This window comes from Vidua chalybeata, chromosome Z (assembly GCF_026979565.1).
Source record: "Vidua chalybeata isolate OUT-0048 chromosome Z, bVidCha1 merged haplotype, whole genome shotgun sequence".
Classification (NCBI taxonomy): domain Eukaryota; kingdom Metazoa; phylum Chordata; class Aves; order Passeriformes; family Viduidae; genus Vidua; species Vidua chalybeata.
The window spans coordinates 46,904,810-47,027,112 of NC_071570.1; the positions used below are offsets into that span (position 1 = coordinate 46,904,810).

General features: G+C 40.1%; 2 protein-coding genes and 1 long non-coding RNA gene across 5 annotated transcripts; 2 read left to right on the forward strand and 1 right to left on the reverse strand.

Moving 5' to 3' along the window:
- Positions 1 to 45,540: 45,540 nt before the first annotated feature.
- LNPEP (leucyl and cystinyl aminopeptidase) lies at positions 45,541 to 101,414 on the forward strand. Of its 3 annotated transcripts, XM_053931966.1 has the most exons (19): positions 46,033 to 46,113; positions 65,309 to 65,415; positions 67,502 to 68,342; positions 70,731 to 70,869; positions 73,535 to 73,666; positions 75,943 to 76,063; positions 76,718 to 76,872; positions 77,200 to 77,313; positions 86,397 to 86,528; positions 89,247 to 89,378; positions 90,500 to 90,660; positions 93,183 to 93,271; positions 93,980 to 94,160; positions 95,201 to 95,357; positions 96,718 to 96,902; positions 97,573 to 97,734; positions 98,559 to 98,699; positions 99,677 to 99,758; positions 100,758 to 101,414. In XM_053931966.1, the coding sequence occupies exons 3-19, from the start codon at positions 67,525 to 67,527 to the stop codon at positions 100,887 to 100,889; spliced, it is 3,033 nt and encodes a 1,010-aa protein (XP_053787941.1). In that variant the 5' UTR covers positions 46,033 to 46,113; positions 65,309 to 65,415; positions 67,502 to 67,524; the 3' UTR covers positions 100,890 to 101,414. The 3 variants fall into 3 exon arrangements, with proteins under 3 accessions (XP_053787939.1, XP_053787941.1, XP_053787940.1); XM_053931964.1 differs by lacking the exon at positions 65,309 to 65,415 and having other exon boundaries at positions 45,541 to 46,113; XM_053931965.1 differs by lacking the exons at positions 46,033 to 46,113; positions 65,309 to 65,415 and adding an exon at positions 58,725 to 58,738.
- Positions 101,415 to 108,053: 6,639 nt separating this feature from the next.
- On the forward strand, positions 108,054 to 110,531 carry LOC128781771 (acrosin-like). Its single transcript, XM_053931675.1, has 5 exons — positions 108,054 to 108,206; positions 108,488 to 108,700; positions 109,005 to 109,270; positions 109,551 to 109,687; positions 110,091 to 110,531. Exons 1-5 carry the CDS (start codon positions 108,145 to 108,147, stop codon positions 110,427 to 110,429), a joined length of 1,017 nt encoding a protein of 338 aa, XP_053787650.1. The 5' UTR covers positions 108,054 to 108,144; the 3' UTR covers positions 110,430 to 110,531.
- A 7,992-nt stretch (positions 110,532 to 118,523) lies between these two features.
- On the reverse strand, positions 118,524 to 120,488 carry LOC128782299 (uncharacterized). Its single transcript, XR_008428713.1, has 3 exons — positions 120,237 to 120,488; positions 119,288 to 119,410; positions 118,524 to 118,751 (listed from the first exon to the last, which is right to left on the reverse strand). It is a non-coding gene; the product is annotated as an uncharacterized LOC128782299 (long non-coding RNA).
- Between the last annotated feature and the right edge of the window lie 1,815 nt (positions 120,489 to 122,303).

The window sequence follows — 122,303 nt, forward strand, 5'->3', positions numbered from 1 at the left end:
AAGTTGAGCACTGGTAGAGAGTGGTAATGACATTTCCATTGCTGGAAACTGAGACGTCAAATAGAGAGGGCCCTGAATACCCAGATTTAGACTGGCCCAGCTTTCAGCAAGACAGTAGTCCAGAAATATCTGGAGGTTCTGTTCAACCTAAAACGAAGCTGCTCTCCTATCCATATTCTTTCCAGTCCTTGTGTTCCTGTGCTGTATAAGGCAGGACACAGACCAAAAGCCCTCACTGGCACAACAGGACAATTTTCCATATGAATATGCCTGATTGCAACCCCACTGAGATGACACTATTCAATCTTAAATTGAAAATGGTTGTCCTATAATTCTACTTACCAACTGCAACTGTAAGGACAAACTGATTCCTTTGGAGAACCTCAATAGAATGATGGCACTAGATTGTAATTACAATTAAATATCTATTTTTTAAAAACATCATTTTATGATCAGCATAGTATAGAATATTATGATCACAGCAGCACAGGATGTTTTTGTAACTGGTATCAGTGTAGCATGATTTTATAAGTATCATAGCACCAAATTTAAAATCACATCTTAATTGATGTTTCTTAATCACCTGGACTCTGCAGATTGGGTGGTTGGCTTGCAGTGTAAATAAAACAATCATAATCTATAGTCAATCTTCAGAGGAAGCAGACAACAGTGGAGGAGTCCCTGGTCCCTGGGGGATCATGGATTTTGCTGTCTAGAAGCAGCTGTGGGCCAAGTCCCACTTAGGACTTGTAACTTCTCCATTCTGCAGAGTGCTCTCTCTCTGTGTGATGTTATGTTTCATTTTTCTGTGACTGAAAAATCACAACTTTTTTGTCCTGAGACCTTCAAGGCTGTAAGGAGGTGAGAAGGTGGGCTGATGGCCAGGAACATTGTGGATGATATAGAGGTGGATGTCTGCCTGGTGGGCGGTATCTTCAAGAGCTGATAAAGGGAAGGAAGGGAGCTGACACGTGACCACTCAGTCACAGGAGCAGCTCTTTGCCATATTAAATGGCATTAGTCATGCTAACCATATTGCCATGTGTCAGGAGCACAGGAGTGGGGCACCAGAAACTGCAGGAAAAGAACAGGTCCCTAGATTCAATAATGAGGGAAATTTTTGATACAGCACAGGAAGAGATGCAAGATCCTGCTGGCAGTGGTACTGTTGCATTGCTTTAGGTACATTGTTCAGGAGCCATATTTTTAAAATCATTTCAGTTAAATTCCAGAGCCTTCTGGTAACAAAAAATGTAATGAATTTATAAAAAATTTCCCCTGTGTTCTGAACTTATTTCTAGTTTCTGTTCTAAATAGGTTCCTGTTTCTAAATAGGTTTTCTAATTAGGAGACACATCTGGTTCAAAGGGTTTCACATCATATTGTTGGAATGTGTGGAAGCAGCAATCTGGAGACTCACAAAGAGCTACTAGATTTGGTACAAAATTCGAAAAAAAATCTCCATTCCTTTTAACTCTTGTTCACATCAGGCTTGGAAAACCTAATTGCTTTTTCAATATGATAATGAAGAAGAAATTGTACTTTACAGGCATCAACCTGTGTAGTTCTCAAGAAAATTATCAGACTAATATCAAAACATCAGGATAATTCCTCATCAGGATAATCCTCATCATTTATTAATGACCAACTTTCACTGGTCAAAGATAGGAAAGATTTCTTCATAATAAGCTTCTCAGCAGAGAATTAGAACTGAAGCCAAGACAGTTCTGCATGCTAAAAAATATTTAACTGCCTTGATCAGTTGCAGGGAATTGAGGTATAGCTCAAGTACAAAGACTCCAGGAAATTAACACTACAGTCTCAGCAACTGGGCAAGTAATCATACCTCTGAAATACATTAGTGGCAACTACTGGGACCAGAGATGTGAGAAATTTCATTATCTTCTTTTCAAATTGGTCTGTATGAAGCAGGAAAGTAATATTGAACACAGGCTTCCAACAAGCAATCCATACAGTAACGGTGCAGTAATTTAGTCTGGATTCTATGAAAACACAAAGCATGACTCTGTAATTAAAGGCTAAATCATAGCAACTGCAAGTAAGATACTGAATTAAGTTTCTAACATTTCCAAATCTACAGTGCAGAGTATTTATTATGTTATTGGTTATGTTTTAACATTTCCCTAGTTCAAGCAGAACAATGAAATAATGACTCTCAGAAGTCTTGTCCTACCTCATTTTCATGAGGTTTTAGTTATCACAGAAAGAGGAACAGTTCTGCAGTTCAGTTTTTCAGATTGGCCATATTGTACCCTCATACTACTATTGGAACATGGACCTGCAGATTTTGCTGTTGATTTCTTGCTCTTTGTGGATCTAATGAAGAAGAATTCTATTCCAGATAATCTGTGTCAAGTGTTGCTTCAACCTCTGACAACCAGCAACAGTCTTTTAGAACGTGTTTGTCTGTCTTGGTGCTCTTCTGTGCAGTAAACAGCTCCTATGGTCCTTCTCTGGTCACAAGTTCCCTGATTCACAGTTTTCCTGTCAGGCTCTGGATATCCATCAGGAACACAAACCGTGTTTGTAGCTTCTGATTGCACTGTGTTGACAAAAAGGACTTCTTGGACTTTGGACTCCCAACACCTGCACTTCCCTACAAGTACATTTTGTAGGTCATTTTTCTTCTGTAGCTTGTACAAAGAGAAAAATAATCTGTAACCAAATCAAATACTGAGGAGTTTCATAATAATCAATCTCCTACTGTGGAAGCATACACACAGTAGTTGCTGAAGCCTGAAATTCTGATTCTATAGAGGGAGATCGTTTGGTGACTTGGATACTGGCATATGCTGCAAGGCAACCAAGACATCTCTGTTCTTTGATAAATTACTCCTATGCCTTGAGTCACTGTCCTCCTCTCTCAACATTTCATTCCATTGGACTCAATATAAGGTTAATTACTCCCATTTAGTGTCTGCTGGCTTATGGATGTCCAAATGTGGCCATTTTACATAATGAGAGATTTTGCAATTGCCTTGCGAGTAATCCAGATGCAGATTTGCATTTTAGCATGCTTGGAAACAATAAAAGGAGTTTTAAACATAATCAGATTGTTCAAATGCAGTTAAATGGCTGACTTCTCAGCTAGGATAATGTAACTCACACAAATAATATAACTCACCCAAATGCCAGGGATTTTTCTGCACATACCTATTACAGCCTTTACACTTGTGTTTAGTCTGTCTGAGGTGGAGTTCATTTTTCCCACAGCAGTCCTCCCAGTGCTGTGCTTTGCATTAGTAGCTGGAAAGGTGTTGACAGCACAGTGCCTTGGCTGCTGCTGAACAGTGCTAGCACAGCACCAGCCTCTCTCTCCAACATTCCACCCCACACAGGCTAGCAGTCTGGGGGTGGGCAGGATCCTGGGAGGGCACGTAGCTGGGACAGCCAGTCCAAACAGACCAAAGGAGTATACCATATCATAGGATGTCTGAGCAGGCACAAAACTTAAGGAAAAGGAGGAGGAAGGTGTGGCCTTCATTGCCTATGGTGTTTGCCTTTTGGACCATCTGCTGCGTGCGCTGAAGCCTTGCTTCCTAGGAAGTGGCTGGATATCATTCACTGGTGGGAAGTAAAGAATAAAGTATTTCAAGGTTTTTTTCCCCCTTTTCTTGCACACAGGCAAGATTCTCTTTTGTTTTATTAAACTGACTTTATCTCAACCCATGCAAGTTTGTTTCCCATCTTATTTTCCTTCTGCTCCCACTGGCTGAGGAGAATCATAAAGAAGCTTGGTGGGCTCCTGGGTCCCAGACAAGGTCAATCTCCCATATCACTGTCACCTTGAAGCTCCCAGAGTTCACCAAGTTTTAAAAAATATTCATAGTTTGAACCACAAAGAGACAAGAGGCTGCTGATTATCCACAGAGGACTTCTTAACAGTCCATGATTGGCAAAGAAACTTTTCTTTTTGAGAAAAAGTGTTGGTGACCCTTGCTATCTCCCTTTAAAACATTAATTGCAAATGCAAGTGGAGGATGTCTGTCAGCTGGTGTCTGTGATCACTTTTAATAAAGAATGGTGAAATGCAATGGCCTTTTAAATACAAAAAATTGTTTTAGGGTGTTGTATACTTTCACCTTGAAACATAAATGATACTTTGAAGGAATTCAGATTAGATATTCTTCAACAACACAACATGAGGTATTTAATCATTTTAATAGTTAAGGTTTGAAGGAACATTTAAAGGTTATCTAGTACAACTCAGCCCTGCAACACAGGGGAGCTCTTTAATAATAATAATGTCCCTGAGCAGGGACATCCTTCAACTAGATCAAGCTGCTCAGAGCTCTGTCCAAACTGATCACTTCTGGAATGGACCAAAGCAAAAAAAAAAAACAATATTTGCAAAAATTTTCCTGAGGACTGCATCTCTTTAACTATCTCAATTCCTTATAAAATATTATGTGTGGAACAGTAAGCAAGAAGTATTACATCAGCTATTATAACTTGGCAAAATTCCATCTTGCCAGTGCCAACAGTCACCCACTTTGCAGGAACAGACCTACCAAAACTTGGAGTTATATCTACCTGTTGCTAGCCATGAGACATAATGCTCTGTGGAGAGAAACAATGAGATAAGACTATACATGCACTCTGCATTTCTCAAAAGCAGCAAAAATTTGCTTATTCTTAGTTTCTCCATCAATCATTCATCTTCTTGAAGTGGAAAGTAGGTGCAAGAGAAGCTTTTGAAGTGAACTAACAGAGAAACTTTCTCTGCAGGCTGTGAATCTCATGGAGCCTTATCTGTACCACTGGTTCTGACATGATGTCAGAATGTCAGATGTCTGCTGGTAAAAAGAAATAAAGAAGAATAGTCTTTGCTACTATTCCCACGTGAACAGACATAAGAAATGTGCCACTTGTTGCCCAGAGGAGACAATGTCACAACTGTGGTCATAATGCAGCTGCCCGGAAGAGGGGATCTCGACTGTATGCAGATGCTTCCTCACTTTTCAGTACCCAGTACGGTGGATTGACCCTGGCTGGATGCAGGGTGCCCATCAAAGCCACTCTATCACATCCCAACTTCTCAGCTGAAAAGAGGAGAGAAAAATGAACCAAAGGCTCATGCGTCAAGATAAGGACAGGGAGAGATCACTCACTAATTACCATTAGAAACAGAATTGAATTGGGGAAATTTGTTTAATTGATTTCCAATCAGAGTAAGATAAATACAAATAAATTCAAATTTTAAAACACCTTCCCCCATCCCTCCTTACTTCCTGAGTTTAATTTCACTCTCTATTTTCTCCACCTGCTCCATTTCCTAGAAGCACAAAAGGATGAGGAATGTGGGCTGAGGTGAGTTCTTAACACATCTCTTACGCTTCTTCCTCCTCACAGGAAGGACTCCTCACAGTCCTTCATTGCTTTAGTGTAGGGTCCCTTGCAGAAGAGACAGTTCTTAATGAATGTCTCACATGTTCATCATGAGTTGTTCCAGCATGGGTCCTTTTCATGGGATGCAGTCCTTAAGGAACAGACTGTCCCAGCATGGTTCCATCACAGGGTCACAAGTTCTGCCAGCAAACCTGCTCCAGCATGGGCTCCTCTCTCCACAGGGCCGCAGGCTCCACCTGCTTCACTGCACATTTTCTGTAGTCACAGCCTCCTTCAGACATATCCACCAGCTCCAGTATGGATCTGTTGTACTCTAACACCAGAGTGAACCAGCACTGCTAAAGGAAAGGCATGCTCCGCATCCACACTGCACTTTTCTTCTCCTCAACAACATTTCTACCCAGAGGCCACTGGAAAGCTGGCTGACCACATGCCCAGCAGCACAAAAGTAGTGGCTGGGATTATGAATCTTCTTTCTTTCACAAAGACAGTTTTGGTAGGATTTTAGAGTATGTCTGGATTGTGGACTACTACAGAGGTTCCTGGCACAGACTTTCCTACTGCTGAATAAAGCATCATATGTGCAAGTCTCCAATGACTGAATCCAGCTTTGAGGAATAACCCCATCATAAAAATTAACTAGAAAGTATAGATATATTTATTTTTCAAGACTGCAACTTGTAAACTTGTTTAACACATTAACCAATTTGTTTATCACTCTTTCATTCATTAAATTACCTCATGAACTTTGCCTTTTACACTAACTCAGTAAAACATTATTATTTTAGGTACCAGAGCTTAATATCCTTTTAATTCCTGGCCCTGAGTCCAGATAGTTGTTTTCCAGGAGTTACTCATTTATGACCATAAACTTACTTAAGGCATGTAATAGCCATTATGTCTTTAATTGACATTATTTTCCAGTCATTCTAATGGAGTCTGAATATTTGTTTTAATTTAATAAAAAACAAAGAAAACCCTGTCTCATTGAAATCTCATATGGTCATCTGCTGCTTTCCCAAATTGGCATGTGGTATTATGAGGGGAGGAAGTATTCTTATATAATTACAAAGGTGCAACAGTATATGTGCTGTTGCAGTCAAAATAATTACTGCCTTTCTAGTAATAGAAGAACAGTGGAAAAAAAGAGAAGATTTTTTTCATAAGAAACACTGACATTTCCTAATTATATTATTGGTGAATCACCATTAAAAGCCAAAGCATTCCTGAAATGTGAAAGGTAGGTTATTTACTTTCCAGTACAAGGTCCTACACCTGGGTCATGGCAATGCCAGCCACAGCTACAGGCTGGATGGAAAAGTGATTGAGAGCAGCTCCGAGGAAAAGGACTTGGGGGTTGATGGTTGATGAAAAACACAACACGACCCAGCCATGATCACTCCCAGCCCAGAAAGGCAATGGGATCCTGGGCTGAATCCAGAGCAGCGTGGGCAGCAGGGAAGGGAGGGGATTTTGCCACTCTGCTCTGCTCTGCTCTGTTCAGCTGGTGAGACCCCAGCTGGAACACTGCATCCAGCTCTGGAGTCTTCAGCACAAGTCCAGAGGAGGGCCATGAAGTAGGTAAGAGGACTGGAGCACCTCCCTCAGAAAGATAGACTGAGAAATATGCATTCATTCATCCTGGAGAAGGCTGTGTAGACACCTCATAGCAACCTTCCATTATCTCAAGGGTCCTACACAGAAGCTGGAGAGGGATTCTTCATAAGGTAGTATAGTGATAAAAGAAGAAGTAATGGGTACAAAGTAAAAGAGGGGAAATTTAAGTTAGATATTAGAAAGAAATTCTTTACTGTGAGGAGGTGAAACACTAGAACAAGTTGCTCAGGCAGGTTGTGGGTGTCCCAAACTTGGCACTGTTCAAGGTGAGGTGGGATAAAGCCTGGAGCAAACCGGGAAATATCCCTCCCCATGGCAGCAGGAATTGGGACTGAATGATCTTTAAGGTTGTTTTCAACCTTAACATAACTAGCAAATTAAGTAAGTAAATATATTTCATACGGCATAGTTGACATAAAATTATTTTCAAAGAGTAATAATATTAATTTAAATAAAATTACAGAGAAAAGAAACAGACGTAATCCATATTTACCTGCAGAAATTTTTTCTTCATAGAAATTGAAGTAATTATGTAACATTATGTAACCTGATTATCTTTTTAGCTAAGAACTGGACTTTGGTGACTTCAGGAAGTTGCCACAGTTCACATTTTTATATATATCTGTCTGAATACCACACCTGGCTGGACAGTTTTGCCTGGGAAACTGGTAAGAATGAGAAGGTCTAAATGTTAGTAGTATTCATTTGAAATTTTTTTGTAATGGGTTGACCCTAGCTGGATGCCAGCCACCCACCAATGCTGCTCACTCACTCCCCTCTGCAGCTGGACAGGGGAGAGAAACTATAACAAAAAGTTTATGAGTTGAGATAAGGACTGGGAGAAATCATTCATCAAACACTGTCACGAGCAAAATAGAATTGAATTACAGATATTAATTGAATTTATTACTAACAAAATCAGAGCACAATAATGAGAAATAAAAAAAGACCTTAGAAACACCTTCCCTCACTCCCCTTCTTCCCAACCCTACCTCCTCCCACTCACCAGCACAAGGAGACAGGGAATGGGTGCTATGGTCAGCTCATCACATGTTTCTTCTGCTGCTCAGGGACAGGCATCCTTTCCCTGCTCCACTCTGGTGTCCTTCCCACAGAAGACAGCTCTGCATGAGCTTCTCCATTGTGAGTCCATCCCACAGGCAACAGTTCTCCACAAACCACTGCAGTGTGGGTCACTCTTCCACAGGATACAGTACTCCAGGCACATGTCGGTCCCCCATGGGATCACAAGTATTGCCAGGAAACCAGCTCCAGCATGGATCTTCTCTCCACAGGTCTGCAGGTCCTTGCCAGTACCCTGCTCCAGCATGGGCATCCCACAGAGTCATCCCACAGAGTCACAGCCTCCTCTCAGGCATCCACTTACTCCAGCATGGGGCTTCTCCATGCCATGCAGATGGATCTCTACATCCCATGGATCTCCATTGGCTGCATGGGAACAGCTCCTTCACCATGATCTGCACCATGGGTTGCAGGAGAATGTCAGAATGTCAGAAGGTATCTGAAGCACCTTCTACCTTTCCATCTCAACTGACTTTGGTGACTTCAGAATGGTTCCTCTCACATATTCTCATTCCTGTCATATATTCTCACCCCTCTCTTCTCTGTCCACAATTAAATCTGCAGAATAACTTTTTTTTTCTTTCTTATAAATGTTATCACAGAGTCATTACTACCATTTCTTACTGGCACAGCCTTGGCCAGCAGTCGGTCTGTCTTGGAGACTTACGGATTTGGACCTGCCAGACACAGGGGAAACTTCCAGCATCTTCTCACAGAAGTGACTGCATCTGCCCCACTACCAAAGCTTGGCCACACAAACTCAGCACATGAGCACTAACTGAATCAAAACCAATGCAAGGCTTCTCACATCTCCTGCCTTAGACGTTCAGTGACACACAGTCTCGTGAAGGTTTGCTTGGACCATTCTCAAGCTACTCAGCTCTGCCAAACTGATTATGAGCTCTTGTCTTTCTTAATGACAGGTTTTCTGGGCTACAATATCTTCTAGCATATGATAAATTTCTGGGTGTGCTGCACCTCCACCCTTTCCCTCACTCTCCCCCTGCCTCCCATTCTTCCCATCCCCTCACTCCCCTCTCCTCCTCTTCCTCATTTTCCGTTTAATTAAGAAGTTATTTTGACAGTAAGTGGATTGGAAAATGTGGGAAATAAGGCCTTCTACTAGGTGGTTTACTTTTCAAGCAGTCTAAAAGATGTGTTAGTAGGAAACAAATGAGAAATACCTTTGTGTATGTGCCTTAATTACAATTAGATCAAAACTTCATATATTATTATCGAATACTTTTTAGCAATTTCCCTCTTACCATTCATAATGTTTTTCTTTCCTGTTTTCCAGTTCTGGAAAACTTTTCCAGATTATTTGGAGTACTTAACTGGAAAGACACAGACATCACATATGACTCCTTAGGGTTGAACCAAGATCTCTACCTCAGCCCTGTATCTGTAAACTGCAGCTGCATCTTAGAAGTCATGCATTCTTGTATTCCTCTTCTTAAGTATTTTCCCTATGGTTTGTGGATTTTTCCATTAAGGTAAAGTACATGGGCTTTAACCATATTATTACTCTTCTCATAAGTACATCATGAATTATGTAACAGATGCCAGGCAAAATGATCACAAAAGGCAAAGCAAGTAGAAAATTACTTGTTAGTAAGAAATTTAAAAGAGAAAATAGAAAAATTAACACCTGGTCAGCTAGGCAAGGAAATAACTGGCCTACCTTAGAAGATAAACCAAACTTTCCCAGAGTGGTTGCAGTACAAAGAACTGACATTTTGTTTAATACTTAATAACAGCTTGTCCTGAGGTATAGTCTTATTTTGTCCCATCTGCTGCTTGTCAGCTGTAATAATGTCAAACAAGGAATGTAACTCATCTCTCTGATTTGCAGTTCTTATGCTTTCCATGTAGTATAAGAATACAAATGCCTTCACTGAACTTCCTTATTCCTTGATTCTGCCAGCTGGTGTAATTATATAGTACAGTGTGCCAGTTCTGCTCCTTCATGAGTGATGAAAACTCCTCAGGTATTTTCTTCTGTCCACCACTCTGTTTATGGACCAGAACACTGTTTCTTGCTCCTGTGATCTCATGTACTGAGAGGCTTTAGCTCATGTGTTAATATGAGCTACCCCAGCTCAGCAGTGTGCCATAGCTGGCTAACCATTAGCTTGCTCAGGAAGGACAGACTGTCAGAAAGGCAGAGCAATAAATGTCCAGTAAAATCATCTCTGTCTTGTATATTGGGCAGATTTCCAGCTGCTTGAAAAAATGCAGTATGTGTGTTCATTCAGCTATTAACTTGAACTGGAATCATTAGCTTCTAACGTGAAAACTTGGCTGCCTTTTGTATTAGTCAAATATAATTCAATGGAGAATTAATAATGTCTGAGAATATGACCTCATTATATGCATGTGAAATATTTTCTTTGCAGATTTAAAATTCTGATTATTTTCTTTAGTTTTTATAAAACCCATATTATTTTCATGAAAAAATTCCACAAAATCATAGACAGTTATCTCACTGCAAGCTATTTTCTGAATGCAAATACGAACTTTTATAATGCTTCACTACTAAGTCAATATGAGAGAAAAATATCAAGTGCATTAAACAAAATCACAGCAAATATAATGTAAGATGGTTGTCATGGACACACTTGACCCTCACCCATGCCTTTGTTCAGATTGACTAAGGAGCAACAGACCTCATGCCTGTGGTGAACTGTAGCTGCGTGCTGTGGTCACAGGGAAGATGTGCCCCAGCCAGCTCACTCCCCTAGACCGGTGTACAGTCATGAGAGCGGCCGCCCCCAGATCTTCACTGAGTTCCCCCAGGTGTGGTGCTTACAGGGGCTCGCAGCTCCCTGCAGCAGACGGCTGTGGCTGGGGAAGCAGCAGAACAGTATGAGAAACCAGGCAAAGGAATAGAGAGGGGTCACTTCTTGAGTTCCAGGAAAGTTTTATTCCCCAGAAGATTCAAGCGATAACTGAGGGCAAAAAGCCGCTTTTAAGGAGAGGCGGGAATAAGGGGAGGACACAACCTTTTACCAATAGGAAGGCAATAGGGGAGGAGTGCAGGGTAAGGGCTATCCAATAGAAGCCACCAAGGGGATGGAGCAAGCCCTGCACCCCAGTCTTGCTTCGAGGAGGGGATGAAGGACAGGGAACATTCCAGAAGGGAACAAAGGAGATACAAGGAGACTGGCAGGTGTAGGGTGGGAGAATCTTGGGGTAAACATCTCAGGACTGAACCATCAGGGAAGCCAAATGGGGTACATGGAATGAACCATTACAAACTTATAACAAGGAATATTTAAAACCTCCTACAGAGGAACAAACTGCAAAACAACAGACTACCACAGTGAACTTGAATAGTGTTAAGCTCCTGGCTAATGTATAAAGGAGTGAAAATGCCTCATAAAAATATTTCCAGAGATGGTTTAAAACCCCAAAATTACAAGATAACTAAAGCACAGAACAAGATGGTACGGCCAAAATGAAGACATCTGTCTTGTCTTTATTACTGACTAGCAGCCAACTACTTCACTCTGCAAATATCACTGTCAGGAAGGGCCCAATTTGAGCTCTCCCTAGCTACAGCTGAACTGAATGCCAGGTGACTCCCCTTTTCAGCACAGCTGCCTCATGAGGTTTGAAATTCTGTACCTTGGACTAGGATAGCCTTTCTTACCCAAGGTAGAGAGATCCCTTAAATTTGACAGATCCTTGGTAAGTGATTGAAATAATGCTGATTTAATAGTAAAGAAATGTTACTAATCGATGTAGCTACTTCTTCTTCTAATAATAATAATAATAATAATAATAACAATAATAATAATGATAATAATAATAATAATGAGAAGAAGAAGAAGAATCTTGCATAGGTTAATTTCCTTGCACATAAACCCAACACTAAGACTGGATTTAGCTCTCCCTAGGATTCATAAGGAGTTTAGAAAAGAAGGTGGCCTGTTCTGAACCTTGTGACTTAACAAGGGGATCTTCTTTTTTCTTTGTGTTTCTGATCTCTGTGTGACTTGTTCTAACTCAATTCACTTATATTTTAATAAAAATACTTTTAAAAATTCCTGACAGATGTTCTACTGTAATTCTGTATGCTTCTTGTTCCTTCAGCTCAACAGAGTTAAAAATGCTGGAGATGACTAGTACCAACAAGCAGCTTGTACTTTGAACTGCTCAATAAGTAGTCCTCAATGGCATGTGTTCTCACCTGATTTAAGTGATTTGCAGCTCTTTGAACCTTCAAAGGAAAAATACACTTGCAAATACAGGTTTCTAAAATGATGTCAAATCTCTAAAATCCTGTCAATGTGCTAATGCTCTGATTATCACAGATGGTGTTCATCTCTCCAACGGAAACTCTGAGGAAGCTGTAGGTGCTTCTCTTCTCCTTAGATTACCTCTGATAAGCAATGTAGTGTTATCCAAGTTGCATCAGCCTTCTGGGACAGCCAAATAGCTACTGAGCTAGCTACTAGCCAGATTTACTACTGAGAAGTGCTGCTCAATGCGATTCTAATTTTTTTTTTGAGGTAAGTCAGTTTAATAAACTGTATTTTCTTTTTTCTTTTGCACTTTTAAAAGTATCATTTCATAATGTAAATAGCTGTCAGGACCAAGGATCTGTCTCTAATACAGAGGCAGAGAGAAATAAATTAGAAAGTACAGGTGATTATCTATTGCAACTGCAGAAGAAACGAAGCATTCAGTCCATACATTCTTCTGGGAAATGAACAAAGAACTAGATAAAGGCAACAGTTTTAACTTAATCTACAGGGAGATTAAACTAATATAGAGTCATTCTTATAATAGTAACAAACAAATTAATTTTACAAAAATTTTGTCTAACAAGTCACTCTTACTGGCTGTCGTAGTAAAGAAGTGCTTTTAATTGGAATTGTGTTTCTGTACATAAAAGGAAATTAAAAAGAAACTCAATTATGAGAAACACTGTGAGGATACAATTCCAGTATTATAATTATTGCTGGAAAATATTTATATTCATCTTCACACATTTAAATCAGCTTTTTTCTCTGTTAGAACTAGTTATTCTGGGAGTGCATTTTACTTTTTCCAGGGGCGAGTTCAAAGACATTAGACCTACCAACAAAAGCATAGAATACCACAATTAATCCCAATAAACTTGTGTCTTAGAGTATTGGAGCATGACTGGATGATTAGAGGAAAGAAGATAAGGTAAAGTTTGGATATTTAGCTAATCAAGGATAAGTTTAGCCCAAAGTCTGTGTTAGTTCAGACTTCATTTCTACAGTATGCTATGAGCTAGTGTCCTCCTAATGTATTGCCATAGTCAGTATTTCCTACTGCCATAGTATGTGTAGCCCTTCTTAAATGATACAGAAATAGATTTAATCTTCTGGTAACTGTGTTTGTATTCAGGCTTTACTTTGGAAAACATACATAGCTCAGAAAACAGACATGCATTTGATCAACAATCACTGTCTCACTCAAGTTTTCTGGAAGCTGAAAAATTTTGTTTGTATTTATTCCTTTGTTTCCTATACTTATTTATTAAGCACTGGCAATGGGCTACCTTTAGGGACCACATATTGTGCCAAAGAATTTAAAACCAAATGCAATTTTTACACTAGTAAGCTCTTATTAAAATAAAAGTGAATTTCTTATTAAGAAAACTGTCCTATAAGGAGTTATTTTAATCACTATTTGTAGGAGGAGGGGTTGGGGAAGGCAGTCTAGGGTTGCCATGGGAAACAGCAGTTGTATGAGCTCCCCACCCGCTTTGTAAGAGAATTGTATCCTCCCCCTGTCCTGTCAGTTATTGTTCAAGTCTGCCCCTTAGCCTAGAATCTTCTCTGTTCCATGTTTCCCCTTTGGTTCCTCCACCAAGAACACTCCTTTCCCTTTTCCCCACTGGTTAATGTTATATCTCCCCTCCCTTTAGCCCTTTCCCGATTGTCCCCTCATACGCTGGGCCCTCCTGCCCTTACACAGTTAAAAGATCCCTCACCCTGCCCCTTGGGGCTCCCAGAACTTGCCTCCCTTCTGCTTCGTGGTCTCCCTGTCTGCCCCTTCTGTGATCCTTCAATAAACGAGCAGGATTTCAGCAGCCCAAGTGTCCCTCCCGTTCTTCTGGTGGACCCTCAGATGTACCAGCTATCCGAGCTTCATGCCGAGAGGCTACAAGCCCCCGCGGCTCGGCAACTAGTAAGAGTTCTACAAAACTAAGTAGATGCTCTATTGCATGACATGATAACTTCCTCTGTTCCTTGATATAAAACCTATCTCAAGAAAGATGTAGCCAAAAGACCCGAGCAGAACTTATTATAAATTAGAGCCATAATGGGCTGGAGCATTGCTTTGCAGAAAAACAAGCTCAGCTTACTCCTGTTGTTATGGACAAATTCAATTGGGGAGGCTAATTATAGATAAATCAATTAACAAGAATTTATTAAGCAAGCGGTATTAAGCAAAAAAACAGCGCTGGGCGGCCGGGGAGTCTCCACTCTGCCACGGCGCGCCTTCCCCCTTTGACCTTTTTGTTTTTATAGTCCCCCCTTTTTTTCAGTTGACGTATTTTCTCTCGATGTACTCTGCGCCGGTGCAATTGGTTGCTAGGGGGTCCTTTTTCTCTCTGCCCTTGGTGGTCATAGGGATGAAGGCTCCTTATCTTCTTTGCCGGTTGTCCTTGGCCTAAAAGTTAGCTTGTATATAGTTAGTTACACAGTCTTCTGTGCTAGCTGCATTTGCACAATTCTTAAGCAGAATACTTGTTGTTTATCAAACCACCCCCCCTTTTTTTTTTTTTCCTCTTTCTCTTCTCACAGTCTGAAATTCTCTATTCAGTTTAAATTCTTATTTTCTTTCAATGTTCGTTTTAATGAACAAAGACCTTTTTATTACAATCCCTCCTCTTTCTCTTTACCAATTTGTTCATTAAAACGCTTTAACTCTTGGTGGCTTAAGACCAGGGTTTCATCTACTTCTGAGTCCCTGGGCAGTGCTTCGTACCTCTCCCTAATAAGCATTAGATGAGCTGCTTCTAGTCTTCCTTTTACAATGTCTATAATTTTATTAAAAATGCAAGGTCCGAAAGTTAAACCTAGTAACAACAATATCACAGGACCTGCAAGGGTTGATAGTAGCATGGTAAGCCAAGGGGAGCTGTTGAACCAAGTCTCATACCAGCTTTGCTGTGACTCTCTCTCCCTCTTTCTCCGTTCGAGGCCTTCCCTTAGTTTAGTCATTGTATCTCTCACAATTCCCGTGTGGTCTGCATACACACAGCATTCCTCCCTAAGGGCAGCACATAATCCTCCCTGTTGCAAGAATATTAAGTCCAATCCTCTACGATTTTGTAATACTACCTCTGACAGGGATCTTACAGACTTTTCAAGGGCTGAGATCGACTGTTCAATGCGGGCTAAGTCTTCATCTACAGCAATCCTCAAGGAATTAAATTCTTGATTCTGTTTTACTAATGATGCCACCCCGGTGCCAACACCTGTTCCACCTACAATCATTAGGGTAGCCACTGTCAAGGCGGTGAAGGGTTCCCTTTTTGATAAGTGATGTTCAGAAGTGACTTGAGCATTAAACACATATTCCTCAGGATGATAAATGATTTTAGGGACTATTACCACTTGTATGCAAAACTCAGAGACTTCGTTGAATAGGTCAAGAGCAATACAGGGTGTAAGCCCCCCTCTGGAGCATATCCATTTAGTATTTTTGGCTGGAATCAACCATTTTGCCGGGTTACCCTTATGCTGTGCTTTACTGACTGTTTTACACAAATGTTTCTTTTGCCACGGGACTCTCCCTATGCATCGTCCCTTTCCAGTTACTGCTGCTAACGTTATCCCTTGGGTTTGGGGGTCTTTCCAGTTACATTGTGGCGGATTGCTCCCATTAACTCGCTTGGGTTTCTCATTGAGCCCTACTGCCTCATAGAAAGGAGGTTTAATATCAAAGCACAGCCAGCATTGTTCAGTAATGTTAGGTCGTGTTACATTGAGGACTTGGTACGCTGCCTGCATAAGTTTCCAAAGGGTACTTTGCTGGGGATCCGGGGTTGGGAGTATGAGGGTCTTGTTTCCGGGCATTGTGGTGTCACTGGTCCCTATAGCTGTCTCGGTTAACTTCTCCTCAGCAATTACAGAGTTAGGGCCTATGGGTAGAGGATCATGTGGTAGGATTTCCTTTTTTATTTGAATGTACCCTCCACGATCCTTACCCGGTTCCCAACACTTTACTCCCCAAGTTTTTCCTACCAGCCATCCTGGGTCCAGGGGGTTGAGCACCTGTATTTTCAAGGACCTACAATTCCCCATATACAGAATTTCTCCTTGAGTGCCATACCATGGAACTTTGCATCCTTTAGGATACCATGAGACCTGTAAAAATTTATCTGGATGGGTGACAGCCCAGGCAGTTGCTATGGTTTCACAGCCCCAATATCCACACAGATATTCACCAGGGTAATTACAATATCCCCTCCCAGGATTGGAGCTAGGACACCAATAGATAGCATGGAAGTCAGGTTTACTCCATCCCCACACAGAGTTCACCAAGTCCTCATTAGTAACTAAAAAAGTAGGAGCTACAGTGGTGGCATTTTGCTTAACAACTTTCCCTTGGTCTATTTTGGTCAGAGTCCAATTAAATGGCTGGTGTGCATAGTCCCCTTGTACAGGCCAGGTACAACATATAACTAATATGTACAGAATTTGCCAGCAAGGGTGGAGTCCAAACCGCCCCAGAACTTGATTATCATTATTTCCCCCTTCCCACTGTTTGGTTTGACATGTTATTGCCGGGCTCACCTTTACCCTTGGGAGATCAGTACCCTTGAGGCAGTTCTTGAAATACCTTTGAATTGTCCCAGTTTGAGGGCTTTTTCCTCCACTGCTTCTTATCCCTCTGCCTCGCTCGCTGACCCGGTTGCTTCGAGCCGCGAGGTGTACCATCTTCTCGGCAGCAAGGATATTCTTCAGGAGGACCCTTACTCTGTTTTTGCTGCCTCTTTTTGAATGATTCCCAATTCTTATCCTTCACTTGTGGTGAATTACACTGAATTCCAGGTAAAGTCTTCCGGCAACTCCCTTTTATAATTTGAACAATTAGAGGAATTGGTTCATTAGAGTGGTAACAACAATTTTCAGGCCTAGCCCCCTTAGTAAACACCTCCCACCACTCTTGGGATTCCCTTGGTAGGGTCCCGTTCTCTTCTCCAATCTTTAGGACTGACTTTGTCAGTTCTCTTTCTAATTGATAACACCCTTTACAAATACCCCTAGGAGGGGTACCTCTATAACTATGGACCCACCACCGTTCCTGGCAGATTTTACAAATATAGCATACAAAAGGGTAACAATCACAATCCTTATTTGTACAATAGACTCTAAAATCATCAGTTATAGGATATCCATAATCCAATATCTCACTATACCAGCTGGTTTGTACAATTTTTACTGAGTCCATTAAGTCCGTTTAAATGTGACCTTAAGATCTCCGGGTTGGCTGGTTATTCTCCAGGGGTCTTCGGCAGCAGCAGCAGTAATCGGTCCCTTTATTCGGCTTGCATGTGTCCATCCCTTCTCGGCGGTTCTGACTGCAGTTTCTGTAGTAAGTAAAACAACATAGGGGCCTTCCCAGTTTGGGATTAGTGAGGTTTCTTTCCAGGTTTTTATTAACACCTTATCACCTGGTTTTATATTATAAAAGGGCCTTTTTAAATCAGGAAGACTGAGAACCGGTGCATTTACTAATTCTGCCTTGAGGTCCTGTAGTTTTTCCTCACCTTCCTGAGTCCACTTAAGCAAGCCTTCTTTTGTTAGTTTCTCATATAGGAATTTTACTTTCCCGCTAAATCCCTCTATCCATTGTCTACAGTACCCAAACAATCCTAACAGCTGTCTAACCTCCCGCTTTGTCCTTGGCCCTGGCATAGCTAAGATTCCCTTAACCCTTTCTGGGTCTAGTTTCTTCGTTCCTTGACTCAGTCTATGTCCGAGATATTTCACCTCTTTTTCCACAAATTGTAATTTGGATTTTGACACTTTGAGTCCTTTCAAGCTTAGAAAATTGAGTAATCTTATACTCTCTTCCCTGACAATTTCCTCTTCTTTCCCAGCTACTAACAAGTCATCTACATACTGAATCAGGACAGTCCCTTCTCTCAACTGAAAATCTGTAAGCAGCTGCTCCAGTGCCTGGCCAAATAAATTAGGGGACTCTGTAAACCCTTGTGGGAGTACCGTCCAACGGAGTTGTTTCCTGTGGGTGTCTGGGTCTTCCCATTCAAAGGCAAAATAGTCCCTACAACTTTCTTTAAGGGGACATGCCCAAAATGCATCCTTTAAATCTATAACACTATACCACTGATTTTCGGGGCCTAATTGACTTAATAAAGTATGAGGGTTAGTTACTACAGGGAATCTTTCTACAGTCCTTTTGTTAATTTCTCGTAAGTCATGTACCAAACGGTATTTCCCATCGGGTTTTTTAACAGGAAGGATAGGAGTATTAAAAGGAGACATGCAGGGTTCTAATAACCCTTGTGCTTTTAATCTTTCAATTTCAGGTTTGACCCCTTTCCTTCCTTCATTTGGAATTGGGTACTGCTTAACTCTAACTGGGACTTCAGGATTTCTTAATATTATCTCAAAAGGTTTTATGTCCAATCGGCCTGCTTTTTCTGGGGTATACCACACTTCAGGGTTAATTTTCTGTTCGTCCTCTACCCGAAGAGGACATAATTTAATATTTAGCTTCTTGTCATTTATGTCGAGTCTAATTCCTAATTCAATCATCAAATCTCGTCCCAGTAAGTTATAGTCAGCCTCTGGAACTAACAACAGTGATCCTATACCTATTTTGGAGCTGGTTTCAAAAATCACGTCTTTGATTACAGGCACTTTAAAGGCTTCCCCTTTTGCCCCAACTACCTGTATTGTTTCTCTTGATAATTTACACCCTGAGGGAAGGGTTTGAACCGTTGATCTCTCAGCTCCTGAGTCCACAAGAAACTCATATTCTTGCTGCTGGGGACCAATTTTTAGTTTTACCAGGGGCTCTGTTTTTTTCCTGGGTCCCCAGCAAATAGAGCCCCTGACCCCCTCAATCTTCCTTGAATTGCTTTTCATCTGCCAACCTTTCTCTGCATTCCCGCCGAAAATGCCCTCTCTTACCACAATAAAAGCAGCTTCCTTGTCCACTCTCCTTTTCTCTTCTCCCTTCTTCTACCTTCTGACCCTTCAGCTTACTTCCCTGGAACTGACTAAGCGTGCCCCTCTGCCCTTCACGTACCACAGCCATCATCACTCTTGCTTGTTTCCTATGTCCTTCCTCCTCTTTCCGTACATACACTTTCTGAGCTTCCTGCAACAATTCATCCAGGCCTCTACCATGCCAATCCTCAATATTTTCCAATTTTCTCCTAATATCAGGCCAGGCTCTGGCCACGAACTGGGTCTTTAACAACATCTGTCCTTCCGGAGTGTCAGGACTTACTCCGGAGTACAGCTGAAAAGATCTCCGGAGCCGTCCTAACCATTCCGTGGGGTCCTCATCTTTCTTTTGACTCTCACAAAAAGCTTTATTCACATTCTGCCCCTTAGGGACTGATTCTCTGATCCCCTGGATAAGAATTGTTCTTAAGTCTGCCATATGTGTCCTATGCAGGGGATCTTGCTTATCCCAATTAGGATGCTGTAAAGGCCATTTAGTATCTGCTTGGGGTCCTGCCTGATGGTCTCTATCCCAAATTCTCATACCAGCTGTCCTGATCATCCCTCGCTCCTCAGATGTGAATAAAATCCCCAGTATTGACTGCATTTCGTCCCACGTATACACGTTGGGCCCCAGAAACTGATCCACCCGCTCTGCAACTCCAAGGGGGTCTTCCAATAGATGTCCCATTTCTTTCTTGAACTCCCTCACATCTCCTGAATTAAGAGGTACCTCCACATAACCTATTCCCGGAATTTGGGCTGGTTGTCCCTGCTGACCAGCATTAGGATTAGGGATCATTCCCAAAGCTACTTCCCTTAATGGATATAGAGCTTGCCTTTCCCTCTCACTTTTCCCCCTTGTTAGGCTACGAGTAACACGACGATTTTCCTCAGGGACCGGTTCCAGGATTTCTACTTCCTGGTTTTCAAAATCCCCCCCTTGATCTAAATTGGGGCAGACTACTGGTGGTGCTGGTGGAGGTGGAGGAGGGGGAGGTATGTATGGTAGAGGGGGTGCAGTTGGAACCTCCTCAGGCTTTTTATTTTTCTTTTTTTTTCTTTTTCTCCCTGGGTGCTTAAGGCAAAAAGTTTTGCTCTTGTTTCCCCCACTATCCAGAGAGCAGCGTACTTGCTCTCTTCCATATCAAAAGGTTCTTTAGAATTTACATAAATGTTTAATGCCTGGCAAATCCAGTCCTCGAAGCTTCCAAACACTGGCCAAAATAAATTATCACCACGGATTTGTTTCCCTCCCCATACTTCCATACAATAATGTATCATTTTTGCCCTATCCTTTCCTTTTCTTGAAGGGTATTCATCCCAAGATTTTATTATTAAACCTAACAGACTGTCAGGTGGTATCTGGGGAAACTTTACCGGGGTCCCCGTCCCCATGGAATCAGAGGGCTTGCTTTTCCTCTGTCCCATCTTCCAGGACACCTTCACACACACACACACTCGCGGCGCCCTGTTCGTGGCCCAGCCCCTCTCGGGGTCTGGAAACCGCACTACTTAGAGGTCCACACTTGCCTCGTCCTAAAAGGACGTCTCGTACGTTATGTCCTGGGATCCCAACCCCAACCGAGCGGATCCCACTTTTATACTCACGCTGTCCTGCGTCTTCGCCCGGGCTTCGTGCACAAAGATTACGGGGTTACCGGTATCCCTTTTGCTTAATACCGAATTTAGGTTCGTCGGTAAGGGCCCGAGAAGGAAAAGCCTGCACCAGGGCCGCTGAAAAAGCAGCGGGGCGTCTCCCTGATTACGAATTCCTGCCCGTTTGCCCTTATCCGAGTCACAGCACCAAATTTGTTATGGACAAATTCAATTGGGGAGGCTAATTATAGATAAATCAATTAACAAGAATTTATTAAGCAAGCGGTATTAAGCAAAAAAACAGCGCTGGGCGGCCAGGGAGTCTCCACTCTGCCATGGCGCGCCTTCCCCCTTTGACCTTTTTGTTTTTATAGTCCCCCCTTTTTTTCAGTTGACGTATTTTCTCTCGATGTACTCTGCGCCGGTGCAATTGGTTGCTAGGGGGTCCTTTTTCTCTCTGCCCTTGGTGGTCATAGGGATGAAGGCTCCTTATCTTCTTTGCCGGTTGTCCTTGGCCTAAAAGTTAGCTTGTATATAGTTAGTTACACAGTCTTCTGTGCTAGCTGCATTTGCACAATTCTTAAGCAGAATACTTGTTGTTTATCAAACCACCCCCCCTTTTTTTTTTTTTCCTCTTTCTCTTCTCACAGTCTGAAATTCTCTATTCAGTTTAAATTCTTATTTTCTTTCAATGTTCGTTTTAATGAACAAAGACCTTTTTATTACAATCCCTCCTCTTTCTCTTTACCAATTTGTTCATTAAAACGCTTTAACTCTTGGTGGCTTAAGACCAGGGTTTCATCTACTTCTGAGTCCCTGGGCAGTGCTTCGTACCTCTCCCTAATAAGCATTAGATGAGCTGCTTCTAGTCTTCCTTTTACAATGTCTATAATTTTATTAAAAATGCAAGGTCCGAAAGTTAAACCTAGTAACAACAATATCACAGGACCTGCAAGGGTTGATAGTAGCGTGGTAAGCCAAGGGGAGCTGTTGAACCAAGTCTCATACCAGCTTTGCTGTGACTCTCTCTCCCTCTTTCTCCGTTCGAGGCCTTCCCTTAGTTTAGTCATTGTATCTCTCACAATTCCCGTGTGGTCTGCATACACACAGCATTCCTCCCTAAGGGCAGCACATAATCCTCCCTGTTGCAAGAATATTAAGTCCAATCCTCTACGATTTTGTAATACTACCTCTGACAGGGATCTTACAGACTTTTCAAGGGCTGAGATCGACTGTTCAATGCGGGCTAAGTCTTCATCTACAGCAATCCTCAAGGAATTAAATTCTTGATTCTGTTTTACTAATGATGCCACCCCGGTGCCAACACCTGTTCCACCTACAATCATTAGGGTAGCCACTGTCAAGGCGGTGAAGGGTTCCCTTTTTGATAAGTGATGTTCAGAAGTGACTTGAGCATTAAACACATATTCCTCAGGATGATAAATGATTTTAGGGACTATTACCACTTGTATGCAAAACTCAGAGACTTCGTTGAATAGGTCAAGAGCAATACAGGGTGTAAGCCCCCCTCTGGAGCATATCCATTTAGTATTTTTGGCTGGAATCAACCATTTTGCCGGGTTACCCTTATGCTGTGCTTTACTGACTGTTTTACACAAATGTTTCTTTTGCCACGGGACTCTCCCTATGCATCGTCCCTTTCCAGTTACTGCTGCTAACGTTATCCCTTGGGTTTGGGGGTCTTTCCAGTTACATTGTGGCGGATTGCTCCCATTAACTCGCTTGGGTTTCTCATTGAGCCCTACTGCCTCATAGAAAGGAGGTTTAATATCAAAGCACAGCCAGCATTGTTCAGTAATGTTAGGTCGTGTTACATTGAGGACTTGGTACGCTGCCTGCATAAGTTTCCAAAGGGTACTTTGCTGGGGATCCGGGGTTGGGAGTATGAGGGTCTTGTTTCCGGGCATTGTGGTGTCACTGGTCCCTATAGCTGTCTCGGTTAACTTCTCCTCAGCAATTACAGAGTTAGGGCCTATGGGTAGAGGATCATGTGGTAGGATTTCCTTTTTTATTTGAATGTACCCTCCACGATCCTTACCCGGTTCCCAACACTTTACTCCCCAAGTTTTTCCTACCAGCCATCCTGGGTCCAGGGGGTTGAGCACCTGTATTTTCAAGGACCTACAATTCCCCATATACAGAATTTCTCCTTGAGTGCCATACCATGGAACTTTGCATCCTTTAGGATACCATGAGACCTGTAAAAATTTATCTGGATGGGTGACAGCCCAGGCAGTTGCTATGGTTTCACAGCCCCAATATCCACACAGATATTCACCAGGGTAATTACAATATCCCCTCCCAGGATTGGAGCTAGGACACCAATAGATAGCATGGAAGTCAGGTTTACTCCATCCCCACACAGAGTTCACCAAGTCCTCATTAGTAACTAAAAAAGTAGGAGCTACAGTGGTGGCATTTTGCTTAACAACTTTCCCTTGGTCTATTTTGGTCAGAGTCCAATTAAATGGCTGGTGTGCATAGTCCCCTTGTACAGGCCAGGTACAACATATAACTAATATGTACAGAATTTGCCAGCAAGGGTGGAGTCCAAACCGCCCCAGAACTTGATTATCATTATTTCCCCCTTCCCACTGTTTGGTTTGACATGTTATTGCCGGGCTCACCTTTACCCTTGGGAGATCAGTACCCTTGAGGCAGTTCTTGAAATACCTTTGAATTGTCCCAGTTTGAGGGCTTTTTCCTCCACTGCTTCTTATCCCTCTGCCTCGCTCGCTGACCCGGTTGCTTCGAGCCGCGAGGTGTACCATCTTCTCGGCAGCAAGGATATTCTTCAGGAGGACCCTTACTCTGTTTTTGCTGCCTCTTTTTGAATGATTCCCAATTCTTATCCTTCACTTGTGGTGAATTACACTGAATTCCAGGTAAAGTCTTCCGGCAACTCCCTTTTATAATTTGAACAATTAGAGGAATTGGTTCATTAGAGTGGTAACAACAATTTTCAGGCCTAGCCCCCTTAGTAAACACCTCCCACCACTCTTGGGATTCCCTTGGTAGGGTCCCGTTCTCTTCTCCAATCTTTAGGACTGACTTTGTCAGTTCTCTTTCTAATTGATAACACCCTTTACAAATACCCCTAGGAGGGGTACCTCTATAACTATGGACCCACCACCGTTCCTGGCAGATTTTACAAATATAGCATACAAAAGGGTAACAATCACAATCCTTATTTGTACAATAGACTCTAAAATCATCAGTTATAGGATATCCATAATCCAATATCTCACTATACCAGCTGGTTTGTACAATTTTTACTGAGTCCATTAAGTCCGTTTAAATGTGACCTTAAGATCTCCGGGTTGGCTGGTTATTCTCCAGGGGTCTTCGGCAGCAGCAGCAGTAATCGGTCCCTTTATTCGGCTTGCATGTGTCCATCCCTTCTCGGCGGTTCTGACTGCAGTTTCTGTAGTAAGTAAAACAACATAGGGGCCTTCCCAGTTTGGGATTAGTGAGGTTTCTTTCCAGGTTTTTATTAACACCTTATCACCTGGTTTTATATTATAAAAGGGCCTTTTTAAATCAGGAAGACTGAGAACCGGTGCATTTACTAATTCTGCCTTGAGGTCCTGTAGTTTTTCCTCACCTTCCTGAGTCCACTTAAGCAAGCCTTCTTTTGTTAGTTTCTCATATAGGAATTTTACTTTCCCGCTAAATCCCTCTATCCATTGTCTACAGTACCCAAACAATCCTAACAGCTGTCTAACCTCCCGCTTTGTCCTTGGCCCTGGCATAGCTAAGATTCCCTTAACCCTTTCTGGGTCTAGTTTCTTCGTTCCTTGACTCAGTCTATGTCCGAGATATTTCACCTCTTTTTCCACAAATTGTAATTTGGATTTTGACACTTTGAGTCCTTTCAAGCTTAGAAAATTGAGTAATCTTATACTCTCTTCCCTGACAATTTCCTCTTCTTTCCCAGCTACTAACAAGTCATCTACATACTGAATCAGGACAGTCCCTTCTCTCAACTGAAAATCTGTAAGCAGCTGCTCCAGTGCCTGGCCAAATAAATTAGGGGACTCTGTAAACCCTTGTGGGAGTACCGTCCAACGGAGTTGTTTCCTGTGGGTGTCTGGGTCTTCCCATTCAAAGGCAAAATAGTCCCTACAACTTTCTTTAAGGGGACATGCCCAAAATGCATCCTTTAAATCTATAACACTATACCACTGATTTTCGGGGCCTAATTGACTTAATAAAGTATGAGGGTTAGTTACTACAGGGAATCTTTCTACAGTCCTTTTGTTAATTTCTCGTAAGTCATGTACCAAACGGTATTTCCCATCGGGTTTTTTAACAGGAAGGATAGGAGTATTAAAAGGAGACATGCAGGGTTCTAATAACCCTTGTGCTTTTAATCTTTCAATTTCAGGTTTGACCCCTTTCCTTCCTTCATTTGGAATTGGGTACTGCTTAACTCTAACTGGGACTTCAGGATTTCTTAATATTATCTCAAAAGGTTTTATGTCCAATCGGCCTGCTTTTTCTGGGGTATACCACACTTCAGGGTTAATTTTCTGTTCGTCCTCTACCCGAAGAGGACATAATTTAATATTTAGCTTCTTGTCATTTATGTCGAGTCTAATTCCTAATTCAATCATCAAATCTCGTCCCAGTAAGTTATAGTCAGCCTCTGGAACTAACAACAGTGATCCTATACCTATTTTGGAGCTGGTTTCAAAAATCACGTCTTTGATTACAGGCACTTTAAAGGCTTCCCCTTTTGCCCCAACTACCTGTATTGTTTCTCTTGATAATTTACACCCTGAGGGAAGGGTTTGAACCGTTGATCTCTCAGCTCCTGAGTCCACAAGAAACTCATATTCTTGCTGCTGGGGACCAATTTTTAGTTTTACCAGGGGCTCTGTTTTTTTCCTGGGTCCCCAGCAAATAGAGCCCCTGACCCCCTCAATCTTCCTTGAATTGCTTTTCATCTGCCAACCTTTCTCTGCATTCCCGCCGAAAATGCCCTCTCTTACCACAATAAAAGCAGCTTCCTTGTCCACTCTCCTTTTCTCTTCTCCCTTCTTCTACCTTCTGACCCTTCAGCTTACTTCCCTGGAACTGACTAAGCGTGCCCCTCTGCCCTTCACGTACCACAGCCATCATCACTCTTGCTTGTTTCCTATGTCCTTCCTCCTCTTTCCGTACATACACTTTCTGAGCTTCCTGCAACAATTCATCCAGGCCTCTACCATGCCAATCCTCAATATTTTCCAATTTTCTCCTAATATCAGGCCAGGCTCTGGCCACGAACTGGGTCTTTAACAACATCTGTCCTTCCGGAGTGTCAGGACTTACTCCGGAGTACAGCTGAAAAGATCTCCGGAGCCGTCCTAACCATTCCGTGGGGTCCTCATCTTTCTTTTGACTCTCACAAAAAGCTTTATTCACATTCTGCCCCTTAGGGACTGATTCTCTGATCCCCTGGATAAGAATTGTTCTTAAGTCTGCCATATGTGTCCTATGCAGGGGATCTTGCTTATCCCAATTAGGATGCTGTAAAGGCCATTTAGTATCTGCTTGGGGTCCTGCCTGATGGTCTCTATCCCAAATTCTCATACCAGCTGTCCTGATCATCCCTCGCTCCTCAGATGTGAATAAAATCCCCAGTATTGACTGCATTTCGTCCCACGTATACACGTTGGGCCCCAGAAACTGATCCACCCGCTCTGCAACTCCAAGGGGGTCTTCCAATAGATGTCCCATTTCTTTCTTGAACTCCCTCACATCTCCTGAATTAAGAGGTACCTCCACATAACCTATTCCCGGAATTTGGGCTGGTTGTCCCTGCTGACCAGCATTAGGATTAGGGATCATTCCCAAAGCTACTTCCCTTAATGGATATAGAGCTTGCCTTTCCCTCTCACTTTTCCCCCTTGTTAGGCTACGAGTAACACGACGATTTTCCTCAGGGACCGGTTCCAGGATTTCTACTTCCTGGTTTTCAAAATCCCCCCCTTGATCTAAATTGGGGCAGACTACTGGTGGTGCTGGTGGAGGTGGAGGAGGGGGAGGTATGTATGGTAGAGGGGGTGCAGTTGGAACCTCCTCAGGCTTTTTATTTTTCTTTTTTTTTCTTTTTCTCCCTGGGTGCTTAAGGCAAAAAGTTTTGCTCTTGTTTCCCCCACTATCCAGAGAGCAGCGTACTTGCTCTCTTCCATATCAAAAGGTTCTTTAGAATTTACATAAATGTTTAATGCCTGGCAAATCCAGTCCTCGAAGCTTCCAAACACTGGCCAAAATAAATTATCACCACGGATTTGTTTCCCTCCCCATACTTCCATACAATAATGTATCATTTTTGCCCTATCCTTTCCTTTTCTTGAAGGGTATTCATCCCAAGATTTTATTATTAAACCTAACAGACTGTCAGGTGGTATCTGGGGAAACTTTACCGGGGTCCCCGTCCCCATGGAATCAGAGGGCTTGCTTTTCCTCTGTCCCATCTTCCAGGACACCTTCACACACACACACACTCGCGGCGCCCTGTTCGTGGCCCAGCCCCTCTCGGGGTCTGGAAACCGCACTACTTAGAGGTCCACACTTGCCTCGTCCTAAAAGGACGTCTCGTACGTTATGTCCTGGGATCCCAACCCCAACCGAGCGGATCCCACTTTTATACTCACGCTGTCCTGCGTCTTCGCCCGGGCTTCGTGCACAAAGATTACGGGGTTACCGGTATCCCTTTTGCTTAATACCGAATTTAGGTTCGTCGGTAAGGGCCCGAGAAGGAAAAGCCTGCACCAGGGCCGCTGAAAAAGCAGCGGGGCGTCTCCCTGATTACGAATTCCTGCCCGTTTGCCCTTATCCGAGTCACAGCACCAAATTTGTTATGGACAAATTCAATTGGGGAGGCTAATTATAGATAAATCAATTAACAAGAATTTATTAAGCAAGCGGTATTAAGCAAAAAAACAGCGCTGGGCGGCCAGGGAGTCTCCACTCTGCCATGGCGCGCCTTCCCCCTTTGACCTTTTTGTTTTTATAGTCCCCCCTTTTTTTCAGTTGACGTATTTTCTCTCGATGTACTCTGCGCCGGTGCAATTGGTTGCTAGGGGGTCCTTTTTCTCTCTGCCCTTGGTGGTCATAGGGATGAAGGCTCCTTATCTTCTTTGCCGGTTGTCCTTGGCCTAAAAGTTAGCTTGTATATAGTTAGTTACACAGTCTTCTGTGCTAGCTGCATTTGCACAATTCTTAAGCAGAATACTTGTTGTTTATCAAACCACCCCCCCTTTTTTTTTTTTTCCTCTTTCTCTTCTCACAGTCTGAAATTCTCTATTCAGTTTAAATTCTTATTTTCTTTCAATGTTCGTTTTAATGAACAAAGACCTTTTTATTACAATCCCTCCTCTTTCTCTTTACCAATTTGTTCATTAAAACGCTTTAACTCTTGGTGGCTTAAGACCAGGGTTTCATCTACTTCTGAGTCCCTGGGCAGTGCTTCGTACCTCTCCCTAATAAGCATTAGATGAGCTGCTTCTAGTCTTCCTTTTACAATGTCTATAATTTTATTAAAAATGCAAGGTCCGAAAGTTAAACCTAGTAACAACAATATCACAGGACCTGCAAGGGTTGATAGTAGCGTGGTAAGCCAAGGGGAGCTGTTGAACCAAGTCTCATACCAGCTTTGCTGTGACTCTCTCTCCCTCTTTCTCCGTTCGAGGCCTTCCCTTAGTTTAGTCATTGTATCTCTCACAATTCCCGTGTGGTCTGCATACACACAGCATTCCTCCCTAAGGGCAGCACATAATCCTCCCTGTTGCAAGAATATTAAGTCCAATCCTCTACGATTTTGTAATACTACCTCTGACAGGGATCTTACAGACTTTTCAAGGGCTGAGATCGACTGTTCAATGCGGGCTAAGTCTTCATCTACAGCAATCCTCAAGGAATTAAATTCTTGATTCTGTTTTACTAATGATGCCACCCCGGTGCCAACACCTGTTCCACCTACAATCATTAGGGTAGCCACTGTCAAGGCGGTGAAGGGTTCCCTTTTTGATAAGTGATGTTCAGAAGTGACTTGAGCATTAAACACATATTCCTCAGGATGATAAATGATTTTAGGGACTATTACCACTTGTATGCAAAACTCAGAGACTTCGTTGAATAGGTCAAGAGCAATACAGGGTGTAAGCCCCCCTCTGGAGCATATCCATTTAGTATTTTTGGCTGGAATCAACCATTTTGCCGGGTTACCCTTATGCTGTGCTTTACTGACTGTTTTACACAAATGTTTCTTTTGCCACGGGACTCTCCCTATGCATCGTCCCTTTCCAGTTACTGCTGCTAACGTTATCCCTTGGGTTTGGGGGTCTTTCCAGTTACATTGTGGCGGATTGCTCCCATTAACTCGCTTGGGTTTCTCATTGAGCCCTACTGCCTCATAGAAAGGAGGTTTAATATCAAAGCACAGCCAGCATTGTTCAGTAATGTTAGGTCGTGTTACATTGAGGACTTGGTACGCTGCCTGCATAAGTTTCCAAAGGGTACTTTGCTGGGGATCCGGGGTTGGGAGTATGAGGGTCTTGTTTCCGGGCATTGTGGTGTCACTGGTCCCTATAGCTGTCTCGGTTAACTTCTCCTCAGCAATTACAGAGTTAGGGCCTATGGGTAGAGGATCATGTGGTAGGATTTCCTTTTTTATTTGAATGTACCCTCCACGATCCTTACCCGGTTCCCAACACTTTACTCCCCAAGTTTTTCCTACCAGCCATCCTGGGTCCAGGGGGTTGAGCACCTGTATTTTCAAGGACCTACAATTCCCCATATACAGAATTTCTCCTTGAGTGCCATACCATGGAACTTTGCATCCTTTAGGATACCATGAGACCTGTAAAAATTTATCTGGATGGGTGACAGCCCAGGCAGTTGCTATGGTTTCACAGCCCCAATATCCACACAGATATTCACCAGGGTAATTACAATATCCCCTCCCAGGATTGGAGCTAGGACACCAATAGATAGCATGGAAGTCAGGTTTACTCCATCCCCACACAGAGTTCACCAAGTCCTCATTAGTAACTAAAAAAGTAGGAGCTACAGTGGTGGCATTTTGCTTAACAACTTTCCCTTGGTCTATTTTGGTCAGAGTCCAATTAAATGGCTGGTGTGCATAGTCCCCTTGTACAGGCCAGGTACAACATATAACTAATATGTACAGAATTTGCCAGCAAGGGTGGAGTCCAAACCGCCCCAGAACTTGATTATCATTATTTCCCCCTTCCCACTGTTTGGTTTGACATGTTATTGCCGGGCTCACCTTTACCCTTGGGAGATCAGTACCCTTGAGGCAGTTCTTGAAATACCTTTGAATTGTCCCAGTTTGAGGGCTTTTTCCTCCACTGCTTCTTATCCCTCTGCCTCGCTCGCTGACCCGGTTGCTTCGAGCCGCGAGGTGTACCATCTTCTCGGCAGCAAGGATATTCTTCAGGAGGACCCTTACTCTGTTTTTGCTGCCTCTTTTTGAATGATTCCCAATTCTTATCCTTCACTTGTGGTGAATTACACTGAATTCCAGGTAAAGTCTTCCGGCAACTCCCTTTTATAATTTGAACAATTAGAGGAATTGGTTCATTAGAGTGGTAACAACAATTTTCAGGCCTAGCCCCCTTAGTAAACACCTCCCACCACTCTTGGGATTCCCTTGGTAGGGTCCCGTTCTCTTCTCCAATCTTTAGGACTGACTTTGTCAGTTCTCTTTCTAATTGATAACACCCTTTACAAATACCCCTAGGAGGGGTACCTCTATAACTATGGACCCACCACCGTTCCTGGCAGATTTTACAAATATAGCATACAAAAGGGTAACAATCACAATCCTTATTTGTACAATAGACTCTAAAATCATCAGTTATAGGATATCCATAATCCAATATCTCACTATACCAGCTGGTTTGTACAATTTTTACTGAGTCCATTAAGTCCGTTTAAATGTGACCTTAAGATCTCCGGGTTGGCTGGTTATTCTCCAGGGGTCTTCGGCAGCAGCAGCAGTAATCGGTCCCTTTATTCGGCTTGCATGTGTCCATCCCTTCTCGGCGGTTCTGACTGCAGTTTCTGTAGTAAGTAAAACAACATAGGGGCCTTCCCAGTTTGGGATTAGTGAGGTTTCTTTCCAGGTTTTTATTAACACCTTATCACCTGGTTTTATATTATAAAAGGGCCTTTTTAAATCAGGAAGACTGAGAACCGGTGCATTTACTAATTCTGCCTTGAGGTCCTGTAGTTTTTCCTCACCTTCCTGAGTCCACTTAAGCAAGCCTTCTTTTGTTAGTTTCTCATATAGGAATTTTACTTTCCCGCTAAATCCCTCTATCCATTGTCTACAGTACCCAAACAATCCTAACAGCTGTCTAACCTCCCGCTTTGTCCTTGGCCCTGGCATAGCTAAGATTCCCTTAACCCTTTCTGGGTCTAGTTTCTTCGTTCCTTGACTCAGTCTATGTCCGAGATATTTCACCTCTTTTTCCACAAATTGTAATTTGGATTTTGACACTTTGAGTCCTTTCAAGCTTAGAAAATTGAGTAATCTTATACTCTCTTCCCTGACAATTTCCTCTTCTTTCCCAGCTACTAACAAGTCATCTACATACTGAATCAGGACAGTCCCTTCTCTCAACTGAAAATCTGTAAGCAGCTGCTCCAGTGCCTGGCCAAATAAATTAGGGGACTCTGTAAACCCTTGTGGGAGTACCGTCCAACGGAGTTGTTTCCTGTGGGTGTCTGGGTCTTCCCATTCAAAGGCAAAATAGTCCCTACAACTTTCTTTAAGGGGACATGCCCAAAATGCATCCTTTAAATCTATAACACTATACCACTGATTTTCGGGGCCTAATTGACTTAATAAAGTATGAGGGTTAGTTACTACAGGGAATCTTTCTACAGTCCTTTTGTTAATTTCTCGTAAGTCATGTACCAAACGGTATTTCCCATCGGGTTTTTTAACAGGAAGGATAGGAGTATTAAAAGGAGACATGCAGGGTTCTAATAACCCTTGTGCTTTTAATCTTTCAATTTCAGGTTTGACCCCTTTCCTTCCTTCATTTGGAATTGGGTACTGCTTAACTCTAACTGGGACTTCAGGATTTCTTAATATTATCTCAAAAGGTTTTATGTCCAATCGGCCTGCTTTTTCTGGGGTATACCACACTTCAGGGTTAATTTTCTGTTCGTCCTCTACCCGAAGAGGACATAATTTAATATTTAGCTTCTTGTCATTTATGTCGAGTCTAATTCCTAATTCAATCATCAAATCTCGTCCCAGTAAGTTATAGTCAGCCTCTGGAACTAACAACAGTGATCCTATACCTATTTTGGAGCTGGTTTCAAAAATCACGTCTTTGATTACAGGCACTTTAAAGGCTTCCCCTTTTGCCCCAACTACCTGTATTGTTTCTCTTGATAATTTACACCCTGAGGGAAGGGTTTGAACCGTTGATCTCTCAGCTCCTGAGTCCACAAGAAACTCATATTCTTGCTGCTGGGGACCAATTTTTAGTTTTACCAGGGGCTCTGTTTTTTTCCTGGGTCCCCAGCAAATAGAGCCCCTGACCCCCTCAATCTTCCTTGAATTGCTTTTCATCTGCCAACCTTTCTCTGCATTCCCGCCGAAAATGCCCTCTCTTACCACAATAAAAGCAGCTTCCTTGTCCACTCTCCTTTTCTCTTCTCCCTTCTTCTACCTTCTGACCCTTCAGCTTACTTCCCTGGAACTGACTAAGCGTGCCCCTCTGCCCTTCACGTACCACAGCCATCATCACTCTTGCTTGTTTCCTATGTCCTTCCTCCTCTTTCCGTACATACACTTTCTGAGCTTCCTGCAACAATTCATCCAGGCCTCTACCATGCCAATCCTCAATATTTTCCAATTTTCTCCTAATATCAGGCCAGGCTCTGGCCACGAACTGGGTCTTTAACAACATCTGTCCTTCCGGAGTGTCAGGACTTACTCCGGAGTACAGCTGAAAAGATCTCCGGAGCCGTCCTAACCATTCCGTGGGGTCCTCATCTTTCTTTTGACTCTCACAAAAAGCTTTATTCACATTCTGCCCCTTAGGGACTGATTCTCTGATCCCCTGGATAAGAATTGTTCTTAAGTCTGCCATATGTGTCCTATGCAGGGGATCTTGCTTATCCCAATTAGGATGCTGTAAAGGCCATTTAGTATCTGCTTGGGGTCCTGCCTGATGGTCTCTATCCCAAATTCTCATACCAGCTGTCCTGATCATCCCTCGCTCCTCAGATGTGAATAAAATCCCCAGTATTGACTGCATTTCGTCCCACGTATACACGTTGGGCCCCAGAAACTGATCCACCCGCTCTGCAACTCCAAGGGGGTCTTCCAATAGATGTCCCATTTCTTTCTTGAACTCCCTCACATCTCCTGAATTAAGAGGTACCTCCACATAACCTATTCCCGGAATTTGGGCTGGTTGTCCCTGCTGACCAGCATTAGGATTAGGGATCATTCCCAAAGCTACTTCCCTTAATGGATATAGAGCTTGCCTTTCCCTCTCACTTTTCCCCCTTGTTAGGCTACGAGTAACACGACGATTTTCCTCAGGGACCGGTTCCAGGATTTCTACTTCCTGGTTTTCAAAATCCCCCCCTTGATCTAAATTGGGGCAGACTACTGGTGGTGCTGGTGGAGGTGGAGGAGGGGGAGGTATGTATGGTAGAGGGGGTGCAGTTGGAACCTCCTCAGGCTTTTTATTTTTCTTTTTTTTTCTTTTTCTCCCTGGGTGCTTAAGGCAAAAAGTTTTGCTCTTGTTTCCCCCACTATCCAGAGAGCAGCGTACTTGCTCTCTTCCATATCAAAAGGTTCTTTAGAATTTACATAAATGTTTAATGCCTGGCAAATCCAGTCCTCGAAGCTTCCAAACACTGGCCAAAATAAATTATCACCACGGATTTGTTTCCCTCCCCATACTTCCATACAATAATGTATCATTTTTGCCCTATCCTTTCCTTTTCTTGAAGGGTATTCATCCCAAGATTTTATTATTAAACCTAACAGACTGTCAGGTGGTATCTGGGGAAACTTTACCGGGGTCCCCGTCCCCATGGAATCAGAGGGCTTGCTTTTCCTCTGTCCCATCTTCCAGGACACCTTCACACACACACACACTCGCGGCGCCCTGTTCGTGGCCCAGCCCCTCTCGGGGTCTGGAAACCGCACTACTTAGAGGTCCACACTTGCCTCGTCCTAAAAGGACGTCTCGTACGTTATGTCCTGGGATCCCAACCCCAACCGAGCGGATCCCACTTTTATACTCACGCTGTCCTGCGTCTTCGCCCGGGCTTCGTGCACAAAGATTACGGGGTTACCGGTATCCCTTTTGCTTAATACCGAATTTAGGTTCGTCGGTAAGGGCCCGAGAAGGAAAAGCCTGCACCAGGGCCGCTGAAAAAGCAGCGGGGCGTCTCCCTGATTACGAATTCCTGCCCGTTTGCCCTTATCCGAGTCACAGCACCAAATTTGTTATGGACAAATTCAATTGGGGAGGCTAATTATAGATAAATCAATTAACAAGAATTTATTAAGCAAGCGGTATTAAGCAAAAAAACAGCGCTGGGCGGCCAGGGAGTCTCCACTCTGCCATGGCGCGCCTTCCCCCTTTGACCTTTTTGTTTTTATAGTCCCCCCTTTTTTTCAGTTGACGTATTTTCTCTCGATGTACTCTGCGCCGGTGCAATTGGTTGCTAGGGGGTCCTTTTTCTCTCTGCCCTTGGTGGTCATAGGGATGAAGGCTCCTTATCTTCTTTGCCGGTTGTCCTTGGCCTAAAAGTTAGCTTGTATCTAGTTAGTTACACAGTCTTCTGTGCTAGCTGCATTTGCACAATTCTTAAGCAGAATACTTGTTGTTTATCAAACCACCCCCCCTTTTTTTTTTTTCCTCTTTCTCTTCTCACAGTCTGAAATTCTCTATTCAGTTTAAATTCTTATTTTCTTTCAATGTTCGTTTTAATGAACAAAGACCTTTTTATTACACTGTGATCTTACGAATTTTCACAAGTCACTGGTTAGGAAGATGCAGCCTCTCCTCATGCACAGCCTTAGAAGTCAGGATAAGGAAAATTCACAAGTGTGGTTATATATTTTAAAGTCATGGTTTACCTTGTGTACTGTATTTGATAGAAAATATTCTTCTGGTAGAGAAGATTTGCTTGACTAAAGCTGACCCAGATCAGGGACTGATTGACATGTCTTTATTTATTTGTGTATAAACCTCTGGAGAACCGTGGATTGTGGCTGTAAATCAATGGGATTATCATTAGATATCATCATTAGGATCATCAGACAGCTGGGCAAAAATCTCAACAGCCTCAGACCAGCTGCTGAATCAAGGTTAAAAATCAAGGTTAAAAATATGACGTCTGATATATATGATCTAAGCACCATATCTCAGTAATATCTTGACCAGATGTTACTGAGAATTACTGTCTAAAGAGTCATCGGATCAGATGACTCTTTAGATTTATGATGAGCAACTTTCTTGTGAGTATTTTACAGGCACATCCTAAACCAGAGAATACGGCTGATCCAAGTTCTACAACTCTCTGTCTCCAGTCATTCTGCTCCCCAGTTTCTGCCCCTAGTGATATGACAGAAAGAAAAACAGAGTAGACAACCTAACACCAACAGAGCAAATCATTGGTACCTCATATTCAGCACGGACAAGGATTGGCTTATTCAGGCTGAGTTAAATATCCAATGCAGACATATCCTAAGACACCTGCATTTTAGAATACTACTGTTGCTGCCAAGTAATTAATTAGATTAATTTATCTTTAAATCCATCTAGGAATTCCACATCTGATGTCAAAATACTTTGCCAACTAACATTTTATTGCTAATAGCACATTTCTGGGGGAAAATTGCAGTTTGGCAAGCAATATTTTTCCAAAGTGTACATTGTATTCTAAAAGCTCTCAACTGGTTCTAGGAAGTGCCTGGGTTTTCCTCTAATATTTTGCTATTTATCACACTCAGTATTTCCAAGCATAAATGTACAAGACATATGTCAATGTACCTCCAATTTTTAACAGCTGAAGCCTACATTTTTCCTTTAGCTTAAATACATTGTCCATAAGATAAAATATACCAAATAACTGGATCTCAAAAGTAGTTAGGCAAGTAGGAATATTTCAATATTATCAGGCACATGACACCTTAAATTTGTTTTAAGAATATTGTATTTCTGGCCTCTTATACATCAGTCAACATTTGAAAGGGGGATATAAAAAAACCCTGACGTGACATCACCTCATCTTGCTGGCATAACCTCAGGGTTTGTTTGGGGTTTTTTTCAGTTTTTTAAATCTAACTTCTTTCTAGTATCTTATCACAACTGAATGAAGAAAAAGTTCTGTTCCTTATCTTGGCACCTCTTTTTTGTGAGATGGTTGAAGCAAAATTAAATAAAACTAAGTATATTCAAATCTCAAACAAATACACACTGTAAAATCAACTAACATCACACATATAAAGTATATGTGTAAAACCATCTCATCATACATAGAGAATTTAGACCTTTTACATGCCTAAGAACTTTTTGTCTTTCTACTTGATTTCTTTTTCACTTGGATTTGTAAGAAGCTAAACACCTGTGTTTGCAAGACTCTTTAGAAGGGGAATCTGGATGCAAGAAAATTCCTTGCAGAAGACTCCAGTGTCTTCTGAGGAATTTAGTCCAAATGTTTAATGCAGCTCAGGTCCAACATTAGTGCCATAAAGCTGACTGTCTTGGGGAGGCAGTATACTCCCGCTGCTTTCCAGCCCCAGCCTCGCTTGTTTATGATCAGCTCAGATTTCTCCCCGTGTGGGTGTGCCCAGAAACCTTTGCCATAGAAAGAGATCGTGTGAGGCAATGCTATTATTAGATACAAGCATCCTTCAGGCACACACTCGTCTCACAGAATTTTTTGTTAAATATGGAAGTGACATCTTGTCTGCTGCCTATGGAGGTTTTTTCTCCTTAGTAGCCTTCTCATATTAATGTGACTGGTTTTGTTTGCAGTTTGTCTTCACATTTGGCAGTTGTAAAGCATTATCTATGCTTGAAACATACTGCTGTGAATCAGAAATTCGAGGAAGTTGTTGGATGTTCAGTTCACTGCCCTTGACATTGTTATGTGCTGATTCTATTGCCTATTCCTAGTATCTCTTCTCAGAACACTGATGTTTCAAAATGCATGCTCTGCATTCCAGACACACATTCTATCAAGCATCATTCTGTTCTGAGTGCATCTCCCGGTGTTCATGAGGGTTTTGTAAGATTCTCTCCAGGCATGAAAAGTACTTTGAAAGTTTCACCTACAGCATAGTCTTACAAGCCTTCTTATAGCCTTTATACAGCTCTCTTCCTTCAAGACACTGGTATTTTTCCAAGGTAGCACTGGTGAGTGCTAAACTTCTCAGAACACTGAGCACAAGTAGGCTGCTGCACATACAATCCAAGACATGTGAATTCCTCAGAAACAAGACTGCAAGACTCTTGGATGCTATTCACAATCATCTATTTTATTTTCAATAGATATGCCCTTCCTAAGACTGTTGAAGTGACTCTAACCACTATTTGGTCACTATTGTTGCTGTGTCACTGTGGATGACTCCAGGTTTATGTAAAAAGTTCAAAGATGTACACTTCAAGTGAGCTGTTCTCCATACACTATTCTTATGAGCTTGGTCCAAGGTTTCTGAACCGTAGTTTAGGCTTTCGGCTTAGTTTTCCTATACTGTTGAGCTTAATGAAGTGGGTGAAGAGAGTAGAAAAGAAAGAATGGCATTTTAATTATGATAGGGACTGATAAGTGCAGACATGCTGTGGGTATTTTGGAAAACAATCTAGGATGTTGCAACATCAGGTTAGTAATTGCATAAGCATACTCATAGTTAGTTGTTCTAGAGAATGATTGCCTTGCCCTGCCTTGCCCTGCCTTGCCCTGCCTTGCCCTGCCCTGCCCTGCCCTGCCCTTCTCCTGAGTTGGAAATGTACTGGTGTAATGGACTATCCTAATTCACCAAATCATGACAAAACTACTGTGAAACACAGAGCTCTGTTTCTCCTCTCCCTGGCTCGCAGCTATGCTGGAGACATGTTATTGCATCATAGTGGTGATGATTCTATACTTGCATAGAAAAAAATATGTGTGAGAACTAAGCATATTCTTTCAACAAGTGTGCAGGTATTATGCTTTATTCCCATGGTTTCATTTTCAGGAAAGACAGCCATTTTTTCACTCTCTCATACCAGTCAATGGGAAAGCTAGTCATCAGTCTGGAAATTATGGAGTTAAATCATTAGCTTTCACAATTAATTATAAAACTACTGAGGGCAAATAGAGCTACGTCAGTCTACCCATTCATATCAGCAGTGTGGCCTGTTAACATTATAGTATACACACAGTCTTGAGAACTGGGGTCTATCTAATAAATTTTTAAAAATTGATGTATTTAAAGTATTGCATACAGGAATAAAAGTAGACAGGACTAGTTATCTCCGAGTCCTTAGGTGGGCATTTAATATTATTTGATTCTTAAATAAGTTATGCTCTATTTCATTCTTGTGGGGTTTTTTTCTTCTCTGCGACACTATCTTGTTTTACTGTATGACTCAGTCTTAAAGGAACTACCACAGTGAAAGGTGTCAAGAAAACAAAGGGACCACCAGCCACTTTATAGGAGCATGAGAACTTCAGATAAATCCCCTCAGGAAAGCTGAACTACAAAATTACTTGTTTTTTTAGTTCAAGGGCTTTTCAATATTTGAAAAGTATTCCAGAAAAAATGTCATTATTCAGTACTATGCCCAGAAACAGTTTTGTACATTAATGGTGCTTTCATTACTGGTAATTATTTCCTGCATTTGGAGCCAGAAATGGGAGAATTACGAATTTCTAATCCATATCAAGTTTTGCTAACTGATAGTGGTACCTGTCCTGTAAATTATGTTGCTTTTCAGCTATTTGGATTGTCTGTCAGGGCACATCTATATCATCTACTGGGTCAAAGTTAGCCTGACCAAATGGCCAAAGTTAGCCTGACCAAAAGTTGATTTTAAATTGATGTTTTTGTATACCACCTAGAACTATCTTTTCCATCTGCCATCAGCTGCAAATTTCACATACCTGTGTGTGTGAGATCATATTTCTTACCCATGAGGATTCACGCCATTATTTTGTGACTCAGACTGCATTTACTTTCTCTGTAGAAATCTTGTAAACATACTGCTATTCTAATAAGAAGAATCACACAAAATCAGTATTTCTTAATGTGGTTGTGGATAAAATGTATGAACAGAGACTTCTCGAAGGACAGGCGTAGACTATAATTTTAATATTAGCAACAATTCTATAACTAGTTTCTCACAATAGCACAAACTACCATCAAGCAGCAGTACAAATGCCTCATTAAGTTCAATCTACTGCTTAGAACGGATAACAGGAATAAAAAAGGGCTAAAAGCATTAAGATTTAAGCATTAGCATTAGCATTCAGCATTAAAGTATTACCATTTAAGCATTATTCCTTATAAAAAAAAAAGATTTTATTAACACCTGAAATTGTTTTCAATTTTTATTTAAAAACTTAGTAATTACAATGTTTGATCAGAAGCAAGGATATATCTCTTCAACACAGCGTCATCAAGTCATTTGCTACCTGCCTTTCTCAAAGATTTGTTCTTAAAGAAACACTGCCAACATGGGGATAGACTTTCAGTGAAATAAATACACCACTGAAAAATTACCATGGGTAAATGGAAAGAACTCTAGTTTCTGAATATATACTTGAATTAGAGCTCAAACACATTGGCCAGACTTTATGCTTTCTTGTTGTCCTGAGATGCTGTAAGTTAGAATACCATGGTTTAATAGATGCCACTGGCATGTGCACCTTGTTTAGTGTATATATGTTCTCTATCCTTCAACATATGCTATCTGACTGAAGGCTACATTTTTGTTGCAAGTAAAAGCTCTACAGTTTACTAAATAATTTAAGACTATGAGAGAGCATAACTAAAGTATACTATTTTGCTACAGAAGTATTTGTCATGCTGTTTTCGCACAATTTCCTTTTGTAATTTTTAATGGGTGCAAGGGGTTTTGCCCTCATTGCCCTGTGCAAACAGAATCAAACTAGACGTGTCAACACTGAACACTTCAGAGAGGTATATATTTATGGATGTTTTACATTGACTATTCCACTACACCTTGTGCTTACTTCTGCTTTATGGAAGATTGAGAATGCATCAACGAGGTTAGTACCTTACGGTAGGCATGTTCACCAAACTCAGTGTATCAGGAGCAGTTACTTTGGACGGTTCATCAGTCTCGTATTTCTCATATTCAATACTTGCCTGATTCACATCACTTAACTTTGTAGTATTAGACAAGGATTAAGAAATACATTAATAAAAATACATGAAATAAATAGTGTTTTTCTTTGCATGTGATAAGTGGCTGACAATTTCAGGTCATAGCTCTTCAGCAGCTCTCCACTTTGAAAAGGAGAAAGTAATCCTATTCAGCTGCTTAATGGAGTACTTCAGAGATGAGCCGTGAGCATGGATGACTTCTTAAATTCCAGTGTTATTCTGGCTATAAAAAATTAGATACTTATGCTTGTATCTTATTTATTAATAATCCTGTCTATATCTTATTCATTAAGCACAGTAATTGAAGCTCTCAAAATCCATAACCATTGTTGCTTTGCTACTGTTGCATTACTATTCATTTAGTGTTGATTTCAAGAAGAAGTAAGTCTTGTCAATCCTAAGTGTTTTTAAAATGCTCAGTGTACATTTATTCTGGGCAGACTTCCTACTTTATAAAACTTCCATCTTAGTGAATCAATTTACTACCATTTTTTCTCAGTACTTAAGAATGGTTATTTTCAATGCTATATAGCTTCAATTTATGGTGGATAAGAGAAAGTGACTGCTTCCTGAGCTGAGCTGAGAATGCAATCACTGAAAAGAGAGACAAACCTAGGGATGATCTACAGATCAGCTGAAGAACAGAACCCTAAGGGGCAGACTGGCACAGACAGTTTATTACTGGAAGCAGAGGAGAATTCTGAGCTGAGGTTGCTTAGCTGCATGTTTATGAGCCCTCCTGTTGCTATTGTTATTCACATACTTTGTAGATACCAATAAAACTCTGTAATGTAGCAGTCAGAGGCCCTGCAGAGCCTCCATGGCGGTCACTAGCCTAAGATAAGAAATGCAGAGTCATGATGAGTGGACCAGAGCTGTCCCTCTTCCACACTCAGACCCCTTTTATCTCCCTGTAAGGTTATAAGTTGCATTCTCCTTGACCCCAGCTATTGGAGGATTTCCAATTCCCTAGTACCCTACTTAAACCCTCACCTCTGCCCAGTTCAGCGGAAGAGCTGTCACTGGAACCCTTTGCAGAAGCTGCCAATAAAGACATCTCCGCAGAACTCCACACAGCCTTCACCTCTCTCCATCCCTGCATCTGCCGAGGCACTTTGAGAGCACAGAGCTGAAATCACTAAGAGCTGAAATCACTCTACAGCTGTGGAGTGCCTGCGGCTCAGAGCTAGCCAGAGGGCTCAGACAGGCTGCACCTCATCAGCACAGTGCTATCCGGGACACCTACGGCAGCTGCTACCCAGGGGTCAGACAGACCCCCGGGATTTCAGGCCGTGATACTGTAACCCAAAATTAAATTTTTTGGTTATTTATCCACTATTTTGGTGAACTAGTTTTCTGCCGGATTAGGCAGCTGAAAAGTTGAAATCAGCCTGTAGAGGAATATAACAAGCATTAGAGTTGGTGTAAGGTAAGCAGTGAAACATGAGGCAAGAACTGAGCAGGGAAAAGCAGCAATTTTGCAAAGCCATTAGATCTGCCTAAATCATCACACTTGACTCTATCCTAATTTCTCCTGTGGAAAAAGCAACTTTTGAATCATGCCCCATAGCATTCTAGCCACAAAAACTGGCAAATTACTTCTGTGCTACCTGGTGGATATATTTATAGTACATGATAGTTTCTAGCTAGTACATATTTTTTTAAAGAAATGAAACAATAGATGTAGGTCTTTAGAACTGAGATATAAACATGCTAACAATATTCCAAGACAAAGAGAAAAATGGTTTAATTTTAGGACCTGAAAGTTCTTACAGTAGCTTACTTATTTTTATGATTTAAACAAAATCAGCAAAGCAAGAAAAGCGCTTATGGTGGAGTGACTAGGACTCTTCCTTACAATAGCTTGGGGCTTTTTATCTGTAATGTAGCATTGTAATCTTCCCAACAGCTCATGTGCCACAGGTGTTTATTTCTACATGAAAATGGGACTGCAACTTGGGCTAGGCACTATGTCAAAGCTTTGTTCTAGGTCACAAAGAATAAAAAGCTTTCTGGATTCTAAGAAAATACACAGTGGCCTTAATGTTTCTGAAAGAGACATGGCAAGAGGCAAGGTAACTCTGTGAACTTAACCACACTCTATTAAAAAGAGGAATGCATATCTAGGAAGTATTGCTGAAAGGTAAGTTGTAAGACAACACAAAGCAGATAGCAATGACACTTCCGAGGAAGCAGCTGCTTCTCCTAGCAAGAATCTGCAATGAGTTAAGATATGCGAAAACAACCATGCCTCATTTAGCTCCACTATTCACAAAATTATTTACTTTAATTATTTAACTGGTTACACATGTAGAAATAGATAGATAGATAGATAGATAGATAGATAGATAGATAGATAGATAGATAAGGATATTTACTTTGCAAACATGGTGCTATGGATTGCTTGGGACAGTACTCTGTGCAAAAAGTGGTTACAAGTGGCTGTAATTCATGCTGACAGGGGATGAGGGTGTCAGATTTGTTCAGAGTGGTGTGCACACCAAAGAAACAATATTGGCTTTAAATAGAAAAACTCATATTGAGGAAGAAGTTAACAACATTAATTAGTAGTATTAACCATTTAGTCAACGAATAAAAAGAACTTCCCTATTCCTTATATCTCAGCTCAAGCTTTAAGCACAAGTATTTGTTGGGACAATTTTTTCATCTTATTTTAAGGTTGTCAGACAAATGATTCATCAGTTCCACACCTGAGTCTGGGCAACTTCTGACATGTTTTAGCAAGACTGATGAACCCTTGCCTTCCAGCCCCTGGAGGCCTGGCAATTTCTCAGCTACAAGTTGCTTCTTATGTGCAGATCCGGTTGAAAACAATTGAAGACTTTCCACTGGGTCAAAAGCACCCAAGTGTCTACTGACACTTGTACTGTTCATGAAATCTCTGTGCCTTTCACAAGAAAAATAAACCAGAAAAAGACAGCCTGAGTCATGTTTCCAGGTGTCTAAAAGCTGGAAGATCTAAAGCATTCTTTAGAGATGGCTTGTCTTCAAAGTTAAAAAAGGTGCAGGGTTGCTGGCAAACATATTTTAACCCATGGAAAGGTCTCAATTAAGACCTTGCTGAATGGAAGCTACCAAATTATGGCACAATATAGGTTATTGCAGATGCTCTAAGGATATATTTACGGCTTTGAGCAATCACAGAATTGATTTATTTATTCTGCATCTTAAAAAAAGAGAGAGAAATTGTGGTAATAGTTGACTCAGAATCTGAAAAAAAGAAACAATTTAAAATCCTTCACTTCTACAAATCACTCACAAGCTATAACTAAAAACTGTATATATTTTATAGTGGAAAGGACCTGTAACTTTTAGGCACTTTTTAAAAAATCATGTAGTAGAAACTCTAGCTTTTTACCAACACAAGCAAAGATGGACCTTCAAATCCATTAATTTTTTTTCTAAATGATGTTATTCAAAGTACAGCGAAACCCTTATTCTTCTACTATGGTACAAACAGTGCTACTGTGAAATGAGCTCTATACCTGACTTATTCTGTATGACTAATTCCCACTGTATTATCTTAAAACTCAACATTAATAGAAAAATCTGGATATGAGTATCTCTGTACATGTAATGGAGCAAGATTTTATTTTAGCTTTTTAGCTTCTCAAAGATGTATTATACTAATTAAGGATTTTTGATTAGCAGAAATGAAGAATGGTGAAAGCATGTGATGAGGTGCTCAAAAAACACTATTCAGGCCTCTCTGCAGCCTCTGCATGACACTGTGTAGAATCCCAGGAAAGTTAGCTACATAGATATTGTTTCTCCAATATATTTAAATATAGGCCAGACAGGGTTAGTGCTTTGAAAAGAAAGCTCTAGAGACCTGTCATCCTATTAAAAGAAATTTTTTGGTGATTTAATAATTTAAAGAAGTTTTTCTTTTGACGATGGGCTGTTGTGATATGTTAAGGGATGTCTGAGAATATGTAAATGGTTATTAAAACTCACTTAGCCAACATTAAGGCCAGTGTTAAATTCCAAGGATTTAGTAAGAAACATGACTTTGACCTAGATTGTGCTACAAGGTTGTCACCATAACTAAGTCTGTGAAACATGATCATGTGTGAAAAAGTGCACTTCTAGGTTTATGAAACACAGAGAAGAGGTATAGGGCTGCACTAGCACCTGGGCTCTTGTGGACCCCTGGCCCTAGTCCCTTTCTTTACCCAAAAAAACAACTAACCTCTTTATAAATTATTTTTTAAATAAATATGGGACATTAAATTTGTGTTCTTTTGGAGTAATCCATTTCCATTTTCTCCTTTCCCAAAAAATCAGTGTTTAAAAATCTCCTCTGTTAAGAAAAAAACTTAACCAGTCAGATAATAGCAGGAGCGTAGCTGTAAGGGAGCAGGGGGCAGGCAAGTTAATAAGGAGGCACACATATATTGAATACATATAATTTATGTATTTTCCTTTTCCAGGTTAAGTATAGATGGCCTGGCCACTTTGATCTACATCAGGAAAATTTTATCCCAAATTGATGGTATGTGACATATCACACCATGATTCCTTTGTTATCTCTACATACAATCCCTCTCTAATGCCAAGAGGATTGCAGTGGCTTTAGGTTCATGGTGTTTGCCTTCAATCTCATGGCTCTTTGTTGATGTTCAGTCATAATCACAAGCTTTTGTCTCTCGTGTCCCAACTCCTCTGGGAGTACGGGGGTTGGCAGCAGGTGTTACTGTCACCTATCAATACCTCATTATAGGTATTAATACACATTACAATAAACACAGTTGTACAAGATGTTATGTAGTTATTAAATATTACATTAAGATGATACAATGCTATGTGCTTTACCAGGAAACATGTACACAATGCCCACAAAAGTAAAAAGTGCTCTGAAAACCAAAGCATGGGCAGTCCTCTCTTCTCAAGCTGGAGAGACCCCGGGCCTTTGAAAGTTCACAGTTGCTACGATGCCACTTCCCATGTGTGTCAAGCAGAAAACCCATAAATACAGTATTTGTAGCATTTTTTAGTTCTTGAAGATGTTTTTGAAGATGTTCATCTTCTCTACTTTTCCCACAGCAGCCACTTCTAATGATGTTTCAACACTTCCATTTTTCATGGTGACATTCACCGTGGATGCCTGGTTCTCTTTCACAAATACCAGATCCAGTTTTTATAACTCACTGTTTTGATCTTCTGTGTTTGGTTCCTGGAACACTATCCAATCTTTCTTTGTGGCATGAATTGATCACATTTCACACAATCGGTTGTGCCTTTTGATTCTTGCGCCTTGCACAGCAGAACGCTACCGCGTGATAAGGGAATTACTTATTTAAATAAAAAGTAAGGTTAAGTTGCGACGGAAGGCACACGGCGGGGAGATGCAGGCAAAGCCGGCCCGGCAGCACCACCACGGCCCTGCGCGGCCGTTGCGCGGCGGGCCCGGTATGACCGCGACTGTGTCACCCGATCTGCGGAGCTGCCCACGGGACGCCGCGATCCGACACTCGTTCTCTCGGCGTCCGGAGCCCGCCCCGGCCTCCCCGGCGTGAGACAGGCCCAGGCGGGGAGGAGGCGGTGCCGCGAGGCCCAGCCAGGGACGAGGAGGAAGCGAGCACTGAGGCAGCGGCGGTGGTGGTTAGCCGGAGCTGCCTCGCCTGAAAAAGCTGAGCGGGGAGGGAGCCGCGGGCTGATACCGCTGCGGCCCCAGCGGAGCGGTGCTGGCAGGGGGCACGGACTGAGCCCGTCCTAGGAGCATGCGGCGGCAGGAGGAGGAACAGTGAAGAGCCGTGGCAGCGCCTCCGCTGAGAGCGGTCTCCGGGAGGAAGATGGAGCCTTTCCCCAGCGGTGAGTACCCAGGCGGCCGTCGGTGCTCGGGACGGGGCCGTGGGGCCTCCCGGCGGAGCCGCGTTCAGCGGGAGCTCTTTGCCCAGAGGAAAACGAGAATCTTCGCGGTCTTGCTGTCCCCGTAGTCCGCGGCTTGAAAACTGTCTCAGGTTAATTAGGAGTAGGTGGCTGGAACGACAGAGGTAAGAGGAGCTCCCTCGCTTTTTCGGCGCTGTTGAGCTTCTCACTGCCCGGCCGGGGTCTCACTGACACTGGATAGCCGGGGCCCCTTGTACACCAGGTGTACACTCGCCGTGTGTGGGTGGCACCATTGAAGGAGCCTTATAGGTGTCTGGAGTTCCAAAGCCGACATAATTCTGATGGGAGGTAGGAGCCAGACCCGCTGTTCATGGCGTTTTCCTGATCGGGGCATTCTCACCAGGACGTGCCCCCCGCCCTCCCCCCGCACCCCGAGCAAAAGGAGAAATAAAATACAGCAGTATCAGCGGTGTACGAAATAGTGTTTCAGGGTGTTCATGAAAGCCAGAAAGCTTTCAGAGCTGCCCGTACATTGACAGAAGTGCTTGAAATACCGACGTGGTTGCATATGCTTCGAGGTAAGCATACGGAGGCGTTTGCTGGCAACGTGCTACAGCAGTGTGTGTGCATCCTATGCTTGTGCCTGAAATGAAGCTGTGAAAAGTCCGTCTTGCATCTGCCTCTCCTAATAGAATTCTGCCCGTCCAGGACAGAGAAGGAAATTAAGTTCTCAGATCAAACTGAAACTGAAGCATACTTGGTTAGATTCACGACCATGGCCAAATATGGAAATAGACAGTGGGTAAAACAACAGCCTTCCTGCTGAAAACGCAGCACTTTTGTTACAGGTGGGATTTGGTCTGTTAAATGACAAGCATGTTGGATAGCCATTGCTAAAGTACCAGGTAGAGTTTGCTGCATCATATTTTAACTACACAGTGACCTGCCAAGTCAGAGGCAAAGTTAGGTTTTTTTCTGAATTTATGTCAGTTTTTTACAGTGTCAAATTTTAAAAAATTTTAAAAAACCCATGCACTAAAAATAAATTTTCTGTCTCGTGGCAAGGGGGTTGGCACTGGATGATCTTTAAGGTTCCCTCTAATCCATTCTATAGTTCTGTGAACCATGTTGTGAATCTATAAATATATCTTCATTGCCCTGCATTTCCCTGTTTTCAAGCACATGAAATATCTCCTATAATTTGCTGCTGCTGTTTAGAATCTGAAAGAAACTGAAGGTCATGAGATCTGGATGTATTTTGGTGGCATAACTAGCAGGAGAGACCTTTTCCCTCCATTTTTTTTCCCTCTTTTGTATTGTCATGCTAAAATTACAGTTTATACAAGCAGTTGATGTTTTGGTTCTCTAGTTAATCCTGGCCTTAGTACAAGGGCTTTCAACTACGGCCTATTTCCGTCACAGAGTTGTAATCTGCATTCTTGTATGCATCGTAAAAAGAGCTTGTCTTTTAAGAGTAATGCAGCTTGGGGGAGAATTTTATTTTGAAGTCATCTGGCTAAGGCCATTCCTTTTGAAAGAGATGAAATGTTGTTTTACAGGTCTGTTTGACATAATGCTATTGCTGCACTGTGTGACAAAACATCTTAAAAATTCTGCTCCATGCAACTGGAAGAAATGGGCTTTAGCATGTAGATTAAGGTACTGACAAGCAGTATTCATGCACTGAACTTTCTGATTTTGTTCCCTGAAATGAAAACCCTGCAGATGGTGGTAAGACTGGAAGAAAATTTGGAGCTGAAGTTGGTCAATAAGTTTCTTCCTGAAAGCTGGCTCTGCTGGAATGGACACCACAGAGAATATGCAAATATTAGAGCAAAAGTGTTGCTCCTTATTTCTGATGATCTTGAGGCATGTTTGGTGCTCAATGGCAGCTGCAAAAATCTGAAGTGAAGAGGGTGCTTACATTATTGGCTTTTTGAATAGAATTTTCATGCGTGGTGGTCTGGAACCTTTTGTGGGCATCATATTTTTCAAATAAACTGGGTTTTTGTTTTGTCTTATACAATACTTATGAGTTCTGTCTGTGAGTTTGTGTTGACTTCCTGTGCAAAGTGCTGTTTAAATTCAGAAGAAAGCATGCCTATCGCAGGAAGCTACAATATTATACTTGTAGATCTCAGTTCTTTGGGGCTTTTACCCTTGTAAAACATAGGGAAGAGGGAACAGACTGAATTTTAAGATTTTGCAAAAGCATTTTAGTTGGATTCAATACTCTGATGCCCATTTGGCAAACTAGCAATGAGACAATTTCTTGTTTTTCTTTATGGAAGTAGAGCTGTGTCAGAATGGGTATGTATCTTAAAATAGACTTAAGGCAGCAAATGCTCTAAAGTGGATATAAATTCCAGCTTTTCTATTCAGTATTTGGTTTGATTTTTTTTCTTAAATAAAAGAAAAAACACAGCCATAATGCATTTCAAAAGTCAAAAAAACCCTTATTATCCTTTCCTTGAAATCCTAGTGGGTGTGCTGAACTCTTTACTGTTTGAAGAGCTTCTCCAGTGGAAATGATCAGATAAACTAAATATACTTAAGGGTTATTTTTTATTTCTTCCCTCATCCCTGTACTGTAAACTTAGTTTTGAACCTCTTTGAAGAGATCTAGGCTGTGTCTTCCTCCTTGCCTAGGAATTTAGGTGGAGATGATGCATGAGGTCTGTAGCTCTGGAAGAACAGTTAATTGCATATTTATTTTTAGTGCCTGGAATAGTTGAGTTAATCACAGAGTATCTCAAGTTGGAAGGGAACTATAAGGATCATTAAGTCCAACTCCCTGATCCTCAGGACTACCTAAAACTAAACCATATAACTAAGAGTGGTATCTAGACATTCTGTGATCTCTGGCAGGCTTGATGCCATAACCATATCCCTATTCCAGTGACCAACCACCCTCTCAGTGCAGAATATTTTCCTGATGTCCCATCTGCAGTTCTCCTTGAAAGTTATGAATACTACAAAGTAGTAAATGTTCTAGAAATGGTTACTGGTAGGATTTTTTTTGAGATGGATTCCTCTATTTTGCATGACTGTTCCTAATTTGAGATTTTTCCCTGAGAATGAATAATCAAAGTTTGATTAAAAGTTAATGGAAGTCTTCCTTATTTGTTGCACATAATTTTTTCCCCCTAAATTGTATGGTCTCCCATTCCTTTGAATTCTGCACTGAATCAATGAGCAGAATTTATTTATTTTGACTAGTCATTTCTTACCTAGACAGTTTCACTAAAATTTAAAGAAACAAAGCAACTGAAAGAAGTGAAATTCAGATTAAAGAGAATATGTAATGTAATTTTGGACATCACTATCTTGGACATCAGTAAAAATTATTTTGCAAATTTTTTGCTTATTTTTTAGATTGTATGTGTTTCTGAAAGGTCATTTCATCATTTCCTGTTTAATGCATGAAATATGTCACTTCTCTACTTGACACAGAAAAAAGAGGTAGAAGTGAGCTATTACAGAGTTTCTCATTTAAGACAGGTGGCATGCATGAACTTGCAACTGTAGATGGGATAACTTGTGAGGATCTGAAGTGCAAATAACACTCAGTTTCACTGACATTCCCGAATTATTTTTATCCTTTTAATACACAACAGATGCAATCTTTGATATTAATTGCATGACTAAATTGATGAACAAAATAAAAAGACTCTCATGGGTAGAAGTGAGGGGTTTTTGGAAAGTACAAATAAATCAAGTTAGGTAATGTTCTTTACAAAATTAAAGTGTCATTTGCAAAGTCTAGTTATGTCAGGTATACAGTCAGGTAGTTCTTGTCAATTCTAAAATGTTTTTGTTTTTCGTGTTAATTTTGTTCAGTACAGAAGTGTATTGAAGGTTGCAGAAGCATGTTCTTGTGTGCATAGCTTTAATTCTATTTGGGACAGCAGGCAAAGCCTTGACTGCCAATGTTTTACAATGTTGTGTCATGGAGAAGAAGGGTTCCTTAAACTGTTAGTCAGTCCTAAATAACAGACTGAGTAATTTTTTTTTGTACAGTGGTAGATAGAAAACATCAAAGAGGTCTGGTTTTAATGTCTTTTTTCTTCCCTGTGTTTTACCTATCCCATCAATTATTACTGGAAAAAAAATACTTATTTCATCTGTTCCTGAGTGTGAGTTTTATGTTGGCCAAGTGTATTTTGCTGGGTCATAGTTTTCTACAAGGCCATATTGTAGTATCTGTGCTTGTGTTCCTGTGTCAGCTCAGCTGAACAGGAACCTTTTTTTTCAATATATTGGGTATGTGTTTGCTTTTACTGCTTTACTGTGAACTTCCTGCCAAGCAATGGATGTTTAGAAGGGGAATTCAGTAACTGAAAGAATGTCTGAAGATGAGAGTATAGGTGCTCACTATTACTCATTTGTTAGTGTTTTTCCACTAAGCAGTTGGTCTTCCCACTTGCAGAATGAAGCTGTGGACTATCTGTGTGTTTACTTCATAAGTAAAAAATGATGATATCTTATGCTAACCTCAGTATCTACCTGTAAAAGTGTTCCATGATTGTCTTGTCATTTTTTTGGGAAGACGATGTAAAGTTGAGCAACCATGTTTCACATTGTTAGGGCTATGTGAATGTGTGCTACATAAAGCCCTGGAATGACTGCCATAGAAGAATAGTAGAAACAAGTAAAAGCGAGGATAAAACCACCTTTGTTTGTTTCACTATTCAGAATACTTTTTTCATATTAGATGGGCATTGGTGTAACAATTACATATAAAGAAGCTGAATTTATCTGTATTTAATGCATCCTCTGATTAAAGTAGTGATAAATTCAGAGAATTCAGGTTTTTCATCCTTTAGTCAATGATGTAAGAAAGTTCAATGAATTTCCAGTTCTCCTGCACAATATTTTTTAAGTACAAAAGCAAGGATTGTGTAGAAGAGCAAAAACATTAAGATTTCTTTATGATTGGGAGCAGTATTATTCCTTTGTCTGTCAGAAATATATGCATGGCAGCTGCTGCTTAGACTTCTGTCTAACAGTACCTTAAAATAAGATCATATTAACTTCTAAAATAAACCAGAATCTTGTGTGATCTGGGTTTTAATGGCCTCAAAGTATTTTAAAGAGTACATATAATACCTTTTGAAGTTGTGTTTTGATTACTTATGATAGTACTTTAAATAGTGGACGTATATTAACCTTAAATGATAATAATCACAAAAAGATTGTGTGCCTTCTTGCACACAGAAAGGTGGATAATCCTGAAGGATATTTGGACTAAAGAGGGGAGGGAAGATGCCTGGAAAACTCATCTGGTTGATCATAGAGACAGGAATTTCAGGGTAATACAGTGTGTTGGGTTCTGCGCAGTTCATGTCCCTAGGGCACAGCTGATACTTTATTGCTTCATGAGTGTTGTCTTAAAATAGATGTTCAAGGAAGACCTCAGAGCCCAGCTCTTCTCCTGGATTATTCAGGGTATGCTGTCTATTGAAGCAGAGGTCTTCTTTACTACATCAGGTGGAGAGTGAAGAAATGGAATCCTGATTCCACTGAAACACGAGATGCTTTCAGTCAGCTGTTTGTTCGTGTGGAAATAAGGTCAGTTTTGATTTTGGGATTTGTTTTTTATTCCAATCAAAACTCCTTCCACGATGTTTGGAGGAGTGTTTCAGTGTGCTTTACTAAGCATAACTGTGTGCAGAGAGCATTCCTTGGTTGTAATTTCTCTGACATTGAAGGAATATATTCTGTTAACTGGAGTTGTTGTGTAACAATACTTCTACCACAGTGCCATTGATTGTTATGGAGAATTGATTGTGTTCAAAACTAAAAATGTGCCGAATTCACCTACTGTTCTAGGGCCTAATAGTGATTTTTATTTAAGCCTTTCTTTTGTATAGAAACTGACAGTTTCTTCAGTAGTAATGAGCTGGTAGCACATTAGTAGAACCACTTTTACTATTTTTCATGCATGAAAAACAAAAGTTCTGGACTTCAGCAAGACTTGTGTTAGTGGGAGATCAAAATGCTTTAGAGGCCTCATACTTCTGACCTGTAAACCATTATAAGAGAGCAACAAAGAGTAGGTTTTTGGAAAATGGGGCTGTGAATACAATATGTATAAACTGTCAGTTGCTGTCAAAACCTGCACTTTTTATCATTGATGGAGATATTAATGAGGCTTTAGTGTCTCTTTTGGCACAGATGAATTATCAAAAGTGTAAATAATTGAATGATTTAGTTTTCAAGGGACCTTCTGAAAAGTGACTGGTATCTAAGCTGTCCGCACCCCCATGGTGATGGTTGTTACAAAGATAATTTCAAAGCTTATATACCTGGATAGAATTTTGGAGTAATCTAGATTTCAGTATGTCTTAAGCTACCAGGCAGACACATTGCCACTTCTTTCTTTATCAATACCCTTTGTCTTGTTATATTATGAGACTGAGAAAAATGTAGATAGATGTAGTTTTGCTCTGTTAAGATGATACAAAACTTACTGTGTCGGGAGTCATAGCCAATAACCTCTAGACATTGTTGCGTCTTGCTTTCTGTGAACTGGACTACCAGTTATGGAGCAGTGAACACGTAATGTGTGCTTGTGACCTGCAGATGGTTTGGTATGGTTCAAGTTGTCACTTGGGTATTAAGTAGCAGTAGTAATCCAGAAGGCATATTGGATTGCCTCTGTAGAGAGTGAGTGTTCAAGACAAGACAATATGATTCCATTAATTTATTGCTAAAAGTAAGCAAGAGAATTAAAAGATTCGGCAAGCATCAGTTTGAATATAGTACGTCAGGTTCTATACCTAACTGTTAGATGTTTCAGAAAACTCTCAATTTTTTTTTTCAGAACAACTGGTACCAGCAGAGAGATGTTTTATATGCTCAGCTATGATGAATCTAGTATTTGTCAGATATGAAGTTAATGGACAGGTGTTGCGAAGAGGATAGTCAGCAGTTCTGAATCTGGGAGTTGAGTAGCTCAAGAAATCTGAGACACAACTTCCTGTGTGTCTCTTAAGATTCAGAACCTTTTCATTAGACCCCTGTGGTTAAACGTTTTATGTGATTTTAATTGCAAAACATGCCTTTGGTAAGACTGGTAGCAGGAAATTAAAACAACCATATTCTATAATCAAAGCCAGAAGCTTCTTTCCTGTCCCGTTTTTTGTTCAACCAGTGGCTGAGGATTGAACACTGCCTCAGCCTTGTGGAAGGTTTTCCTTCTCAGTGGTATCCAAAGAGGAAAGTGTCATTTAAAACTATTTCCTCTTTCCTTCCCTCCACTTCCCCTGCATTTTCTCATAGGAAACCTAACTGGTATTTAAATTTGAAAATATATGGTTAAATGTGAACAGACGTGATATATATCTGTTGGATGTCAAAATCCAGACTAACCTTGGTTTGGTTAGCTTTAAGTTCTCCTCTTACTTCCTCTTAGCTCTGATAAAAAATTATGACAAAAATAAGTTACGATTTTTTGCCAGCTGTATAGGTGGAGTATTCAGTAAATGATATATTCACTTTTTCTCCTTCTATGATACTTTCTTTTTGTTGATAACATAGATGTGAAGATTTGAAAAGAAGTCTCCATAGTAGCCTGGCTATTTATATTTAAATCTAACTGATAAATGATGAAATGTAATTGATCCATGTAGTTATTCAACCTGAGGTCCTGACAAAGAAAATGCAATAGCACTTCGCTTAAAAATCAGGAAGAGACTTTCAGAGAACCTTTTAGAAGCACCCAAGACTAATAAACACTGACTTCCTTGAAATTACACTCCACGCTCATGTTTCTTATGGCAACTTCAGATAAGAGAAGGTCTTAAAATACATAAGCACACATTCTTTTAATTTCCGTTATACAGTGAATTGGCAGGGTTTTATTCCAGTCTATGTGCAGAAGCTTGTCATTACAATATTTATCTCACATATTCATTCCAGTGGTTTGCTTTGTTTTTGCTAGCTGAGTAAAGGTTAAAACTGTTTTCTTATTGCAGATAGATGCAGGTTTGAAATTACATGATGACATTGTGTACTGTCCTGCTTTAGTAAGAGCAAATAATTTTTCTGTGTAGAATTGAATTATTTTCTTGCTCAGAAGGAACTTATAATGTATGGAATGATTAGGGAGACATGGTAGAGAAGAGGAATGATTAGGGAGACATGGCAGAGAAGAAGGAAATCTTTAGTAAGATTCTTAGCGTAACTAATGTGTTTGTGGACATGGGCTTTGTTTGCTGAGCAAGCTTGTTGGAAAAGATAAGATAAGCTTTTCTTCATTCCCTCCAAACACAGAATTTTTAATGGATGAGTTGGAGACAGCCCAGGAAGTAGTGCAGGAAGTAATTCACATTATAGAAGGAAGAGCTAAATTGATACGACAAGGAATAATAATCATAAACAAACAAGTTCTTGAAGCATGCTGAAAAGATTATAAAATTAAAAGGCAGCCTTGTAAAAATAACTGCTTTCTTCAGTTCAGTAATTTTTAATGTCTGATGTGATGTATCTGTTGATACATACCCACAAGAAGAAACAGTGTAATTCAATATATAAGTGTTAATACAGGGATGTTAATCACTGCTTCTACTAGACACAATTTTGCAGAAAGTTTTGAAAATATGAAGATTTTTACTTGTTTTACTCTTTACTTATGTTTTACTTACACGTTGTTCCAATAACAAAGTACAGTATCTTTCAAAAATTCGATTTCGTAACTAAATCTTCAGGGTGTTGTTTTTTTTTTGCCTGTAAATTTGTGAGCATGTCTTGAGCATGTCTTGCATTTAAGGAGTTGTGCTTGTCTCCTATAAGATCCATGCAGCCAATCTTCAGAGTTTTTTTTGTTGACTTCTGGGTCCAGAAATGCCATGAGTAATTTGCTTTCATGAAGACTTTGAGTAAATAAAACTTTCTGCTTGATGATCCTCCTCATACTTCCTTTCCTCTGTAGGAGGGAGGATAGAAGTAGAAACATCACTGCTTGCCTGACCCATGAAAGCTTGAGGTTTTAGTTAGGATTTTGGATGGGTTTCCTGATGCACTTAGACATTTGGCATGTGATCATCAATGGCCTGTGCAAGTACCCTTATATGCTTTCTGCAAGTGAATTTCTTTGTCCCAAAGAGCAAGCAGGTGGCAACAGGGGTTATTTACTGATTATACTGTAAGTAAATTGTCTGTGAGAAAAATTCAACAAAACTGATATTCAACAAAACTTCTGTGGGGTGATATTTTAGAAGAACAGAAAAGCAATTTTAAAAATTAATATTTGTTAGTTAAGTATTTTTTCTGCTTCAAAGGTTTTTTTTTAATTGCTTCCTCCAAAATTTTGAGGTATTTCTTTTCAAGCTGTGACCAGACAAGGCATATACAGTGACAGAGCAGGGAGAGCTGGCAATTAGAAAAGCTAAGTGAGTCTTCTATCTGTGCATGGAAACTAAGGTAGACTAGGAGGTAGTTAAGAGTTTGTGACTGTCGCAGGCTTTCAGAATAAGGAACTACACTAATTCCTGTGTTTATTGCTCCTGGAAATAGGTGAACAGTCCTACAGTGAATCAGTGAATGTAGTGCTCAGAGGAGAAGTGGGAAGAGCTTGCTCACATTTAAATTATTTAATCTTCTGCTGGGTAGCAGCAGCTGGATGTCCAAAACTGTTATTATGAAAGAAGTAAAAGAACAAAGAGGAAGATGGAAAATAAAATGGTGTCTGTATTATCCTGAACACCGATGTCTGGGAAAGGATGGTGGGATATGCTGAGGGAGTGATGTACCTTCTGTTAGAGGAAGTGGTGAGTTGGGTGGGGGCATAGGCCCAATAATGTTTAGAGGGATGTTCTGTGAGTTTTAACAGGTAGGAATACAGTATGGCATCAGCAAATAATTGCACAGATTGTGCAATTTACTTAATTAGATCAGATTTATAGAATTTATACCTAATACTAGAAGTCCCCATGCTAAGCAATTATTTATCGAATCATAATTTGGAAAAGACCTTTAGGATCATGGATTACAACCGTTAATCTAACACTGGCAAGTCCACCACTAAACCATGTTCCTTAGTGCCACATCCATGTGTCCTTACGTACCTCCAAGGATGATGACTCCGTCACTTCCCATGCCAGGCTGTTCCAAAGTTTGATAACCCTTTCAGTGAAGAAATTTTTTCTAATACCTAATCTAAACCATACTTGGTGAACTTGAGGCCATTTCCTCTTGTCCTGTTATTTACTACCTGAGAGGAGACCAACACCCACCTCACTAACCACTTTTCAGGTAGTTGGAGAGAAACTAAGTAACTTGGAAAAGTCCTGTCCTGCTTAACTGTAGTGTGTGTTTTGATGTGTTTTTTGCTTTTTTCCAGAATGTGTAACTGAAATCTAGTGTAAAAATGGGAATTCTCTATATTGTATGGGAACTGGTGTAAAGTTCAGTAACTTAATTCAGCATTTTGGCTCTAAATTTTTCCTTGTTATTTCAAGTCACTTAGATTTAAATTAATTTACCCATTGATAAAGTAAACAAAAAAGAAATATCCCAAACCATATTTAACCAAATAAGAATTAAATTTCTGGATAGAAGACATTAAATCTGTATATTGTCCTCAGTTCCTTCATCATGAACATTCAGCAGTGGCTCTGTGAGTTGATGAGGTAATAACTTTAACCAAAGTTCTGTTTTGTTTTTGTCCCTATGAAGAGAAGCTGCTTACTGATCATCATTTTTTTCCAGAAGTAACAGCAACTGAATGTTTAAATTACACTTCTTTAGATGTTTTGACCGTAAGCCCATACAGTAATTCAGACTCTCTGAGAACTGGGTATAGAAATGCAAATGGGGAAGTTGTATCTGAATTGTGGCTTTTGCTTTTCAACAAGAAATTAATTTTAGACTTCTGTTTGCTTGTTTCTTATTTCTTTTAAATAACCTACTCTTCAGCCATATTTGATGTATTTGAACTGCAGAAATCTTTATGAACACAGCCTGGGTATTTTCACGCAACTTTTAAATTGAACAGCTACAAAAGCAGAACAGTTGAAAAGTGGAAATGTCAGTAACAAATAATTTTCTGAGTGTTTTTGTTGGTCTTCGCTGGAGTTTACATATAATGAAATTGGAAAAATGGCTCTGTGGGCCAGGAAAAAAGGATCCAGGAACACAATACACTGCATGACTGTTTTGGGAGAAATTTGAGGGCATCAAAACATCTGCTGCATAGAGGAGAGCACAGATGAGATGCAGTTTTCACTTGGACTGCTGAGATTCAAAGTAATTAATCCCAGAAAAGATCATTGCTGAGCTATCAAGTAACACCTTTATCTCTTTTTTAAACCTCTTTTATAAAAAAGGAGAGAGGCCTATGTCTTTAAGAGCTGGTATCATTAGACAGCTATAGTTAAGCATAACCTTTGATTTTATTTTTCTATTTTCTGCATCAGTGATTTCAGAAATCAGACTGTCGATGTGAAAATAAGTTTATGGTACTTATTCTACAACTTCAAGACCTGTTGAGCCACTAGAAGCCTTTTGTGTTCAGTTAACTTTTGCTCAAACCTCTAAGACTTAACAGCTACCACTGAACATACCTACTCTCACTGCAGCCTAACCTACTGGCCATACTAAACCTTTAGGCCAAGGGTTGCCTTGGAGCAACTTACTCTAAATGCAGCTAAAATAAGAGCAAATATCTTTAGAGGAATTACCTCAATCCTAAAATAGATTAGAGGGTTTCTAAACTAGGGAAAGCAATTTAGATACTCTTTTTTTTATAGAATGCTGCTTGTTCAGACTGTCCAGAAGAGCTTATCAGCAAGCAATGAATGAAAAATTCAAAACGAAGTTCTTTCAAAAGCAAATACCTCTCAGACAAAATCATATAGCAATTCTCCTAAGTGTTTATAAGCACAGGTCTGATCAACTGTTACTACCATTTTCTGCTATATGTATAAAATGTCTGCTTTTTTTTTTTTTCTCGATTTCAGCAATTTTGTTCCTTTTTTTTTTTTTTATCAATCCATAGCAACCACTGTGTGCTGATTTTGACTATCCTAATGCACATAATTCATCAAGGAAAAATAAGACACTAGACCACAGCAATTAACAGTTGATACAAAAGGCAAATTTAATCCTTAAAGAATGGTTGCTAGGTAGTAGCAGGGAACCTACAGTATTGGGAATAATTGCATGGTGAGCATCGAATATTGCTAGCAGATAAACTACAGAAACTTTCCAATACTGTCTGTAGCATTACCGATACTACTGAGTGTTTATTTTTCAGGGCACCTTTTTTTTTTTGTACGTTGAAGACTTTTTCTTTGAGGTAGTTGAATGATCAGTGAAATAGACAGATGGTAGCGCTAAGGCAATGTAAAGGGATGTGAGATGTGGCTTCAGATTCATGTTTTTTTTCTTTTTTGGGGGTGGGGGGGATGGAATTGCATGTAAAGTCTGTCTGATTGATTATCAGTTGTTTTGCATGTTTGTGACAACAACTGTATTGCACAGCTCCAGTCTGGGTCCAGTCAGTACTTTATTCGTCCTGTTAAATTCTCTGATTGAGCCGAGATGGGAGGCAGTTCTGCTTCAGAAATAACTCTGGAGGTGGTCTCCTTTCAGATGTCAAAAGGTAATGCAGCTTCTATGTACTCATACTAAGTGTTCAGGTGGATTGAGAGGCTTCAGCCCATAGCTCTGGACTGGCCATGAACATTAAGATGACAATCACTTCTGCATATGAGTGCGTCTGTTTATCTGTTTGCTTAATTGTCTTTAAAAACTTAGACTTCATATTTGTACTCAATGGTGAGAAAGCCTGGCTTTCCTTTCCTAGCTGCTGCTGCTTCATCAACAGTGAATTACAGTTTAAAGGTTAAATACCAGTATGGTTGCTTTTAGCCAGTTGATTTAAGTGTCTTTTGTATAATTGTTCAGATTTCGAAATGCTTGCCTGAGCAAGCAACCTGTCATAAGCCTATTGCAGAGCTGAGGTTATTTCTGATTTGACAAGTAGGTTTTGAAATTGCAGTAACACAAAAAGCAGCTCTGAATCTGCATCCAAACATAATAGAAGGCTTTTGATAGCAGGAGGTTTTTTTTTTTTTTGTCTAAAGCACTTAGTAGACTGAGCATTTACTGGCATATATTGCCAGAGATCAGTCAATGCCAATTATTTGTGTTCTTTGAGAATTTTGTGATAGAAAATTAGATGCCACCTAGTGATAATGTCATCTATGAGTTAAAATACTGTGCCAAATATCTTATAATACAGCATATAGATAAGACATATTAGATATATATGAATCTGAATGATGCCTAAATAAATAGGGAAGTGGGACTGAGATAAACCAAGAACCATATTCTTTCAGTAATCTGTTGAGGGTTTTATTCTTAAAATATTTCTCTTCCACAAAACTTTTCCTATAAAATACTGTCAGTTTTCTAAGTTGTCACTTCTGTTTCTTGATCTTTGTTTTTTTTCTCATTTCATTTGCTGAAGTAGTTGAGTAGAATGTTGCTTCCTTCTCTGCTGGATTTTTGAAATTAATTTCTGTCTTATTAGGTTATGCAAGTCATAAACTGCATTAGCTAAAGTTTCCAGCCTAATTTATTCTTTAGGTTTAGAAATGTGAAGTTTATATCTAAGAAAATGTTAACAATTTATGTCTTGAATATGCATTTTCAAAGTCTACCAATTCAGATTGGTTTTACTGTCAATTAAACCTCTTCTTTGCCAGCCATTTTATTCCTCATCTGTTGAAAAAAAATATCATAGACAACCATATTTTATCTATACTCCTGGCTGTTCTTATTTCTGTTTACTTAAACTCTAATGCTGATGTGCAATAATAAAAGCCCTTAACTAGTGATGTTTGGAACTAGTGATTTTTGATCTCCATTGAGGAAGTGATTTCACTTTCTGGAATATTTCTCACCTTTTGGATTTCCAGTAGTAGGAATCAAAATTTTCTTAAAAATGCCTCTGTATGCCAGTTTGAGTATCTGTGACAACTAATCTGTTTTAGCACTCCCCTTTGGGCTGCCCATCTCTCTTCTCTCCTCTCAGACAACGTAGACACAATCTACGTAGTGGACAACCGGGACCACAGTTTTGGGTGAGAATAGGATGTAAAATTTGGAGCAAGTCTCAAGCAATGAGTCCAGCATGAGGTGCACAAATAAGAGTGAATGTTCCCTTCTGTCTTCTATAAAAACATTAATATTTGGCAGTTCAGAACTGGGGGGATTGATCTGCTGCTTCCTGTAAAGTAGAATTGGTGAACTGCCTTAAGAGCGAGCAGAGCCCAGGTATATAATTTTAATTTTTACAATTCTGTTAAAATTATATTTTTACTAAGTAATTCAGCTTAAATAAATAGATTTATGGCTTTTATTATTTATATGTAAAATTTGGGCCTATGCTGAATTGAATTTAAAAATTCCCCAAACTTAAAAAAGGTGAATGAATACTATTTGCTATGTTGCTTTTTCATATTGGAGACATTTGGTGTATTAAACATTTCTCTGTCTCTATCTGCCTCCTGTTTGAGGTTGAAGATGTAGATTTGCATCTTCAGATCAGACAGTTCAGGAAGAAAAGTATAAACCTTTAATAGTGTTTCCAAATCTTTAGTGCCTCAGATGTCCTTAAACACATTTTAGATGACTCTTTAATGTGAAAAATCACATTTTTCTTTCTACAGTCAAGTCAAATCTTTCTAGGAGAGAAAGGAGCATTAAGATTTTTTTTTTATAGTGACAGCCTTAGTAGTTTGTGCATTTAAAATGTTGAGTTATTTTAAATTTAAGTAGAAACTAATAATAGAAACACGTAACACTTCTGAAAGCTTGTTGAATATTCGTTATACTGTTCTCCTATAGCTTGTTTTGTTCCTTCTTGCATGCAGACTGTACAATGCAAATACGTCTGGTTTTAATTGAGTCTCATATTTAATCTTGTTCTGGTCACTAGCTTGACATGACGGCAGACATGTGTAAGAAATTTCACTAAGTAGGTATATTTTTGTTTCCTCTCTCATAAATATAGATGTGTACTCTATTGTGTGTAATGTCTTCATCTTTTCCCTAAAAAACAGATTCTGTAGCAGGTACCTGTTATTTCCAAACTTTATAGAGCCATGCCTGTACAAATCATATTACCTCTTAAAGGCAAAATATAGCAGAAAACTTATATAGCAGAAAACTTAAATATGTTTGTCATGGCTAATAGGTTCTTTTTAATTTGTGATGTTTCTATTTTTTTTCAGATACAATGAGAAATTACTATTTCACTAAGCAAAATGTAAATTTTAAGTTACAGTGAAAACATTTTTTTGCTATCTAAATTTCAACCTTTGTTTTTTCTTCTTTTTCTGGGAAATAGTTATACTAAATTTACTGCTTTTGATATGAGAGAGGGCAGTTACTCTGTGTCATTATTTCTGCAGAATTCCTCCATTGGCTTTTCCATGTGACATGATGTTAGTTACTGACAAAGACTAAACAACTTAAAGAGCAGTAGCATTTCTACAGTTTTGTATCCATGACTATGTATGACTGACCTGCTTCAGTCATAACTACATTCCTTTCTGCTTGTCCCAAAGACTAAGTGAAGGAGAGAAGGTCAGGTTCCATGTACTCTAACCAGTCTTACTATTTTTACTGATGAGTTAAATATACATACAAGCATGCGTTTCTCTGCTTGGAGCATGCTTACATGCCATACACAAAGTATTTGCAAGTGCTCATAAGTGCTTCAAATAGTTCCTCAGAGTCCTGGAAACAAGGAATTTTATGCTGTTTGCTAAACCTTAACAGTGTAGAACTAATTTCTCCAATTCTTAAGTATTAGTGGAGCCTTTGTTCTTTTAGTTTTAGAATGTGTGACACAGTATTTGTGCCCAATAGCATCTTCTCCTCCAACTCACTTTACCATCCTGGTGGCAAGCACATTCAGGTATTAGGAATAACATACTCTGATCTTAGTACCTGTGCTGAAATCTTGCAAAGTGTTTCACTGCTGCTTATAGCTGAAGTGGCATTTAGACATGTACATGAAGATAAAAAATATCTTTAAATGGAAAATACTCATCTCAGAGTTGCTTTTTGCCCTGCTGGATAGCCTTAGCCAAAGCAACCAGGCTTTTGATAGGGGCAAATTTATGCGGTTTTTCTATGGAATTTGCTTATTTGTCAGCAGCTGCTTCTGCAAAAAAAAAAGTCAATGCTTTTAAATTTGGACATAAAAGTTCTGTATGTGAAACAGTATTATAGCTCTTAATAGCTAATAGCATTGTTAAACATCTGTTCCTGAATTCATTGGGCAAAATTATTCTTTGACATAATATCAGTGAGTTGCTTGATAGCAAAACAAGTACTTGGCTCACAGTTTTTCTGTGTTCTTTCCTCACCCACAAGGCATGAATATCTTGTTTTGGGGAGGCTTAACTCTGCATCTTCTCTCCTATTATTTATATGAAGCTGAAGTAGTTTACATTCGGTGGGAATCAATTTTTATTCCAGTTGGTTGCCACACTTTATACCCCTTTACGAGTTTGGTCTGGCCTTGGGTTTTGCTGCTTCTGCTGGTACATGCTACCTGAAAGTTATTTTGCTCCTAGGTTATTCCAGAATTACAGAAAGGTTCTCACTTATTTTCAGTGGGAGTTTGATTGCTACAATGTGTCAGGTGTTACTCTAATTTCTCTAACATTTTTTTTCAGTTAAAATATTGTATCTGCTCACTATTTAACGATCATATTGTGTTGAATTTCAGTCTCAGAAAGCAATAACAGTCTGTCTAAATTGAATAGAATTGAACAGGATTTTTAGGTGGTTTTTATTAGTTTTACCCTCTTAATCAGAATTGAGAAATTGAAAAATAAAATGCATTTGAGCATTTTCTGCATATCTCTTAAAAAGGAATGAACTCAATGAATAGGTCACTTAGATCCATATAAGACTTTTCAGTATTAAGATTTCTGCTCTGAGGTAGAATACCCAGATATGATAGACATAGGCAAGAGACTACTGATTTTCTTTTGCAAGGGAGAAGTACATACTTCTAGAACTAAAAAGAGGTATCAATAACATTGCAGGAAGATACTGTCTCTGAAATATAAAGGAATAATTTCTTTCTGTATTCTACAGAATATTTATAATGGATTCCAAAAACCAAACATCATGAGATACTTTGTTGTTGCACACACAAAAATTCAAAACAATGTGTTCCCTATTAAACTTCAGGAAAAAGCTTACATTCTCCTTCTTAATGAGATGGGACCTCTTTAGACAAAATAAATACTGGGAGCAAATGCTGGACTACTGTTTTACTTCAAAACCTGATTCTTCCTGTAGGATCATGTTACATACTGAACATGAGTATTGTGGTGAAGTTTCTTCATAAGTTTAAAGACTAATTTGTGAAAGGTATAGAAGTGAAGAGTGTCTGTCTTACAGGAGCAAGCAGTGTGGCTTGCCTTTATGTCCTTAAGTCACGCCACTCTATACCACCTAGGTCACATTATCAAAGCCTATGGGGATTACATTGTCAAAGCCTGCAGAACATCGATCAAGCTCATTGTACTGTTATCTTGGCACAAATTACATTTGAAGTTCACATATAAGCATTCTGTCCTCTTCACAGAAAATAATAGACCCAGCTGGTTACCATACCTGAATATTGTAATGAGGAGATACCTTGCAATAGATTTTTGGGAATCTGTGCTGCAGGAGGCAGCTCTAAGGAAACTTTCAGAACCATCAGTTTTGAGAAAATGTCTGCTTTCCTTAATTTTTTCAGTATAAGGAAGGTTAGCTTTCTGGATTTGTCAATCTTATAGTAGTTAACCTCACATCTATTCTCAGGATTGTTTCTAACTGTGAGTATTCATATTATTCACCATTAAATGTGATAATAGATCATGTATTGGGGAATATGTTTAAAATCCCATGTTTTCAGAATAAAAATTTGTAGAAGAATTGTGTAAAATCGTTTTTGGGTATGTTTAAGCTTTTAGCTGGTGTAGCTAAAAGCTTACACTTTCACCTTTAGGCTCTCAGTATTTCATTAGGACTATTTAGAGAGCAGCAAGACTCACTTCCAAGACTTTTTTTTTCACCTCCTTGTTTACTCTCACACTAGACTTGTGTTTAGCAAAGATTTAGATTCAAGCTGCCATGCTTGATGGGAGATGGCTTTTGTAACACATTTTAGCAGCTCAGATCAGTACTTCCATTATTGTGGACTGGTGTGACCACAAATGTCTCTAGCGCACCTGCAACCTCTGGCATGACAATGGTAGTTCACTGGAACCATGCAAGTTCTTTCCAGGCTAATTTTCCTACTCCTGAATTTATAGTCATTTGTCCTGTGTTGTATTTGGAATATGAATTAATCTGTTTTGTATGTATCTTAAAATGGGAATGTTTGCTGCTTGGCCATACGTGGTATAAGAGATGACAGTGAAATGTGATACTTGCAATCATGCTCCTCAAGCTGCTCCTTATTCCTTGTGGCATGTTTCAGTTTAAGAATACTGGGGTATTCCCCTTCATGTGGCTGTTTAGCTCATATTGTTAAAATTGAAATTTCATCAAAGTTCAATTCACTCACATTATCATGTAATGCCAGTGAACCAGCAGGAAGGAAAGAGTTCAGAGTTTATCTGAGTGTTAAAGTTTTAAACAAATTTTCTATGGTTCATCTCCTAAAAATGTGTTCTGTGAATAAAGAAAATGATAAAGACTTTTATGTCAGCATAAATAGCTCTAGTAATCTTTTGATACTTGGTCTATGTTCTTTCCAGTGGAGAGTAGTAGTCTTGTGATGCTTTTGATAGGCAGTAAAGTTTTGATCTTACAGATTTTGATTACTTCCAATTTGTGCAAATATTTCTGTAGAAATTGCCTATAACTGTTTTTTCCTAGAAATTAATGTCTCTAGGTATTAAAACTGTGAATTGTCTTGAAGCTAACTTCTAGTTTAACTTTTCTATCTTAGTTCCAGTTTGAGATTTTTTAGTATAATTATTTTTTACTGAAAATGTTGTTAGTACCTGCATGCGACTTTGAAAATGCTGCCTTTAGAAGCAGCTTAATAGAGAATAAGCTCCTCAAAAAGCAGACTGTGCTCAGACCTGATGAAACCTGATTTCTGCTAGATTTATGCACTTTATCTTTCTCCTCCTTCCCTCTGCAGTGCCTCCCCTGTCTTCTACCTCTTTTGCTGGCCGTGCAGCTGCACATGCCATGGCTGGGGTTGGAGCTCTGTACTGATTGACTGCTACCTTTTGGAGTGGTTAAGATGTGAGTCTTAATACCTGCCTTTTCTACATAGCAGATATGGATTTGGATGTCTTCTACCAGCAGCTGGTTGTTTTGGGATGGGATTATATTGGGACTTGAAGAAATTTGGTCTTCAGTCTGTTTTCAAATTTGATTGAAGCTAGTCAGCAAATTTCAAAAGCAACCAGCTGAAGGGGGTAATAAAGAAATTCTGTTAAAAGTTGTAGTGAATTTTTGATAAACTGTTCTTGGGGAGAGGAATTGTAAAAGAGTTTCTGCCGCACAATACTTTTCCTTCCGCATTTTTTTGCTCCACTAGTTTGCCTATGTGTTTTCACTTCTAATTTAACTTAGCTTTCTGTCCTCTCAATTCTGTGTGGCCCCCAATCTGACATGCAAGTGCACGTGCTCTGGTGTAGCGATCATGGTGCTAGATCACTGAATGCAACTGCAGCGTGAAGGCTGGCATGTGAGCGCTGTACTGGGAAATGCCATAAGAATAGAAAATTCTGGAAGCTTTTGCCTAGAGGTTGAAGCAGATGACTTCCCGAAGTTCCTGCCAGCCCTCAGATATCTTGTGACACTCTGATCCTATTATTTCTTAGAGCACGTAGATCCAAGTTTCACCAAACTCCCTGCTTTCATACATCACTGTATCTCCTGTTCAGGTTGACTAGTGCACCTTTCTCTTACTGGATTTTCTGGGGAAGGATTTTTTTATTTTCCGTTTACCTTATTTTAAGGCCCTTTTAATTGCTACAGTTACTGACACTCCAGTTTTTCTGAGTTTGTGGCCTTGAAGCAAGAAGTCTTGATACATTTAGAGTGAATGTTGAGGAACTTAGTATATCTAGTTTGAAAATATTCTTGCCATCTTTTCTTTAAAATGTTTTATATTCAATTTTGAGATTTTCAGCCATATAGAAACTTGATTTTAATAAAATGAAAAATAAAAGAAATAATGCATTGGAGGAACAGTTATATTCTAGGTTGTTTATAGATTGGCAAAATGTACATTCTTGCCAGAAATTAATAAAAGCCTACTTTATAGTAAGTTTACATCCAGAGCAAAAATCACCTTTCTTCTTCTGGAAACAAATAATGTGAAAGATAGAGGTGTGATGTGAATATTGTTCAGTTGACAGTAGACAGGCATATCTTAAAGAGATTAGGTTCATTTCTGAACCCTTCTAGTTGGGCAAAAGTATTGTCTAGTCCCTTGCATAGAACCTGTGACTGGAGACTAAAGAGCTAAAAGATAACCTTTTACATAAACAGTGGAAGATAAGATCAGAAGTTGGATAAAAATGTAACTGCATGCTATAAAAATGTTATTTTAAAATTTGGTATGAATCTCAATTCCTCCTTTATATTCACTGGTCCATTATCAATTAAGGACAAATTGTATGGAGGCAAACAGTCTGATTGGCACTGATTTGACTTCTTAGATGTGTGGATTCTTTCAAGGATTGTAGCTAGATCTTAAATGAAGATGTCGATTGGAACGATGATTTTTATACTGCTATTTCTTTGTGAGAAATATTTTTATCTTTTTTGCAATGTTTGTGAAAAATTAAGTTTAAAAATGTCTAATAGATGTTTTATTTGTATGGCTGCCATCACATTGGCAGATTTTCTCCTTTGCTAAAGAATTCAAAAAGCAGCATATTTGAAACACTTCTAGAACTGTATTGGCTGCTGTACTTTACTGTGCAACATAAAAATAATCCAACTTAAAGAACTTAGTTATTTTACTCAAAGTTGAGTACAAATATAGTTTACTGGAGTAGAGGAAATGCAGCCAGGCCAATGACATCAGTGGAGTGGGAGAGCAGTGCAGTGGTCTAGCTGACCTCCAGTTATGGTGTAAGATGCTTTTGATTATGTCCAAGGAAAGCATCCTTTTGAAGACACTGAAAACAAAATTAGGATAGGCAGAAAAGCATAGAAATGTTTCCAGGAAACAAACTTAGGAGGGAAAATGGAAGAGATCTTGATGGTATATATTGTAAAGATGTTTCCTATTCTGTAATTCAGTGAAATATCTTTGAGGTGTTACACTCAAGCCTGTTGTTTATGGTGTAATATATGGTCATTTCTTTTTCAGATCGAATCCAGTTACCCAGGAATATGATTGAAAACAGTATGTTTGAAGAGGAGCCTGATGTGGTTGACCTGGCAAAAGAGCCTTGTTTACATCCACTGGAGCCTGATGAAGTGGAATATGAGCCAAGAAGCTCCCGTCTCTTGGTGCGTGGCCTTGGAGAGCATGAAATAGATGATGATGAAGAGGATTATGAGTCATCAGCAAAATTGTTGGGGATGTCCTTCATGAACAGAAGCTCAAGTCTGCAGAATAACATGTCTGCATATAGACAAAATCCAAATGGATCATTCTCAGTGCCCTCTACAAGGACCATGGTGGTTTGCACAGTTGTTTTTGTGATTGCATTTTCATTAATTATAGTGATTTATCTTCTTCCCAAGTGTACTTTTACCAAAGAAGGCTGCCATAAAAGAAATCATACAATGGAACTAATATATCCTTTGGCAACAAATGGAAAACTATTTCCATGGGCAAAACTTAGACTTCCTCCTGATGTTGTACCACTGCACTATGATCTTGTCTTGCAGCCAAATTTGACTACTCTGAAATTTGCAGGCTCTGTAAAAATAGTGGTCAACATCCTCCATGTAACTCGGAAGATTGTACTTCACAGCTCAGGACTTAATATCATCAAGGCAACAATTACTTCAGCACAAGGACAGCAAGCAAAGGCTGTTGAATTCTTGGAATATCCATTGCATGACCAGATTGCACTCATGGCTCCGGAGGCTCTCCTTGCAGGACAGAATTATACTGTCAACATGGAATATTCATCTAATTTATCAGACACCTACTATGGCTTCTACAAAATTTCTTACAAGGATGAGAACTCTAAGCAAAGGTATGCCCACTAATACAGCTTCTCTGTTCTGTCACTTCTAGATTGTGCTTTGATAACAGAAGTAGAAAGGTTGCTTTTTTAATTGGATATTTTATGCTACTTACTCCTGTTGAGAAAAATCAGTGCTTTATCTCCTGATTAATCTACTTGAAAAATGTCTTTCATGGATGAGTTCCTTAAGTCAGGGCAGCCTCTCCTACAGTGAAATGTACTTCAGTGTGGAGGTTTTAGGCAGTTGTAGTGTGGCTTTTTTGGTTTGTTAAATTTTTTGTTTCTGTCTTTGGAAATTCTTACCACATTTCTTGAGCCCTTGAGTCTCAAGGCAGGGACTGAGGAAACAAATTCCTGTCCTCATAGAAAGAGGCCCAGATTCAAGACCAACAGAGGAACCCAACGGGGCCCAAAGAGATGCATCACACAGTCCTAAGGGAACTGAGAGATGTCATTGCCAAGATGTTCTCAATCGTATATGAAAAAGTCATGGCAATCAGGCAAATTCCCACATGACTGGAGAAAAGGGAAACGTCACACTTATTTTTGCATAGAGTAAATAAGTGCTTTTTATCAAGAAGATTATTAAAAATTGACCCTCCTTCCCCACTTCAAATGGACCTTAGGTTGGTCACATACTTAAGAGTGTTCATGCCTTTGTGGGCAAATAACTATCCATGCAGGTCTTCTAGAAACAGTGTGGTGCAATAAAAAAGAGACAGGAAAAGCAGTGTGAGTCAACTAAGCAACTTATTGCAAGCATTAAAAACATGCATTCCCATGAAGTAAGGAGATATAAGAGTGCAGTGGTAAGTGTAGAAGGCAAAAATTACCTGAATGATTGAAATTCAGTGGATTTTTTTTCCTATTCTGATGTAGCTGCAGCTTTCTTTTCTGTTTGTATTTACCATAGTAGAAAGAGAATGCTTAATTGTTCACAGAGGAAGAATATGATCTGTCAGTATTTTTTTGAGATTTTGTCCCCCTTCAGTCCAGTGCTACCTGCTTTTGTTCAGGAGCAGGATGTTTTGACCTGTATGTTAAACATGTTTTAGCCTGTATGTTTTTCAGTAAATCCTTTTCAGATAACTCTTTAGTGATTTCATAATTTCCATTGCCTTGCCTGCCTCATCTTTTTGCAGGGGCATTGTCTCTGTTCATCTGTTGTCTGTAGTTTTACAAATGCAGACTACCCTGATAACTTTTGTGGTTACTGTACTTTCTATATAAAACTCAAACAATGAATTGATTTTGGAAGAAAATAAGTTTAGTTTTGCTTTCTTTTGAATATTTTTATACCATCACAGAAATATAAAATGGCAAAATAACTCACTTAACTTGTTGCCAAAAGCAAAATTTAAAAAATAAACTGGATCTTATTTATATTTTTATGCAGAATGGTTCTTTATTCTTTGCTTTTCTTCTGCGCAGTCTTGCAGCGAAACTGCACCGATTTGTCAGAGGAAAAAAAAAGAGTAAGAAGTTGAAAGCAGGCATACAGTTTAATCTTGTGAGTTGTCAGCACTGTGCCGTCTCAGAAAAGCTGTATATCCAAAAATGTTCGAATCATGGTACAGAACAAATAAACCGCCCAAACACTTGTGGGTAGCTTAGCAGTAGGTAAAAAAAAAAAAAGCAAAGGGAGAAAAAACTCCACAATGTGTACCATCTTCTCCGTGTAGCCCCAGTAAATACTTCAATTAGTAGACTTGTTGAACTCTGTGTTGTCTTGCAGGTGCAGAAGTCAAAGATGCTCTCCATCAAAAGCCATAATTTCTGTGGCTAGTTAGTATGAAAATAGTGGAGAAGGAAGTAGACTCCTGAGAAATCTTCTTGTGATATTAATAGCTATTGGATTAGAGACAAGACAACTTGGACTTGGACAGAATCCATCCACTAGCCAGCACAGGGAACAGGCATACAGTTAGATGAACTGTGGGAACATCTGCAGGAAATGTCCAGGCAATTAGATGAAAAAGCTTCCTTGCAGTCCTTCTGCAGTCTACTGCAGAGGTTTCCAAACTCTTATTTAGTAGACATGCTTGCTAATTTAATTTTTCAATATTCTTTTTGTTCCCTCTCTTTGGAAACTGGCTGGCTTATATTTTGTCAGTTGTTTTGTAAATGAGTTATTCCAGGTGCATTCTTTTTTGTTCAGAAAGCAAAAAAAGCCAAGAAGATTACTCCTCAAATAAGTATGTTATTGGGTTTTAAATAAGAAATCGTGAATTAAACATTTACTCTGACTGGCCCAGCCTTATCATCTGTTGTTCAAAAATCTATTCCTATAACAAGCTCTTAGAATGTTTGGGAGGGAAATGACTGTTCTATCCTAACTAAACTGACATTTATATCTTTAATAATTTTTATTTTGCTGTTCTCCACTCTTCCCATTAGGTGGTTTGCAGCAACTCAGTTTGAACCCCTGGCAGCAAGGTCTGCTTTTCCATGCTTTGATGAACCAGCCCTTAAAGCTACTTTTTTAATCAAGATCAAAAGGGATGAGAAACTTTCCACTCTGTCAAATATGCCAAAGGTACCTGTTTTTGTAGGGGAATTTTAGTAGAGCTGCTGCCTAGGTAATCCGTTTCAGTATTTGTGATTGGTTTTATTGCATTAATGTCCAGGGGATTGACCTGAGTGGCTAAGCTATAAACTATACGACTTTATCAACTGTTTTGTTCTCAAAGACTTGAACTTCATAGAGAAAACAACTGTTCAATGCATTGCATGGTGTATGATGTTACTGAAAGACAGTTGAATGACTGAAGGATTCCTGTTGAAATTAAATGAACTATTATTTTGCAAAGGTTATGTTGTTGGTGACATTGGTCTCAGCAGCCCTTAAGGTTTGCTTTCCAGTTCTCTGTGTTTGCTGCTGCTGCACGCGTGCAGAGTACTGAAGTACCTTCAGCAGTAGTTTGTGTAATTAGCACCAGTCTATGTGAAATATATGCCTGATCTTGAAGGATGTGCTTCTGTGGCTACATGAGGGGAGATGTGGTATGAATACAGACAGAGTCAGCTCTAGAATGTGAATGAGGAATCTGACATTCCTTCACCTAGAATTTTTCAGACAAAATCTTGTAAGAGCTTATCTGAATTTTATGGTGATGTTTTATGCCCTTATGCCTTTGACAAACCTTTATGGAAGCCTAATTAATTTAGATAGACAAGAAAGACTAACATTACCTAGTCTGTGTCTGAACTAGGTATTCTCTCATCAAAACACCACCATTTATCACCCAGCAGAAACTCAATACTGACATTGATCTAATCAGTAATGAGAAAATTACACCTTTGGTGTTTCTGGTATATTTATGTACACTGTGCAGCTTGGGTTCCAGGAAGCTGTCTAAAGCTCAGGTGCTCATGCAGATGCCTTGTTTTTGAAAACGAAGCTAATAACTTATGAAACAGTATCTTTTCACAGTGTATGAACATTTATTTGGATTTGTACTGATTCTTAGCAATACAAGAAGAAATGAACTCTGGTGGCTCACTCTTCTGTTTTATGTAAACAAGAAAGGGTGCTCACTCACTCTTCTCTGCTAGGAACTGGGCAAGTGGCTAAGGCATCTTTCAACAGCCTCACAAGTTCCTCATGTACAGAAATTAAATGATGGTTTAGCCCTGCTGCTTACACCCACAATTAGTTCCATTGGTCAGAGCAGGGTGCTAATAATGCCAAGGTTGTGGGTTAGAGCCCCATATGGCCATTCACTTGGACTGGGATTCCATGGTCCTTGTAGGTTCCTTCCAACTCAGAATATTTTGTAATGTGTGCAGCAGACGTTGCTGAAATAATCATCTATACCTGCATGACCAAGAGATTTCAGAAGTAGGCCTTGTCACCTAGTGTATACATCACTAACTTGGCAACATACAGTGGATTAAGGCTAAAAATAAACAGCATATTTTGGGCCTGTAGAGCTACTTTTTGTGGTTTTGTTTGTCCTCTTTTTGGTTTGAGTGTGGTTTTTTTTTTCTAATGAGGATAACTAATTTTTAAACCAGTTTAAAAATTAAACTGTAGCAGATTTTCTTAAATAAACTGTCACCTCCTTATAAAACAAAAGCAGAAATTTATGAATTCACTAGAGAAATAAAAGATGGCGTTCTGCTCATACATAAGGGTCAGATTAAACTATTATAGTGACTATATCTTCGGGCTTGAAAATACATTTCTCTTTAAGGCTGACAGTTAAATTTGCAGTGACAGTTAAATGTCAAAACGTTTGGTTTCAAATGGTTTTGTATAAAACTAAGGTTATTGTTGTTGTTTTTTTAAATGTTTGTGGGTTCTGAAAACAAAATCGTATATGAAGTTTCATAATTTATAAACTGCCATTTCTCTTTCCAGACCTTTAGTATTCTCCACTACAGTGGTTTTAAAAATTTTGCTTTGTTCTTTTTGTATTTCATGTTTGTGAAGGAATACATAGAAAAGTACTTAAAGGCATATAGCATGCTTTTATAGGACTAGTCTAAAAAAAAAAAACTGCAAAACTGCACAAAAAGTAAGTTGGGGTACAGTGCAGTATATTACTTCTGTATGGTATCTTACTGTGTGCTCAGACAACTGGGCAGACAGTCACTTTTGCCAGTGTATGTTTGAGCTGGACATCTTTTTTCTTTGAAGTAACTAAAGTCTTAGGTTTTCCTCAGTTTTTAAAACACGTTCTCTTTTGATTTGTAAAAGTGTGTCGGAGGAATATTTTGTTCGATTTTAAAATAGTAAGTATGTCTGGTTACCTAGTTTTGCTGAGACTTAAGGAAAGAGACAAATACTTATTTCATGTAACACCAGTATTTTTAGTTGGCTATGCTGAACTGTGTCTCTGGCCTAGCCTAACACTCCCTTGAATTAATGCTGATTTATATGTTGACTTTGGATTATACTGGGACTTCAAATGCAATCTAAAGATTAGTTTCTCCAACAGAGTAGTTGTTTGGTAATACTATGTAATAAAACTTGACAAATAATTTTTGTATTTATAAGCATAAATGTTTAATGTCTTCTTAAGCTTGTTACATTGTTGTAAGTATTATCAATCCTTCTGAAATATAACAAAAATATAAAGATATTATGTAAGCATGTCTATTAACTGTTTGTAGCATTATATAATTATTTAACATTGATTTATTTTATGTTTTAATGTTCTTTTGTCAGCATTAATAATACTGCATTTCCCCTGCAGAAAGCTACTACACCTGTGACAGATGGAATTGTTCAGGATGAGTTTTTTGTGAGTTTGAAGATGAGCACCTACCTAGTCGCTTTTGTTGTTGCAGACTTGAAAAACATCAGCAGGGAAACTAATGGGACTGTGGTATGTGTTTGTTTCACTTTAAGTTCTGCTTCACTCTTCTCAAGCTGACCAGGCTACTAAACAAAACAAAAAGATCCCCAAACCAACAAGCAAACTGTCTCTTTTAAATTTATCTTCTTGGTTTCATATACTCATCCTAGGTAGGGGACAAAAGCCATATGCTATAAAGTGGACTGAGGTGATGCCAGACTGAATACACTTTTACAGCAAGGGACTCTGCATCAGGTCTTGTTAAAAGTGGTAAATTTCCTAAGAGCTTTAAGAGCTGGCAGCTTTAAACTCTTCTTTTCAATGCTTCGTCTGTGAGCAGTAATGTCACACAAACTAGGAGTTGTTCTGAGGATGTAAAGAAATGCGACAAGTTTCTAGGAACACCTACACATGGTTTCAAGCAGTGCCACAAAAACTTTCTGTACCTGCCAAGATAACATATGTGAAAAACTTGTGCCCTACAGTAAAGCAAATTTAGGCTGACTTTATATCTGCATTTAGTCACTTAAATACAATTATTTAATTTCGTTTTTCCAAAGGTTGTAAATATAAAAGAGTGAGTCCTGCTTGAGCTTTGTCCTTTGCAAGGGTATGACCTATTTCTGTAATGTGTGCAGTTAGAGAAACTAAAGAATAAACGTGGTAATATTAATAGATGCTCCTTAATCTTATTTTAGAAAGTGCAGAAGTTTCATGTAAGCAATGACTTTCATGACTCTTTAGCAGAAAGTGCCCCTTGGTGGTGAAATGTCAGAAGTGCCTATATACCTAGAAAAAGCCAGAGAGAATAGTGCTAGTAGCATTGTAGAAGGAGAAGCTCTCTAATCCAATAAACAAACAAAAGTAAAGATGCAAGACAGGCTTTGATTCTAATCTAGGAAAGTATTTCTAATGAAAGATGAATAGAACAGATTTATACACTTTTTTTCTTTTTTTCTTTTTTTTTTTTTTTTCTTTTTTTTTTTTTTTTTTTTTTTTTTTTTTGCCTTGTGGCTTTTATTCAGGTCTGTCTTTGAGCTGTACACTGGTAAAATCGTACAGTCAGTTCTTTGAGGCAGATAACTTTTTTACTCTAAAAAGAATAGTTCTTACTTATCTTTAATTTATTATTTTTAATTTCTTCTTTAAAAAAAAGTTATTAGTATTTTAATCTTACTAAGAGTACTTACTACCTTGAAGGGAGAAAGCATAAGAATACCAAGTAAGGCCAGAGTTTTAGTAGGCCTAAAGTAGTCTCATCAGTGTCCAGCAGGCCAAGGAAGTCAGTAAAAAGGAAGCATATATTGGCATTTCCCAGGAAACACAGACTCAGAATGCTCCCAGCAGTTCGTGGTTGGGAGATCCAAAGAATTTGAGCTTCACACAGAAGAAGTTTATTGTCATGAAAGCTTTAAGATAGTGCAGAGTTCAAGTAAAATTGCTTCGTGCTTATAATGCAATAAGATTTTTCTCAACTCCAAAAGATTCTAGGAGGATCTTATATTTCGGTTTTGAGCTTAAAATTTGTAGCAAATAATACTTTTGTACTCCAGGAACACTAGACTGGATTCTTATTTATACGTGCTTCATTCAAACTCAAAAATTAAAAGGTAACCTTTTCCATCTGTTTTAGATGTCGTTTGTTGAATTGATTTATAGCACAGGAAAAGCAACTCCTTTTTTATAGAACTGGAATATGGTTGTCCACGTATTTCTTAGTTTGTGTAGTAAAGGGTGTCCTAAATGTGAACCTACCTGTAACCTAATCAAAGACGTTTTCTGGATACAGTAATTCAACATAAATAGGGGGAGATTGTAACCTTTCAATTTTTATACAAATGCTTCTTACATCATGTCTTATGTGGCCATACCTTAGATAGGGATGAGCTTTATGCCAATTTTTTTTTAATAATTTCTTGCAGATTATACTACTGCTATCATATTATAAATTCTATCATAGACTAAAGATTGGTTGAGGTATACAGGGAGGGTCACTTAACTCATGAGGGATTTTAAAATCTGTGTCCTGTAGACCCTTCTTGGACACATTCCTTAAAGTTATCATCCTTTAATTGTTCTTGCATACACACAGGATAGTGTCCCTGTATTTTGACCTGTTAATAAGCTCTATTAAGAAAAATCAGCTTTTTCTGAGCAGCTTCATAACTAATCTATGCAATAATTTGTGTACATACTTGCAAAAATGTGTCTTACCTCTTTCAGGAGCTCCTGCCAGCTCCTCCTTCAATTCTAAATCTTTTGTAGCTATAAGTTTCAAAATATTTTCTCTTCTCTGTTTGGACTAGGTATCTGTCTATGCCATACCGCAGCATCTAAGCCAAGTTGGGTATGCCCTAGACACAGCAGTGAAGCTTCTGGAATTTTACCAAAAATACTTTTTTATGAAATACCCTCTTGAAAAATTAGGTAAGTTCTTTAGGACTTTTTTTTAATTAAAAAAAACCAGAAGTAGCTCTGATCTGAAAAATGCATGGGAATTTTCATTTTTTAAAAAGTATTACAATTATTAAATTATTAAATAAATTTAAAAACTAATTACATGTTTGTCTGACAGCAAGTATTAAGTGAGTCCCAAGTTGTAAAGCTTTTGTGAGAGTTTGGAGACAGATTGCTTATATTTTTACATAAATTTACACAGAAGAATTTCTTTGGTGTTATTCAACTTAGTAGTGAGGAAATTCTCAGTCTGTGAACAATGTTCACAACTGCAAGATCTGCAGCATGTCTCCTCTACATGAATTGGTTTGACTGGAAAGATAGTGAAATGCAGTCTTCTAAGACATTACTTTTCAATAGTGTACTTTTCAGGCCATTTCATTTCCATACTACTTTTGCTCATGCAGGATCCATAGGCAGGTTCTTGTTGTTTGTGTCAGAGTACTGCTAGAGAAACATCATTATAAATCTGTGGGGCTTCTGTACTTGAGATTTGAGTGTATGTCCGCACAGCAGGGTTTAAATAATTATTTTTTTAATGATTATATCATATAATAGGTAGGCTTGAAAGATAGGATTGGTTTAACTAGTAGTTTTCAAAATCTTCTTTCAAATCTTTTCCAGATCTGGTAGCAATTCCTGATTTTCAGTCTGGTGCAATGGAAAACTGGGGCTTGATTACCTTCCGAGAAACAACACTCTTATTTGACAACAATACTTCTTCAGTGAGGGATAAAAAGCTAATAACTGCAGTGATAGCACATGAGCTTGCCCATCAGGTATTAGTCTGGGAAGATTATTTTTTTCTTTTTTAATTTCTTTTTTTTTAAGTGCAGTTCTGTCCTTAAATTCACCCCTCCCCTCACTGTGACTGGGTAGTGCATTGTATCTGTTTAGATAGCCTGCAGGTATATTTTCTACAGCACAACAGACAGAGTGCAACTCTCATGCCATGCTTAAGGAGTTGTTGCTGTGAAGACTTTTCTGTGGTTTTGACTGACCTTCATTTTACCTTACCTTTATTTTAAATAAAGCAGAGGATGGATGGAGTACTTCTCATTTGATTTTAATTCTAAGATAATAATGATGTTTTTGGTCTTTCTTAGTGGTTTGGCAATCTAGTAACTATGGAATGGTGGAATGATCTCTGGCTGAATGAGGGATTTGCCACGTTCATGGAATACTTTGCCATGGAAGAGGTTTTTCCAGAATTACATTCAGTAAGTAATTTCTGAAGTTACATTTACTTTACCTTCCCTGTTATCTGTTTTTTGTGCTGCCTATAAATGATTGATACTTATAAACTGATACTAAAATTAATTTTGGGCACCACTGAGATCATGCTACATTTCTGCTATTATACTGGAAGTGGCTTTGAAAAGGGTACATTGTTCTGTGGGTTTTAATTTTTTTTTTCTTTTTTTTTTGGTAATAATCTACAGGCAGTCTACTGTGTTTTCTGAAGGTTAAGGTATGCTGTGCAAAATAGCAGGTGTTAAAACTTGTAGGTGTCTATAAATCAAACTGCTTAAAATCTTTCTAGAAAAAGTCCAGACATGATGTTGAACATGTTTGTCTACTTCTGCTTTTCCTAATAGACTTAGGAAGCTTTAGGTTATTAAATATGCCTGAGGTTGCAAGCGCATGGAAAAAACACAGTCCCCAATTGTGGTATAACCACAGATGTCTATTAAAAGTGTACATAGCTTTTATAATATTTTCACCATTGGGTGTGAGCCTGGAAAGCCAATAGTATAATTGTTAATAAAATTGCTAACCAATAATATTTGTGATCAATTCCCTAATAGCAACGTCAGACTTTTCTCCTAAAGAAAAAATGCTTATTTAATAGTTCTTTCTGCAAACTACTGTGTACCTGTTACTTGTTACTTTATTTAAAACTTTGTTACATCTCTGGTGACTGAATAGTCTTTCTAACAAAATGCTCTTTGTTCTCACAATTACAAACTCTCTTTGTTTTCTTTCCCTATATCGCCCCCTTTCTTTTTTACTAAGTATTGCAAAGTACAGTAGGTGTCTGCATAAGCATTCCATGCTTCATTTTCTGATGGATAAGCCGTTGAACACAAGAAAATATGCATGGGAAACATAACATAATCATCAAAAGCGCCATGACTCCTACTACAGTGAAACCAACTATATGTTTGACCCAAGGTCCAAAATTAAATCTTCCCAACCAGGAGAAGAGGCAAAAGGATCCCAATCCTGATTTTGCTGCAGCTCTCCAGATAGCTCCTTCAGTTCCTGGATGTTTTTCTGAATGGATTTGGAGTGGTCGTATAGCAGCACATTCTCTTGAAGTCTTCATATCTGTGTCCTTGGGCTAACATTAAAAAGTCTTTTGCTGCTCTATTTTGCAGTGTTGCATGACGTTCTCAGTTGACATCTGTTAACAATCCTGTTGAAGCATTACTAGTAGCCTTGGTTTCTTTTGCAAGCCAACAACCTTGTTTGTTAATTGTGTTGATGGCATGTGCAGTATCAATACAGGCAACTAAGGAACTAAAAAATCTCATTGCACTATTCCAGAATTCAACCTCAGAGTTACAGTCAGGGTCGAATGACTGAGCACCATGTTTATTTCACCTGTGTTGTAGTGTCCAATTAGTTAAGAGTTTCAAGACTGGGATGAAACAGTCAAACGACCAAAAGTACATGGACCTCCCACTGCATTACTTGGAATGCCTTTCCATGCTCTGTTGCCACAAATTGAAAATACATTATGAGGCAGGCTTACTGCTCAGATCTCTGTTGTGATTTATGAGAAAGTAGTAAAATTACACCAGGCAGAAGCATTAGAGTAATTGCCAGTGCCACTTACATCAACCCCTGTGTTGTCTGCTTTTGAATCATTAGCATAATTAAGGTAAAAACACACAGGAGCTTTTATAGAGCCTAGTACATCTAGCACTTGAGGAGGCTGCAGTGAGAGAGTAGGGAAGTTACTTACTTTTCTCATGCCTCTATCAGTATTGCCCATATACCATTCCACAGACTGGCCAGCATTAGACTGCCGTGATCCCAAACACCACGATGATCTACGCTTACCTGGAGCTGTACAATCACATGGAACTGTTTGATTGTATAATTTGTTCTGTTTGTCCTCCAACAAAGGAATGCCAACCAGGCATGATTGAAATGGATCACTAGGACTGGTCATGAATATACGAAGGGTAGATTGGTTAATTGCTTTGGCTAATGTGAACCTAACATTGATGTGTGGTTGCGAGATCCATGCTTGATTCACATTCATTGAGAATACACTGAGGATGATAAAAAGGGTTACATATGTTGTGCCCAAACCCATTGCAACTGATTACCAAACCAAAATTGTGATGCCTTCAAGTCTTCATCCCTTCTGCGGTGGGTTTGATGTTCTTTGCAGGTAGCCAATGAGCTCCTGTGGATAGAGAAACACAACCATAACCACACCCCCCTGTTAGCAAAAGCAAGGGCCTAGCCATTGTCCACTCTGCAAGTCTTTATAATAAAGAAGTCATTGAGAATCTGCTAAAGCATCATGGGAAAATACTTTTTCACTTGCTGTTTTCTTATCAAATCTGGAAATATTTAAGAAATTTAAAACAAATGTTGCTTTGTTAATTGTTCCTGAGATGTTATACCAAGGGGATTCCCTCTTTTGTCTTTAAGAAGCATGTTCTTTAAAAAGGCATGTACTCATTCCACAACAGCTTGACCTGTTGAAAAAAATGTTTTCATTGATTGTGAAGCATATACTGCACCATTATCAGTTTTCACTACTTTGGGGACTTCTAAAGTAGCAATAGCTCGCAACCTGTACTAATGGCATCTCTTGCCTTTTTCTCTTTATGAGTGGAGGCAATGAAAATTTGGAATATATGTCAACTGATAAATGCACATATTTTAGGGTGCCAAAAGAGGAAACGTGTGTAACATCCATTGACATCCAAATCTCTTGGATTTGTACCTACTGTGGTAGGTAAAGGTATTAAAAAAGCACAATCAGGGCAAGAATTAAGAATTTGTCTGGCTTGAGAAAGGATAAGGTCAAATTATTTACTCAAATATTTTGCATTCTGGTGATAAAAGTCATGTGACAGCTTTGCTTCTGTAATTTGATTCGGAACTGTTGCCGTCATCGTCAGAGTGTCAGCAGCTGCATGGCCCTTCCACCAGAGGTCCAGACAATGAGTGAGACCTGAGATGCATAACATAAAAACAGTGAAATGGTACTGGACATAATCATGCACAGTAGATAACAGCATAAAAATCCTTATTGAGTACTTGCTTTAAAAATTAATGTTCAGTACAGTTTAAATACCTACTACATAAAAGGAATCTGATACTAAGTTGAAAGGTTCATTTTGAAGCCATCAGAGCTTCTGCAGTGGCTGCTAACCTACTAGCTGTGTTGACCTTGGCTGAAAAATCAGTTTTCCCAATCCCCTGTGGAGTTTTTCCAAACAACAGCTGTTTTCTGATTTTTCCCAGAACCATCGATGAAAACTGTCTTTGCTCCAGACAGGGGCTGTGATGATGTTAAAAAACGTGGCTGTAAAGAAAGGTCTTTCAAAGATTGCAAAAGTTTCTTTTTCAGCAAAGAATTAACAATGTTTCTCAAAAAGTCTGTCAGGGCAGCCTGTAAAGGTGAGGATTCTTGGAATATATCCTGAAAGGCATTTGCAGGTAAAGGAACGTGGATGTGAGAAGGATCATCCCCACTTAGGGTCTGGCATAATTTTCGTCCTGTGGAAACAAGCCTAACAATATGTCAAGCAATGTAGTTTACTGTTTTTGAAAATGTGTGAGGTAAAAATACCCACTCTATCATCCACAATTGTTGTGTGTACACCACTGTGCTATTAGTGCCTATGGTTGGCATTCAGCCAGGATAAGAAAAAGCCTGAGTGGTAACTCTGCTTGTTGTCTGGGTACAAGAGTGGTCTGAATTTCATTCGGAGTTGCAATGCTTCACTGGCTTCTGATTCTGGATTGCACGGAGAGGAGATATTAAATCTGTGCCTCCCTTAAGTAAATTAAACAAGGGTGACAGTTCCTCAGTGTCACCAGATACCAAGGGTAGGTCTGAACCAATTAATAGTTCCTAATAATTTTTGCAAATCATTGTCTTTTAATAGAGGTCCAAAGGACAATGGGCTGAGGAACAATTTTCTGTTCAAATAATAGAAACCCTAGGTATTTCCATGGTGGGACAGTTTGAACCTTGCCTGCTGTAATACAAAGACCAAATTTATCAAGAGAAAAACACAAAAGGGAAAAACAATTCTGCAGTACTACAGGGTCATCTGCTGCTAGCAGTATATCATCCATACCATGATACAGCAAAACCTTTGAAAATTGCTGTCGCACCAGTTGTAAAGCACTTGCTACCACAAACTGACGCATTGTAGGACTGTTTTTCATTCCTTGGGGTAACACAACCCAGTGATACCTTTGCATAGGTTCAGTGTTGTTCAAGGATAGTAATGAAAAAGTAAAACAAGGTTCAGCATCAGGATATAATGCAATTGTGAAAAAATAATATTTTAAGACAATTATTAGTAATTCCCAATTTTCAGGGATCATTGCTAGATTAGGAATTCCAGGTTGCTGAGCGCCGATCAGGGCTATTAGTGCACCGATAGCCATATCTTGTAAGTCTCCATTTGCCAGTCTTTTCTGGAATCACAAATATTGTGGTGTTCCAGAAGCTTGTAGAAGGAACTATATTTGCCAGATCCAATTGTTTTGACCAGCTTTTGTGCTTGTTGCAGTCGTTCCTTTTGAGTGGCCACTGATCCACCCACAGAGGGGTGTTAATGTTCCACGTGAGTTTAAGTCTCGGCTGCACATCAGAGGCTCCTTTTAAAAATTTTGTTTTCAGTGTCAGTCCCCACTGTCATAACAAATCTCTTCCCCACAGTGTGCAGTAGTAGAAAGTACATGTGGTTTGAGCTGTGCTTGTTTCCCTTCTGGCCCATATACCATGAGTTCCTTAGCTGACTGCTGACCTCCTGTGACATCTGTTGACCTCCAGTGCCTGTGACCATCGCTGATGGCGTTGACAAGGGCTAGGTCGGTGGCCAATCACATTCACTGATGATGGTTGTCGGCTCTGGTATCTTAACCCTGTAGAAGACTTGCCATCTGCAACACAGGCTAGAAAAGGTTGCTGCACTGAAGTAAATTTAGACCAGTAAATGGGAGGAGTGCCTGTGCTCCCAAAACCTCCAGTGCCTCTTTCAGCACTGACAGATGGTATCCATCTGGCAATGTAGGAAGTGGGATGAATTGAGCAATGCATGATCTTGCTGGAACAGTACAAGGTGGGTTAGGAGTCCAAGCCATGATTTTTATTTCACCCCTAGATTCAGAGTTGATGATTCCTGGTAAAATAGAGAGTCTACTTTTAGATGATGATGATCTCCTGAGTAACAATGCATGACATTTAAAAGGAAGGGGTCAATTTAAACCTGTAGGTATAAGGTGAAACAATGTGTCATTTATTGTGATTTTTGGACTGCCAAGTCCAAACCAGCAATTGCCTGGGGTTCCCCTGATGTTCCTTGAGCTTGAGCTGCAGCTGGATCCTGTTCTGTTGGGAGGCAAAGGATTCTGAACCCGTCTTTGAGTTTCCCTGCTGTGGCAGAGGTTTGCCATTTTGTCATACTTGGAATGGCATTAATTGCTCTAATGGTAACCTTTCTTGCATCTAGGGCACAGTTTATTAGGTTTTTGTTCCCTTTGTTGTTTATTCTTTGAGCACTGCTTTTTCACATGACCTTCTTCTCCACAGTCAAAACATTTGAGTGTTGCCCTAGCAACCTGTAGCTGTTGAGCTGAGGCTGTTGCTGGTAAACCTGCTTTGTATTGTTCTGTACCAACATGTGCACAAGTTACGATAAAGTCATGTAAGGAAACATCTGGTTTGTGTTTAACTAGGTCAAGTGCCTTGCAACAGTCAGGATTAGTATTTTCATCAGCTAAGGATTTGAGTAAAACTTCAGCTGCATCTGGTAAATCAATTTGCCTTGTCACAGCTGTTTGCAAACGATCAATAAAAGTAATGTAGGCCTCTTGATGTCCCTGCCTTATAGTAGAGAAGCCATGTTCAGTCTTATTAATGTCCATCACTCTTTTTGAAGCTCTTTTAACCAGTTCCTTTGCTTGGTTATATGTTTCTGGGGGCATCCATAACTGTTCTTTTATCATGGTCTGATGTCCAGTCCCTGTCAAATGATCCCTTGTTACTGCAGCATTAGCAGTGTCTGTGTCAGCCCGCACTTGATCTTCACAAAGCCTGTTGTAATCTGTCCACCATATAGAATATTGTGCTGCTGTCCTAATTGATTTAAATAAAGCTTTCCAGTCAGCAGGTAACATAACACAGCTCTCTGCAATAGCTTCTATAAGTCTCAAGGTATAGAAAGATTGCAATCCATTCTCTTTCATAGATTTTCTTAATTCTTTAACCATTTCATAGGAAAGTTCCTCATGTTGAGGCTGATTGCCTTGATAAACTACAGTCAAAGGATGAAGCAATTCAACATCCCCTTGAAGCAAAGCTGGTTTTCTACAGATACCTAAAAAGTCTTTTGGCTCAGGGAGCAGAGAAAATTCACTGTCACGAAGGGCTGTTTTGGCACTTCTGTGTCAGTAGATGGTGCTGCAGCCATATTTTTCAGCTGTTGCAATGGTATTTTAGAATACGAGTTGCAGCTTTTTTCTACAAGTTCGCTTTCTTTTTCCTCCCTAGTGGTCCTGTCCACATGCAAAACAAGTGAATTAGAACATGAAAGCATTGCTGTGGGTGCGGGGGAAGCGTCAGCAGGAAAATTTACAGCTGGGAGTACTATGTCTTCGGAATTATGAAAAGCTTGCAATGCAGAATATATAATTTTCCATGTTATAAATTCATCTGAGTTAATCTCGGGCATATGCGTTTGATGTGCTTTTAAAGCATCTTCCACTCACGTCTAGTGATTGAGGTCATAGGAGCCTTTACGGGGGTACCAGCGACAGTTAGTTTTCTCCCATATAAGGAGTTGTATTCATTTCTTTTCCTGAATTTTAAGATTTTGCTCCTTTGCTATACATAGTAAGCAGCCTTTATGGAAGGCTTCTAGTTTAGAGATATTGTTGCCCATTTTATGAGGGAATTACCTGACTCTGCTGCTAACCTTTTTTTTAGCCAGCAATGAAGGGATGTCCTCAGTGATCCTTGAAGCTCACTGTTGGTGCAGTGGGGATGCACTGCACAGTCCAGGATTGCCTTAGGAGATTATATGTAGGTTCAAGGAGCCATTTGCAAGCATATGAAAGAAACACAGTCCTCAGTTGTGGTATAACCACAGGTGTCTATTAAAAGTGTATATAGCTTTTATAATATTTTCACCATTGGGTTAGAATAATGTGAGTCTGGAAAGCCAATAGTATAATTGTTAATAGGCTTGCTAACCAATAATATTTGTGATCAATTCGCTAATAGCAATATCAGACTTCTCTCTCAAAGATAAATGCTTATATAATAGTTCTTTCTGCAAACTGCTGTGCACCCGCTACTTGTTACACCTGCTACATTTTTTAAAACTTTCATATATTTCTTCTGCCTTGAGTGAATAGTCTTTTCTTTCTAACTAAATGCTTTTTGTTATAAGTTCCCTTTGTTTTATTTCCCTACATGAAGTAACTCCTGTCTTCCCATCATTGTGGTACTTGCTTGTGTCTGAATCAGTTTGAACTTCACAAATGAGCAGACCTGGCATAAAAATATCAAATGGTCCACCACAAAGGATTCTGATAGCATTGAGTTACGCTTAATGCAAAGCACTGCTCCCACAGGCACATCTGTTTACATACATGGCTGAAGGATAAAATCTTTCTGATATAATAATGCAGTGATTATTTATTAACTCACTCAGGTACTAAGTGACCTAGCTTTTCAGACACTGGAAAACATGATGGATTCAAATTTGGTCTGTCTTTTCCAATGAAAGGATATCACCTACTTCTATAAAACTTTCTTGTCACTGAGAATGACAGGCAGATAAACAAAGGTTAGTGGAATTAAATGTAGACGGTAGTGGAGAGAGTAATTTTGCATTCTGAATAGAGATATCTCCAAGGAGAGGACATACCTGAAGCCTGAAATCAACTTCTAGGAGTGTTTATGTGATTTGCCTTAGTCATGGGATTAAGCACCTGATTTGTACTGTCTTTCCTGCCTGATAGATAGCGTTCTTCTCAGCATTCTGGAGAACTGTGACTACTTAAATCACTCTTATTAGTATTAAGAAACTTGAGTTAGTAACCTGGTCCAGTAGAATTCTTTTACAGCACTGGATGTTTCAAAACTTCTTCATTTGGCCTAGTTTGGTTGTTCAGCTGGATTGTCACCAAAAGTATTCTGCTTGTTGGGTGCATATGTGCTGAGGGTGGGACACAAATAGTGTCCTTATTTAACAAGGACACATCTAACATCTGTGTACTTCATTCTAAAAGTTGTCTGACAAACTGCCTTGACAAATACTTCATTTCATTGTTTGATAGTCCCAGAATGTGTTTTGATGAAAATAAAAGACATCACCCAGAACTTCTCCATTCAAGAAGAATAGCCTTAACATTTTAAACTTTAACAGTTATTTGCATTGTATTTCACAGAGGAGTTTTGTGGGTTTGTTTTGTTGTTATTGTTGGGGGTTTTGGGTTTTTTTTTTAACTCTCTACTGTATAGAGAATTGTTTGCTTGCCTTGATGAAGTGAAATGAACAAATACAGATATGATCAGCTTCTTTTCAGTGTTTGGCGTTGTTTGTTCTGTTACCAATGTAATAAATTCAAATATCCTCATTCTAGAAGAAAAGAAGTAAGAGATTTTGGTAATCACTAGATAAGGTGCTGTTTACATTCTCCCAAACATTTCTGTAATGAATAATTTCTCTAGACTTCATGCTTAAAGCACATGAAAGTCATATTTTTGTATTCCCTGCCTCCTGTAAATGAAAACAGCAGTGAAATTTAATAGGAAATTTGACACACACTTATTTAGAAGGTGCATTTTTGTCGAGTGCCATTGACACATGCCTAAGACAGGCGCTTAAGGGTCTGTATAATGATGCAAACTCAAAAGTGAGATTCCACTGCTAAAATATGGCAGGGAAATAGCAGCTTTTATAAATAATATCCTGACAATTCTTTTGCTGCATAGAGCAATGGAGGAGCAAAGGAGAGACCACTTTTATTTTTCTGCTTAACATGTACATTTCAGCTTCCTAAATAGTTAAAAATGTTTCTCTTCTAGGATGAAGATTTCCTTACTTCAATTTTCAAGGCTATGATGAAAGATGCCTTGAATTCTTCACATCCAGTCTCTTCTGCTGTTCAGTCTTCAGAGCAAATTGAAGAAATGTTTGATGCTCTTTCTTACATCAAGGTAACTGTAAAAATACTCCAAAATATTTAGAAAGTGATACATTAGCTATTGAAACTATGAATGTGGAATCACAAGTGAATAGGCATGTATTGACAAACCTTTGGAGGTTATTTACACCCAACTCAAACAATGCAGGATTTCTCAATAATGTTTTTGAGCATATATGTAGCATTTAATTAGGAAAATATTATGTATTTGTATTTGTTGCTTTACTTACCATCTTATTGAATGCTTGAGCACAAAATGTAATTGTAGGAGGGGAACCAATAGATGAAGCAACGTAACCAGTTAGATTCTTCTGGTAGCAGACTGTAACAAGTGATTAAAAAAAGAGTAAAAACAAAACACCAAAGTAATAGCTCCATGTTATACTCTCCCTGGTTTAAAAAAATCCCAGTATTTTAGAGATATCCTGAACTGGAAGCTTGCTTCTGAATGCAAATTATTTTACTGCTGGTCCTGGTTGTCTGAAACATGATTATTTCTAATGTCTAGTGAGACATGTGTGTGAGGCTTATGTTATTGAAGCATCTCAGTGCCTTATTTAAAAATGCATGAGAGAAGAAATACCTGTATTTGCAAAATTTTTATTCACATTGTCTCAGATTTTAGATACCAGATTTTGGTAGTGTTGGAGGAAAGCCTTTTGTTTGTTTATTTTGGAGTAGCTGGCATTTTTTTTCCATCACTGTCTTGTACTTTCATCTAATTAGAAATCATGGGGATAGCTATTTTCTGCTAGAAAATAGTCAGATACTACATCTTCCTCTGCTCCGTGGAATGCAGATCCCATGACAGTCTTGGTTTGTTTTCTCTGACTTATTTTTGCAACTATTCAACACATCTTGTCTGGCATCCTTGAATAGTCTGGGATGCCATATAGACTTACGGTAGTGATGTGCTTCCATTTATTTTGGACTTTGCTTTCTCAACTGCAAGAATGGATATATGTGATTTTCAGGTTACCTTGGTTGCCAAATGAATTTGGATTTTTTCCTTTTATCAAAAGGCATGGCTGTTGTTTATTGCTTCAGAGGTACTGCCTCAAGTATTTCTCTTTTTGATGAGCTTCTGGAAGCTATGCATTTGGCACAATCATGTCTGTAGCCAACTAACTTTAGAGCCAATTAACTATATAGAGAAGTTTCAGTCAAAGACTGTCAACAGTCTTTGACTGATTGAAACTTCTCTATATAATTTTAATGGAAAAGTTTCCTAAATTATTGGATTGGCATTTCAGTCAATTAGTATCACATTATATTTGGAGAATTATTTTATTACTTCATTGCTACTAATAAGTATGTGCAAAGTTTGAATAGAATTGTACTAACCTACACCTTTAAGAGCTGACCAAAAGAGGTTTTTTGTATGTTGTCAGAAATAGTGTTTTCACAGCTGCTTTCTGTGTTTCAGAGGATTTCATTACATAGCTTTTAATTTCTGCATGAAGTTCTTGTATTCCACTACTCTGTAGCTTAGGTAGAATTCTTGGCAATTCACATGAGAAGACACTGCAGTGTAGTCCCAGATAAGCAAAGGATTGTTTGTTACTGAATTGTACAATATAATTTGTTTTATTGGACTACCAACTGACACAGATTAGTAGGTGACCTCTGCATTGTACTGTCTTGAATAGAAATAATTGTACAATATTATTTTTAGTCTGACTGTTTTGCAGACTGTCAGTAAGCCTAACACCCATACATGGGACAAAATCCACCTGGAAGGATATGAAAGTAGGAAAAACAAAGGAGCAGAGCTGTAGGTCAAGTATGGGTGCATACAGAAGAGGAGATTGTGGCTATATTATTAAAAACTGTAGTAAGGGCTATTCCTGACGTTCGGTGACTAGTAAATAACCAGGCAGCCTTCAGTTTCAGATAAGATGTTACTCCAATTCCAGAACTTGAGATTGGAATTTATGAGAACAATGCATTGTCTCTTTAAAATTTTCTCCTTCTTGTTTCTTTCCTAGAAATTGTAGCAAAAATATAAAGTGCACCTTTAAACTATTCTTGATCTATGGCTGCTCCTCTGCATTCAGTTCTACAGTATGCAAGTCTTCAGGCAATTTACTTACTGGTGGCTTTCACATAGAAACATTCACAACCCTTTTGATACTAAAACTACTCAGTTACTACTATTTTTTTTTCTTTACAAGATATGGCTGTATTTAAACATACTTGTTCTTCTGCAGTCAATTCCAGCCTACCAAGTGCATCTCATCTTTTTCCTCTGTTTTTAGGTTTTTGATATAAGTGCACATCATATGATTGTTAAACACTGACTCAAAATGCAGTTCTGTACCATACAGATGAGTATTCGTAATGAAAAATGGCAGCCAGCAGAGACGTATCAGTAAGAAGGCAATATTTTTCAGATTATGTTGATTGGAAAAAATGTCAAATTCTACTAGTCCATTTTGTAATTGTAGTTTGAGCCTTTAAAATATTTTTTCCAAAGCAGCTGGGAAAAATTTTTAAATTACATTAGCCTTTTCTGTAACTGTATTTGGAGTTTTTGAAATAGTAAAAGAATATTTTTCCAAGGAAACTGAGTGTAAAGGTAATTATTTGAAGGATATTATTTGGAATAAAATCTGCTAGCTTCTGACTTACTCCTGTACTGTGAAAGAGCTATAATACACATATGCTTAAAAAAGTTCTTTAACTTCAATTTATTGATTCATTTTCTTTTTTTTTTTTTTTCTCCTTAAAGGGGGCTTCACTTCTTTTGATGCTGAAGCATTATCTCACTAAGGATGTTTTCCAAGCTGGCATTGAGGTATACTTGCATGATCACAACTATGGAACTGCCCAGAGTGATGACCTGTGGGACATCATGAATGAGGTATCCATCTTGGACACACTGTTCTTCTTTTCTTTTTTTTTTCCCTCCGCTTCTCTAAGAGTGTCATGGGTTTCATTTATTTCCTTGTTTATTTAAAAAAATAGGATAATGGACTACAGGTAAATACTATCAATTAGTTGCTCATCCTATTCCAAAGTTCTTTCATATAGATAGGGAGATTACTGAAGCTTCTTGGGCTATATTACATATCATCCCAAAAAAGCACTGTGAGTGAGTATGTACTGCCCTGCATGTCCATCCAGAATGGACATACCCTGTCTAGAATTACATGGGTAGTGTGTTAAGACTGGAATGAAAGTAATAAAATTCAGGATAAAATTTACTTTCAAGGAATAGCTATATCCAGCTTCACAGAAGTCTTGGGTTATTCTCTACTAGTGTAACTTTGTGATAGCTTTTGTTTTTTGATGAAATTTTAGGAAAGCAGACTGTACAGGCAGTTCTCAAGTCACAAGGAAGGCATAAGGCTGTGTCTAATTTTAAAATGAGTGTGAAGCGCTCAATAAAGCAAGGGCTCAGATAGAAGAGACTGAGGGCTAGTGTCAGCAAGGCTGTGGGAGTCAGAGAGGCCAGGGAAAGGAGGGTGGAGAGACAGCAGGAAGAACAGGGGATGGACTGAGGGTCCAGAGAGCTACAGGTCTGTTGGACTGAACTGAGTGCCAAGGAAGGTCATGGAGCAGATTGTCTTTAGTACCATTACAGGGCACATACAGGACAACCAGGGAATCAAACCCAGCATGGGTCTGATTTAGGAGGACCAGGTCCTGCCTGACCAACCTAGTCTCCTTTTATGACCAGGTGACCTACCTGGTGGATGAGGGAAAAGCTGTGGATGTTGTCTCCCTGACCTTCAGCAAAGCCTTTGATACTGTCTCCCATGGCATTTTCCTGGAAAAGGTGGCAGCTCATGGCCTGGGCAAGTGCACTCTTTGTTGGGTTAAGAGCTGGCTGGATGGCCAGGCCCAGAGAGTGGAGGGAAATTCGCAAGTTCACTGTCAGTGTGATTGTTTACAGATGCAAAATCGCACAACTAGTTTAATTGAGTAACTTAAGAATAAAGTGTTCTCCATTTGCTTTTTATGTTATGATTGTTTTTACAGATTACCAATGGAACGCTAGATGTAAAAAAAATGATGAAGACTTGGATTGTGCATAAAGGATTTCCTTTAGTCACTGTTGTCCGAAAGGGAAAGATTATTTCAGTACAACAAGAGAAATTTTTGTATCGTGTGGAACCAGAAAATTGGACATCCGATGCAAGGTTATTGCCTTCTTAATACTTTTTATCCATGAAAAGCAAGCTGCTGTCTTAAAGCTTGTATATCTTTCTGACTTGTATTCAGGCCTTTTAGTGTTTCCTTTGAAGGCAGGTAGTAGCAGAGAATTTGGCACAGAAATTCACACATCTGTTGTCTGCCTGAAGGTCCATGTCTGTTTCCACTGAAGGAAGTGGTAAAAATCAGTGACACCCTTTTGTAATCTGAATTTCTTACATGCATCTTTTTCCTGAAGCTTTTAAGCTTGACATCATGAGTTGGTTTTCAATAAAAAAAGGCAGATCTAGTAAGTAAAGGTTTCTTTACATTTGAGAAAGTTTTGTGCATTTAACAAGACTCTGAAGAAAGGCAGGCTGCAGAAGTTTCGCAGAAGTTACAGATGCATGTATTCTACTTTAAAGCTTCTGCTTCTTACTTCCAAAATTCAGTTGTATTCCTTGGGCTTTGCTACAAGAAGGTAGAGAAGCTAGTGTCAATGCTTTCTTGGCTTCGAAATTTGAAGATGACAGTACTACATGACAACAAATGACTGAATGTACAATAGAGGCAATATCCATTGTACCAAAACCTAAAAGGAAATATATATAAAAATACTGAAGAACCAAAGATATGGCAGTTGGTAGTTTTAAAATTTTGTTTACTGCACATGTGACTTACCATATGACCCTCAACAGTGTCTTCTAACAAAGATATGTAAGTGTGAATTCTTTTGCTATTTTGCTGATTTTATTCAGTTGTTTGAAGTTTTAACAGGAGCTACGTCCATTGCATCACCTTGCAGAAAATTAGGTCTGTGAAAGAAATTTGTCTCTTGAAATGTAGGAATTTAGAGGGTTCTATTTTACTTTTGTTATGTGGAGAAGGAAAAGCAATGTGAGGTTGAAAGGTAAGGGAAGAAGGGAAGGATTTTTAAGCTAAGTAGTTTCTGCTTCTAGTTCATCTAAGTTTGGGGCATGTATGAAAAGGTTTAGAAAAAGAGCACTCTCTGTGAATCATACATAGAGGAGATCCCTGTCAAAATCAGATTTATGTGTGCAGCTTCTTTCATCCCACTCAGATTTATGTTTTTCTCTAAATAGCCAAGTCCTTATCATCATTATGAGCTTCCTTAGCATTTGTTCTTCCAGCTTGCAGTTCACTTAAGAAAGCCCACGTGGTATGCAATGAATTGTGGTTTCTATAGCACAATTTGGTATTTGAGTCTTGTACTTGGATAATCTTTTTTTAGTTAAAACATGTAAAAGATCAAATAAACAATGCTAGACTCAGGTAAAAATCATACTGGATGAACTTCTGATGCAGCCAGAGATTTACTGTCTGTATGATTTTGGACTAGCTACCTAGCATGCTGTAACTGGGAAAGAAGTACTAGGAAAAGTAGAGTCCATTAGGGACTAGTGCAGTTTAAGTTCTTCATCAGTGATGTACACAGTGGAATCAAATGCTCCTGCAGAGAATTTGTAGATGGCACCAAACTGAGTGGTGCAGTTGGTGTGCCTGGGGGAAGGGATGCCATCCAGAGTAATTTGGGCAAGCTCAAGCAGTGGGCCCTTGGTCAGTCTAGCTTCTGGTATCAACATAGGCTGGGGGATGAACAAATCAAGAGCAGCCTTGCAAAGGAGTACTTGGGGGAAGTCATGGTACTGGACACAGGCCAGCAGTGTGCATTCACAGCCCAGAATTCCAGTTGTATCTTGGGCTGCATCGAAAGCAGCGTGGGCAGCAGGGGAGGGAGGGGATTCTGCCCCTCTGCTCTGCTCTGGTGAGACTCCACCTGGAACCCTGCATCCAGCTCTGGGGTCCCAGCACAAGAAGATCATGGTACTGCTGGAGTGAGTCCAGAGTAGATTCACAAAAATAATCATGGACATAACACCTCTCTTATACAAGGACAAACAGACAGTTTAGGCTGTTCACTCTGGAGAACAAAAGGCTCTGGGGAGACCTTACTGCATTCTTTCAAGTACTTAAAGGAAAGATGGAGACAGACTTTTTTGTAGGTCCTCTCGTGATAGGACAAAGAATAATGGTTTTAAAATAAAAAAGGGTAGATTTAGACTAGATATAAGGAATGGTATTTTTATGATAAGGATAGTAAAACAGTGGCACTGGTGGCCCAGAGAGGTGGTCGATGCGCCATCCCTGAAAACATTCAGGGCCAGGTTGAATAGGACTCTGAGCAACATGATCTAGTTGAAGATGTTCCTGCTCATTGCAGGGGACCTGAAAGAGATGACCTTAAAAGGTCTCTTTGAATCCAGTCTGTTCTATAAAATGTACCCATTTCTCAACATGGTGGGATTTAAAAAAATAATTTCTGTGCATGCTGTTCATGTGTTCTTTCATCATATTCTGATTATATAAGTGAGATTTATACTTTATTATTCTACACAGCATTCAGTGATTCTAGCATTATTAGTAAATAAAAGTGCTTAAATTAAAGCAAACCATTCAAAGGAGATAATATGTATAGAACTTGTTAGTAAACATTTGTTTTCCTTTGCAGTTACCTGTGGCATATTCCTCTCACTTACATAACAAATAGGTGCAACTTCACCCATTGCACTAATGCATATTTACTGGACCAGAAGTCAGGTATGTAACTAAAAGCTTTGGTAGCAAGTTAATTTAGGGTTACAGATACATGATTTTTCTGAGAGCACCCTTGAGTAAGATGTGAAGCTGAAGACATATAGGGTACAAAGTAATTTCAGAGATCTGGAGCAGAGCACTGCTGGTGTTGTCATCATCACAGAGCTGGCTCCCTGTAGCATTGTGTGTATAAATACATGACAGCAACTGGAACAGAATCACAGGTTTGAAATTTGTAAAAGCCTATGCTTTTCATCACAGTGCATACACACAATCTCTCAAACTATATGTTCTTTAGAGAGCAAGTTATATGAAAGTCAATTTGCCAGTTTGCTGAAATGTTAGGAAGTAACTTTCCACTGAAATATTTATTTTATTTAATTGTGTGGGAAAATATTTTATTTGGATCAGTAGATGGGGCTGTTTGAAAGAACAACAGGACAAAAGGAGAAAAATTTACTGGTGCAGCTTGGGGCAGACTGTGATAATGTTCTTTCAATCAGATGTAGGAAGAAGGATGAGGAAGTACAACCTGGAATTTTTGAGCTGTCTTTCAAAACCTTTGTGCTGGCTTTTCCTTTGTCATTGTAGGGGGAAATAGTGGGAAAGAATTTACTGTCTCTCTGGTACTAGTCTACTTTGTAGACTTTGATTTGAACAAACAGTTGTTAAATGTTTGTTTCAGCTGATAACATATTGTCTATCCACTAGCTGTCATTGAACTTCCAGAAGAGGTGGAATGGATAAAATTCAACGTGGACATGAATGGCTATTACATAGTACACTATGCTGAAGACTGGAAAACGCTGATTGATCTCTTGAAAAAAAACCACACTGCTCTGAGTCCTAAAGACAGAGCAAATTTGATCAACAATATCTTCAACCTTGCACGGTAAGACTTCTATACTGGAAAAGATATTTACTATGTGTTTCAAGTTTTTTCCAAATCTGAGAAGATCAAATTTAGTTTCTAGAGACAACTGCTTTAGAGGAAGATTAATTCAGTCTTCAATAACATTGTTGCAACTGTTCACTGTTGCTATTGGACACAAAATGAGTACACAGAAGCTTGGTAAGTTCAAAAGAGAAAAAGACCCAGTTTTATTCAAACATCATAGAATTCCAAAGGTGACCGTGGATTGGAGGATGGAATTACCACCTCTCCAACCACACCGGTCCAAAGATCAATCAATCATTTCTCTCCACCCACAGAGAAATATGTAAACTATTCTATTTATACATGAAATTGTGTGGGAACTCTGACTCTCAAATATGTAAGCATTATCAGAAGGCTAAAGAAGTTTTATGAAAACTTTAAAACTTTCAAAAGAACTATAAAAGAAAACACTTCTAAAAATCAGGGCAACAGTTATGTTGCCTGGATGTTATTTCCCTCTTCTTTATAGCATCATCTATTTGTTTGGATCACAGCCACATGATAGTTTCCATTTCTGGAAGACCCTGTTTTATTTAGTGCCCGATAATCTGCCTGCTAACTGTTTTCCTGTACTCTAGTGCTCCACTGTAGAAAAGTAAGCTATTTCCCTCTTAAATTTTTGCTGGTACCCTCTCATGTGTTTCACCACCACTATCAGAAGCAGGTGAGGCAGAACATTATAGATCGTCTCTTCAGAAACTGCTATTCTATCTGAGTACCCTTATTTATGATAAATATTTTCAGACATCCTTGCCACACTTCCTTACCCATTTTCAATTTTTATTAACTGGAGGCATGTTAGTGGCCATTGTTGCTTTGTTGTAATCTTGCTGAAGTTAAAATATGAACATTTCTACATGTAAATTGTTTCTTATGTCACCTCCTCTATTCACTTATCTCTCTGTTAGTGTAATGGAAAGCATCACTTCTGATTTGTTTCAGAGAATGCTTTTGTTTTATAGTCCATTTTAATGTTTGTATTCATTGACCCATAGTCTAGGAAGAGAGTCCCTGGAAAAGGCCTTTGAGTTGATTGATTACCTCAACAAAGAGAACAGCACTGCACCACTTACTCAAGCTTTGTTTCAGCTGAGTCTTATATACAGCCTTTTAGACAAAAAGGGTGAACAACAACTGGCAGCACGAGTCATGGTATGTCTTAGTTTTCATAAATGATAATTTAAAATAATTAGCTATAATGTTCTTTATAGTTACATTCTCTTTGTGCATGTTGACTGCTGAACATATTCATTAAATTCACTAAGTTTGATGGGGACTCTAGAGAGTTGCCAGTCTTGCCAGCTTTTTCTAATGGTCTCTTACCAAAATGCTACATTTCTTGGACCAGCTTCTTCCCTGTTTCCATACCATACCCATATGCCCCAAAATGTTTTGTAGGAAGTGTGGTGCAGTGGTGTCTGGGGCTATCTTAAAGTGCCCATACAAGTCAATAGAAATATGTAATTAAACAGATTCCATGTACTTTTCTTGTGCAGGAAAGTTATTTTCAAAAGTTAGAGTGGCTAGAGATCATAGATCTAATTGCTTTATAGAGAGACAAGAGAAAAAACCGAACTGTTTTCTGTAGAAATAGAAACACAAGGATGGTTGTCATTGTCCCGTGCCAGTTGTGTAATAGAGTAATACTAGTAATACAAAGACTTGACAGTGAAATCAATATTGTAGGTTCAGTTCTTGATGAGCATATGTATTTCATTTCTGTGTTTACCTTCTTATTATGGAGTTTCTTCTCCATAATCATATACTGGTTTAAAATGACCTTTGCTGCTTCATAGTGTAAATCAGTAAAGGGATTTAGTCTATAAGGAAATTACTAAATGATTGGATAAAATAATAGACATTTTTTCTTTATGATAGGAAGGGATAACTAGTGAGTGCTTAAATAAACATAAGGGAAAAAAAAGCAGTATTTCAATTTACTCAAAGTTGTTATGTATCTGCTATAAACAGCCCAAGCTCTGGTTTGCAATGCAGTGTTTATGCAGTTTTATTTAAGTTCAAAATTTTCAGCTGAGATGTGATAGCTGATCAGGCATCCTGCTGTGGTTTTGGCAAGCTACGGAACTACAAAACTGAAGGGTGTTCAGCCTATAGACACACAAAAGTAATATCATTGTGCTAAATGAAGGTGTATTTACTGTGACTTGGTGAAGTTAAAGCAGATAAAAATACAGAATTTACAGTACTTTGTGATTGTAAGCTGATTACAAGCAAGTTTGAGACATGGCTCAAAGAGGGGTCTTCAGTTTCCATGTGCAATTTAAGATGTAACCTGGCCCATCTTTCAGATTTATGTGCTATCTGATACTTATTCCTACAGTTAAGAAATAGGATGTGTAAGTTAGAATAAATAGATTAAAAGCTACTGTGTTTAGCTTCTACGGTTTGAAAGTTCAACCCTTTATTTTTTTCTTGCTTTAAACTAATTTTATATATAGAAAATCCTCTTGGAAGGATTACTAGCTATTGCTAGTAACTTTTCCTCCTTTAGCATAGGATAGAGCACTTGCTTGGAGATAAAATGGATCAACAGCACTGGACAGATGATGGGACCCTGTCTGAACGAGAGCTCCGGTCAACACTGCTGGCTTTTGCCTGCACCCATGATATAAGAAACTGTAGAACAACTGCTGCTAAGATGTTTGAGACATGGATGAAGTCGAATGGAACAATAAGGTACCACAAAAACTGAGCTTCCACTTCTTTTACCCATCTGCTTTCCTGTTACATTGCCACCATTTTACTTGGAAAAAACACCCCAACAGCAAACAGAACAATCCAAAAAAAAAAAAAACAAAAAAAAAAACAACCCAACCAAAAAAAAACCAAAAACCCCACCACCACCGACTTAGTATTGATAAAGAATGTGATTCTGTCTTTTAACTGTTCCACATGTAGAGGTAATGGCTGTTCGCATGACTGTGCCAGGCTTTGTCTTTAGTCTCATTTGGTTTAAATGCAAAACAAGCCATAAATTTTTTTTCATCTGAATTTCCTGAGCTGCATGCTGAAAGAAGATTACTTAGTGGCAAAGCCAAAGCACATGCAGAACTCATTCTGCTGTGGATTCATGTGCATTTTGAGCCATAGAAAATTCTCAGTTTTGTGTACAATTTGTTTTCATGTGGCTAAATGATTTGCTTTTTCCTAGTGACTGGAAGTATTAGATTGGCATGAGTTCAGTAATGCCAAGTCTTAACAATTGCTACAGAATCAAATTGCTCCAAAGAGAGGCATCTCCTTCAAGTTAATATTTTAATTTTGTGAGTTCTTTCTTATTTCCTCAGGTGAGCATTTTTGTACCCCCTATGTTTATTTGTTTTGTTGCATTTGTTTTTCCTTGTAGTCTGTCTAGTGATGTTATGAAAGCCATATTTGCAGTTGGAGCTAAGTCTGGTGATGGCTGGGAATTCCTCCTGAAGATGTACTTTTCTTCAGTTTCTGAAGCAGAGAAAAGCAAAATGATTGAAGGCTTGGCCAGCACAGAAGATGCCAGAAAGCTGATATGGTATGAAGGAGACAAAAAGTTGTATGCTGTGTAAATTACAAGTGATAGAATCTTCTTGGAAAAGCGCATTTCCTTTTTCTATTGCTGGAAAAGTTTCTGATGGCTAAAGAAAATCCATCCAAATGTTTTGCACAGGCTTCCATACACACAAAGAACCTTATATTTTTCACTTAAAAATAACTTTTGTAACAGAGCAGCACAAAAAAACAAATTCTGAGTATGCATAAAGAGAAAAGAATTGAACTTACAGGCCTTGCACTACTGGTAACACAAAATTTCAGATTTTGCAGTGCAGATAGCAAAATTGCAAGCTGCTCTATAGAACCTTAAAAGACTGATTTATCTTTATACTCAAAATAAACTACTGGAGGTATAATTTTTGTTTGGGTTTTTTTCCTCTTCTTTTTTTCATTTCTTTCTTGGGTGAAAATTTGACTTTACATTATGTTCCTCTCTGTAGACTAAATCTTAATACTGCATGGAGAACACAAACTTGTCCTGCTAATTTAGTCTTCAGCTTCTGTCTCTTACATCTTCAATCTGTTGTTTTTCTTTTACAAGTTATTAGAATTTACTTATCTTTTCCAACGCCAGTGAAAATTTAGGTACTCAGATTAGAGCTAAGGTCATTCTGACTTCTGGAAATTAAAGCTAAGTAAATACAGTTTTTGTAATAAAATGTAACATTGATTCCTTCCAGGTGCCAGAATTTGCTTGCTTAAAGTATTATATCATCTTTCCCATCTAATTGAGGACTGTCAGGAAGCCCATGTGAACATACAAATGATGTTTTTTTTCCTGTTTGCATATGCTTTGTCTCCTAGGCTAATGCAGAACAGTCTTGAAGGAGAAGTCATCAGGTCACAGGAGCTTTCACATATCATAGCAACCGTTAGCCAGAGTTTGCCTGGATATTTACTGGCCTGGGACTTCGTCAAAGAGAACTGGGAAAAGCTTATACGAAAGTAAGGCTTTTGATGCAGCTGAAACTTTCAAACTCACAGTGGCAAAAGCACCTGTTTCATTGTTTCAAACAAGACAGTAAATAGGAACGTTCATATAAGATTCATATTAATATTCTAAATCATGTTTTAAAATTAGAGTTTACAAATATAACTTACTACATAAAATTTGAACTCTGAACAATTGTCCTAGAGCCTCAGAGTAATTCTAAACAATCTTGATCTTAATTTTTCTTGAAAGGTTGCTGTCTCTAAGATGATTGGTTCAGTTGCAAGATATTTATGTGAATCAAATGGATTCAAAAGGACATCCAGGGAAATAATTCAGCATTTATATTTTCTGAATTGTCACAGCACTCCTAAAGCCAAGTAACCAAATATCCCACTTGCTTCAGAAATATGTTGTCTCTCACTGTCCTTGAAGGGTACCCAGCAGGAAAGCTGGCCCCCCAAGTCTTCAAAAAGCCAAAGAAGTCTCTGTTTCTAAATCCCAGTTTTGATTTTAAATAGTTTCATGCTGCTTAAAAAGTTTCTCCTCTATGAAAACTTCTGCTCTAGCAAGCTCTTCATAACCAATATTACAGACTTACCTCACTTGAAAGAAAACCTGGTTGCAAATTCAATTTTGGAAGAGCTTTAGAACACATACGTACCACAAATACAGATCTTGATATTCACTGTGTGGCGTCCTCAGTTCTTTACTGTTTGATCTGTGATAGAAGTTTGAAAATTTTCCATGGCTTTTCACTCTGATGTTACATTTTAGAGGGAATAGGAAGCCAGAGGCTTGGATTTCTAAGAACTTACATTTCTTTTCAAAAATAAGGTATGTAATTGTAATGTAAGGTATTGCATTTAAGTGTTTTTAATATTTTTGAACTACTAAACAAAAAAGTAGAAACAGTAGAAAATAATGCATACGTACACCAAAACTGCATCTTAAAGTGTCTCCTAGCTGAAAATACTTGTTTGTCTTACAGGTTTCACCTAGGCTCATATACTATTCAGAATATCATTACCTGGTCAACTTCGCAGTTTGCAACGAAGGCACATCTGCTTGAGGTTGGTGGCACAATCTACTGGAAGGGGGTATTTACTAGTGCCAGTGTTGTTTTCATTTAGTTGAAGGATGAGGAAAATACATGTTCACATGTTACTTATATCCTTGACACCCTGTTAGGAGTATATGTATCAGTTGCTTTCCCTATTTCACACACGGCAAATATTTGCATAGACACTGGGAGATTATATACTGAGTCTGTGACAGAGTTGCATTACAGAGTTGAATCCAGTTACTGGTTTATAGTGTTGTGTTTTCCTGTACGCCGGAACACACTGTCACACAAAATAATGACTTGATCTATATCTAGTTTTGATCTAGATTTTGTAAATGAGATATACGTTCTGTATCTCTGAAATGTGGTACTGTGCGATAAAAAATGCTTTTTGTTATTTTTTTCTGTCATCAATCCCAAAGAGTTATTGTGGAAGTTGAGTATCAGCCAAGAGTTGTTTAATAGCTTTTAGAAAGCTCTGTTGTCTTCCCTAAAAAGGCTTCTTCCCTTGAAGTTAATGTATCAAGAATTGTTTACAGTTTAGTCTAATGTTTTCATTCAGATATTTGGTAGAGATAGGCGTTAATGGTTTCATTTATAATATTTTAAGTGTTACCATTGACAATTATAAAGATGATTGGGTGTGGGTGCTGTTCCAGAATGCTGAAGAGGATTGCTTGCAACAACCAATTCTTTGTCACAGAATAGGACTCCTTTTCCAGAGCTCTGCATCCTCTCTTGGCTTTGTGATATGGTAAATAAGTGTTTGCTTATTGGTGAAATGACATATTGAAACCAAATGAGTTATTGCTGCTGTATCCGTGAAAATGCTTTCCTTGCATTTTGAGAACTCCTTTGAGAGGTTTGTTTACTGCATAGATACAGACAATTCTCAAAAATTGATTTCCTGCAACATATGTATAACCTTTGCTGCTGAACCTATTTGTCTGGCTAATATTGATTTTAATTAAGATTTTCTTTTTCTTTCTTTATTCTTGCTATGCAGGTCAAGTCATTTTTTGAGTCAAAATCAGAGGAGAGTTCTCAACTGCATTGTGTAAAAGAGGCAATTGACACAATTCAGCTCAATATCCAGTGGATGGAGAGAAACTTGGCAAAGCTACAAGAACTGCTGTAGTGCATATAATACTGTGCTGTGTCAGCCATTTAGGAGCTCTGTGAGCAGTTATTGTGTTTCATTTGGAAAAGCCAGGGTGAAACCAGGCATCACTGCAACGTTGCACTATTAAGGAATTTAGATAGCTCAGGGCATGTCTCAGAAAAATTTTTATTTTCCTTGAAGCATTTTGAGCAATATGTAAGTATTTACCCTGAAACTCTTTTAATCTATAGACCAAACATCTGCACAAATGATTAAATATAATTTTATATATGAAACTTATGCCCTTTCCTTTGGAGTTGTGTTATAGTTTCTTGGCAGTGGGTTAATACTGACAGGTAAGAAAGAAAGAGTTACCGTGAGCTGTTAACTTCTTTGCAGACTGCCTACTGAGCAGTAGATTTTTTCTTAATGCAAAACTGTATGTGGTTTCCACATTTGTAGATATAGAAGCTGTTGTGAAACAGAATTATATTTCAGATATGTAAGTAGTAGTGAATGTTATGAAGTTCAAGAGGCAAAATAAATACAATTCCAATTTGATTTAAGTTTGGATTTTTTTATTTTCATGGTGTTCTTTAGAAATTACACATTTAAAAAATCTTATGCTAATAGATTTATTAGCATAAATATATTTATTTGATTATATATATTTGATATATAAAAGTGGCTGGATGGTAATACAGAAAAGAAGAAACAGATAGCAAAACCAAGTGTTTTAGAGATGGAATTTCTAGAAATGGTGGTACTTCCACTCTGAATTTATCAGATAGTTCTGAGAATCTCATCATTAGTTATCAAACTTTAACTGATTTTGTGGTATTGGTCTCTGACCAGCTGCACAGAACTGTATTTTTTTCAGGTTAGTTCATCTGTTAGACTGATACTGATTTGTGCTTTTTTGACTACTGACTTCCAATTTCACCACTTGTTGCAGAGCATTTGCAGTTGATAGATTAATCAGTCACTTCATTTTTTGTAAGCTTCTGGTCTTTCATTGCCTGATAACTTGCAAATCACAGTGTAATCTGTCATTATTACTCACTCTATGCCATTAGTTTTAGGAAAGTTTCTAATTTACATTTTAATTATTTGTTTTAAGTTTGATTTAAGTTTGGATTTTTTTATTTTCATGGTGTTCTTTAGAAATTACACATTTAAAAAATCTTATGCTAATAGATTTATTAGCATAAATATATTTATTTGATTATATATATTTGATATATAAAAGTGGCTGGATGGTAATACAGAAAAGAAGAAACAGATAGCAAAACCAAGTGTTTTAGAGATGGAATTTCTAGAAATGGTGGTACTTCCACTCTGAATTTATCAGATAGTTCTGAGAATCTCATCATTAGTTATCAAACTTTAACTGATTTTGTGGTATTGGTCTCTGACCAGCTGCACAGAACTGTATTTTTTTCAGGTTAGTTCATCTGTTAGACTGATACTGATTTGTGCTTTTTTGACTACTGACTTCCAATTTCACCACTTGTTGCAGAGCATTTGCAGTTGATAGATTAATCAGTCACTTCATTTTTTGTAAGCTTCTGGTCTTTCATTGCCTGATAACTTGCAAATCACAGTGTAATCTGTCATTATTACTCACTCTATGCCATTAGTTTTAGGAAAGTTTCTAATTTACATTTTAATTATTTGTTCTTCTGCTATTGTAAAAAATCTTGTGAGACAAATCCTCAAAATCTTTTGAAGAATAGGAGCTAAAACACTAATGCGCAACACTATAAAGATGCAATACCTGCAGTGCAATCTATGTCTTTCAGAAGTGATGAAAAAAAGCAAATTTTTAGGTTTTTTCTATATATATACAATACATGCAAGAGTAAACATACTTTTTTATCTTTTCATTTCACTACCAGTGTATCTTCTGTGGATTCATGCAAGCAGATTTAGAACTTTTAAATTATGGAATGCGAATTGCAATTAAGTATATGCTTGGAGTTTTTATACTGTTATGTGTTATTACTTTGATTCCTCCTTTATTTTAAATCTTTCAAATTCTACAGAAATACTATTTCCATCTTTGAATATTTTTGTATATATATATATATATATATATATATATATATATATATATATATGCCATCTTTTTCTTCCTAGTCACTTCTTAAATTAAATTAGAAGTCAATAGTAAACTTCCACTTTTCTATCTCTGCTGTCCCCTCACATGTGTTTTATTTCATTCCTGGTCACAGTATTGAGTCTTTAAAACTTTAAAATCAAAACTGCGGAATAGGGTCCCATCTTCCTTTTCATTTCTGCTCTGGAATTTTAAAAATTTTCACTATTCTGTTAAAATGTTTTAATGACAACTATGAAACAATAGCATGGAGCTGAGTTTTAGACAGGAAAGTGTACCAAGAAAATCTGGAAAGTTGGGGAGGTTTTTTTCATTTTACCATTTGTCGCATATGCATACTTTTGTTATGTCAGTTGTAGAGGTTTTAAAACTGTTTTTCTGTTAGGGAGTCTCCAGCCCTATTAATAAGTTGTACTGGAGTCAATTCCTCCTTCCATGAGAAATGTTTAAATATAATTCTCCTTTTTTTGAGTGTATTGGGAATTGATGAAGACTGAAATGTCTTAAGACCTGGTGCAGGGCAGACTGCCTTTGCTGGCAACGTTCATGCTGGGCATGGGCTTAGGGCAGGGTGAGGGTCAGGAAAAGGGTGAGGTGTCAGTGCAAAACAAAGAGCAGGAACCCAGTGTTAGGAGGGCTGTGAAAAAGCCTCCAAGGGAAGGTGAGGACTGCCACTCTGGTGAGAGCCAGAGAGAGTTGGATGTCCCATTAGCTGGATTCTGGTTAGAGCTAGTGTGAGTATGGCTAGTTAAGATTAGCCATACGTGCAGGACAAAAACTTGAACTGTTCAAGCTAAGCCAGGTAATGCAGGATTATGGAATTCTTAGTATAACTAAGTAGTACGTAGTAAGTGAGACTACCACTTGTAGGACTTGTAGGACACCAAGTATTAGGGCTGTACAAAAGCTGACTGATAATAGGCTGAAGTGTAGTAAGCAGATGTTTCCTTAGATGCCTTAGGAATTGACTTAATGAGTGAGCCTTAGCAATGCTACTGGGATGACTACAGAATTTAAATATACAGCAGGACTTCTGAAAAAGGATACATCATTGGGGCAGGGTTGATTTGGGAGTGAAGGGCCATGTGACAAACCAAGCTTGGCCACTCCCAGAGGGATATGACTCCCACATTACCTTCAGTGTCTTTGATGCTGTTGGCACAATTGTCCAGCAGCATCCTTTTGTTGGTGGTGCAGCTCCTCATCTCATGTGCAAGGACAGAGTGGCCACACAGGGCTTGATCCTGCACCTGATACTGTCTTTTACCTCCTCTTCAGCTCCTGATCTCCAGCTCCATTGCTAAATTTCTGTGGTGGTAAGAGGAGAAAGCTGCTCACATCAGCACCTGCAGCTGCAGAAAGTGTTCCAGAGAGGAGAAGGCAGAGCTTGAGAGTACTGCCAGTGTGGGCACTTCTCTCCCATCACAGCTGGCAGCAGGGATTTACCTTGCCATTTGTTTCCACTCAGCATCTTCAGCCTCTCTCATACAGCTCTCATCCAGCTCAGAGAACAAGTCATGAGGGATGTGCTGCTCATCCTACTTGGTCCTGAGGATGAACTGTACCCACTGGAAAGGGGTGTCTGGGGATAGAAGAAAAAAGTTCCATCCTGTTACTGTGGCTATTGTGCTCACATTCAAAGTGGGCATCAGATGTGCACCAGTTCAGCCATTATTATTGGGCTAGACCCTTACCCCTAGGTCTGTGCAGGCTTGCCCAGAGCCATGGAGGAGAAACATCTCTTTCACCTCTACATAAGGATAGATTGCTTTCTTCCCCCATACTTCTATTTTTAAAGGCAGGAAGATGTGTTTAACTAAATTACGCACTTAAACTGCCCTAAATTTAATAAATGTCTGGAAAAAGGTCATCTTACTAAACAGTGCCACTTTCCCTCAGAAGAACAACTAGCCACATGGACCTGCCTGCAGAAGACCTCACATAGTGCCCACATAGCCCCAAGGAGATTAGTGAGTGATATGGATTGTTGTAGTAGTAGTCCTGCTCTGTCAGAGCAAAGGCCTTCTCTTTCTGATGCTTCCAGCTATGGGGTTCATGATGCCAGTGGCTGTGCCTGACCGGTGGTATCTGCACACCCTTGCACAGGATTCAGAGGTCTGCAAAAAAGTGGCATCTGCTTTTGATATTGGGGAGCCAGCTGATACAGAAACCACAGTTAAATCAGTGCATCCGTCCAAGGAGGAAATAACACCTTCTCTTGATTTCTTTTTCACTGTATCCCTTAATGGTGCACTCCTGTTGTTTGTTCAAAGTCCATTTTGCTCCAGCTTTGCAACTAGTGCTGGCAGCAAGTGTTCCTGAAATCGTGAAACCTCTTCTCAAATTTCATCTTTGGCCGAACAACTCAGATTTGTTCATGACTCAGCAGGTTGTTTTTTTTTTTTTTTAATATTTGCATGGCACAAGGTGTCAAGATCAAATCAGCCCTATGATAATGAACTCAAGAACAAATAAGAAAATGACAGACCAATGTCTGCAGCCATCACATCATTCTTCTGACCTCTCCAAGTTAGGAGAGCCTCTGTGAGAAATCAAACTATCCAGCCCTGTGGTGAAGGCTCACACCAGAGCTGGGGAGACTTTCCCCCTTGGTTTAAAAGCTATAATATTTTTTAAAGCCTGTGGAAATAACAGTGTTTGTTCATTTAGTATCACAGCACATTTTGCTGCACATGCTGTAACATTGTGCAACAGCCGTAGGGACTTTGTGCAATGGACAAACCCACAACTGTGGTGGCCTTTCTACCAGGATCTCAGACACCTCCCTTCCAACGTCTCATACTGAATATTGACAGCATTGCTCATCATTCCTCAGTTAGTTGCTGCCTCTTCAGCTGTATAGCAGGGGGAAGGTACAAGCTGGGCTGCGTGTGTACAGCTCTCTTACATCCTCCCAGGCATCATCCACCTCTGCGTCCATGCAAGTCCATCACTGTCACACCTCGGCATGGCTTCTCCTCCAAAAACACAGACCTGTAGTTTTTCCCATACCCATATAAAACAGCCTGTAGTATCACCTATATTGTATGCAGTGGGAATCTGAAAGTATTTGTTACAGAGGGAGAGTCTGAGAGTTTCAAACCAAAAATAAGTTTCCTACCCTGTTCCTAAGGGGGGAAAAAAAAGGAGGAGCAGGAGGGAGGGGGAGTTTCCAAACTGGGGGAAATATAAAAAACAAAGCAAAACCAAAAACCTGCTGTTTTGATCACAACAACTTTCAATGTTCAAACATCACACCGGCAGGCCTCCTTAGATCACACTTGGCAGTGGGACGTGGCCATCAGCAACAAAGGCCCTCAAGAATCTGCAAGGGTAAAACTTTTGAAACTGTGCCACACGAGGTTCAGGCTTCCCTTGGTGCAAACACACTTTCCGGGGAAAACCTTTATCCTCTTTTTATTCTCTTTTTTTCTTTTTTTGTCCCTTTTTTCTCCTTTTTTTTCTCTTTTTTTTTTCCTCTTTTTTTCTCATTTCTCTTTCTTTTTTTTCTTTTTTTTTATCCTTTTCTCTATTTTTTCTCTTTTTCTCTATTTTTTTCCTTTTTTTCTCCTTTTCCTTCTGCAAAAGCCAAAGGCCTAGAGCTCATGCCCACTTCACCTGAAATACCGCTGTTGGCATGGCATGAAAAGCATTTCTGCCTTAAAAGCCAAAGAACTACAGCAACAAACTGAAATAAATATTTTTATTTCTCTTTTCCCCTGTAACCAAGGCAGGGGAAGGGGATTACCAGATTTCCTGAGTTCAAAGAAACAAAAACCCAGCCTCATCTCGTGCTCAAGTCAAATGGCAGCTTGAAGACAGGCAGCCTGGAGCCTAAGGCATGCTAGGGAGGGATTGACTGGCTGCAGTTCAGGCTGCAGTGGACCACAACCCTCTCCGGACTGGGGCAGTGGCTGCTGATCCAAAGGTAGCCTCAGTGCCAAAGGCCCACTCTGTCCTGCCCACACTCCTCCTCCACATGTGTGCAATGGCTGATGGTGACAGTTGCTGTAGAAATAAAGTGGTATATTTTCACAGATAGCCATGTATGCAGTCCCACTCATTCTGCTGTGTGAGCCAAGGCCTCCCTGAGCTGAGATTTGCAAAATGCAGCTGTGGGCAGGCAAGTCAAGCCCAAAGGGAAAGGGTCCCTCCAAAGGGCTGGAACTGCTCACTCAGAGAGGAGGACAAGGGTGTAATGGAATAAGGGAACACAGGTCCTAGAGGCTTCCAGCTCTTGGGGACAGCAACTGTAAATGCAGTGTCTTAGGCTTCTGACACATGATCCATCTGTCTATGTGCTGTACAGCACACTAGGGAACTTGAAACTGGACTCTGGATATCCCTGAACTTCATCAAAGGAAAGCTAAGAAAACTGGAATTTGGTAGTCAAAGAAAGGAACTTATTGGCAGTAACTGAAATGGCAGTTCAGTGCACAGCCTCTGCTGTACCTCTCGAAATAGGGGTAAGCTGTTCAGCAGTCCAGTGGAAACAACTAAATAAACAGGCTCAACTGTAAAGGGGCTCTGGCTTCTTGATGGAAAATGACTTTTAATTAGAATTCCTCATAGTTAATTTCTAAACAACACCAAAAGAGCTTAGGCATTGAGACTTTTTTTTTTTCTTAAGGCCTTGAGTTACATTTGTTTAGTTGATTTTTCTGTTTCAAGCAAAGCAAGTGAAAACAATTTCACAAATTGTTTTTAAAAATCAGAATGTGTGTTGCTTTTGATTGTTGTTGCTGCAAATTCTGTAGGATTTTTTGATGACAAGTAAAATCTTGTATCATTGTCAAAGTACTGGCACAGGTTGCCTGCCCAGAGAAGCTGTGGATGCCCCATTCCTGTTATCATTTGAGGCCAGCTTGGATGGGACTCTGAGCAACCTGGTGTAGTGGAAGGCATCCATGTGCATGGCTGGGGTTTGAAACTAGTCGATCCTTAAGGTACTTTCCAATCCAGACCTTGCTGTGGTTCTGTGGCTCTATGTTGCCTTTTCCCCTGCCTTCCAGAGGCCAGCACCATGCCCAGAACATGGAACCAGTCCCTCTGTGACATCAGCTCCAGGGCCAAGGGCACTGCAGCAGTGCAGATTCTGTGGCACTACGTTGGCAGCTGCACTGGAGGTGACAAGTCCTCTCTCCTTGCAGCTGACTTCTGTTTCTGACCACAATGATTTTGCTGTGCATCCTCATCCTTCTGGCTCTGTGCAGGCCTGCACATGGCACCTGTGGGTAAGTAGCCCCAGGCTTGACCTGAGGGGACCCCGGCTAAGGCTTAGGGGGTTCCCTGTGGATGCCCGCTTGCCACCTGTGTCCATACCAGTTTCCAAAACCCTGGGCAGGAGCCTCAGTTTATCACCAGTACCCCGGTGGCTGGCACCACTTGTCTACGGGGCTCAAGCAGAAACAGGCCGACATATGCACACTCCAGGCAGTTCCCTGGCCCCGCTGGATTTGCAACCAAAGCCTTGTGGAAGCCTTCTCACAGGACAGTAATGACTTTCTGCTTACAGACAGACCTGTGGTCTCCGGCCCATGGGTACTACCCTCGGCTCAACACGTGTTGTGGGTGGCACAGATGTCATGCCAGGGATGGGAGCCTGGGCAGGCATTGCCAGTGTCCGTTGCTACTGGAACCCACCAGTATCTGTGCATGTCTGTGGAGGGACCCTCGTCAGCGCACAGTGGCTCCTCACAGCTGCCCACTGCTTTGTCAACATCACAAAGTAAGGAGGACCTAGGTACAGGGATATCCCCATACCACCAGTGCATGCTATTCCCATCCCATTTCCTTGCAGTGTGCCTAGTGCCTTGACATTGCAGGGCCCAGCTGAGACACTGCTCAGGGAGAAGAGTGGGCTCATGCCGCTGCTTCCTAGCAGCCTCCAGCTTAACACATCTTGAGTCTTTCTTTCACTCACTATAGTCCTTTTTTCCTCTCTGCCTCAGGAAGCAGAAGGCAGGGAAGTGCTGGTCTGTCACAGCACATGATTCTACTCCCTCTCACCCCTCTCTCCATCTGCCTTCCAGTCCCCTCAGTGAGTGGGCCATCGTGCTTGGGGCCACCTCGTTGGGCCAGTCAGGCCCTGATGTGGAAGTGCGCCGGATTAAGCAGCTGATCATTCATGAAAAATATACTCCTGAACTTGAGTATAATGACATCGCCTTGCTGGAATTGGACCGGCCAGTCCGGTGCAGGTCTTCCATTCAGACTGCCTGCCTGCCTGGTCCTTCAGTGAAAGTATCGGAGCTGAAAAACTGTTATGTTGCTGGCTGGGGTGACAGAATTGTAAAATGTGAGTTTCCATAAAGGACCTGTGCCCTGAGGGCAAGGCTGGCACACAAGGGAGGGATGTATGGGGCTTCCTGACAGCAGAGGCCAAAATGAGAGTTGGGCTATGGGATATATGCCTCTGGAGACATGGGTCTGGCCTGCTGCCCAACGCCAGACAACAGTGACACAGCAATCCAACAGCTCTCTAGAGGCAGAGCTAAGCCCTAGGGAAGGACTTCAACACACAGACCAGAAGAATAGGCAAGGAGCTGCTGGGAACTCATTCCTTTCCCTGCTCACAGCATCAGGTAGAGATGTCCTGCAGCAGGCCAAGGTCCAAGTCGTCGATAAACAGCTCTGCAACAGTAGCGAGTGGCTGCAAGGGTATATCTACGACTTCCACGTGTGTGCTGGGCAAGGCGGTGTTGGCACCTGCCAGGTAGGAGCGTGCTATGAGTCCCCCAGCCCCCAGCAGTGTGGGCAGCCCCCCATCACACCACCCAAGCACAGTCCAGCACCTGCTTTCCCTGGTCAGTTGCTCTCAAAGCCCCAGCTCTGCACCACCACTGGAGCTTCCACCCCCTTTCCCATCTGTGGGTCCTTGCTCCAGTGAGGTCCAGATGCCAACCCTGAAACATCCACACACAGGGGAGACAGAGAGTCTCACCTAACAGGCCCCCAACCTGCTCCCAAGGGTGTCAAGGTTCTGCAGGTCCCAGCAATTGAGCAGAGCCTTGCTCTGCCAGGAATCCAGTTCTGGCAAGGGCTGGGAAAATAAAGGAGCCAGCTAACTGCTGACAGGGGCAAGCAAAAGCACCTTAATCCTCTCTGCTCTGCTTCAGGGTGACAGCGGGGGGCCTCTTGTCTGCCAAGATAAGCGTGCTGGCTTCTTCTGGCAAATTGGTGTGACCAGCTGGGGAGTAGGCTGTGCCAGACCTAAACGGCCTGCAGTCTCCAGCTCCACTCAGTACTACTACAACTGGATCTGGACCACAATGGGAAAAAGGCCAGCACCAGCAGTTACTCCAGCGCCAGCACCAGCGCCAACATACACCGCAGCCCCCCTGCAGACAGTAACTCCAAGACCAACACAACCCTGTCCATTTCCACGTGAAAAGCTGCTGCAATTCTTTAATCTGCTGAAGGATATCTTGCGTTACCTAAAGGAAAAAATGTTTTGAACTGCAAAATGGACCACCTGCAGTTCAGACGAAAGTGGACCACAACCCTTTCCTTCTGTGTTATATTAATTTGAAATTCATTAAACTGAATTAAATTTTAAATTGTAAGAAGAAAAAAAAAAAAAAAAAAAAGAGACCTGTATTTTCTGCTCTGAGAATACTCTCCATCCAAATTTTATAAAATCCTACTGGCTTGATAATTGCCCAAGCAGCCTTTAACTCAGGGAACCCTTCACCCTCATCTAGGAAGAATTTGGCTTCACACTCCCTTCTGTACAGATCAATGTCTTCCCTACAGATATTAATATATCTACAATGGAAAAGTAGCATCTGGCTCCTTAAGTCTGCAACAACAACAAGTGCAAGAAACACAACACTAGGAAAACAAGAGAAAGGGGGAAAAAAAAGAGTGCAGATGTTGCCCTGTCATTAAGAAAGTGAAACCCTTCTCTGCTCTAAGAATGATTTTTGTCCCTATCAGATGGTAACTGGGTTTTTTGACCAATGTAGAAACCTAGGCAGTAAAGAGTTAACACATTGCTATGCCCTAAACAGCCATCAAGCCATCCCTAAACAGCCATCAAGCAGGCAAGTTATAACAGGATGTGTCTGGAAAGGGGAACCATATGAAGGTAAGGCAGCACCATTCTGGAGCTGAATTTCCTGTTCCAGCCCATGGTGACCACACAAAATAAAAGACAACTTAAATGTAGGAGTGGGGTCAAGGAGCAAGCAAGACCAGTAGAGGGAGAATCAAGACCACCAAAAAAAACCACAAAGTCCCCCCAGCCCATTTCCAGAAAGGTCCAGAATACTGGGCTGCACATGCTAACTTATTTGTATGAAGAGTGAGGAACCTAATCCCAGAATGGGGAAAATTTACCTATAAAAATGTACCACCACAGAGGCTGGGTGGCATTCTCTCAGGACCCTGGACACCTGTTGGCTGGATCAGTGCTGGACCCAGGACCATGAACTTCTTTCCTCTCCTACCTGATTTCTTTTTCCCTTCTTCTTCCCTCTATTATTTTATTCTTTGTTTCTCTTACTATTAGAAGATAGTGGCAAAACACATACCAATTGCCATGCTGAGTGTGTAGTTTGTTAATAAATATTTGTGAGGTTTTTTTGGACCCTTTTGGTTTTTGCCATTCTTTTTCATCTGTGAACATCTACAAATCTTGTTTGCTGCCTTCCACATAGGGGTGGAATGTAACACCAATGCACAAACACTCCAGGGAAGATAAGAGCTGCACCTGCCTTCTCCAGTGCCAATCCCTGGGGCAAGGATCAGCTGCACATCTCACCCTCTCACAGCAGCAGTCTGTTGTGTCAGCACATCTGTTATGATCCAATTACTGACAGACGCCTCTACCTGAATTAAGATGCAGACAACACCATGTGCCAAAGTCAATAGTATGGATTTTATTTAACAGTCAACGTGAAGTAGATAGACAGAAATAGGAAAAAGGAGGAGGAATAGGAAAGAAACAGAAAAGGAGGGCCAGAGACAATTTAAGTAAAAAGCTATCACCACACTTGGATCCAGAAAGCATCCTGTTGCATCTTTCTTCACCCTGGCCTTCTTGCTGATGTGGTTCCCAAGGTGTTCAAAACTTTTCGCTCTTTATACATTTTAGCAAACAAAGGAATTAATGCTCATTGGCTACACACAGAGTTGATTTTCAGCACAGTTGCTGGGTTGGCTTTCTGTGTGGATTCTTTCTATCCAGTATCAGTTCTCTTCCAGTATCTGTTTTCCGCCCACTAGTCTGAGATAACACCCAGACAATCTTATCTCACGTTCCTCTCAAGTGGATTAACTCTTTCCCAGTTTCACAGAGGCATGTTCAGGGAGGGGGAGCTTTAGTCATCACAGATGAGCAGTTGCTTCTTTGGAGAGTTTGTCACGGTGGGCAAAGTCCTTCAGTGAACTTAACACATCTTGGAGGGGCAAGGAGAACCTCCATTCTTTATTGGACAAGGGGGGAATATAGTTACCAAAGACGAGGAAAAGACTGAGGTACCTAACATTTTCTTTGCTTCAGTTTTCAACAATAAGACAGGTTGTCCTCAGGACAACTGGCGTCCTGAGCTGGTAGATGAGGACAGAAAACAGAATAGCCTCCCCTGTCATCCAGGAGGAAGCAGTTAGTGACCTGCTGAGCCACTTAGATGCTCACAAGTCTATGAGACCACACAGGATCCATCCTAGGTTGATGAGGGAGATGGCAGAAGACCTTGCTAAGATGCTTTCTATCATTTACCATCAGTCCTGAGTAACCAGGGAGGTGCCAGATGACTGAGTTGGCCAATGTGATGCTCATCCATAAGAAGGGCCATAAGGACCACACAGAAAACTACAGGCCTGTCAGCCTGACCTTGGTGCCTAGTAAGGCTACGGCACAGATCACCTTGAGTGTGGTGACACAGCACCTACAGGACAGCTGAGGGATCAGACCCAGGCAGCATGGATTTAGGAGGGGCAGGTCCTGCCTGAACAACCTGATCTCCTTTTATAACCAGGTAATCCACCTGATGGATGAGGGGAGGCTGTGGATGTTGTCTACCTGACATTCAGCAATGCCTTTGACACCATCTCCCCATAGGACACTCCTGGAAAAGCTGGCAGCCCATGGCTTGGACAGGAGCACTCTTTGCTGGGTTAGAAACTGGCTGCATGGCCAGGCACAGAGAGTGGAGGTGAATGGTGTCACATCCACTTGGTGGGCAGTCACCAGTGAAGCCCCCCAGGGCTCAGCACTGGGGCCAGTCCTGCTGAATACCTTTATTAATAGTCTGGATGAGGGGACTGAGTCCACCATTAGCAAATTTGAGATGACACCAAATTGGATGAAAGTATTGATGTTAGAGGATAGGAGGGCTCTGCAGAGGGATCTGGACAGGCTGGATAGCTGGACCAAGTCCAATGATAGGAGATTTAACAAGTCCAAGTGCCGGGTCCTTCCCTTGAGTCACAACAAGGCCCTGCAGCACCACAGGCTGGGGACAGAGTGGCTGGACAGTGCCCAGGCAGAAAGGGACCTGGGGATGCTGGTCAGCAGGTGATTGAACATGAGCCAGCAGTGTGCCCTGGTGGCCAAGAAGGCCAACAGCATCCTGGCCTTTATCAGGAATAGTGTGGCCAGCAGGACCAGGGCAGTGATTCTTCCCCTGTACTCAGCACTGGTGAGGCCACACCTTGAGTGCTGTGTCCAGTTCTGGGTCCCTCAGTTTAGGAAGGATGTTGAGATGTCCAGATGCATCCAGAGGAGGGCAATAAGTATGGTGAATGGTCTGGGACACAGGCCCTATGAAGAGCAGCTGAGAGAGCTGGGGTTGTTTAGCCTAGAGAAGAGAAGGCTCAGGGGTGACCTTATCAACCCATATCAACCCCCTGAAAGGAGGGTGTAGCCAGGTGGGGGTCAGTCTCTTCCCCCAGGCAACCAGCAATAGAAGAGGACAAAATCTTAAGCTGTACTGGGGAGGTTTAGGCTGGACATTAGGAAAAATTCTTCACAGAAAGGGTGATTTTGGGCATTGGAATAGACTTCCCAGGGAGGTGGTGGAGTCACTGTCTCTGGAGGTGTTTAAGGAAAGACTGGACATGGCTCTTAGAGCTGTGGTCTGGTTGACAAGGTGATCTTTGGTCATAGGTTGGACTCAGTGATCTCAGAGGTTTTTTCCAACCTAGTTGATTCTGTGATTCTGTGATTGGTGTTTAAGGCAATTGTGCTCTTTAAGTCTCCTGCAATATTTTATGCAGCTCTGGTCATCAAGGGTGCACAGATTCTCAGAGCCCCTGAGACCTGTCAGCAGGGAGCAAAGTCTTCATCTAGTCTTCACTAGAGATCACCTGCACAGGTGATGCTTGACCAGCATACCCAACTGATGTGTGTAGGGCCTGCTAAGGCCACACTGGATTTTTGTCCACAGTGTTTACTTTGTAAGAAGAGAACCTGCCTGTTATAAAAACTGCATTCAGTTAATAACATTTGCTCATTCAATAGTGAACTTAAAACAAAAAAAAGATAGAAAGAAAGGAAAAATCCAGCCTCCAGCCCTGAGATTTATTTAGCAGCCCAGTACCTCAAAGGTATTGAACCACTTAATTCCCACTATCTGTTTATGACAGACAAGTGTCTCAACCCTACATATTTTCAGCTGCCAGACACCATCTTCCCAGGGTTGCAGAAAAGACACAGCCTGTCAAGCATGCCTGTAAGATCTGGAGGGCTGCATCTCTCCAGAGTGGTAGTGAGAAGGGCACTAGGGCTTGAAGAGTCAGAAGGCATCCTTCTCCAGGGGCTTGGGTATTTCTTCATCTCCTCCTTGGGACAGTAAGGGACCAAGATTTCTCTGTTGCAGTATGTGAGACACTTTGGTAGTCCCTGTGATGGGGAGCAGCTTCTCAGGACTCCCTGAATTTTCCATGGAGAACAGACAAAGCCATGGGGACAGAGTGGAGCTGGCCCATTTGTCATGATGAGCGAGAGGGTGTCACTTATGTGATACCCTGTGCCCATGAGTTCTACATGGGCTGCATCCTGCGTTGGGCAGATAAGAAACCAGAGTGCCCACTCTGCAGAGGATTGATAGAGTCTGTCAGGTTTTCTCTGCAGGAACAACAATGCCTAGAGTGTGTCATCACACCCCAGGGAGAATCACCAGAGACCAGCAGTCAGGTTGGATGCAGGGCTCGATCCAGGAAGAAGGAGCTCTTGTCCTCCTGGACAGAAACATCTGCCAGTGCCTTGTAGTTGTTTCTCAGTCTTTGGGGAGAGTTAGTCTCCCCAGCTAAGCAGGCGTCTGCAGCAGGGGTCTCATGGTGGCTGGCAGTTTTGTATGCCCTGTGCCTCTGTGGTCCAGGTGGTGTAGCAGGGCATCTCGCCCCAAAGGAGGTTGCCTGTTGCTTTTAGCTGATGGAATAACAGAGCACCTTGCCCCAGAACTTTTCTGTTTTGTGCTAATTGGTGGAAAAATGTAAATATGACAAGCTGTCTTGTAGTGAGTTATTTTCACACCATGGGAGTAACACTGCCAGCTGATAACAGACATCTTGCTCTGGAAGTGACATCTGGAAAGATAAGCTGGAATTTCTGACTGATGGACATCCCACCTTACAAACTATGAAAGCTACACCAAATTTTCACAAAGCAGGAAATCTTCTGCACATTTGCTGGAAATGTATGGGATTTTCCCCCAAAGCAGGGACAGTTGATTTGTGGTTACTCCCTGAGGTTGAGTGAAAGGATTTAGTGTACACTATCATCATTTCAGTGGTAAATTACATCTGACTCCTAATCGATACAATTTCTTTTGCTAGCTTTAATATAGGTACAATAATATTGTGTAGTGTTTTATGTAGTCTACTAGATGTGCTTTTTGGTTTATACCATGTAGTAAGTAACTTGGATTAAGGCCTTGTTTTGGTTATCTGCTGTCTGTTCAAGAAATAACTCATTTTATGAATAGACCTGATCTGCCATGCTTAGAACTTGAAGGCTAGAGTAATTTTAGGTGTGGGCAACCCAAATTTAAGCTGTTGCCAAAAATCTGAGTTTTAGGCAGGGCTTGCCTGAAGCTCCCACTTGATCCGTGACAATGGGGAGGTCATGGTCCAGATGCTGCAGCCTCTCCTGGAGGAATACACAGAACAGCTGGTTGATGGCACTGTCAGTTTCACTGTGGGCCAATGCAGCGAGAAGGCCCAGAGGCTGTGTGCTCCCATGCTGCTGGAAAGGAGGACAACAGCCCCGAGGCCAGTTCCTGTTCCACCGGCTCCCAGGGAGGGACTCCCACCTGGCATCCAAGCCCTGCCAGCAGCCCTGCAGGCTCTGACATGGAGGACCAACCCAGCACGTCTGAAGCTGTCCTCTGTGCCCTCCGCATGCTCCAGCCGTCTGTGCCAATTGGTACAGAGCAGGTGCAGTCCCAGAAACAGCAGGGGGAGGTCGTGGTGCCAAGTTTCTCTGCCCAGGGTGTTGTCTAATGTCAGGAAAGAAAACTCTTGCAACAGTCTTAAAATAGTCAAAAAACCCTAAGTCTTCACTGGAAGCTTCCAGGTGCCCCCATGGCCATGGGCACACTTGGCACTGGATTTCTACAATTTTTGTAAGTTTAACAAATTAGCATATTTAACAAATATTGTCCAATTAGAAGAGCAGTTGTTTAGGTAAATTTCCCCTGGGTTCTGCCCCAGTGGAGTTCCAAGGGCTTTCTGGTTATGTCTTCTAAGTTCTAGTGGAAAACACAGTGTCCTTGGTAGCCTAAAAAACAAGATTAAACAGTATTTCAGGAATGTTTTAGAAGGTTAGCTAACTGTTCTGAAAGGTAGGGGGAAAGGGTAGGAAAAGTAGAACCATGTATTAGTAGTCTACATATCTACAAATACATGAAAAACATATAGAAAGCAGAAATCTCTAGCCATCAAGGGCAGCAGCCACCATCCAACTGTTCCTTGTCAGGGCTAGGGACACTCTGACAGGGAGCCCTGACATCCCTAAAAGAGGAGGGCTGCTGGCCCCAGGATTCTACCCAGCCCTGCAAGCAAACTATTTTGCTGGCAGAACTAGCAGGGCTCCAGCACATTTCTAGACTGGAAAAAGGAAATACATTCTTTCTCTCACACAGTATGTGGCTGCTGCTTTCTCCCCTTTCTGCTGCCTTTCCCCTTCCCCTTGTGCCCACTGTGGCTGGCACTTGCCTGTTAGGGAGGCAGGCTATTGAGGAAGTTGCAGTTACAGTGAGAGCTGCAGGCTGAGCTCTGGATGAGAGCCAGAGGCAAGAGGCCATGAGCTGCCGACCCTTGGCACAGGAAAGGGCACAGGGACATGTGGCACCAGCCTGGGGACTGGACACTGAGACACAGCAGGAGCTGAGACCCCCAGACTTTGGTGCTGTGAGGGTATGAAAGCCCAGGGGTTCCTTTGTTCAGGGCCCCTTCTCAGGGGCACCAGCTGGAGCTGTTGTTATTTATGTACTGCACCATGATTAGCTATTTGAAGGACCTGGATGTCTGGGAATCTGCTGTGGGAAACCTGGGGTTGAGCTGGTAAGGAATCCTGGTCTGAATGTGAGTGTGAGGGGTGTAGCTGTGAAAAGGCTTCAGTCCCAGCTTAGGTGGTGTGAATGTGACTGCCAGAGTGGCTCCTGGATGGTCATACAGAAAAGCTTCCTTAACAGCAGGGTTCAGGGCTGGACCCAGGTGAGACCATGCTGTGAAAGGCCTTGTGGGTCTTCAGAAGCAGCCAGCTGGATAGCAGCCTTATGGAGAGAGCAGCAGGGAGGGCAGCATGGCCTGGCTGGAAGATGCCTGGGCCTTACTGCCCATTTGGAAATGCCAGCCAGCCCATGACTCAGATTTCTGATCCTCCCTCAGACCCTCTTCTGCACAGCATAGTTTCAGAGTTGGTGAAGTCTAGCAGCACCTGGGAAAAGAGAAGCTGTAAATAAACCCTGGAAGCAAGCACCCACCCCAGCAGGAGCAATGTGACTCCACTCCTGAGCAAGACTTGCATGGTCCCTCAAGGCTTCTTCTGACCTTGAGCAAAGTCTTGGTAGGCTCTTGCTCAAAGAGTCCCTTGCAGACCTGGAACAAAGGCTCCAGGCCAACCCTCTTGCAAGGCAGATGCCAACCTCTGCAGCCACTGTACTCCAAAAGAGCTTGGTACCAGCCCCTGGTGCTTCTCCAGGGGAACTGAGCACCCTCCCCACAGCACACTGCCTGCCTGGCACTGAGCTGGGGATCACTTATTCAGGAGTGGGCAATCCCTCCTACCTAGGGTGAGGAATAGCCCTGTGATGCCCACTCTTTTCACAGGCCAGAACTCAAAGATGTAATGCAGCACCTCATTGACTCTGGAGGCAGGAGAGCTGAGCACCATTGCTTCCAGCATGGTGTCCACAGCCCTCAGGGTCTGCAAGGATGACAGAGATTGACAGCAGTGATTCTGCTGCTCCTCCTCACCCTGGAAGACTCAACTGAACTCTCAGGGACAAGACAGGATGTACATCCTGCCCAAGAGAGAGACATGGGCAGAGAGTCTGCTGACTACATATAAATATACAAATGTCAATTTCAGTTAAAAAAATTTAATTTATTGCAGATTGCTACAACTGTACTGCCTATATCTAAGCATGCAAATATCAGTATATCTATCTAAATATCCATATACCTCTAACTGTGTAAGTACAACAGCATAATACATTGATAAGTATAACTATATATAAAGGGATCCCAGGTCCATTTTCACAGGCTTTCCCTTGGTAGCTTCCTCCTATGCAGAGCAGCCTTTCTGGAAAGGTACAGCAGATGGACATCTAGGAAGCAAAGGGAACACTGAGTCAACACGAGACCTAGTTTATGTCTCCCTTGGCAGCACATCTAGTAATTGTACTTTTATCAGAGACTATAAAACATGGTCCAAAAGGCAGGTTCTCCCTTGGAAATTTGAAGCCTGCTGTTTAAAGAATAGGAATTCTTCCACGTTTTCAAAACTTTAAAGTTTTGAAGTACCCTGATAAAAGCTGTAACACTAGCACTGTAAATGGCACCCACAAGAACTTTGAACAGAAACATTCACATCTCATGAAAAGAACTCCAGCCTTGTTTCTTCTCTGTACTGACAAAGAGACCTCACTCCTTACTTAAATGGTAGAAACTGATGGGCATTGTGAGATGAGTTATTAACTAATATTGTTACCTGGGACAGAGAAACTACCCTTTGAAGTGAATAACAGCTTCTTCAACTCTACCATCAGCTCTTGGATCAACTACTCTGATTTCCCCTTTCTGTAGAAGTCAGGCTCAGAGTAGCTGTCTCAATCATCTCTAAAAACATGTACTCTCTTCTTACCAGGGTCCTTTGGCTCAAGGGAACTGTTCCCACAGCTCGTGTTTTGTCAAGTGAAGCTCTCTCTTCCACCGCAATGTTCACAGGCTCACTTCCTGAAGACTCACACTGACCCAAAATATTCTTCTTAAAAGAATAAAAAAACAAAAAGAAAAAAAGAAGCAAACCAAATGATCATTTGCTATTTTCTTGTAATTGTTTTTGGGACACAATAATAACTGTTTTTCTCCACCCTGGAAGGACATGTAACACAAGGTTAACACTGTTAACGTGGTTAACATTGCAAGCCTTTTAGATTCAGACATTTGACAGATGGAAACTCAAACTCTTACAAAATACCTATTAATCAAAGCACAAAAAAAAAAAAAAAAAAAAAAAAAAAAAAAAAAAAAAAAAAAAAAAAAAAAACCAAAACAAAAAAAAACCAGAATACAGCAAGTAAGAATACATGTCGTCACAGTCTTAACTTTGCCCTTGCTTGTGACACTAGCTATAAGAAACAAGAAAAAACCCAGAGGGAGAAATCAAGGTGCCTTCCTAGTTACCACTAGACTTACACGTGTGTTATTACTGAGAGATCTCACTCAAACCACTGCAGAGGTCTGTGTGGTGCAAAACTACATTCATAAGCCATACATTTCTGGCTGTGAATCTCACCCACCTCATACAATTACTAAGTCTAATTATAAATTAATAATTTAATAATTTTTAAATTATAACATGTTGCTTGCTTTTTGGAGCTCTTCTCTCCCGCTCCATATGTATTTCTCTCCCGCTCCATGCATTTACTGCATGGCTATGTTTCCGTTATTATGTAGCAAAAATCTACAGGGTTATAAAAACCTCATAAAGGTTGACAACCTAGTTAGGTATCTGTTCCACTGAGGAAGTAAAGGCCTTAAGTTAAATACCTGGAATTTATCTTTAGACAGAAAGATATTCTCATTACCACCTGTTAAAGAATGTAAGTTGTGGCGTTGCGTTCTTCTCCCCGGTCCCAGGTGGCTCGGGTAGCCCGGCTAGGCTCTGTGTATCATCTGGGAGTCCGGGGCTGCTGCTGGTTTGGAGGCTCTGGCGCCGAGCCTCTGCATGGGCTGCCACATTCTGTAACTGGCACTGAGAGGAGATGAAGGGGCGAAGGAATGACACACCTTGCCCTGCGGTTGGCTGGAGAACTTTTACTGCTGCATGGTGGCTGCGGTGGAGAGCAGTGTCTGTTCCCAGTGCCTGCATGGACAAGATGGCGACGGAACAAAGGGACGCATGGGGTTTTATAGGGGGCAGGCAGATAAGGGCGGAAGCCCCCTTGCCCAATGGGGACAGGCAATGGGGGAGTGATGTGGACTGCAGCAACCAATGGGAACATGACAGGGGTGTATACAGGGTTCCGGGATGAATAGGGATATGGGGATGGGGTAATAGACACAGAACTCTCAGGAATGGACAGGGGGGTGGCCACAAGATTGGTATGGGAAGGCTCCAATGGTGAGTGACCCGGAGCGAACCACTGTGAGGGGAAATGGGGGTACATAGAACCGGCTAACTGACAGTTATTAGAACCCCTAACTAAACCAACCTGGGATGCAACAGTAAGTCTCTTCTGCAAACTGGCTAGCCATCAGTACCTTGAAGATGAATGATTGTTTAGAGCCTGCAACATTTCCTTCTGTTAAGGAAAAGACGGCTTTTGAAAACTGGTACGTGTGAATTTACAGAAGACAAAAGGGCATCACACTGAGTAAAAGGAAATGGACAGTTCCGAAAGATCACACTCCCCCTCTTTAGTCTGCTCTTACTCAGATATTTAAAGATCAATGCCTGTGTATACTAATAGAAATAGACATTTTTTGATGAAGCCGTATAAAAATATGCAAAAAGGCTGGGTCAATACAGAGTAGTCTGGGAAGAGCCAAGAGTTAAAGAAAGGACATTTTTAATCAAAAGAGGGAAGCTGTCAAACCAAAGGCCTAGTAGTCCCTGAACTACTCTTCAACACAGAATAAGCTGCAAATCTTTAACCACTTCACATCCAGGATCAACAATAACCTTCTCATCACATACATAACTCATGAGGATTCAAAACCAAGACACCTTGACTCACGCACTTAATCCCTCTATTCCTAAGGATGAAATCTGGGCTCTAATTGCCAAAGCCTTCAACAATGGAAAATATAGACTTCTCGAAACACTGTTCAAAAGCTGTTAAAACTGACAAAGTCCAAAGTGCAGGCAAGGCAATTCACTTAGTGGGCACTAAGGAAGGAGTCCTGCCACCTCTGTGTGCACTGGCACAAGGACATGCTCCTCTCTACCCAGCACTGAATAGAACAGTCTAGTCCAGGCTGGAGCTTTGTAAGGGATTCATCAGAATATACATCTTTCCCAAGAGGAAGATGACTAATCCTTGCAACACAGACAACACTAGTGGCAAGTTTGCACCAGCTGAGGACCTCCCATGTAGAAACTTAATTGAAGGCATCAGGGTACTGAGAGTACAAAATAAAAAAACAGTAGCTTCAACACATACACAAACATGGCATTTCAAGTGCCTACGTACTAGGCAGGTCTCATGCAGCAGCAAAAGATTCAGCCAACCTTTTTCTTTTCCTTTGTGTGCAAAACCAAAAGGAGAGAGTGCATTTGGTGATGTAAGAGAATGACCTCTCCCATGCCCCTCTCTGCACATGAGACTTACAGTTTTCTATACAAGTAGGACCAGCCACAAGTAGAGCAAAGGACACTCACAACTTGCCAGGTGCCATAAAGTATGGACATATTTTGTACCAACCAAATGTTTAAAAATTGTATTTTCCATAGAAGACATAAAATTAGTAACTCCATCTAACCATTTCACTGAGTTTTCAACAAAAATGTTTGCCTTCTGTGGCAATTCTCAAAATATTCTTTAGGATTAAAGACATAACCTAAAAAGTTTCCACTTTGTCTACGTGAATGAATCTACAAATGTGCATTTTTCCCTTGAAAATGAGCACCTGAATCTGGCCAATGCAAGTAATGG

Excerpts from the sequence above, each read along its gene's own strand:
- LNPEP (XM_053931964.1), top strand. Across the intron at positions 76,064-76,717 it reads ATACCCTCTTGAAAAATTAG|ATCTGGTAGCAATTCCTGAT; the intron begins GTAAGTTCTTTA and ends AATCTTTTCCAG. Across the intron at positions 77,314-86,396 it reads TTTTTCCAGAATTACATTCA|GATGAAGATTTCCTTACTTC; the intron begins GTAAGTAATTTC and ends TTTCTCTTCTAG.
- LOC128781771 (XM_053931675.1), top strand. The coding sequence starts at position 108,145 with ATGATTTTGCTGTGCATCCTCATCCTTCTGGCTCTGTGCAGGCCTGCA. Across the intron at positions 109,271-109,550 it reads GGGTGACAGAATTGTAAAAT|CATCAGGTAGAGATGTCCTG; the intron begins GTGAGTTTCCAT and ends CCCTGCTCACAG. Across the intron at positions 109,688-110,090 it reads GCGGTGTTGGCACCTGCCAG|GGTGACAGCGGGGGGCCTCT; the intron begins GTAGGAGCGTGC and ends GCTCTGCTTCAG.